At 42.3% G+C, this 144,179-nt stretch overlaps 7 protein-coding genes, 2 long non-coding RNA genes and 1 pseudogene across 15 annotated transcripts in view; 6 read left to right on the forward strand and 4 right to left on the reverse strand.

Annotated features, from left to right (window-relative positions):
* The window catches only part of LOC106743618, a 15,010-nt gene extending 9,128 nt beyond the window's left edge, over positions 1 to 5,882 (reverse strand). Inside the window, exon 1 of the mRNA XM_014617626.1 lies at positions 5,591 to 5,882. Within this exon, the coding sequence (XP_014473112.1) occupies positions 5,591 to 5,600 (10 nt within the window). The 5' untranslated portion in view covers positions 5,601 to 5,882. The remainder of the gene's footprint in view (positions 1 to 5,590) is intronic.
* A 14,916-nt stretch (positions 5,883 to 20,798) lies between these two features.
* LOC106743608 lies at positions 20,799 to 45,667 on the reverse strand (annotated as a pseudogene).
* A 2,448-nt stretch (positions 45,668 to 48,115) lies between these two features.
* LOC106743621 (A-kinase anchor protein 9-like) lies at positions 48,116 to 66,734 on the forward strand. Of its 6 annotated transcripts, none has more exons than XM_014617637.1 (24): positions 48,116 to 48,426; positions 48,695 to 48,814; positions 48,930 to 49,187; positions 49,365 to 49,535; positions 49,626 to 49,961; positions 50,195 to 51,901; positions 52,548 to 53,045; positions 53,585 to 53,719; positions 53,970 to 54,247; positions 54,383 to 55,050; positions 55,193 to 55,320; positions 56,573 to 56,629; positions 57,309 to 57,476; positions 58,318 to 58,383; positions 59,195 to 59,509; positions 59,600 to 59,971; positions 60,216 to 60,422; positions 60,529 to 60,681; positions 60,766 to 61,106; positions 61,359 to 61,564; positions 61,716 to 63,294; positions 63,602 to 64,412; positions 64,496 to 64,869; positions 65,549 to 66,734. In XM_014617637.1, exons 1-24 carry the CDS (start codon positions 48,364 to 48,366, stop codon positions 65,667 to 65,669), a joined length of 9,132 nt encoding a protein of 3,043 aa, XP_014473123.1. In that variant the 5' UTR covers positions 48,116 to 48,363; the 3' UTR covers positions 65,670 to 66,734. The 6 variants fall into 6 exon arrangements, with proteins under 6 accessions (XP_014473123.1, XP_014473124.1, XP_014473126.1 ...); XM_014617638.1 differs by having other exon boundaries at positions 56,576 to 56,629; XM_014617640.1 differs by lacking the exon at positions 58,318 to 58,383.
* A 581-nt stretch (positions 66,735 to 67,315) lies between these two features.
* On the forward strand, positions 67,316 to 69,154 carry LOC106743624. Its single transcript, XR_001374385.1, has 5 exons — positions 67,316 to 67,556; positions 67,689 to 68,001; positions 68,096 to 68,202; positions 68,437 to 68,523; positions 68,634 to 69,154. It is a non-coding gene; the product is annotated as an uncharacterized LOC106743624 (long non-coding RNA).
* A 61-nt stretch (positions 69,155 to 69,215) lies between these two features.
* LOC106743625 lies at positions 69,216 to 71,375 on the forward strand. Its single transcript, XR_001374386.1, has 2 exons — positions 69,216 to 69,655; positions 69,755 to 71,375. It is a non-coding gene; the product is annotated as an uncharacterized LOC106743625 (long non-coding RNA).
* An 87-nt stretch (positions 71,376 to 71,462) lies between these two features.
* LOC106743622 (2-phosphoxylose phosphatase 1) lies at positions 71,463 to 78,667 on the reverse strand. The gene is made up of 4 exons (XM_014617643.1): positions 78,262 to 78,667; positions 76,576 to 76,743; positions 75,382 to 75,947; positions 71,463 to 73,226 (listed from the first exon to the last, which is right to left on the reverse strand). Exons 1-4 carry the CDS (start codon positions 78,350 to 78,352, stop codon positions 72,504 to 72,506), a joined length of 1,548 nt encoding a protein of 515 aa, XP_014473129.1. The 5' UTR covers positions 78,353 to 78,667; the 3' UTR covers positions 71,463 to 72,503.
* Positions 78,668 to 85,902: 7,235 nt separating this feature from the next.
* Positions 85,903 to 114,978, forward strand: LOC106743660 (patched domain-containing protein 3). Its single transcript, XM_014617719.1, has 9 exons — positions 85,903 to 86,346; positions 100,073 to 100,349; positions 100,646 to 100,856; positions 101,487 to 101,669; positions 102,942 to 103,285; positions 105,346 to 105,546; positions 105,735 to 105,866; positions 106,992 to 107,305; positions 109,788 to 114,978. Exons 2-9 carry the CDS (start codon positions 100,073 to 100,075, stop codon positions 111,282 to 111,284), a joined length of 3,159 nt encoding a protein of 1,052 aa, XP_014473205.1. The 5' UTR covers positions 85,903 to 86,346; the 3' UTR covers positions 111,285 to 114,978.
* Positions 114,979 to 116,522: 1,544 nt separating this feature from the next.
* Positions 116,523 to 121,387, reverse strand: LOC106743669 (eukaryotic translation initiation factor 3 subunit J). The gene is made up of 6 exons (XM_014617736.1): positions 121,229 to 121,387; positions 121,031 to 121,113; positions 119,311 to 119,424; positions 119,085 to 119,223; positions 117,814 to 117,978; positions 116,523 to 117,693 (listed from the first exon to the last, which is right to left on the reverse strand). Exons 1-6 carry the CDS (start codon positions 121,242 to 121,244, stop codon positions 117,500 to 117,502), a joined length of 711 nt encoding a protein of 236 aa, XP_014473222.1. The 5' UTR covers positions 121,245 to 121,387; the 3' UTR covers positions 116,523 to 117,499.
* Positions 121,388 to 121,854: 467 nt separating this feature from the next.
* On the forward strand, positions 121,855 to 125,530 carry LOC106743642 (microspherule protein 1). Its single transcript, XM_014617680.1, has 6 exons — positions 121,855 to 122,336; positions 122,460 to 122,832; positions 122,995 to 123,195; positions 123,321 to 123,740; positions 123,937 to 124,152; positions 124,283 to 125,530. The coding sequence occupies exons 1-6, from the start codon at positions 122,218 to 122,220 to the stop codon at positions 124,370 to 124,372; spliced, it is 1,419 nt and encodes a 472-aa protein (XP_014473166.1). The 5' UTR covers positions 121,855 to 122,217; the 3' UTR covers positions 124,373 to 125,530.
* An 899-nt stretch (positions 125,531 to 126,429) lies between these two features.
* On the forward strand, positions 126,430 to 142,566 carry LOC106743641. 2 transcript variants are annotated; one of them, XM_014617678.1, is made up of 5 exons: positions 126,430 to 126,567; positions 127,462 to 132,438; positions 135,361 to 141,470; positions 141,554 to 141,793; positions 142,017 to 142,566. In XM_014617678.1, exons 2-5 carry the CDS (start codon positions 127,557 to 127,559, stop codon positions 142,080 to 142,082), a joined length of 11,298 nt encoding a protein of 3,765 aa, XP_014473164.1. In that variant the 5' UTR covers positions 126,430 to 126,567; positions 127,462 to 127,556; the 3' UTR covers positions 142,083 to 142,566. The 2 variants fall into 2 exon arrangements, with proteins under 2 accessions (XP_014473164.1, XP_014473165.1); XM_014617679.1 differs by lacking the exon at positions 126,430 to 126,567 and having other exon boundaries at positions 126,998 to 132,438.
* The last annotated feature ends 1,613 nt before the right edge of the window (positions 142,567 to 144,179 follow it).

A 144,179-nucleotide genomic window follows, 5' to 3' on the forward strand; every position in this document is an offset into this window, starting at 1 on the left:
TTAAGACGCAAAGTGCACCTATGTTTCATCTCCGAAATTACGACGACAGTACACGCGCGCGTACGCATTTGCCGGCCCCGAGGTATCATTACACATTTCCAGCCGTGGGGACGATACGTCGGTGCTTAAGGTTTAACGATGCGCGAAACTCGCTCGTCAGAGACAACGTCGTCGTGACTTGGGCTCGGACAACGAAGCCTTTTCCTTGGGAGACATTGCCACGCTGTACTCGAACGGCTATGTCACGCGTCTCTGAGAAGACTATCATCCACGAAATGTATCCCATTTATCTCGAGACAATGAGTGCGTGTCCGCGAAGCGTACCGTCTCGAGCTCGAAACCCCCCAAACGAGAGATGGTCCGATCGAGATGTCAACGGTTCTTTATTTCAAAACACACTCGGCTGATTATTACGGCCGAAAATTATGACTTCTTGTGCAACTGCGACATCGAAGATCATAAAGACGTTAACCTCTCGCGTTGGAGTAATATCTGCCGCACGTTATGCTTTCGTGAGCCAAGTGTGCACGTCGTTAATCACACACCTGACTTAATCTTAACATTTCGTAACAATGAAACTCTATAAATAATTCTGCGGGATTGTGTAAAGTAGGTGTAAATCAAGTTGCGACTCTCGTCTTTTTTGAATGTGGAATTAACCCTCCGACTGCATTATGGGTCAAATAGACTCGGTGAGCTGTATTCGAAGAGCTATAGCGAAGTGTGTCGAAAATTCGAATTTTTTTTTCAGCAACTTAAAACTTGATTTTCTATGAATGCATAATCAAACATTAAAGTAGAAGACTTTATTCTAGAATTTTGTCAGCCTCTTTACTTTTACAGTTTTTCAAACATGAAGTTTAGAAAATCGTACAGGATTGATATAACTCGGTTTGCGGTGCGAGCGATTTTTCAGAAGTATGCGGTCGAAGGATTAAATAGATGCATGTCCGAAGAGTCCGCCGGATAAATGCCAACGCAAGGGGTGAAGAAGGGCGTTTTTCAGACGAGTACTATACAGGAATACCGAGAGCTGACAAGTGATAGCGTGAAATTAGCTGGGCGGATTTGCGACAGGTCGATATCGAGTAAAGTAAGTGGACAACGGGGCCTAGCGATATTTTACAATTGAGATGCCGACTTTTCGGATATCAGAAAGGGTACTGTCCACTAAACGAGCGGTGGATCTATAAATTGTTGATCGTTCCGCTCCGAATGACGGGAGTGACGTCTCGATCGTGATAGATCGATTTCTCCGGCGGCGGGTGTAATGCGACTGACACTGACATATACCGGTCGGTCTTCTTTCATCTTTTATGAGACGCGCACGCCGACGATTTTTCTATGCAAATTGCAGCCCTTGTCTCTATTTAATGAAGATCGATTGGCCGTCGCGCGTAATATCGAGCCATTCGTGATGAGATTTTCTCGAGAGGAGGCTGCTCCCGCGGCTCGGCCGTGTTTTTCGAGAGGCGAAGGCCTCTCCCGTTTTTAACTAAACGCTTCGAATTACGTCTCGTTTCTGAACTTTCGCATGCTTAAAGGGGAAAAGGCACGAATTTGTAAACGAGAGGCAATTATAATGCCACAACTCCGTTCGCCTGGAGCAAATGCCGATAAATTTTAAATTAGAGGAAACTCACAGGTACACACGTACGCAGATACACATCTGCGCTTGTTCGGGAGTTACAAGTATATGCATCGAAGAGTACCGATATCGAGAGAGAGAGAGAGAAAAAGAGAGAATAAGCGCAACGCGAAAGGAATAATTCCGACCTTTTTACTGTCAAGTAGCAATTGCACGCATTAATTGATACGGTGAAAGCGCACTCGTCGAATCACGTAATGGTGAAGAATCGCGACTTGCGATGTGAAAGGTCACGATTATACAGATTGTTTCACGAATTACATTTGCACTGTGATAATTGTATAATTGCGCTTCGCTGTTACAATTAACACAATCTTCGATTTGACTCAATTTTTTCATTAAGTCGATGGAGGAACTGGAAGAAAAAAAGAGTGGAGAAATTCCGTGCAAATCTGCGCTTCCGCGTGGATCTGAAAAGAATGTTCCCAATTTGGCGAAATGTTATGTTAACTCAACTTTTTCGCTGAATTCAAGATGGATCCGATTCATGTGGAAGCATAAATTTGTACGAAGCTTCTCCACTATTCTCGTATTCCAATTTCTTAATCATTCGTTCACCACAAATATCTCTGACGGATTAAATCGTAAACTGTGCCTTTGTCGAGTTAAAAATTTCCCTTTTGCAAAATGAATCGTGAATTAATATTTTGTATTAAATCTGTTACGTAAAACCTCGCTTAAGGTTTCGATTCGAAGGCTGAGTCGATTCTACGTTCTTTCGAATCTGCCAGTAAATATATTTGCAAGATTCTCGTCGCGTGACTTATGAGACATCCAGTACGGTCTGCGTGGCATTATGCGAACCATATAATGTGCATACAAATACTATAATTACTATCGATTTCTGTATTACGCGTCATATAGATACATATATCGGCCTCTCGTGAGTTGTCACGAATAATCCTCGTGCGACACGCGCGACTTTTGTTGCGATGTCGAGTTGCCCGGTAATCAAGAATGTAAATCTACGTTACGTACTGTACTCCGGGAATACAAGAGGATACAAGTAGCAGATTATTCATATTTTAAGTAAGATTCGAAGAGTGCAGTCTAGAACATACGCGCAGGTCGCTTGAGAGCGAGCGCGGTAATGAGAAGGAAACAGCATCGATCTATTTCTTCGTGCTGTCGAACTGCGCTTGAACAAGGGTCTAATGTCTAACATGAATCTTTAATTAGGCCTCTTCTTGTTCAATCAAAACCTTGGCCTCTCGAACCTTGGCGTCGCTTACGTCGCTTCATTAATGCAACGGTTAATTACGACGCGTCGTCACGTGCGTCGAGCTTTCGTCGCTCACGATAAGCGCTGATCGGTGCGAGTGCCTACTAGTCGCTTTCGAAATATCGATTTTTACCCTTGTCTCAACCGGCGCCAACTTGCATCCGCACTAGTGTGCGAAAAGCTCAATATCGAATACCAAATTTTTTTTCCTGCCAAATACATTTGCGAGTCAAGCAGACGCGTGCGAAACGCCGGTTACACTATCCACGCAATCGTCGAAGCTCTTAGGACCAGTTGCAACGTTTCTGTCCGAAATTCTTAATGGGTGTTAAATATACGTTGTTGCGAGCGGCAGCGCGAAGCACGGATGCAATTCGGCGCGGTCGGGGCCGTTGAAAATTCGAGCGGAATTTAAATTTAAGCACACTCGCGTTCCGGCAAGCGACAGCCGGCCGATTTCGCGACGCCAATGTAAATTAACGTCGTTCACACCGTTCTCTCTCGCGGGTGGAGCGACAGGCTCATTTCGCCACTGACACGCTCGTCTGAAACGCGGAAAGTGTAATTTGCATTTATAGGTGAGCAGGTGTTGTATCTAGGAAGAGAGTAGGACGGAAAAAAAACGGGCGGGGTGGAGGAGAGGGGCGGAGAAAGAGAGAGAAATCAATTTATTATTATCTTGGGGACAAAGCTCGGCTTCTTACCGAGAAAGGGAGCTCCGGTGTGAAAAGAGATGGAGAGAATTGTCGATACGGTGAAGTGACAGGTTGATCGATATAGTAGGGAAAGGATAATTTAAGAGACGTTCGATCCGACTCAATCTTTTCACCTTTTCCTTTCTATATGTGCCTGTATCACGCTTACGCATATTCAAACAAGGTTGATGCAGACAGGAAAGAACACTCGTACACTTGTAACTCGTAATTCGAATGGGTTTCCGCTTACAGTCAAATATATTTTCGTACCGGATGCGTCGTTTCAGTTTCTATCGCAAAGAGTATTGCGTCAGTTCGATACTTTTATTCGTGTTATCGCATGCACAAGTTGATATTATCGATGGAATTGCCGTCCGTATAAAGATATTCAAGATAGGAAAGTAATTCGTACGAATTATTTATTTATTTATTTATTTAACGGTGAAAACGCCTTTTACTGTACAATAAATACAATAGGTTATGACGTGTTGCAAGTGCATACCCATTCTTACACGGAGGCCTAAAGAAAAGACGGAAAAAGAAAAGGAAAATAATTATAGAGGGGAAATTCTCTGTAAAGTGAACGACTGAATTCTTCGTTGATTATATATCGAGTGACTTCAACACGTGTTATGTTGTAGTGATATTCGTCTGTCACAAATATTTGCCAAGACGCTCGGGGATGATATCGCCCTGAGCAGAGCACCCAAGCGCGACTGTTTAAACGCGCAAAGTCACCCGATTCGGCACGATCGAATAATGACCGATCTTCTTCTCGTAAGAACATTTTTATCTCGTACGTTGAGTCTCGATCGATCGGATATTCTGGGAAACAGCGAATGGAAATACACTGGTCGGCGGAAAATTTCCGATTCACCCGTCCGACTTAAGTTGGGAATCAATTATTCATTGCGCTCAATTGAGCAAATTTGGCTCCGACTCCACGGCCGCCTTACGTCAAACGACTAATAAGTCAGTCTGAGAGAGTGATTACGGTGGAACTTAAATTTGAATGGGATCGATCGTCGTGTAGCCGGGTTCTAAATTTCATTTGAGATACGCCCGAAATAGGGGATACCATTTTTCAGACCATTAATCGAATAGCAACAATTACGTTCTCGCCTCGTTGCGGACCATTTCAACCCCTTCGAGCCTCAATGAGCCGTGAGATATCGCTGGTGATCTGAAATTTGTACTGGCAGAAAAAGTCACGCGAGAAGGACGCACGCTGGGAAAATATAATTCACGGTCTCGCCATTATTGGAAGCGACAATTGTCTCTCAATCGTCTCGGTTCCATACTCGGAGCCTCAGCTCCGAGTCATCCAGAGTAACGCGACGAGTCCAACTACCTGTCGACTAGACTCCACGAACACGGATACGTTTCGCAAACGAGAGTATTCTTCCGCGAGACGACCAATTTCTCGCTGAAACCGATCCACGCGTGATAAATTAGCGCGCCGTCGCGCTGATCAGAATGATCGTCGCGCCGATTCAGTTTCGCGGGAGGACCGGTCTCATTTCGCCTCGCAATCGATCCCCCCCCTCGTTGAAATATTAAAGGACGTTGCATCGGACGTAAAAATATCCCGCCATGGGAATGTCGATGACGCCGAATAACTCGTTCAGAGCACCTCGCGCGTTTGCGTTATTCCACGGGCGATCTGGAAATTGCACGACTCTGTCTCATTACTCGGACTCGCAGTGCAGGTTTCGCGCCGCTCCGGAAGCATCTCCTCGCGAACGCAATTGAGCCACCGACTGCGATTCCGGTTCGAATTCGATCGGCACGATAGGCCGCAATCACGGACGCAGACGGACGTTAACCCGCGGTCCGCATCGCGGAACGATCTCGCCCGCCGTCATCGTCACGCCGAGCTGACTCTATTAAGGGCGCACGGGTGGGTAAGGGTAACTAAGGGAGTTTCTCCGATCGATCGGTCGCTCGCTCGCTCGCAAAAGTGTCCTCATACTTGGCGCGAAGGGACACATACGCGACGACACGTAGGACGGTGTTCTCGCTTACCTCTCACCATCTGTGCTCCGAAGCTCCCGGGATCCCGATCGTCGCCCGAAAAGTGTTGTTCCTCTACGATCGCCGCCGTTTTTCTCCCTCTCGATACGACGACAGGTCCGTATAACAGCTCGTGCCCTCCCCCCCGACGTGCGATTCGCGTGCGAAAATGTTCTCCTCTTCCTCTCTCTCGCTCGCTCTCCTGCTCTCCGGTTCTCCGCACCCCCCTCGGTCTCGTCAACTATCTTTCTAACCAGCACCCGAGAGGGACGAGAGACAGGCGAGCACGATCCTCACTTCTCGAGCGTTCCGCGCAAACTGATCGGCGCGAGCTCCGACGTCGACCATAGCAACCTCGCTGCGCGGCCGTATGGAAGGGGTTGCAGCCGGCGAATTTCATCGGGTTCGCTCGCCTGCACGTGAAATGTCGGACTATGCATCGGCGGCGAGCCTTCGGCTAATTAATTAACGCACGGTGAACATTTCGTTGATTTGCCGAATGCCGTCCAACGGATATCGGTTAGTCGCGTGGATAACAGCCAGGAAATCCGGCGAAAAATCGAAAAACAAACGGGACTTTTCGATCCTTTCGATCTTCGTCTTCATCTGAGAGTGAGGGGTTGAGGGTGGTGGCGATCGACTTTCACGGCGTCTCGACGTCGATCTGCTGATCGAAGAAGCACGGAGAAGCGCGTCGTCGTCAGGACGTTTACGCTGGTAACGAACGCCCTCGGCAGATGCGCACGCGAGTGATGTCGAAATCTCGTCGACGAGCTTCCGGGACTCGTTTCCGCTGGTTTTTCAAACATCCTTAAGCTTCCTACGTCTTACGGTTGAGTTGCACCGGCCATATGTGGCGCACGTGTTTCTCGCGTGCGGACCACATATCGTCGTGCCAAAATACCGCTCGCCGCACGTGTCGCGGAGCTCCTTTTCCGATTAAGATCGGCCGCGATGTAATATTCATCGCGGGACGATTTCTTCGTCGGAGATATCAGACACGACTTGAGCACGGGAAAAAAGAATCAGCCGCCACGGCTAAAAGCTAATTCCCACTAGGGCTAGTGTTTTCTTTCGAAGGCTTTAACATTCGAATTTCGAATCTCCGGAGAGTCGAAGCTTCGGTGCTCGTTTGTATTCGAATTATTTGAAAATATTGAAGCCTCGGAACGTCGAAATTACAAAATTTTTTAACTATATAATGTCTGGTACATTCATTCACTTACAAAAGTTCATTTACAATATTTCTCAGTATTCCTTGAATACAAAGCATATATAGACGTTAAGCAAATATAGACGTTAGTTCTATCTTTAGCATTCGCAAGATTGTGCTCTTCGAAGTTTCAAAACTTCGAAGATTACGGCCTTTGGGGAAATGAATCTTCGAAGCTTCGCCTTACCAAAATTCGAATGTTCGAATTTTCTCCGAAGCCTCGAAAAAAACCTTCAAAATTATCGAAGATTAACAATTCTAGTTTCCACAGCTGAAAACTAATTCTCATAGATAAAAATTAGCCGTCCATATAATACGACTAAAATTTAGTTAGCTAATTTTTTCACCCCTGTACCTAATCGTTAACTCTCGGAGCTAAAAACTAGATCTCGTAACTTTCTCTTTCAGTTATATTATTATTATATGGACAGCTAATTCCTCTCTTCCTCGACCGGACTTCGCATTGGCGCGATTCCGCATCGAACGGCCGAATTGCTAAATTTTCGCGCCGAATCACTTAGGGTCATCCGGAGCAGATAGTTCGGATTACGCTGGATCTAGCCTGGACGTGCGCACCTGATTTCGTCGGTTTCCTATGCTCCGACTCGAATTCTAATCGAGCGGAGCGTCGAAGGTGACACGGGCGCGCTACGCAACGGCCTCGCGCGTGATAAACCCTGACACACTTGGTTTGAATATCGAGCTCCAATTTCCGATACACGATTCCGCACGTCCGCCAATGAGATAGAATATTGTATGCGCCGTCATCGAGCAGCGCCTAGCGCTTCTTCGACCCTTACGAGCTCTTTCTTGAGAGCGTACACGCGCGCACGTGTCGTTAATTTGTTAATACCGACGAAACCGGACCCCTATTAAGCTGGATCCCCACCGTCGCAAATTGAGTTCGCACTAAACAAAAAATTTAGGGCTAATTAGTTGCCCTAATCACGATTTTGTTGCTCCAGCCATTTAGCAGGAAATAGCGTTTAAAATGGGGCCGGGTAGACATTGAGCTGGACCCCTCCCCCCCATAACGAAAAAATTATTTAGGATGGTTACACGAAAAAAAAACAATTATATGGGAATTTGTTGCTATTTTGTTGCTCTAAGATAGCCGGAAAAAAATTCGGAAATATAAGGTTTTACCGGAAATATCATCACGTATCCAAACGTCATACTAGGTATTTCGAAAAAAATATTATATTTACCCACTTTCTTTTGGTTATCTTAGAGCAACAAAATAGCAACAAATTCTCATACAATTGGTTTTTCCGCACGACCATCCTATATATTTTTTTTTCAATGGGGTGTCCGGCTTAATATCTACCTGGCCCCACCCATTTTAAACGCTATTTCCTTCTAAATGACTGGAGCAACAAAATCGCAATTAGAGCAACTAATTAGCACATAAATAGCACTAAATTTTTGGTTTAGTGCGAACTCGATTTGCGATTGTGGAGGATCCAGCTTAATAGGGGTCGAAACCGAGCACCTTGCTTTACGGAAAATCGATAGTCGTCGATAAACTGACGCCTTTTTTTCTCACCTCCCCCCTTTCCCCATCGCATATTTCTCTATCTCTCTTTCTCTCTCTTGCTCTCGATCAAATATGCCATACAGTTCCGTCGCTTTTATTATTCTCTCAGAGCGGCGATCGTGGAAGGAAATTGAATTTTCTCGCCGACGAGGGTCGCTCCTCGCGTGGGGAAAGGCGAGAAGCGAGAAAAGTTTTCGTCGAAAATCTTGGAGGGAAAAGACTGAGGCAAGAGAGAGAGAGAGGGATAGTGACTGACGCTGATACAGCGACGATCTCTCGACTCGGGTCTCGCGGGACATTGTTCGTCACACACGAACAACAAATGACTCACCCGCTGACTACCGCCGCGTTTTCTGAAATCGCGCGGGTTACACGGAAGGAGAGAAACCGTTCGTCGAGAAACGAACGTCAGTATCGTCTAAATGTGAGACGCGATATGAGGAAAATTGTTTTACACGGTTAGCGCGACTCGACGAGAAGGAGCTAATCATGGGATTACTTCATAAATATTGGACGCGCGAGCAACTTCCAGGTATCCGGCTATTTAGGAAAGTCAATCAGAAAACGAATTTCCCGGACGTGACGGTTACACGGACCGCTTTCGCAAGCAATCTCTGTAACATCGGATTACGTCGGGCGAATACGCGAACTCGATTACGAAATCGATTACCTATTTGCACGGCTTGATTAACTACCGCCATGTGTAAAGCAACGAACTCGATTATGCGCGCGCCAAATCGAATTTGCACTGCCACGTGCACGCGAATCGCGTGATCGCACGGTATAACTCCAGGAGCGAGATCTTGGGAGCGTGAAATCGTCAGGATCGTCCCCGGTGCTCGGCTCAGCCTGTACGAGCGAGCGCAATTCGTCGACGCGATTTCATTTTGTTACGCGCCCGCGGAATAATCAAAGTTCCTGGTACTGTTGCAGATCGAACGGAAAGTCCAATTGCAATTAAAATCAAGTTGCAGGTAGAAGTCGTGCGCACTGACTCCCTTTTCATTCTCCTTCTCTTTCTTCAACACATTACTTAAAAACTTGCGTCGAATAATTGGATATTAGAGAAATGTCAACTTTCGAGAGGCGTCTTTATACTACTTTTTAAACGTTTATCTCTGTTATCACAAGAGCGAAAGAGAGAGAGAAACTTTTTTTTCCTTTTTCTTTCTCTTCATTCTGAACGTTTTGTGCATTTTTAACGAAGCTCGATGAAGCTTTCCTCGACTTTTTTCTTTGTTAAGAGAAAGCTGGGAAAACGAAGAGCGATCCTTCAAGATCACCTTCTTAATCGCAACAGCGTCGCGTAATTCCTTGAAACGTAGATCACCCTCCGCCCACTTTCTTCTCCTTCTTCTCCGCCTCTTGAATGGACTATAATGGAATTTTCAGGGTCACAGCTGTGCGAGGCGATACGCGGCCTGGAATCCACTAAATTATTTCGGTTGCTCGCTAATTTCATCACGTCGCGAAGGATGTGCCGAGACGCATCGCAGCATAGGTGGTTCGCCATCGGTCGACTCGCCGACTGAAATTCCGCTGGTTAATGCTGCGTCGGGTCGATCTACGTCAACCTCCTTCTCAGGATTGATTATGTCCGTTAATCTGTCGCGTGGCGCACTGTTCGCTCATTTCATCCGTAAATACGGTTTGTCTATCCTTCTGGTCGTTCTAGATCAATTCAGACACAATATTTTCGAAATTTCTTTGAGCGGTATTCTGCTCGAAAAGTCGAGTTATAACCGAGTCACTCGAATTTGCCACGGTTTCTCGCCCATATAAAGCGAATTCTTCACTCTGAGTCGAAGCGAATATTTTCATCCAAAATTGAAGAATGAATCTGATGTACTCCACAGAAACGAATTCACTCTAAGCGATTGAAATATCCACTCGTATGGATTAAGAATCTTTTTCAAGCTTTAGTCAAACACATTTACTCTTGTGATTCCGAATGGCCGAATTTATACTGGATAGCACATACATTTATTTTACTTACAACCAAGAAAGGACTCGGTCCTTTCAATTTACAATTTTTATCTTAACCACACGCATCTATTCATGCCTTAAAACTACTTGACTATTAAATTCCAATACATAAATATCGCCGCACGAACAATACTTGTTTCATTATTTTCATCTCAACTCTCACAGCCTTTTATACCTAATTGCTAAATCTTAATTACTTTTATTTATTCGATTTCCATCACCATATATTATTTCGAGTGAATTTCGCCTGCTCTTTACTGATATTCCATTCCAGGAAATTTAGAGAGGATAACATCAGCAAAAGCAATTAATCCGAGAGAAAAGTGATTAACGCTGGATTCGTCCTACGATCAATTAATGTTAGTTGGAGCGAATAACGAGCGATCCGTTCAGCGATTCTGGGCTCTACCGTTCCCTTTCCCGTGGCATCTGCCCGTCGATTTGCCCTGCGATTTCAGCCGGTCTGAGTCAACATTCGGCATTCTGGACCAACCAGTCAGGGTCAGCATCTCCCTCGAGGCCGTCTCTCGGCTTGAGAGCCGAGACAAGAGTGCGTCCATCGAGCGTAAACACTCCGGCGAGCGAGGGGACTCCGTTCGGGAAACGTGACAAAATGTCGCTCTTTCCTTCGTGCTGAGGCAACCCCCGCGCACGCAGCCGTTCTTCCCTTCTGTCTGCAAATTCCAGCTGCCGTTGGCGGTGCGTCGGCACGGTATTTATTTATTCGTCGCTATTAGCGGCCCGATGAACCTCATACAGCAGCGATCTGGGACACCGGGATTTCCTTGCGAACAAGTTCGCGCAGATGGCGAACACACGCCCGAGGATTTCTTTCAGCTCTCGTCGCCTGCCATCGTGAATGGCGTTTGCTCTTGCTCGCGGAGAGCGCCGGCGTTAATTTTCCGATGCACCATTCAATTTGCGGCTTATTCGCGACTGGGTCGCATCGGAAATCTGGGTTAACCGTTGCATGCTGACTTTTCACGCGCGATGTGCAACGCGGGGTGTTGAGTGGCGTCTTGAGGCGAAAATAACGGTACGTCGAGTTGTCGGGATCTGCTCAGCTTTGAAGGAAACTGCTCGCCCGAGGCGAATGATTTTTCATTGAAACGAAAACTTTCCATCCATATTTTCAACCGGTTTTTTATCGGTCGTTCGAAATTATGTTATTAGAGGAAATTATAACGTAAAATCTCTCGTCCGTTGGATCAATCTTTGATATTCGCGTTACTCGTTCCTCCCTGCGAGAGATCGAGACTTTTCGACTTTTGATATAATTCTTTGAGGAATTCTTTTAAATAATTTATAATGAAATATTACATAGTGTATATTTTATATTACGTTTCTCTCCGTCACCTTTTTCTGATCAAAAGGAAAAATAAAATGACTCGTCCCGGTACGGTAATTTCTGCCGGATCTTGGAAATTACAAAAGAATCGCTTTTTCACCTACGTAGTTAATATTGTAGTTCAACAGATACGTAGTTACTACTAGTAGTTAATACCGAGTACACTCATCTTCGGATAAAGTTTATCTGTCATTGGACACTCATCTCCGTCGAATCATCAATGCTAGATCCGTTTTCCTTGACGATACGAGCGATAACAAACGGTTTCTACGCGAACCGTGGCACGCTGAGCTAAGAGAGCCATTCGGAATCGTCGATTACGGCGTGCGTCAGTGATAATAATTGCCGTCGAAAGCCCCTCGACGTCGTTGAATCCAATCGAAGACACGGCTCGTAATACCGGCGTCGTAGTGTCTTCGCGCGGTCTTTGCGTCGGATATGCGTTATTATTGTCCGCGCGATTCGCCGTAACGATAAGTCTCTACGTGCGTCAAAGCTGATAAAGCCGTATCTTATCGATCGCGATCGTTTCCACGTTGCGAGAATTCGCGACCTCCGGAATATCCCAGGCGGGACCCGTTTTTTTATGCTCTTCCACGCTTTTTACGCATTCGGGAAACCCTCGGGGGAAGCCGGCCGAAACGATCGATTTTTCAACCGGCCGCGGGCAGAAAAGAACTTACACTCGTTAAAACACGGATGTGCGTTTAACCGTATTATGGAAATGCTACCTCGTGTTGGCGTGACATTTCTGCCTGTAACAAAGGTCTCCGGATTTATATCGCGTTTCTCGCTGCCGAGAATTCTGATTTGTGTCGCGCTTCTTTCCGTGTCACGTATGAACTTTAAACTTTATCTGAAGATTAAATCGTAAGACTTAACACGCTCGCCACGCGTTTATTATTTCGGCTCGTTGTCACGTAATCGAAATCCGAGGGGGATTTAACGACTATATTCGGAATGGAGAATGATATTTATCCTCTTTTCCGAAAGAAGTCCTTCTCGACGCCCGTCAGCCCTCTTCGGATCAAACGCGAACACACGTGATCACACACACGTCGACATACCTCGCATCCTATTATCTCAAAAGAGCTTAACTGAAGAAGCTCGAGAAAATCGAACGTCCGATTGGATTACGGATCTAATTCCGTAGAATAGGCTCCGCGACCTTGGATCCGTGCGGCGACCTTGGACCGACCTGACGATATATGTATATATCGGGGTTGCGAGCGAACGATCTGGAAAAATAAGATGAGTCCTCGATTTGCGTTTACCGTGTTTCTGGAGGGTGTCAACCGACGAATTCCGACGGATTCCGCGCATACCGGCTCGAGTTAATAAAGTCGGGTCTCGCGCGGTTAACCCGCTTTCGGCGTGCCACGCTAATAGCTTGGGGTTCTCTTCGATTCGTCTGATTGTGCTATTTTTGACGCGCTTATACGCACGCGTGTGGGTGGGTGAGTAGGTGCCTCTTGCTGGAAGTAAATTGTAACAACCGTCTCTCGAGATACGCGCGACGACGCGCGTATCCCTCGCTGCGGCAAAACTAACATGCCTCCCGTTCAAACAACGAGTCGTTACGTGGACGAAAGTAGCACGGGAACGTCGAGACTAGCGGTAAAAGTGGAATTTCTACATGTAGCGGAGAACAGCCCGCATGAAAAAAAAAAAATGCCCTGAGATCTACTTGGGATTCCAGTCCGATTCCTAAAAATAATTATGGATTCCAGTTGGGGAATCTACACAGGTTCTAGTTAGAAGTGTAATGCTTCAAACAAACAAACAAACTCTAAGTTCTAAGTGGGAAATATAAACGGATCCTATTTAGTCACTCCCAACGTTTGTCCAAACAATTGTTCTGATTTCTATTGTATACTACGTTTGAACAAGATACATACGGAAAAAATGCTGTTGAACGAATAAAATTTCCAACAGTAGCGTAATTGGAGTAAATCCTCTTGATTTAATGGCAAATCATTAAAACTAGTATATTATGTATTGTTTCAATAATTCAAGCACTAGTTTCAATGATACTGTCATTGAATCAAGAATACTTACTCCAATTAGCGTGCTGTTGGAAATTCTATTGATTCAACAGCATTTTTTTCCGCATGAAACGTAACATTTAAGCATTTACATTTTACAAGTACGCACATACATATACATATATTACGCGCGTGCTATTAGCAATAATATCGTTAAAAATATAATTCCACTTAATTTGCTAATCTGATATTCGGTCAAACTGCCATTCGACTCTGGCAATGATAGTCGCAACGCACAGCTAATCAGAGTCGCGGAAAAAGGATTTCTTTTCATATTTGAGATAAGAATGGGATCCCCAATTGGTATCATTGATAACCTATTTTAGGGCAACTTTGGATATTTTAATCGGAAATCTACCTTTTTTTATATCTATATGTGGGGAAATCTGAAAAAATTTCTTTGCGAAAGATCAAGTTGGCCAATTGGAAGGCTCTGTCTCTATCATCTTGATTCGGTCGATCATCAATTATCTGAAAAGCCCAACATCGAAATTCCAGAAAGCGTGCCAACCTGTTCTGCAAGTTTCTACAACTTTCAACGACAGTGTCGTTATCATTGTAAAGTCATTGCGCAACTTTTCTATCGTATTATTATATGCACAACGACAACGTAAGAATAATGACATTCTCGTTAAAAGTTACAGAATAAATACTGATCTCCCCTGTACAATTTCTTCCTCCGTTTGCCTGTTACAACTCGACGGTGAAGTTGTGAGGTCAGTACCATTTTTTTTTCGGTCGATTCGACCTTTTCCGTGTAGCAATACGATTCTGCTCGTTAGCTTGCGGCATCGAGAACCGAGATTTCCGTTAAAACGCGAGGTTTCAGTATCCCCGACATTTCTTCTCATTACAGCGTTTAAGCGATTAAATAACGTTCCTGAATTGATCATGGGGGCACACAGGATCACTCGTATGCGCGCATCGCGACGAGATTTTGCCTGTGAATTCGCGCGATTTTATCCGAGGGCGTCTCAGCAAGCCCGGAGAGCCCGGTAAGCCGGCGATACGGATATTTTTGTCCGTGGATATTATCGATTGCATATACAGAGTATGTCGAAACTATCGGCTTTCTTTCCTTTCCAGCGAATTTCCTCCAGAATAGATGCTGGGGGGAAAATCGGTTCGGTCGGCCGCTTCGGTGAATACACCGCGGCCTAGGATTCCGACCAAGACAACGTCTATCTAGAATCAGTTTTCTCACCCTCTATTTGAAATTATCCCGCGATTGCCCCACCATCGCCAATGCCAGCGAGTCTGAATGACTTGCGTTCGTTTACGATTCACCACGCTGCGTCACGATGAAAACGGGTATAATTCAATTTCTTCGAGTCCGTTACTATCGGATCATCGCTCGGAGCAGTCGCCTAGTCAACTGCGGCCTCTTGTGTATCGCGTCGTGTCATCTTTGGGCGAAAGGTAGAATAAGGAAAATACGTCTCGAGGGGCGGAGAAGCGAAAGCCGCGTTTTTCCAATCAGAAGTGTGCTCTTGTATTCTTTCTCTCGGTCTCTGTGTGCTATCTCTCGTTGTTTAGGTAACAGAAGGTAACATTCGACTTTATTTTTTGTTTTGCCTCGATCTTGAAATAAAAGGGTCCGCCTGATTTACCGCGATAGCTCGACCGCGAAGAGTCGATCGCGCGGGGACCCGGCGCACCTAGCACGGTCGGAAAAACCATGTGAAAAATGAAATAATTAATGGCCGAATCGATGGTCTGGCCGAGACTCGCTGAGAAAACACGCACGCGAAGACACGTGTCAATCGCTCCGTCCTACTCGGACGCAGCTTGGACTAACATTTAAGCGTGCCCTCGATAATTTGCGTCTCGATCGATCGCAGCCCGGGGGGATGCTACGTCACGTTTACACGTGCTATTTATTTACATCCACGTGTGCACGCCGGCATGCGGCCGTCACGTGATTATTTCAACTATTTATAGTCTGTAATGCGCGGTCAAGTACCAGCGGTCCGGCGAAATTCCAGCAAATCTTCTGGAGTCTTTCCACCAGCGGGGCTCGAATATCCCCGTCGTCGCGCTAAATTTGCACGGACGTACCGGATCTTTCGAGCGGAGGAAAGAGAGTGGAAATGAAATCGCGACAAGTCGCGAGCACGCCGCTGTAAATAAGTAAAAGAATTTCGAAAAACACGCGTGGATTCTAACGTAGATCCTTGCGACGCCGAAATTTTAGCCGATGCTCGTCGCCGGCTACGGACATATTTAACATCGAGTTATCGAATTTATTCCGACAGAGGTAGATGAAATTTTCTCGAAGAAAGAATCCTCTCAGAACCAATCTCGTCGAAGATCTTATATAATCGCGTCGAAATAATAATAATAATCGTAATTTTTAACGGGAAAATTTTCGTATATACGGTAAGTAATATCGAAATAATAAATAATATTCGTTGAAATAAAAGAATAATCGTGGAAAGATGTGTGTCGTAGCGTGTTGTGGTGAGAGAGCTTAACATCGAATCGAAATGTCGTATTCGCGTATGTGTGTGATGCGATCGCCGCGTAGCTTCGCACGTAAATACATCCGGCGGTAATTTATGAGCGGCCGGCCGCAAACTTCTCGATTTCGGAAACTGGCGCGGCCCGTCTCTCTTCTCGTTCGAGCATCCATTGTTCCTCGCGGAATGAGAGGAAGTGGTGAGGCAACGACTCGTGATCTCGTCTCGAGTCGATGAAAAACCACGTGAGACAATTTCTTTGAGCAGCTTTCCGCTTCGACTTCGGCGATGGTAGCGGCTTCCTGGTCGATGAAATCATTCAGCGACGTACCCGTTCGCCGTTCCCCCGGGGATTCCGTTGAAGTTCGCGAACGTTGCATCCGAGCAGCGGACGATCTGTCTGAGAGGGAAGTTTTTTTCCAAAAATGCGATAGTAAGAAGCGAGAATTACGCCATTAGCTCTACGGGGAATCGGACTGGATCGGAAAATAACGCGGATCAGCCGGGAGTGAGACGACGGATGGCACGAAGCGAGATTACACGGGCGAAAAGAGGATGAAGGAGAACCCAACCTGTTCTCTCTCTTTCTTTCTCTCTCTTGCCATCAAAATGGCTGTGGCCCGCGCCGGAGGGTTGGAGGTGGCACACGTGTTTGACAGCCTCTGGAGCAGTAGCGTAACGGGAGCTCCGGATTTGCGTTACTATTACAAGAGTTGTAATTCGACTTAATGCTCCTGTTAAATCGCTCGTCGAGGGGTGAACGAATTTCAGGAGCTCTTGAGGCAGGATAATACGCGCGAGAGGAGAGGGTAGTACAGTGTTGTGACAGAGAGCAACACGATCGGCCTTAATGACGAGTGAGAAAGAGGATAACGATGCTGAAATTAGTCGAGCTAATTTCGACAATTTTCCGAATTGAATTCACGTTGGTCGAGCTGTCGCGAAAAGTCGTAAAAGAAAGGTGCCTCAGAATGTGTGAAGATATGAAACATCGTTAGCAGAGATTATTAGTAGAAGAAAAACGAGCACACAGCTTGCGCAAGAGCGTTGAAACGATTAGCGAGGCGGATTATCTTCTTAGTCCGCCGGTGCGACTCGCTGGAGAGATACAATAGTCCCCTGGTCCGTTTCCGAGTCACAGTCTGCGCGGAGAAAGCCCGACGACTCTCGTTATATCGAAATGACAGAAGCACAGATGCAGGACCGCCGTGGCCGGATAGTTGGCTCATCGAACTTGGGAAGAACTCCAATTATTCCGTCGTTGATCTCGTCGAAGCGGCACGCAGCTTTTTGCGGCGAAAAGCAAGGGTCTTCGGCCAACTTTCCGAAAGTCGACGAGCGGCAAGTCCTTCTGAGCAGGATCGCTCATGAAAAAACAGCGACCACGAACAAGCGTTCTTTATAAATATAGACGATTCGGCCCTATGACGCGTTCGGATCGTGTCTATTTCATTTTCCGCCCCTCCAAAAAGCGGAGGAAACTGTCGGCGGAATCCTTATCAGCGTGCTCTCTCTCTCTCTCTCTCTCTTTCTCACACCCCTACGCCTTTGTGCAAAGCTGAATCACCACCACTACTACCACCATCACTGCTACTACCACTACCACTGCTTCTACTACCGACAACCACCCTATGCAACCTCCCGGTCAATGACGTCATAGCACAGTGGCGGCAACATCTCTCTCTCTCTCTCTCTCTCTGGGTTCTGACGTCAGTGTACCGATTGCGTCTGCCGTCCAGTGTTGTTAACCCTTAAGCTGTCGCACGATTCTTTTACTCGCCGCTTTCCCAAGTACGCAAGTAAGGCGTAAGGCGTCACGAAGCTCTATGCTCGTGCCTCTTGAGTGAGGTACGAGGCTCGAGAAAGAGGTTTCCGGTTCCCGACCTTTACTTCCGAGAGTGTACATCTGGGTGGCGTCATCGATTTACCACAACGACGACGCTGACGATTCACCTCGTCGTTGGCGGTCGTCGTGCCGAGTTTCAGTGCATGAATATCACTTAGCGTGACGTAATTAGAATTGGCTGGTAGAAACGCGTTATTTGTAACTCTGTTACGAATTACTTTTGTTCAGTAACCATTTACGGTAACGGCGTTATCTTCCTTGCTAGTAATGTTGCTGGTAAGTATCGCAATTGTACAGGGAGAAAAAGAATGAACTGTCACACTAAAAATTAGCTGCCTGTATAGTCACAAAAATTAGCTCCAGCTAAGTATCTAGTAACTAAATAAACGAAACAAACGAAACTGATAACTAAATTTCAGTTGTATTACATGGATAGCTAATTTTTAACTGTGGGAGTTACTTTTTAGTTGTGGAAGCTAATTCTTTTTTTCGGTGTATGCTTTGAGTAGCAGTAACGAGTATAGTCGTTACTTTTATCGTTATTTCGCACTAGAATACATTACACCGAATAAGTGGCAAGGGAACGTAAAGGGAAGATCTTCGAAGCTTGGTGAAAAAAAGCGAAGCTGTAACGACTCGTTATTTTCTGAGTATCGATAACTTTGACGAGTTATTTTCATAAATGAGTAACGGTAACGAGTTTAGTTTCTCCATGGGTAACGAGCAACGGTAACGAGCAAGCAAGGTTTACTTTAAAAAATAACTTTCCCAACCCTGAATATACCCGATATATCACGGCGGGTTCGCTGCTGTATATGTGAGAAATTATTTGCGAGGGAAGTTTGAGGATGGTCGAAGAATCGATGGTGTCGGGAGAGGAGATACACTGAATTACGACGAGTAATGACATCTCTTAACCCTCCCGATTCTCTGGGTTGAAGGGTAATCTCTGCAACGTACATACAAACTTGAAGGGCACCGCTCTCCTTCCATTTCTCTCCCGCCGTCAACTCCGGCTGAATATTGCCTTATTCGTTCCTTATTCGTTATCCCCGTTGTAAATGGAGAGATTCCCGGGCTGATTAGTGGCTGGTTCTTTTTTCGGAAAACGCATAAATCATCCTCGCGAGCCGCACGGCCGCGCGCGTGCGATATTCGAGGGGACGATTTGTAACTCCCGCCGCTAATCCGATTTTCGGAAACGAATCGCTCGCGGGGATTTACGTTATTCTTAGGGCGTCGTGGAAAAATTGCCTCGCGGAATAAATTTCACAGCTCGGCTGATCGTCACATGGCGCCGTCGATGCGATTGATAATGGCCTAGAAAAAGAGGACTCCCCGTCTGCATCTCTCTTTCTCTCTCTCTCTCTCTCTTTCTTTTGTTAGAAAGATAGCAGCGTCGTTATTGGCTTTTCCTTTAAATTTTAATTCCCTTTAATATTTCTTTATTTTAGTTAAATTTTAGTTAAATAAATTAATTTCTTATTTTAAGCCGACGAAATAATGCACGAACTGCGCGAATATGGAACAATTACGTGTCGGTCATTTTGCGCGCTGTTACAATTCGCGTTTGCTGCGCTTATTATCGCAGGGACCTTATCGTCGGTCTTATCATTGCTGACGTCAATCTTCTAATGCTAATTTCATTTCCGAAAATGATGACGCCAGCGGGAGGTGTTTACGGCGATTGTTCCGTTTGACGATGACACACGACTGTGTTGTCCTTTGTGTTGCAGATAGTCAAAATCTCTCCGCAATGTATAAGTCACGACGATTTGCTAGTATCGTTGTCAGCTCATGGCTGTTGTTATCATGGGCGTAAACACGGAGAATTGTCCGTGTTTTTCCCAAAGAGCCCGAGTCGATATTTTGTTTTTGCAAATTCTCTTGAACTCTAAGAGTTCTAATGAAGAGATATAATATACAAGATATTATCTCTCACTTTAATGTTACACTAATACTTACTACCGTTTGCTGTATGCCGAGTCTTAAAGAGAAACGTTTGTTTTATAAATTCAAATTCCATCTGTATTATCCTCAATATTTCATCAACATTAAATTTTTATTTTTAATTTCAACGGGTGATGTATTAATAATAATAAAGATAAAATAACAGTTCGTATATATACGTAGCGTGATATCTCCATTGGTTCTTCAAGTTCAACAGAATTTGCAGGATCAATGTAGAATCAAAATTTCGACACGGGATTAGATATCCGCTCGATACCGGCATAGCTGCGAGAATCACGCGATTATGGCAGTCGACGATTTTGCCACCCACACCTTCACCTCCTGCCGAGAGCGAACCGCACGTTCGATCTTGGCAATGACGCAACTCGCATAATACTGCCGTCGTGGCGAACGTTATTGTTCGTCTGTTGTTATCGACTCCGACACCACGAAGACACCAACGTTACGCAACCCTTCGCCAAGGTCGAAGGGCTCGATAACTGATCCAGACGAAAAGAATCGTTCCTTTCATTTCGCGTGTTTCCTAACTATTGCATAGTAAAAAGCGCAAATATATTATTTTACTTAAAGTTGTTTTTAAAAGTTCACGATGAAAGGGAGGTGAGCTCCTTTAATGATCGACTCCAATTAATTGAAAATATGTGTACCTGATATATTTTCGTTTGATCAACAATTAACAGATCGAACTTGCGTTTGTGCTTCTTTGCTTGTGCTTCTGTGCGAGAAAAATCAGTCCATCGTGAAATCGCGGCGAGATTCCGTAATTAGCTCGTTCGCGTGATTACCACACTTTTACGATAGATCCCCGNATAATATCCCCGTGAGAAATAATACTAAAGAATTAAAGTAAGAAGGGTTGCCACATACTCCACATTTGCCGAGCAACGAGTCGCGGCCGACCGTCGCTAATCCTCACACGTTGCTCGCGATTATATTTCCGGCATCGTCGTCCTTCCGATCGATTGTCCGAGCAATCGCAGTTAAACCAATTTCATGGCTCAAGCTCGAAGCTGTTACCGTAAAAATAGAAAACGACGAAGCCATCTCGTTGCACCGGCTCCGAATGAACGGCTAAAATTCGTCGTGATATTTCTGTCCGATTACTATTCGAGACTGTAAACGAATCACCACCGGCTAGACCATCGAAAATCTATACTCCGACTCGATCCTACCGGTTGCCCCTTTCCAACAACCGGGATATAATGTAACGTAACGTAACGTGAGGCAACGTGACGTAACGTAACGTGTAGCAAAACAACTTTATGATCGGCGAATGAAATAAATATACGCGGATGACAGTCACGACGACGATCGGTTCATCCGCGAGAATTACGAATCGAATGGCGATCTCGCGGACAAGATGACAAGATGACGAGGATTTATGGAAGGCGCGGGAAAATCGTTACGTTGCGCGACAACGACGAAGGAACGATTGACGGTTGGGACGATTACGCATCTTGATCGCCCCATTCAAACTCCTCGCCGGAGGTAACCTCCTCGATTTGCACCGTGTCCTCGGTCGCCATCGGCCCCGTCTGCGGCTTACTCTCGGCCCCCTGCGGCTCCTCGACGAAAGGTTCTTCGGTCACCTCCGCCTGCTCCTCTCCGACGTTCTCTTCCTCGACCTGGAAAGGCGAATCGACGTCTCGATGGCGCTTCGAAATGACTTTTCTTAACTTTCTATGAGATATATACGTTTTTTTGGATCCTCACCCGTGTGTCGTCATCCGTGGTAACGTCATAAAGGCTTCTCCTCCTTTTCCTGATCGGTCACCTCGCCAGTCGCCGGATCCTCCGCGCAGCTGACGTCTTTAGTCTCGCTCTCTGCCGGCTGCACGACTTCCGACATCCTCTCCTCCAGCTCTTGCTTCTGCTGCTGAACCTCCTCGAAATGTTCCTCGATTATCAGTCGCTCTTGCTCTTGTATCAACGCGTCCATCCTCGTCTGGTTGATTATCCTGTCGACGAACGAAGCGATAGAGAGACATGCGAGCGATATTTAAACGTCCAGATGAATATTACAAACGATCAAAAAGCTTTCTCCTCTTTCTCTCTCTCATCTCTCGAGAGGAGATGCTCCTGACTGTCTCGGGATAACGATACTTTGCACGCGAAATTTGTCTCAACGGGGACGATTTTAGGTCGTAAGACGTTTCTTCCCTGGAGTTTCCCCAACTAGCGAGATTACCTTTCCTCCTCGGCCACTTTCTCCGCTTCCTCGCGCTCCGTTTCCAGCTTTGCCTCTTCCACCTTCCTCTCAACTTCCTGCCGCTCGTTCTCAAGTATCTCGGACAGCTCCGCTTTCCGTTCCTGCGCAAGCTGCAGCGCCTCCCACGTCTTTTTCTCCTCCATCTCGAGCTGTACGCGTTCCGCCTCCGCGATCTTCCGCCTCTCCTCTTCCGTCCTTCCGCGAGACAAAGTTAGTCGCAATCGCGAAACGAATTCGAATTACGGTAAATTGTAAAGTGATTGTGATTGATACGTTGCATTTCTGGAAGAAGGGGAAGTACAATTTTTTTTCAAATCATACGTAATCGAGGTTTCGAATCGATAGAAGAAAATTGAGGCTATTGTATCAGGCTCACGGTTGAATGTTAATTATCGCAATTCGGCGATCTCAACGATTAATCATTCATCAATCATCGGGGGCGATTTGTCCCCGAAATATAGGAAGGTGAAGAATTTGTCACGGATTATATAGCGGGTTATTTGACTTGATTGAGTTCAAGGCTAACGTCACAAAAACAACACGCGTTACTTGTCATATATATCGAGCGATTGTTTTTGCTCGCTCATGACGTATTGTGGGAGTATACACAAGGCTTCAATAAAGTCTTAATTTGGTAAGCCACAAGTCTTCCTGATTGTTTACGTAGCGGCTCTGAATATTCGTGTACATCATGACTGTCGATTTTTCGGCTAATTTGCCATTTCGACGGCTTGACACGTGTGACATTATCTTATCAAATCAAGCATCGTATTATATCTAGACACGGCGGGAAAAATTAGCAGAACTTCTAGTGATCAATGAGAGTTTTAATTTCATAAATAATAAGACTCTAAGCTTATTGCGTCGCATCGAGCGCACTATTTTTCAACATAAGTCACTTACTGCGCTTCCCGAGCTACTTTGCGAAGGTACTCCTCGGTTCTCTTTATGGCATCCTCCTTCTCCTGCCTCACTGCAACAACATGTTTCATTAGAATCCGGCGAACGGAAAAAAGAAGTCTGCGGCCCGACTGTTGGTATGCGCTATTCACTAGACGAATCTATGAACAAAATAAAAGGAAAGAAAAGAAAAGAAAAGAAAGCTGACACCGTCGATTCTGAGCGAAATCGTGGATGCACTTTTGAAAAGCTGAAGAATCAGCATTTTATATTTATATATTTATTAATTCTTTGTATTTATCTTGTCCTTCGTATTTATTAATTTAAGAGAGCACATTTCTCGTGTACGTTCGTCCGGCTCGACTAAACCTACCTCTAATATCGATCTCTTATTACGTAAGGCAACTCCTCGAGGAGTATTGCTACGAAGACGAGAGGAGACACTTCGCGAGGCGATCCCGACGTCGTTCTCACGAGGAACACATTCATCACGAAACGAGAAAGGGACACCGGACTCTATCGCTAGACACATTCATCTTCGTGCAGTCGATGCAACATACTGTTAACAACGACACAAACATGATCGACCTCTGGCTACCGCAAAAGGTATATCCGTCGCTCGCTTGCGCGACGAGCTCGTTTCCGGCCGCAGAATACTTTCAGCCCGGAGAGTGTCGACTGAGATATCAACATACCCTTTTCCTCCTCGTCCTCTTTAGCTTCGTCACTTACAGCCTGCACGCTTTCACTCGGCGCGACGTCCTCCGCGATCGGTTCCGCCGATACTTCCGGTTTCGCCGCTGGTTCCGGCGGAACAGGCTCTGCTTCTTTCACGGGCTCTGGTTCCGGTTCTTTTGCAGGTTCCGCTGCTTTCGCGGGTTCCGGTTCAGGCGCGGGTTCCGCCTTGGGCTCGGCCGCTTTCGCGGCTTTTGCGGGCTTCGCACCTTTCGAACCTTTCGATGATTTCGATGGCTTTACAGGCGCCGGCTGTACCTCCGGTTCTGGTTCTTTCGTAGGTTCCGGTTCAGACTCTTTCACTGGTTCCGGTTCCGGCTGGCCGCTAACCGCCTCTGGTTCCTTCTCCGGTTCTGGCTTCTTTCTCGATATCTTTTCTGGTTTCGCTTCCGGTTTCGACTCCGGAGCGGGCTTGTTAGCTACGAGGTGTACAGGTACGAACGTGAACGAGAGACGACACAAGGGGGATCGGTTTGGATTTTGTTATTTTGCACGGAGACTTACTTGTCTTCTCTTGCGGATATTCTTCGCCTAATGCGCGTGCTAAAAGTCGTGAGAAGACCATGAGAACACGAGTGATACAAGGGGACGGGGGAGGCACAGTAGAGCGGACCGATCGATCGAACTGACGTGCCGATCGTACGCTCGCATTACGGCCGACGTTTTCGTCGGCGTTGCCGTGAGAGTAATCACGTCCCCACAATCACGATTGTTTGCAATTGTCAAGGTTCTACTGCGCTCTACTGCACTTTCACGCGTTATCGGATAAAGAAGATCAATTGCTTAGTGCCTACTGACCCTTTCGCAACTCTCGATCCGTCACGGGTTGGCCGGGGCCTGCGACCGTGAGCACATGAAACACAAAGGATCGATTAACGACAGAGGATCCTCCCGAGGTGCTCGCAGTGTGAACCCAAGAAAGTAGAAAAGGCTCCGCAGGATTCTACACTACGAATAATGTCACGTGAAAAGAAGCCGTCTCGCTACAGTTACATGCAGCATCGAGTGTGTGTGTGTGTGTGTGTGTGGGTGAGCCGATGAGAGAGGGGAGGGTTCGTTAGTTAATAAGTACAAAAATCACACGGGACAGAGACACGTTTTGTTTCGTGTATATACATACGATATGTGTACGATACGATGCGCGACGAATGGAATACACGATAATTAGCGAATGGACGTTCCGAGGTATCAGTGATGAGTCATCGAGATCGCTCTCGATTACGCGCAGATATCTCGCGTAAAGATCTGCTGTTTCGACGATGATGACGGCGGTTAACGAAATCGTAATGCTCGTCTTTTCGGGTGAAGATGATTTACTGATCGCCACGGTGACGCGTGACGTCCGATCAGAGATCACACTCGGCGTAACTAGCGGCAAACTGATCTGGTTTTTGTCTCTGAAACCAACACACTTGTCACCGAATATCTGCGATCTTCGTGTTCTAATAGGTATTGCCCTGTTAATATTCGAGTCTCCGATCAAATATCTTACACATCGAGAATATGAACATCGCGAGAAACGAAACCCCGGGGAATCGTCCCCGTTGCGATCCAAGTGCTCTTACGGTCGGCGAGATTTTACTCGATATCTACAATCGTCGTGTTTTAATAGCTGTTATACTGTAAACACTCGAGTTTCTGGTGAAATACTTGATCCGTCGAAAATAACGAGAAATTGCTCGTCGCTAAAATATTCTATGCTCTCGATAGCGTTACTCACGATCGCGATCCTTGGATCGATCGGTCGATTTCAGAGACAAAACGACGTTGTTGGTTAGACTACGAAGCGTACGAAGAAGCTTACCTCGAAAATAGTGCATTCACTCGCTACCTAGCTTGCCTACGTTTCCACATATTGTCTCACGCAAGGTAAATTTATCGACGGGGACTCTCACTTCCATCGGACATTATCATTTTATTCGCATCTTTTCCGCTACCTCGCAAGCACGACAAAACAAGATTTACAAAATCGAAACAGTGACAAACATCAACGACGCAATACGCACAATATCGGGTTAGTGTCTACATTCTTATTTCTGTTTTTTTTTCCTCTTCTATCGCGTCGATTTTATCGGTCCATTTCTCTTTCGCACTCCGTGCTTCTTCTCTCATGTTCGTTTCTTTTCTCTTTCGTACATCGTATCGATCGAGCGCAAACGGCTGCGAACGATCGTATCGACAATTATTTCGATTTCACTCGCGCTCGTTACAATTTTATCAAAGTCCACCGCGTAAAAATAGGACGAACGATGCTCAGAACACATGCGGTATGTTCTACGACTATCGCAAATATTGGAGAGAATGAACACGATGGGCCTCAATGAGACAGTCCACAAACTCACAATCGAAATAGAAGGAGACAAGAATAAAAAATAACGATAGACATCAGACTCTTCGATTGCTATCCTGGCGGCTGCGCGCAGGAAAATAATTCGAATAGGATCTCCCTCTTGTTGCCAGACTTGCAAACCGAAACTGTGGTATTTTATTTTAGAAAAGTATTCTATTTTATTATAACGGCAAAAGAGTGTAAATTAAATTGCCAAAGTAACAAATTGAGAACGGAGACGAAACCTCCATTAATATCGTATATATATCTCTACCTTTATCTTTTCAAATTTCTACACAGTAAAAAAAAACATGTTGTATTTGCATTAAAATCGATCCTTGTTAAAATTTGTGTGTTAAATTTTTAACATACCACTGTATTAGTTTAATATATTGTGTTTATGTTATCTCAATATTTTATGTTGAATCGATATTCAATACGTGTGTAAGTATTAAAGTAACATTTGTAAGTGTTAAAATAAATACTTCAGTGCCGATTAATATGTTATTGATACCAATTTTGTGTTAATTTTTTTATTACATAATATTTGTGTTATTTTCCAACATATTCACCTTGTGTTAAATTAACACCAAAATTTATGTAGACCGTTTGGGGAAACATGAAATGTGTTAAATTTAACATAAAATTTTTTACTGTGTATTCTTATTATTATGCAATCTCGTATTCGCGCAATTGATTCGCGCGCTGAAAATTTTGGAAAAATAACTTCGTCCCCGGCGGGCGATATATCCGTACAGCTTCCGCGATAGTTTGATCACGCGGTAATATTTCATTTGGATTTAATTTCACTCACGGTACGAAACCGATCGCGTCGCGAACGTTTGACCGAGAATTCGCGTTCGGAAGAATCGGGGCAAAAGGCCCGCTTTCGGCTCGCAATCTTGGCTTTCGCGCGTCACAAAACCGAACTATCTTGCCGCGCGCAAATACATCACTTTTTTTCGGAACGCAAAAGCGGACGGTATCGGCCAATTCGTACAACGGTGAACGACGTCGAACTTATTCCTCCGCGGCTTCCTCCTCCTCCATCTCGGATTCTTTCTTCTTACTCGGGGCTTGATACAGCTCCGGCACCCTCTCCCTCCAACCCTTGCCTGAAACGTTTAAAAAAAGCCCGACTGGTTCCTCTCTGCCATTCTCATATCCGCTGGACGCGTGATCCCAGTCGTCTGGTTCCGCCTGGAGTCGTCCCCTTCGTGTAAGTGTCTTGCTCTCTCTCTCTCTCTCTCTCTCGTTCCTTCGTTTCTCTCGATTTGGCTCGATTTTGGTTACTGTGTTGTTCCGGCTGTGCTTTTCGAGCCCGGCGCCGCAACAAAAATTGCCGAACGCGTTGCCGTGCAAGTCACAAGCGAAAGAAAAGAAAAAGATCGTAAACCGCCGCTGATCGCGCGTAGGACACGTTGGCGACGACGATAAACTTCGCGCTGATATTCAACCGTTATCCGGTAGTGTGTGGCAGAGTGATTATCAAAAACGGGTGCGGAGTGCGTGGAGTGGGTGGGTGTACGGTTTGCCGCTTTTAACGATTAGACACAATACCGAACAGTAATGCAGCCACGGCAAAAAAGATGTACAAAAAGAAAATATAGTAGGAAAAGACCATGTTGTGTGACCAACAGGAAAACAGCAAAAAAATACCAGAGTAACACACGTGCTCGCTAGCACAGCACAAACAAATGTTTCCAGACAGTGTAAACCCAGGTGTCAGCCAATCCAAAAAAAGGGAGTAAGAGAAAAAAAAAAGAAGTAGAGAAACGAGAGGGCGGGGGCGAGGGCGGTGGTATGAAAATAAAAGAAAAAAAGAGTGGACACAAAGAGAATTGCACACAACGGCGTCGTGGGGCCGTATTTTATTTCCTCAAATCTATCCAAAGGATCGTGTTTCGAACTGCGAGGGCGGCGTAGCTTTTTCGGAAATCTTCTTTAGAAGGACGTATCCTTCATAGGAAGACGTCTCTGCAACTTTCCGCGACTACGAGATTCTGTAACTACGAAATCGCGCGAGAATCGTAAGTGCACGCGATAATATTCGGCTAAATGTTTTCGTTGCGATGATGAAAAACGTCAATTAATTAAATAAGCACTATGAAAACGTATACTCGACATTTCTGTCAATTTTAATCTTATTCAAAAATTGTTATATTATTACGTATTAGATTATCCCGACCATACAATATATTACGTTTGAAGCTCAAGATGGTCACGCGACTACCGACTCCGAAAAAGCTTTCGGCTACACCGCGTCCTCACCTGTCTCGCTCTAACGTGCTTCTAATTATGTGCTTCGCGTACGAACAATCAATGTAACAATGTCAATATACGGGACCATTTTCGAACGACATTTGGCTTTCCAAGAGCAACCATTTCAAGGGTTAGGGTCAAAATGCAGCGGTCTCCGTAGTCGTCGTCGTCATTGTCGTCGTAATCGTCAACGTCGTCCTCGTCATTGTGACGGGTCTACTCACAGGCAGTCGCGGCCGCCTGACGGTTCTTGCTGTAATAGCTGAGGAAGTTGACGTCGTTGCGGATGTCGGCCGGCCGAAGGTCCGCTACCTTGACGTACGGTTTCCTGATGGTCTGTGGCCTGCCGGCGACGTACTTGACGCATGCCAAGGTGCCGAAAGAGCCCCTCTCGGGCACGTCGTACCAACCAAGGTGTTCGTACTTCTTCGTGTTGTAGCGACCGGTAAGCAGCCGGCGAACGTAGTCGTGGCTACGCATACGTTCCGGCACGATCTCTTCGAGGAAGTCGCTGGAAATCGTCGAGAGAGATCGCTCATTATTCTCTCTCGAAACCCGAGTCCGAATTTTTCATGCTACTTCAACGCTCTTGAGGATAGTTTGCGTTCACTTGGACGGCTTATAAATTAATAAAAACCTACTTTGACAATACTGATGCTTTCCAACCTCTTTTTGGAACCTTTAATTTTACAGCCAATTGAATTTTAATCCCATTTTTAGCGATCTATTTTGACGGTAAAACGGCGAAAACGGAAATTTAAGACATCATCAGGGCCAAATTAGGGTACAATGATATTATTAGAAGTGAAATTGAATCTATTTTGCTTAACTCCTACTGTGTTGTAGAATCAAAGGTTTAACATAAAAATTTCGACTCGGGAAGTAAAAGTGAAAGTGACAAATGTTTCATTCTTTTCAAATAAATTTCTAGTGAACTTTGATCAATTTCATTAGTTAAGCATCGCTTTTTTTTCAAGATACCTTGACACTGCCCTTGGCACGAACACATGGACGCGACGAAGAAGGGAATCCACCCTTGCGCGAATCTCCCTCGTCTCGTCATCGAACAACTGCGAAGAGATGAATACGTGGAACATTATTCGTGTGAACAAACCGATCGGATTCTCTCGCGAACAACAACATTGTGCAGCGTTTCAACAGTGACTGTGTAGCAAATGAATGTTTCTCAAGCCCGCCAATTTTCATCCGAATAATTAGTTGTGAATAACCGATAATGAGCGTCTGATATCGAGTTTCACTACAACTACTAACTCTTACTTTAAGGACAATTAGAATTACCTGTACAAATATTGCTCTTTGTTGAAAAAGTGAAAAAAAATTCACGACTCTAGTCTCTCTCTCTCTCTCTCTTTCGTTCTCAACCGCAATTCCTATTCAGTCCTTACCGATCGACGCTCGCACTTCCTCATTTCAAGACCCATCGTCAAGGACAGAATACTTGGATTATCCCAACGACCGCGATTCCATCCGCGGCGTCCGACGCGAACGAGACAACAAATATTTACGACGTTGAACGTCGCGTCGGGGAATAAAAATGGCGACGACAATGATATGAATGACAATCGGGATGATGATGATGATGACGACGATGATGATGACGGTGATTCATGAACGATAGCGACGACGACATGCAACATAGTTTTCGCCACGTTGTGGCTCTTACGGTTACTATGTTAGGGTCGATCGTTAGGTCGGAGACTAGGCCGGGGATTAGGGCAGAGATTAGGCCGGTTGCCAGACTTACTATGCTGTCACGGGAGTTTAGGTATTCTTCCAAGTACGATCGGCTGGACAGCCTCGGCAGGTCGCGTATCCTGTGGAGCTCGGCTACAAGGACGCTGGGCCGCACGCGCGCCCGCACTCTTACCGGTACCATCGTACCGCCGTAGTATACGCTGTGTACCGGCGAGCGAACTATGGTGACGAGCCGCTTGTGCGCCACGTATGGCATGTGAGGAATGGTCCTCAACTAAAGGCATGAACTCGTCTTTACTAATCGCATTCGCTCTATAGCTAGTTGGCGAGCTCTGTAGCGAAGCGGACAGTTTGCTGCTGGTGCAAGCCGCGAAATGCGCCGCGAACGGGTCGATCCGTCCGGTGATGGTCAAAGCCGCGGCTTACGCCGGTATAGATCGGTTCTCTTCTCTCTTTAATGATACGAGGAAGAATATCGTGCGTTCGTCTCCGACCGCCGAATATCCAAACAAAATGCGGAGAAGTGGCTTTTCAAATGAGACCGACGCACGCGACTCGTTACGCCTTTTAAATTTCTCGAAACAGAATTTTTCATTCGAAACGAATCTCGCTCGTTTTACAAGAAAATTCACTCGGAGCGATAGTGAAAATACCGCCAATTCGGAATCATAAGAGTGAGTGTCTAACTTGGGAACCCGATATTATATTTAAAATCATCTCAAGTTCATTTCAAGGTGCTGTAAGATCCGTCTTACTGGCTGCGTCTTAAGCATCTTAAAATGAAATTTAAGATGATTTTGAATATAAGATCTGACTATGAGAGAAGAGAAAAAAAATGAAATTTGAAGAATGTAAATACATAAGCAACGGGGGGGAGGGTTTCGAGATCTCTTCAAAAACCTTTTTGTACAAATAAAGCGTCATCACCAAAGAATCGACGACAGGGTACACGAAGGAAACAAGTTTTTACTGTTCTAGCCAAAATGTTTCCCCGTGTTCGATGAGTTCCAGCTATAAGCAGCGACATGCCAAAACATCATCACGCGAACGTGGTGCATGGTAGATCGCACGAGGAAGTCGCAGCGTGTATTTATAGATTATTAGCAAAGCATGTGCTCTCTCGACCTGTCAGCGAAAGACAGTAGGGATTAATTGTTACGTGCGTTACATTACCTTGAGTAGCACGCGACACCGTGAAGATGGATATTACTGCGATGAAGTAGCGCTTTAGGATTAGTAAACATCGAGATCTGAAATTAATTAGTGCGATACGGCGTGAGAGCAGCGAAGCGTCGTTACATCGGTTTCGCAAGAGCTCCTCCCAAAATTATCGACAGGCTTTGCCTAACACCCTGTTGCCATTTTCACGTTGCAATATAAAGTCGTGCGATGTTGCCGTTCTCACGTTGCAATATAAAGTTCAACGTTGTTGGCTATGCACATAGACGATTTAATATGAGAAGCTCAACTCACGATCAAGTCAATATTATATATATTTACACAGATGTATTTGCCATCTAATAAGTATCTATTATCGCCAAACGAGGTGTTAAACATCGCTATTCAGCACAGGCAGAGAAATACGATCGATCGACGAAACTCAAAATTTCCTCAAATCATAAAGTTCCAAAAATATAAAGAGTTAATCTGAAGATACGAGGATGGGAAAGAAAGATATATAAATTTAAATAACCTTCCTCGATCTTCATCGTGAGGCAATTTTCGGAACTTTATCGATCTTATTTATTACGTATTATTTCTATTATTTTTCTACGTTAATCTATGATATTATATATACTTCTGAAAGTAAGCGCTTCTATGCGAAAAATGTTCAGTTTCAGTAAAAACGCGCGCGCAAAGAGATGCTAATCGATTCCGATGTCGGTTCATATCCTTCCACAATAATTGTCAAATAAAATTGCAAGTTTTACTCAATTTTTTATTTTAACAAAATGTATGTGCGAAAAGTAAGAACGATGTTATTCGTTATTCGATTTGCCGGACTTTGTACATTCGCGGCATAAGCGCGACTCGAGCTCGAGGCGAAAACACGGCAAACTCGAGCACGGCGAAATCAGAATCGACGATCGCACCTGTTGCGTTCTCGGTGAAGACAGTCAACCATTCGCTGCTCACCTCGCTCGTAAACCATCGACGAGTTAATACCTACCTGGATGATGCTGGAGAGCGGTAGGATGACGGGTCGATACTAGCCAGTCGTGCATTTACGTTAGAGGCAGGTTTTTGTTTTTGGTTTAATCGGGGGGTTTTGTTTGTTTGTTTGTTTGGTTTCATTTCGTCCGTCGAGTCCCAACGATGGCGATTACGGTAGCACCGGTGACGACGGCGGTGGCGACAGCGACGATGATGGGTGGGTGACGGTAGCAGCCACAGCGATGATGTCGGCGACGGTGACGGTGACGACGGGCGACGAGGGGCGAGGAGTCACGTGTAGGAGGCAGAATAAATAGAAAGAAGAACAACACTCGGTTAGTGACTCGGGTGGCGTGTTGTACCGTTCCTTCTCCTTCGTCTCGCTTCTCCCCTCGCTATTCTTTTGTCTCTCGCACTTACTCAACCTTGTTCTTTCGCGGTGACTCGAACGGATTGGATGGGTGGATGGATGAAGCAGATAGGACGAAAAGGATCATCGGTGGAAGGGAGGAAGAGAGAGAGAAAGGTGCAGGAAGTGTCGAATGCGCGATATTCCGACAGATATTTTTCGCGATGTTTACATTTGGCCGGTTATCCCGTTGTGTGTCTATCGAGATGACGATGATGACGACGACGACGATGACAATGACGACGATGACAATGATGACAATGATGACGATGGTGATGATGAATCGTTGTTAGTCACGGTTAATAGAGCTGGTTTTATTTCGCGAGAAGATCACCGCACGGACAGCAGTTTTCTCCAGCATCCTGCGATGACGTCATGCGAGGTAACCATAATTTCGGAAGACGATACAGTAATTTATTGGCAATACTACACTTACGAGTTGAACTCTTTGGGAACAATGTGACATATATTGTGGGAGCACACGGATGTTTTAAACACACAAACAGTTTTTAGTGACATTTTAGTTATTTCCGTTTGATCTCGGGAAGCTTGAAATTTCCATTATTGCTAGGAAATTAAAGTTTAATTAACCTTTACGAAATTCATTACAAGAAAGAAAAGTGTCAAAAATGCGTGAGGTTTTTTTCATTACCATTTTATATTTTCATTGTTCCACCCTCGAACAGTCTCGACTTCTATCTATCTTTGAAACATTCTACTTGTAAGAGATGTACTTCTAAAAAATATATATTATAACTCTTCATATTGTATATTATCAAATTATTATTATGATATTTGAGATTATATGAAATTTTCTGAGATTATGGTTCGTTTTAATAGCGCGATGGACGTCTGGCAAGGCGGTATACCCTCACAGGACCACCGAGACTCTCTAGACTAGACATAGAATTCTTTCTTTAGAAAAACGTTCACTCTGGTCACACGGCTGTGCAGAAAGTGAAAGCATTATCCCAAGGGACGGGGAGAGGTTGCGTGTTAGAAACAGACGGGCATTAGGGAGCAGACGGTTACACAGGGAACGTTACTTATTCAGCGAGACTCGAGATTCCCACAAACAGCGTTCGATTCGCGATCATTACGTATATCGGCGCGAGTGTTCCGCGATATCGATGAAGTTTGCATAAAATGGATAAAGATTTCGATAATGCTGTTTAATGCGATTTATTGCTGCAACTGTTTACATTTTCGCGCTGCACACACAGAACACAAAGCTCCGAGAAGCCTGTCCCAAGCTCGAAATTTACAGATTCAGACGTACATATGGTGGCTCTTGCGATCGAATATCGCATTACTACATCGTCCGTGCCGATTAAACTGTGCTCATCGAGAGACGTACAATCGTTCTCGCTATTAGTGCGACTAGTTTTCCAGGATTTCTAACAATAAACCGTCGAAAGTGTTCTCACTGATCTCGATGGACTTCGGATATGTTGCAGAACAACAAAAAAATATTTAGGTCATATTTTTTATATGTATTTATCTCGACGTTTAGGGATTGAAACCATTTCTCGTAAGAAAACCGATTTTTTTCATTTTTAACGAATATCTCCTAAACTATGAGATATATGAAAAAGAAGCTAGAGAAAAGTTTAATGGTATTTTACGATTTTATAATGGTATATTCAGATTTTTGAAAAATATCAAATTATCAAAATACGATGCAATTAATAATACAATTATATGTATTATATATTATAATAATATAATAATAATAATCTATAATGTGCATTGCGTGTAACGCAACGCCTATAACGCGAAGTTTCCAATGCGTCTTCTCAAAAATTGAATCAGCCAAATATCATATTATTATATATTGATGAATTTTTGGTTTTCGCTCTTTCATTTTTATCCTTACACAAATTTTGAAATTCGCAAAAATTATAATGAAAGGTGAAGGTAAATTAAAAAATTTGACACTTCTCAAAAATCCGAGTACACTATTATAAAAAGCGTAAAATCGGCAAGAGACACTTCCGATAGTTTACTTTAAATAACGCAGCTAACGCGATGCTCTATCCACGGCTCGGGCTATGGCGACAGCGATCAAAATTCGGGTGATAAAAGTCAAGTCAAAAACATCATCAGGATCGTCTTTCTGTCGATTCTCTGTTGCACCTTCGCGAAGTGTGCAATTTTTTCTTTCTTTTCCTATCGAAGGCTTTTTTACGAAAAAAACGAAGCGTACAAAACTATGGCACGGGGAGAAAAAAAAACAGAAAGGAATTCTAGGTTGGCACACGCGACGATACGAAGACGATACGACTCCGACTTCATCGATACCGACGATCGCATCCGAATGTTTCGTTTCTATTTGAGAATTCCCCCCCCCCCCCCCNTCTCTTCTCTCGTAACGAATCGATCCAGAATGCGCGATTGTCGACACGCGACATCAAATAATTTCATCATCGGGCTCGATGAGGACGGAAGTCGAACGGCGGACCGGGCGGACACTTAGACGCGATAGGAGTAATGGCGGTAACTGGTGCCGCCAGGCAGACGTCCGGAAGCGGTAGACTCGTAGGAGGAGCGGTAGCTGCCGGGGCCGCCGCCGGACGACGTCCTGCTCGACCTCTCGGTCGAATACGAGCCGTACGGGCCGCTTTCCCTCTTGACGACGCTCTCCTGGGTGTAGCTGGTCCTCTGAGGACGGCTGCTGTACGGGTCCGCCGCGGAGGAGCTGCTCGAGCTGGCGTTGGTGTACGAATAGCTGTACTGCTCTTGGGCGGACCTCACCCCGGCCTCCGGATAGTCGCGGACCACGTAGTGGCGAGGCGTCTACGGATTCGGGGTTAGACAAGGTCAACGATATGGAGAACGGAGCGAAGTCGAGAACGGAGCGCGCTCGTTGACGAGTTTCGCGACTTGGTTCTTACACTTGGCACACCTGGTATACGCGATATCGTTTCCGCGCGGGAAACGCAAAACAGTACGAGCCCACATTTGTCATCTTGCTATTGCTATGTTACACTTGCTGTGTTCATATTACGTTCGCGCGAGAGAAAGTGCGCGGAGAAACGCTCGCGGAAATCGCGAAACGTCGGCGCTCGCGAGTAGCAGTTTCACGTTGCTTGCAAACTTTCATCAGCGGACTAGTATTATTTTGCATTTGGCTTGGACGTAATCTAATGTGAGGTGATGTAACTCCGGACAAACGCAAACGTCCCAAACGGAGACGTCCGTGGCAAACCTTCTCGGAGGTAAGCTCTTCGAGCCTGGAACGTGTGGTGTGGGCAAAAGTTTGTGCGACTATTTTTACGCGGAATCGAAAACTTTTGCAAACTTTTTCGTTCGCGTCCACATCTGTGCGACACTCTCGCAAGGTTATGAATATTGGATGAAAACGACGTAAGTCGTTGTGTATGCGTGTGTGTTTACGTGTGTGTGTGTGTGTGTGTGTGTGTGTATCTGTGCACGTATACACAGAGTGCACCGCGCAATTGGGACGAATTTTCCGGCACCTGCTTCGTTAAAAGTATAAAAAATGATAGAAGAAAATATTGGGTGGTTTAACGAGTCCTATACTCCTCTTTTTCGCAGGACTTTATGGGCGAACACAGAGGAGAAATAGTTCTGAATCAAGAATGAATATTCTCAATATTTTATACAAGCAATAATAATATTATAATATTCTTAGAAGATTTTTAGTTTTGAATTGAGTTCAAGTAATACTTGCAATAAAAATTCAATCAAATCAAGATTAAAAATCTTCTAAGAAATATTATAATATTATTATTATTATGCAAGATTTCCTCTACCATATTTATCTATCTTCATCGAAATAGGCATTAGAACCCGCCCAAATTGCGTGACGCGTATCCTTTATACGTGTCAAGCATTATCCTCGTCTCAGGACGACTCTTGCGGTTCTCTATCCGCGGGCCTGGCGGGCTACTGGATCTAAGAGACAGAGTTGCAACAGAGAAGTCTGCAGATTCGGATATCTCACGCTCAGAGAAACGGATCGCGCTCGAGAGTGCATTTCGCTGCTGCCATTGCGTTTGACAGCGGCTTCGCCAAGTATTTGAAGTATTGAAGACATGTTCCTCGTGTCATAACAAGATGGATCTCCTTTAGATTGGCGAAAGTGCTTGTAAGAGAAAAGTCGTCCCATTACGTGGGACATTTTTTCAAACAGATCTTAAGGTAAATCGACACTCGGAAATTAATGGACGCGTGGAAGTTACAGGAAACGGCGCGACAAGATGCCCTCAATTTGCCGAAAATATCCCGGTCCTACTCACCGGTGTCCTCCGAGAGAAAGAGAGAAAGAAAGAGAGAGAGAAAGAGACGCGCGAGGTAAGGCCGGCGAATCGAAGGTGCGTCGTCTGGCTCAACGTAATCCTTAACTACTCGCTACTCGCGCACGGATAATTAATCCGTACCGCGGCCTGAGTACTCGTCATACTCGTCGCTGCCAGCTCGTCTATTCTGAGAGAGAATCACGCGAAGTCGTCGGCGAACTTCGACCGATAATGCAGCCCAGATGGTCGGCTGGGCTCGTGGCCAGGGGAAAAGTGGCGAGATCCGGACGATGCTGGAGCCCGTCGACGAGCGCGCCCGGCCGCGCTCGACCTCCTGCACTGAGAAAGAAGTGCTATCGTTCAAGTAATAAATTACTTGATCAAAGTAAAATCGTCACTCCGATATTCTTTGGCAAATATTTAGAAGCAGGAATATAATTGACTATGTGCAATATGATATTTCCTTCGTATACAGTAGACATTTACTTGTATGTGTTAAAACATTTGCGACAAGTGTTAAGTTTGTAATATCGAGAATATCCGAATTTATTTTTGGAAAATATTTACTGGGTAAAAAAAATTGAAATTCACCAAATCGAAGATCAATTTGTTTCTTTCTCAATGGAAAAGAAGTATTATATAATTGCGACAAATACTCTCTTAAATTTAGAGCCATTTTACAGTTACATTCAGTAATTCATTTACAAATGAAGATATCATCGCATCCAAAAATAGGTATTTACTGCTAGCTATTAAAATATGCTTAAATTGGTAAAAATATTACTCGATCCGAAAAGCTGAGAGAGAAGCTGATAATTACGTTTACTTGATCCCGGCACTTCCTTTCTGCGTGTGACCCGAGATGTGCTTATAACTTCGTGATCAAGACGGGAGATCCGCCATTTCGTGTTTCGAACTCCCCATGGCTATGTTTTGCTTTTCATCAATCATTATTCAGGAAAGGGCGCACGGGATGTCGTCGTTTCTGTCGTGTGACGCAAGGATACAGAGTTCATGTTCGACACTCTCGATTCCACGGTGTGCGCTTATACAGTACGTACGCTCCCCGTGAAGCGAGACGAATGTCACGTACGTACACACGCACGTGTACACGCGTCTATCCCGCGTTAATTAACTCGATCGCGCGCGGCACGGATCAAGTAGTCAAGCGTATCAGTTGCGATCTACGACGATTCACACGCACAGGATACGTCACGGAACACAGAGAGAAACGATTAAGAGACTCGAGAGAGAGAGAGACAGTGGGACGGTTACGAGCAGCAGGATACCATGACGAATGAGTGAGTGGGTGAATGAGTGAACGGTTCTGCATGTTTACTTGCTCGCACATGGAGATGGAGAAGTGACCAGAACTTCGGTGACACGCTCGCAGCGATATGTCGATCTAATATCTGTAGACACACAACGTGCGAGCCAATTATAAACGCGGTGCGGTGTATATACGTACGCATTAATAACGTCTCCTTGCCTCGGCGAAATATTTAGGACACTCGGAGAGCGTTGGGTAACGTCACGCGCCCTTGCCAACAAACTCGTGGCTAACTTTGACGGTGTGCACGTGTTACGCGTGTGTGTATGTGAGAATGTTGCACTCGGCGCCTTTTATCGCGAATCTTGGATCTCGCTCGCGAATCGTTTCGCGAGCAATTTCGCTCGGGACTCGGAATCTCGCTCGATTTATAAGCGCCGGAAACGGTGAAAGTATTTTATTATTCGTATTTTATCTGTTTATTTATCTTTTCATTTATTCGTTTTCACCGGATCAATACTTTTTTATACACATGACGTATAAATATATCATAAAGTGGTTTCGTTAATTCAACGACGAACGGGATCGGCGAAGAGTCCCGCGAATCCATGCGCGCGATTTTCTTCCCTTCGATTAGAATCGACCGAAATTCCTCTGAATTTTATTCTGCAAAATTCACACGTAGCGCTCTTGGCGCGGGAGATGAAGAATCGCTGTCGTCGCCGACAATCCTCGGAAGCTCGTCTAAATCAGGCGATCGGTGCTTAAAAGGTGCGAAGACACACGCGTCTAGCTCGAAACGTCGAGAGAACTCAAAGTGGAAAGTGGATCGCCTGGCGAACTACTAATTCGACGAAGTCCATGGTGTAATAAAGCGTTCCGCAGTAGGACTTCGTCCCCTGGGAAAGCTGGTCACGATTCGCGGCCGCTGACGTGGCAGCGCGCTTCGTGTACTACGTCAGCGGCCGCGAATGTGTCGAAGTCAGCTCGACGTGCCCCGTGGTCCGCCGATACGTCGATACGTCGAGGCGCAAAATAAACCTTACAAGCTTGATACTGCTCGACCATTGTCGTATAATATATATCAGGGAAGAAAGCCCTATTCAAACACGGAGACATGGGTGATACATCGTAAAGTAATATCGTGCAATAATTAACGTTTCCTCTCTCTTCGCCGACCGCGTCCGCCACGCGGAAGAGCGGCCACGGAGGCGCAACGTGCTCTTCGTCGTCGTTAGAACCGGTACCAGGACGGCGTCTGGAGGGCCATGAGGATCTTGGTGCGGCCGGTGGCCGGGGTAGTGGCGTGCCTGACTTTGCTGGACGGCCGTGCCAACACGCCCTTCTCGAAGACGTGGCCGCGGGTGGCCAACTCGGCGGCGGCGTCTAAGCCGACCTTTGACACGGCGCCGCCGTCTATCAGCTGGCGCGTGTGGTCCTGCTTGGCGATGGCGACCTCCTTGCCGCGCACCCCGCTTTTCTCCGGCAAGGTGGCGTACTGGTAGAACTCCTGGCGCGGGTCCTGCTGCTTGCGGCCCCAGACGGTGAACGGCTCCTGGACCAAGGACGGCCGCGGCACGAACGGCACCTTCTCCCACGGGAAATAATCCTGCTTCTGCAAATGTCAGGCCCAAACGGCCCAAAGGGCCCAATCAGCGGTCATCGGCGTCGTCAGTCCGCCCATCGGGCTCTGAGACGGGTCTCTGAGATGGGTCTCTCGAACGCCGAGCGATTCCATTTTGGGAACACGGGCGTGGAGCTTTTCCCTCGATCCACGTGGTTTCCCGAGTTCGTCGAGAAGCGCTCGCGCGTCCTTACCGATGTCTCCGAGCTTCCACACCACTCTTTCTCACTATCGTCACTCGCGTCCTCTTTGCTAATCGCGCCGGTAGCGCCCGGCTACGTTGTTATTTCTATCGAAGGATTAGCGCTCCTCCAAATATTATTCCGGTCTACTCTCGAAATTCCGAAGCAGCGATAAACCGCATAAACCCTCGTCGGGCAGCCGAGGCTCGTCACGAGCGCAAGAAAGCCCGGATTCCCCGTTACGTTCGTCATCGCCGCGTTTCCCGGCGAGTCGTAAACGTTTCGCGACGCGCAAGCCGACTCGCGAAATGTTCATTTTAAGAACACACGCGCGTACACATGTTCGCGTGATCTCGATGTCGGAATCGATCAAATGTCAGAGGAGGGGTAGAAGGGGAGTTTCTTGAGAGATTTTCCATGTTTCCCCCTCTCTTCCGCCGGAAGCGGTTCTTTTTCCGTCAGTTCTGCGCGCTTTGAATATTTTCACCAAGCGGGGACAGAGAGAGAGAGAGAGAGAGAGAGGGGGAAAGCAAAAAAGGAGAAAAATATCAGGCGTTTGGATAATTTGTATCCCGGCTATTTTATCTGCACTTCTCGATACAGTGCCATAATTAAGAATTATCCGAAATTGCTCACGTCACGCAGAAAGAGGAAAGGCGAAAGAATCGGACGTTTAGATATTTTGCATTCCGGCTATTTTATCTGTGCTTTTCGATACAACGCCATAATTAAGAATTATTCGAAATTGCTCACGTCGCGCGAATCGAGAGATTTTTAGTTCCTTGTAGGTTTTTATCTCCATTTTAGGCGAGATTGTTTCCCCTCCTAAAATATTACAGGCGAATCATTTCTACATTTGCAAATTTCCACATTTTTACACACGATCCGCAAAGACTCGAAGACACATCGGTGTGACGTATCCGCGCGCGCTGGCGTTGGCGGGCGCGTATGAATTTTCGTGTCGGCGAAATGCTACGGTGGGCGTCGGCGTCGCGCGCCGTTGGTGCGTCTAAATTAGGGCAGAGTAACGCAACACCAGACTCCCCTCGACTCGAACGGAGCGGCAAACGTCTTAATAATCATCACGGATGATGATCTGGAAGGCATTTCTCGCTTGTGCGCGTGCGTCCTGTTTTTATCGAATCGTCTCCGTGATGTCGAAATAGAAGACGCGAGAGTAGAAATATCGTTGCTCTCTAACGCTACCGGGATATGACGCGAAACGACGAGATTTTCAGTTCTCCTATTTGCCATTGCTGTCAAAATTGAACGTAATTGGATTTTAAACTTTCCATACACACACTATTGTCCTGCTCTCTCTCTCTCTCTCTCTCTCTCTCTCTCTCTCTCTCTCTCTCTNCTCTCTCTCTCTCTCTCTCTCTCTCTTTGTTCACATTTTCTCGTACAATTTATTGTTATTATTTGCTAAAAATGAATACGGACGAATTTGTACACGAAAATATCTCTTCGCTTTCTAAGCTCCGTTAATTTTACAGTAATCCATTAATGCCGCAATCATTCATCAATTCCACGAAAAGCACAGTTGATTCTAATTTCTATAAATAGATATATATCAAGCGGGCAACTCGTGCCAATATTAAATAACGTGAATCACACGGGTGTGGCAGCCAGATAATACCGTATCGAGTCTCCGGGCCGAAACGTAAACGAAAAACGGACGAAGCAAGAAGCGCAGGATATAACCGGCAGGGGAATTATCTGAATTATCGAACGCAATTTCGGAGAATTTAAAACCATTATAAATAGAGTCCGTCGGAGGGCAGGAGGTTACAAAACGGAAACTATTCATAGCGGCGCAGCCATTTTCCGGGACTATGCGGTGTTAAACTTAGACGCCACGCGCAGCCCAGCGAATCTCAGATCCGCCAACGGAAAAATGAGTTTGGCCGGCTAACCGGGACCAGCGACACTCGACGAAGCATTTCGAGGGATTTTTGAGCGGTGTCCGAGAATGAATTACGTCGCAATTTGAAATGCAATATGTTTGCCGCTGGCTATTCCGAAATGCGAAGTGATAAATTTTTATTTTTGCCAGTCGTAAAACCCGTACTCCCTCTCGAGACGTTTATCGCTAGACTTATACATATTATAAGCCATGAGACTTGTATCAATTAACATTTTGGCAGCAGCTGTCACGTATAAGCGATTTCACACATTTTGCCAGCGATTAATAAAGGAATATTTCTCACAAATATTCCTTATAAATATTTCGCCTTGAAGAAGGATATATTTCTCGATAAATATTTATATTTCACGAAGAAATGTCTCTTTTTATCCTTGAATCATTTGATCGATGATCCTAATTCAGGGCCTCAGTTCTGCTCGAAATCCTCACGTTGTCTGCACAATCATATTAAAAGAAACCGTACCGGTGTATGTCGTAATATCCGAATGCGAGTGCATATCGCGATTATCTTTTCGGCGCGCGACATTATTATTAGCTGCGATTTGTACCCGAAGAATCAGGTTTAGCCGTGACGACACGAGAATCAGACGTAGTCGTCTTTACGAGAACCAGCTTCCCGTCATCATAGTGCCACTCATCTCGTTACTTTTGACCGCCTTTTTACCGTCCGCTTGTCAATCAGTGGCGATCCCTAACTCAGCTAATCCAAATCCTCTCGAGATCTCTCGACGATTCTAACTACGCTTATGCAAGACCTCTAACGTCAGACAGCAAATAAAGTTAATGATGAAACCTCCAAGCAACAGCTCTCGGCTTTTCTCAAATACTTTTTAGGACATTTTTAAAGTTCGAGGAATTGTCAAAGGCATTTTTAAGGTTCGACGAATCGAAGACAAGTATCTTTTCGTTTACTCTTGCTCCAAGTCGACGGATATTATCGACGGAATATTGCCTGTCCCGAGGCATTGATCCTTTTTACAAGAGCATCTTCGCTTCCACCTATTCTTCGCATTTCACTCGTGCCGTTCAATTCGTTCGATTTATACTCGATCCACGCGTAAATCACCGAGGGTGTACGATCGACACCACACGAAATATCTGTCGGTCGTTCGGGACACGTGGCGTTCGCGCGGGATTTTATAGCCTCCCGGAGAACGATTCTCGATAGATCCGCGTTGCAATTAACGCAAACAGTGTACAGAGAGTATCATTGCACGCACACAAGTCCTCCGAATGTTTCAGACCGGAGACTGAATCGCAATCGAATAACGCAAACATCGGGCAAGAGCAAGCGTTGCTCTCGTGGGCAAGGGCAGCGATAAACCAAACACGAACGAGAAATCACAAGGATCAATCACAATCCTGAGGAATGGGGATCAGACTTATTGCGAGCTCGTTCGCTCGTCGGTCGCAGGTTCGCGCTTATTCGGTATAATTAACAGTAACATCGCACCAATGTTAGAAAATTTCCCGCCCAACGATATAATTGTTACGAACAATATATCGCGCTTATATCGCGTTGAGCGTAAAATTATAACATTGACGTAATGTTACTGTTAGTTTGTGTTCACCGGAGGATTTTCAACAAAAAATCACCCCCGCTTCGTAGGGTCTCATCCATAGGTCGTCGGGAAACGGAGCGGAAAGAACAACGGTACACCGCGTCGAAATCTCCGCGAGACCGATGCGTCGCGATCGAATCGAAGCCCGGAATTCCTCCGGAGCTCTCGAGACTCCGAGAAAAGGGGGGTCTGCGTTTCGCCCTTCGGAATTGCCGGGGCGAGCTGGCCGTCGACGGTTTTTCGCGAGGCACCGAATGCAAGCGCGGTTTCTCGAGAGTGCGGGAGAGCGGTAGTAATAGTAGTTGGTTGGTTGGTGGTAGTAGTAGTAGTAGTAGTAGTAATAATCTGGTAGTACAATGCTAGAGAGTATAGTAGTAGTAGTATTGGTAAATACAAGTGATATACAAGTGATCAGAGTGAAGTGTGGAAGTCGAGATCTCTCTCGTCGGTGGTGGCGGGTCGCACCGAGCTCGACGACGAACAGCAGCGACGAGGACGGAAGTTCGCGAGCTCTCTCTCCTCTTAAAGGGAGGACGAGGAGGAGGAGGACCGATCGACGCTACGTCGTTTACGGGGGTTTCCGGTTCGCGCCGCTCGCTCTCTGTCGTCGATCGACCTCGTCGACGAACGGGGAACCAAGTGCCAAGTTGTCACTCATCGCTTCGCGCACGACGTCTCACGGGGATATCGGTCGCGACCGCGACGGCGAATGCGGGTCAGCGTTATTATTACTTGTCGCGGCCATTCGTTTCTCGACTCGTTACCCCTTGGCTAAACGGAGAATCACGGGACGTCGAAATGACGGGGAAATTATTATAAAAGCTCAAGAGTGAGAACAAAGGAGATAAAGCTCCGTCGATGTGTAATAAACAAAAAAAAGCGACCAGTGATAAAAAGTCTTTTCTTTCTAAGATTTCACTTCTTGATCGCGACTCGATCATTTCCCCGTCACTCTGACGCCATTTCGATGTGATCGTAGTTTTCCGTTCCACCTGGATATCCGCGACGTCGAATCGAATCGTCTTCACTTCGGACCCACGCCGCGAAGAAAACAATTTTGCTGGAACAGCGAACTGTTTCTTACTACAACGTCATCGAAAAGATTTATCCGAATCCAATAAAAAGATTTGTTAAGAGTATTGATTTCTGATTTTAACTAACTATATTTTATTGCTGTCGCGACAACGGCGACATTATTTCTTCCGTATGACGAATCTTCTCGCTGTCACTTCATTAACAAACAATTTGCCAGTTCCAGTAAGATCTTTCTCTCCGTGCAACTCGTCATTTCCGTCTCCCCCTGTCGGACCCCTCCCCCCCCCCCCCNCTTCGCGGGCGCGCAAAGTGAACGCGCGTACCCATCGAGAGGAGATGAACGAAATTGTCTTCGGAGACGGAAAAGCGTTCCAAGCTGGAAAAGCGTCGATGAGCGACGGACGCTCAGCGACGACGGAAACGAGAAGAACAAACACTTATTACACGGACGTTCTCACAGATCGGTCGCGCCGGTGAGACGTTGGCGCGATTCAGCGAAATTACACACGGGGGTGCGGTGACTCGGTTAGGGTAATTTGCCTCCTGTCGCAAACGGAGCTACTTCTCATCCTTTTTCTCGACAAGAGAGTTAGTACTACGTACAGTAAAAACGTTATCAAAACATACTTCCAGTCCATTCTCTCCCTCCATCTCTCTCACTCTCTCTTTCGCTCTCTCTTTCTCTCGCCCTTTCTCTCTCTTTCTCTCTCTCTCTCTCTCTCGTTTCTTCTCTCACTCCTCGTGAACGCAAAAGTCGTTCAGAGTCTGAATACTGACCGTGACGGTGTAGGTGGAGACGAGCGGCCGGGAGTAGGGTCGCCGGGTCGTGTAGAAGTCGCTCTCGTAAACCATGATTGAAGTTGGGAAACTGGTAGCTCTAACTGGTACTAGTTCGTCGGTCTACTCGATTATTCGAGCGTCGTCGGATACCGCGCGATTCAACTGCTGCCTGTTACTCTAGTCGGGCCGGAAAGTCCGGGCGTCCTCGTCGTGTATATTTTCGTGCGCGCGTGCGAGGGGAGAGGATACGCGACGATGCGGCCGCGGTGGAGGTTCGTACGGTTCTGTTCAGCTTCCTCGATCGCAACACCTTTTCTTCGCCGTCCAAACTTTCCTCACTCGCCCGTCCGCCCGCCATGACCCTCTTCGCGGATACCCCGTCATCCGCTCATCCTCACCCCACTCGCACGCGCGAGTCACTCTCGGTGAGGGTATTGCGTTACTCCTCCCGGCCCCCGCGAATCGGTGCATTCGCGAAAAAAATAGAATCGTGTTAAGGTTGCGGGCGGTCACCCCCGTCATCGCAATTCCTACGAACGTCGGCCAGTCGTTCGGATGGAAATGGCCGTTTTCGCGTCGACTTGCCGGCAGCGTGATCGCACATCACATGGTACCTTAAAGACCTTTGTGGGAATGGAAGAATAGAGGGTGTGAAAATGGCAAATGCAAATTTACAAGGAAACAAATTGGAGTAAACTGTGGAAATGGAATCTGTGATGAGCTGCAGAGAGTAAAAGAAGAGCTTTGGGAATTAAGCCTGGCATGTCCAGAGCAACTATACCTAAAAATATCTAGGAATTAAAAACGTGTTACTTTGATATTTTATTTTTTTAATTATTTCTCTTCCGTGCTGGACCGATATATATGTATACGTGTCTGTAAGTTAAGTCTCTTTGCTCGGTATTCATTTTTCGCGCGCGCGTGCCCCGTTTATAATTCGAGACCTTGTTTTGAGCCTGATCTCATCGGCGGAAAAATATACTTTTCTACGAGCGATATTTTTAGAATGAAAGACGGCCTCGCATACCGAAGGACAATCATGTCAAGGTGCCTCAGAAATCCAGAATTTTTTGTCGAATACAAATCGCCCCCGCCTGTCATGCCAATTTATTACACTTCTATACAAACATATATATAAATGTGAAAAATTATATGAATATAAAAATATTATATTTTGCTTAATTTTAGAAATTATGGTCCGTAACACTTTTAATTTCGTGCTCTGTATACATATACATTCCTTAATAAAAAATAATTTGTCGACATATATCAGAACAATTGCGAATATTTCAGGAAACATTATATCTCGCAGGGAATATATTTATCAGGGACATCCCTGAACGTTGATTTATCGTTGTTTCATTCGCGTGATACATTGCAATTCCTAAAACGGAAAGTAAACATAAATATCAGGCTGTTGTAGAAGATGAAGTTAAACAAATTCCTCGACTGCTTCTTTTAATACTAGCATCATTTCTCGTGGCAGCTATTTCACATAATTTTCCTACGAAAACTCAGTCGAGTCAAGTGGAAAAGTCGTAAAAATATTATATTTAAGTACAAACTATTTTGCCGTAACGTATGCAACGATAAATTACGTTGCGTCAAATTTTACATTGGCAGTCTCCCAGAACTTTGCACAATGGTTCATATTTGGATAACAGTGCCAAAGTTTACTCACAAAACATGTGACATAGCGCGCAAATCATTGGATTACTATTTCAACGTGGGGAAGGTACGATTCACAAGTTGAAAAATAAAATCGTACCAGATGACGTATCCGGATAATATCAACTTCACTTTACGACCTTGTTTCTTATTCTTGTTCGTTATTCTGCCCAATGTTAAAATAATCCTAATAAAACACTTTACAAAAAAGTAAAATAAATACTGAAAATACTAATAATAATAATGAAAAATGCTCTCGTTATTATTTATTATCATATATTATATATTATTATTATATATTATTATTTATTATTATATATTCATTATTATTATTCATATAAAATATTGTATTTTAATAATATCGCTTTATATGTCGAATTTTATCAACATCGCAGGTAGTACAACACTTTTTGCAGACGTAAGAATGGAATTTGCGATTAGATCCAGGCTACAAACTGTTTGTTCTAAGTATAACATAGCTAAATTTCGAAATAAATTCCTAAATAAAACAAAGATGCCAATTGATATAATATGCTTTAACTTTAACATGTCTGCAAAATTAAATTCATGCTTATATCACATAAAAAATAAATAATATAATATACTTTCGAAATGTTAACTTTTGCTTTTTTTATTCGCTCATGACGAAGAATTCTGTGTATTTTATATTTTAATAAAAAAAATTCTCCCAATATTTATATGTGTATTTTAACAAAGAAATGTTCCGATATCGTTAAAATATACCGTAAATAAACGAATAAATATAGCTAAAAAAATCTACTAACCTTCCTTTATACTTGTATTTACTTGTGTGCATAATTTTGGTAGCTGTCAAACCGTTCTCTCTTTCTTTCTCTGCACACATTCGTGGACACAGGTTCGCATTTTCGTAACCTTCGCGTATTCCAAAATTCATCTAGAAAACCCATTTGTTTAATGATTACCACTGCATTTCAAAATAGAACAAATCGACGTCATTTCCGCTGACAAGAAAATTTTAGTACACACTTCGGACACTAGAAGACACAGCTAAAAAGAACAAACCGTTCCATTCCACCTACTTCCCTTTGGTTGGCACGACTGACGCGCGACCGTTTTAGACCAACCGTCTTCAACGGTTTCATGTGAGAGTTTTATTAAAACTAACCACCTAAGAAGTCTGTATTTTTATTATTTGATTGTATAACAACTAGTGATACGTGACGAGCGGAGAACGCATGACAATCAGCAATTGCATTCAACCAACGAAAAAGTAGAAAGTTTAAGGTGTAACGAATGATGAACTGAACGAGTAGTTAGCAAGTATTTTGCTTCACACACACCCTTCATGCACGTCGATCCTCGAAATTTATCGGGATGAGCGCGTCACAAGATGAGAACGAGCGTAAGAAACGTTCTCTGGAGGCTGGCAGAGAAATGGCAAGTATCCTCATTCTTCTACTCATTTGTTAATATAGTTGTCACTTCCAATGTGTTCTTCTGCTGTGCACTACACGTATAACTTGACCTTTACTTTGTTTCTGTTACGTTGATATATTTCTATTTTATGGTTTTTACACTGATTTCTATGTTACTGATTTCATGTTGAGACAGAATTGCATAAATCTTCTTATGTTAAGAATATTCTGTATGCATGTCTTGTGTGCGGTTATGGTTTCATACAACAATAATATTCCTAATTGTATAGTTGGAAAGATACAAGGCAAAGAGATATAATAAGGACAAAAACACAAGCATGGAGAATACAGAGCAGTCTGACGATGAGTCGTTACACACCGACAAGTCCTTGTTGCTTAAAGAATCTGGAGTAAGAATAATAAACTATGTTGCACAAATTTTGGTTTAATATATAAAATATTTATATAAGTAATATAAATTACATTATATTCTCTCGTATTCATGATTTTTCTTATTGTATTAAGGCCAATGAAGGTACATCTTCACGAGATATAACATACAGTAGCGTTAGTGTAAGCGAAGGAGAAGCTGACGCTGACTTAGAAGGACTAGCAGGACGTGTCGCAGAATTGGAAGAGTTATTGGAAGGAAAAGAGGCAATAGTTGGAGCTTTAAATGACGAAATTGATCATTTACGAGCAGAGGCATCTTCGCCAAATTCATCACAGAGTCAAAGCAGCAGTATACATGGAAGAGATATTATATCTTTGTATCATGTAAAAGTATGTTATGTTTGATCATAAATATTTGTTAAATACGTCTTTAAAATTAATTCGGAGCAATCATTAAAAGTTTTACATATCATTTGATTTCTTTTTTGCAAATATTAAACTACAAAAACTGAGCTACGAGATAATCACTATTAAATAACATTATGTTTTATGTTTCTTATAAAACAGTTGCAAGAATTTGAAAGAGCAGTGAATCAACGTGACAATCTAATAGAACACTTAACATCGTCTTTAGCACAGGCATTATCTGCCAGAGATGCTGTCACGGCGCAGCTTAATGCTATGAATTCCATGCAGTTAACCAATTCTATGGTAGATAATGTGAATTTACAACAGAAAGTAAGCGGCACATTTCATATGTTTACAGTTTGCAATTGTTATACGATTATAACCTAATTGAATGATCAACAATTTCCTGGATATTTCTAGATTGACGTCTTAGAAAAAACAATGAATGATCAAGAAGCGTTGATTCGTCGGCTGAACGCGCAACTGACAGATATTCATGAACATGTACAAACGTTGGAGATGGAAAGAGAGACGCGAAACGCAGAAATTAGCGATTATAAGACGCAAATAAATAATTTAAATGAACAAATCCGACTTGGCGCAGCGGAAAAGAATTTAAATATTGACGAAACTTTGGAGCAACAGAAACAGTACGAGGCACGCGTGGATAAAATCAAGCAGGATATGCAGCACATTTTGAATAAGTTCACTGCCGTAACAAATGCTAATGCAATACGTCATCAGCAGGAACTGAAGGTGCACATTTGATAACAATATTCTTTTATACAAGTACCAGGTTATTCGTGGAAGCTATTATATTAAAAAATTTTAATGTTCTGAAAAATTTTTTAATTATCATATATTAATAAGCAAAAAATTATACAAAGTTATCCAACTTCTTATTTGGATGAATTTGTTATGAATATATAGAAAAATTATGAAGGAAAAATTATAGCAAAATTTCGTTCATCGAAATATCGCAATTGCAGGATCTAGCTATCAAAAGTGAGACTGAGATTGCTAATATAAAAACCAAACATGAGGAATCCATGAAGATACTGAAGGATGACAATAAAATGTTAGCCGATCGTTTGAACAAAGATCTACCGGACTTGGAAAGCAGACATGCCAAGGAACTGTCTGTCTTCCAGACGCAGCTAGCTTACTATAAGAAAACCGTCGAGGCGTTGAAGCTCGAGCTGGTTAATCACTCAGAATCGCAGAAGGTCGCTCAGTCGGAAGCGAATCTGTACAAATCTAAGCTCGAGGAGTTCAAATTCGAGGCGGAAAACGAGCGTCGCCGGCAAGGTTTGCACTTCCAAAAGGAGAAGCAGTTGCTGACCGAGCAGATCAAGTTGCACAAAATCCAGTTGGAGGATATCACGTCGAAGCACATCGCGACGATGAGCATTCTGGAGTCGAAGGAGAGCATCGAGCGATCGCTGGAGCAAGCACTGATGAACGCGGCCACGCTGAAGCAGGAGAATGACACGCTGAAGTTCAAGCTGGACGATCTGTCGTGCAGATACTCCATGGCGCAGTCGGCGATTGAGAATAGTCAGATGCACGAGAGGACTCTGAGCGGCAGAATGTACGATCTGGAGAGGTCTTTGTCGCGTTTCGACGCTACGAGCGTCAGCACGAATAGCGAGCTGTGCGAGACCATGTACAAGACTTTCGACGAGGAAGCCATTCAGAATCAGATGGTGCGGCGAAATCTGGAGGAGAAGGCGGAAGTAGAGAGGCTGCTGAGCGAGAGGATCCACACGCTCGAGGAGAATCTGTTCAAAGCAAACGACGAGCTGAAACAGGCCGATCTCGCGAAGAGGGCCTACGAGAAGCAGTTGAAGGACATGAGAAACACGAGCGACAAGCTGCAGCAGGAAGTCAATTCGTTGAGAGAATCGAGTCGCGCGATATCTCGTGACACCTCGCTCGAGGAACGCTCGGAAAACGCTGCGGTGATTATTGAGAACGACTCGACACGACGACTGGTGGAGGATCAACAGAGAGAAATCGAGAGCTTGAAGCTGCTGTTGGAGCAGAGAGAGACGGAGAATGCGAGCTGCAAGAAGGATCTGGCCGAAATGACGGATAAAACGAGGAAACTGGAGGCGCAGTGTCAGCAATTGAAAGATGGCCTGGCTAACGCGTGGGCTCAGTGCGAGGAGTTCGAGCAGAAGTTGAACCAGACTATGAACGATAGCAACAGAGTGAACACCTCCGTGAACAGCACGATTTCGTCCAAGCAGCTGGGAACGAACGAGAGCTTGGACAACAGTCGGAACACGGCGGATCAGAGGAAAGTTCCGGAGCAGGACGATACCGACGCTAACACTCTGACGGACGAGAATTGCCTGAAGAACGACCAGCAGAATCTGTACAAAGAGCTGCAGCAGATTCTAGAGGGCGAGTCGAGTCTGGATGAAGTCAAGGTGAAGTTGAACCGTTATTACGCTGTGTGCGAGAAAATAATCGAGGAGAAGGCGCAGTTCTTGTCGGAGAACGCCTCGCGGGAACCGCAGGATGGCGGAAATACTTTGCAGAAATCCTTGGATAACTTGTGCATGGAGAAAAAGCTATTGACCCAAGAAATCGAGGACGCGATGAATCGGCGTAAGGAGCAGCTGGAAGCTATGAGAGCCGATTCTGCGAAAGAAATCAACAGATTGCGTTTGTTGTTGCAGAATCTCAAGGTGAGTCACTTTCACATTCTATATTGAACGATCATTAGATTGGTAGATGAACGTCAAGTGTCGGGGACAACGTGAAATGGAGAATATAGGCTTGATACATTTACTGGGCCAATCAAAAACTTCGGGTCGATTTTTTTAACCGAATTTGATTTCATCACATTTAACGGAAACGAAGTATTTTCGGGACTTTTTGATTTAAGAGTGCTCATAAAGAACACATGAGAACGACTCACTTGTCTTCGTTTATTTGGGAATATCTCACGTTTGTCAGTTTTTATAAGAAAAAAACTTTCCTACTTGTGACTTAAAAAAAAATTAGATTGCAAGATATCATGTTCAATAATTAGTTTCTTCAAAGGCAAGATAAAAGATTCCAAGAAATCAGTAATCATGATTTCTACGACACACATTCATAAAGTGGAGAACTGAGATTTAATTTTTAAGCCGTTTTTACCAGATTTGTCAGAAAAACGAATCATGACCGTCGTGAGCACACCTGACTGTGTTTTCTCGATTCTTTCGATTTGTCCACGTTTGTCCATCCATAATTCTTGTCTGTTCGCCGAGTCAAAACGAGATCTTAACTTATAGGTATTATCATTTAGGTCGATTTTTCACTAATGAATTGTATTTCCTGTCTCTAAAGGGTGGTAGTGCAAGTATGAACGATTTGAAAGTCGAGCTGGAAGCGCGCCATGCCAAGGAGATGGAAGAGCTGAGAACATATTTCGAACGGAAATGCCTGCAGATGGAAAAGCAGTACTCCGAGGAAGTATTCAGTCAACAATCCAAGCGAATCTCCGACAACGACAGCGAAACCGAAGAGCTGACCGACGACTTGTACTTCGGCGGTGCCGGAGACTGTCTGAATATGTCTAATTCACGAGCGGCGACTCCCAGTGCCATCGAGGAGTCCCTGAGAATCCGTTTTCTGGACGCTGAGAACCAAACGCGAATCGAGACGGAATACGAAAACGACATGAGAGCCTTGCGGCAGGAATTAGAGCATAAAGTAAATGAGATTCAGAGTATCAGGACTGCCTATGAGAAAGCGATCGAGGAACAGAAGGAATTGTTCGAATGTCAAATTCGCGATATTGAGGCGAAGCTTGAACGTTCGCAGACTATTCCCGTTGCGCACCAGGTGAGAGCCGTCTTTCTCTTCACACTTTGAGTTTGTTTTGTTAATAATATCGATTAATTCTCTTTTTTTTTTTTTACTGCAACAACTTTCGCCTTCCTCGATGCGTAATATACGAATATTGCTTGCTTGCAAGCTTACTTGTTAATAGTGTCTGTTAATGAAGTCCCTAGGATCACAAAGAATTTGTCAGACTGCTTTCACTCATATCGATGATATTTCTCGCAAAGAGTTCTGAGAATCCTTTGTAAAATTGATGAAATATGTCGAAATGTAAATGCACGGTATTTGATTGGTGTGCGCTAGTCGTCTAATATATTTCTCGTTTCTCAGTGTGAATACAATCTCCTTCACTTAGTGTAATCAATATGTACATATTCTCTTTGTATTTATGAGAAGTAAATAGAGAGATTTCTCTCATATCTCTTTCTCTCTCTCTCTCTCTCTCTCTCTCTCTCTCTCTCTCTCTTGATATTTTATGTTGAAGTGGTATATTTATTTGTGACTAACATATCGCCGTGTGACTTCATGTTTGCATGCAGTATTGTCAGACAGAATGGGAAGCATTGGAGAATGGTGAATTGTCAAATTTGCGTGCTGCGTATAATCATCAGTTGCAAGAGCAGATCGAGCTAGCTAGACAGGATATTGTCAACGGTCTGCTAGAACAATTTGAGGTAGATGTGAATTGTCCGTGAGACTCCGCTTATTAAGAATTAAATATAAGTGACGTAACAATAATGATACGAGTAGTAGTAGTAGTAACAGGATGATCATAATTTCTGGTTTTGTTGGCTGTTTTCATTCATACGAATTTTGAACGTTTTTTTTTCTTTTTCGTTTGACATTATTTTCTCGCTCCTTAGTAGAAGCTCATTGCAAACCATTAGGGGGTATTTATTGAAAAGTTGTGTTATGGTTGCGCAGACGCTATTATCGGTGGAAGAAGACAAAGAAGACGATTGGCCGGCCGAGTTATTAGAATTGCGGGACAAATTTACTCGCAATGCCAAGCAAGAAATTCAGGAATTGAAGAAAACGCATAGCGCGGAATTGGCACGACTGAAAGATGAGCACGACTCCGTCGTAACGAGAGTGCTTGAACAATGTCAAAAGGAAATCAGCCTTCTTAAGGCGCAAAATGCAGCTAAGACGCAAGAAACTATTTACGTCGGATCTTCGGAAAGCAATATTACGGAAGAAAGGTGATTAATGGTTTGTCGAATATAGATAAGATTTAGTCATTCGGAAATATCTGACGTAAACTATTTCATACGATTAACTCCCTACTAAATGTTACATTTTTTAATTATACACACTAATGTTTGATTCTTCGTCAGAGATAATCTGCGGAGGACGTGTGCGACTCTCCAAAATTTAATTGGGGAATTGGTGAAATACTTCGCCGTTTGTGAAGAGGAAGTTAACAACACTTTGATCAACGAGGTTTTGAGAAGACAGTTATCAGAGTCCGCCTTTAACTGCGAAGAAAACTTAAGCAAAGACAATAACACTCCTGTGTCAGAGGCACAATGCAAGGATCTGTCCAATCAACTGGTTAAAAGAGTCCATTTCGCTCCACAATTCAACAAAATCACATCTATCGTTAATAGCGACACTAGGACGCTGCAAAGCTTGATCGACGAAGACGCGGACGAGAAATTGAGGAAAGAGTTGAAAGCTTGCTTGAGACGCTTGAAGTCGGATAGTACGGAAATCCTTAATTCTTCGCTACCGTGTGGCAAAGACAAAGTCGCATTGCCACCAAAGGATACTGACTTGACGAGCAAAATTAACGAAGAGCTTTCCTTGAAGTTAAACCATGCTGAAACCTTGATAATGAGTTATCAAGAAGAGACGGAACAGCTGAAGATGCATATCTTGGAATTGCAGCGGAAGTTGATTAATGTGGAAAACAAGAAAGAAGTCATTACGGAAGGATACGGTGAGAGTGATCTTCCCAGAGGCGATATTGGACTGCAGGACTTTTCACAGCTGCAAGAAAAAGGTACATTCTTGCATCGTTTATTTTTCCTGGTTCTCCAACACTTTTCAATATATACACACTTTTCAATATATATTTATATATATTTCATAATATGTACCTTAATATATATATATATATATTTTTTTTTTAATACAATCCACAGCTAGACACGTATTATCGAACGGCGGCGGCGACGCATCTTATTTACTGCAATTAATAGAAGAGCTATGCAGGCAGAACGACAAACTGATGGACGATGCTAGGAAGGACAAAGAGGACTTGCAGCAGCAGGTAAAATCGTTTATTAATCTTGCTCGAGATTTGCACCGTTGCATGATTTCTAATTACTCGATATTGGTATGCCAGTATAGTGATGAATATTGAGATATATTGTATGTTGAATACGGTTTGTCTGGGTAGTTCGTCAGATCTATATATCTTCCGTATTTCTCTATGAGCTTTACGTTCGTATTATTTACACCGTACGTGTTCTCTATCGATAGTGATGTAGCGACAGCGATATTTTTATTTACATAGCACACGAATGTTTTTCACACGATGTGTAATTGTGACGAATGTAAATTGTGTTATTATTTTTTCCATTATTTTAATTTTTTTTTTTCCATATTACAAATGCAAGTAGCGTCAGGATTATTTATAAGGAATCATGCTTTATTACGCACTATTGTTACGCATTATTATAATATGCAGAGTGTCTTAACCCGTCAGTTCCCAAATGATTTGAAACCACAAATTTCTGTTTCCTCTTAGGAAATCTCATATTTTGCAACCTAAGGAAACCAAATTTATAGGTTTCAGAAAAGTGGTAATGATAAAGTTTGGAAGGTTATTTTTCGCTTATGTATCGCTTTTATTCAGTGTTGACAATTTGTTTTAGAGTCACTAGTATCTAAACTGAATACTTAGAGCTATGTTATAGGTTGGCAGTGTTATTTCGATGGTTTATAAGTCAAAAATATTGAGCCACCTGAAGGGTACATTGGGAACTGACGGGTTAAGAAAGCTGAATGGTTTGAACTATATTTTTGATCTAGGAGTTTGTAGATTTTACATGATATTGTAGACTTTTAAATCTTCTTACATTCTTAGAATTTGAAATATTTAAAACTTCACTATGTTATTTCCCTTCTTGTGATTCATTCTGTGGCCCTCGGAAATTCAATGAAATCGGTTTCATTAATATAAATGGATTCTTAGTGTTTTGACAATTCACTTTGAAAATAATCATTTATATATGTAATATTTATTTTTCTTCTTACACCCTGTATAAAATACGTCTGACGTCCCACAATGATTTTTAAAACAGTCAAAGATACAAAATCAATAGATTAGTAAAAGATTGTGTGTACATGGCACGTGTGGCAATCGAAACGTATATCGATACAGATATTGTTCAGCAATAATAAGTAACATAAATGCAATCGACCGTTAAGTAAATGAAAAAGATATTGTCCAAATCAAAAGTGCTGAGCTTTGCGATGCAGGTTTTAAGAGATTGATTGGCGTTCTGTTATCTTGCCAGCAGGTGCCTTTAGAACCTACTCCTACCCCATACATTCACAGGGTTTGCTGCGAAAAGGTAAATTATAGAATTACTAATATTATCATAAACGCTGTGCGTAAGTTACTTCCACAAATCGGCTATAATAAATTAATATATGTAGCATTTCTCTTTTTCCACGAAAAGAAGTGCAATTACGAGCTTTCATAGAAATATCGTTTCTCCCATTTCTAACGTGTCAAAAGTGTTAATTACGTGTGTATTTATCATAGTGCTGCTAAATGGTTATATGTAATTATGATTATTATGTTCGTTAATGGTTTGTTGCATGTTGTTGTAAAATCTAATAATTGCTTCGCACGCTTATTGTAGACGTTATCTTATTAGATTGTGTACAAAGTGTGTATATATATTTTTTTTACTGCAAAATTATATTTTCAAAGAATTTAATCCCCGGATTCTTACAAATTTGAGTAATTTCTCTTCCCAATTAGCTTAAGAAAGCAACTAGAACAAAGACACGTATGATGGAAATTCATCATACTACTCATGAAATTGATATACTGTTTTTCTAACACAGAGGCTGTGTGTGGACACACATAACTTATCCTTGTAAAAATGCAACATGAGTCGCTTGAGCAATGTGACAATTTTGAGAGAATTCTCCTGACCTGTTTTTAGCAGTTCGTTCCTTTCGCTACATGCATATTTAGTGTGACGCAACAATTAATTTCTAACTGAAGTTACGTTTGTTTAGATCGAGGCAGCGGACAAGCAGTTGCGAGCGACGCGCCGATTTCTGGACGAGCAAGCGAGCGAACGCGAGATGGAGCGGGATGACGTCGCGAAGCAAATACGCTTCTTGCAGGAACAACTGAAGGAGCGCGAGCGCGAAAAAGAGAGAGATATGCGTATCAGTTCTGAGGTAAAAAATTCCCATTGGAAATTGTTTTATTTTTAACGTGGAGAATTTTTCTCTTTTATATATAACGAACATGATGCTTCTCGTAATCACCCGCTGGTTCAGGGTATATGTTTCTTAATTAGCTCTTGATTAGTGCCGTCTTAGAGATATCTCAATTTATATTAAAGTTCAATTTATGTTATCAAAACCCAAAAGGTCGCAACACTCTTTAAAAATTTCGGCACGGCCTCTAAGAAATTTTACGTAATAATTCGACTGTACAAACTAATCAAGGGTCAATTAACATCTTGTCAATTCTTAATTCCTGAATTCACTTCTGCAGTTACTGCACTAACCAGGAAATTTCATCTGGCACAATGACTGCCACTTTTGAATCTTAACTTAAGGTTTTTGGTGGTTCACTTTTAATTTAACATTTAACATAGAATTAAAACTGCTGGAGAAGGGTACATGCCACTTGACCGTAAAACAGAAACGAAGTATAAGAAAATTTGGAAGACAGAACGTTCTTTTATTTTCGATTAAGTAGAGTTAATTAAGATTTCAATTCGATTACGAATATGTTTCACTTTCACGACCGAATACTGGCAATTTTACACTTCTTTTGCTGCGTATAGAACTTGCAGTTAGTCGGACATGCACCTCGACCAGTAGCCTTTCAGTTTTCGTTTAGTTTCCTGGAGAGCAATTTAATACATAATTTAAGTTGAACTAAAAGGAAAGGCTCATTACCGTGGAAACTTGTATTTGCCAGCAGTTAGTGTCACGCATCACTACTAATTGTATTAACACGAATTTTTCTGCACTCTGGTTTGGGTTTTACGTTTGTCGCACAAAGCAGTCTGAGCTATCATCTGAAACATCTTCAGACGCGGCTGAGCTTCAAACAGTTGACGTCAATGCAACCGTGAGTGATATTGTATTTCATTCGATCTTTCGTTCTCGGTTCTCTTGATACACATACAGTGGATAAGAAAAGTTTACCCGTATGTTGTTCGACAAAACATTATCTGACAAATTATTTTATTTTTGACAATTTTATAATGTCCTAAAACTATCGTTGCTTTATTTTTTATTAAGCGTTTTCCGTGGCACAATTGTTATTGAATTTTTAGTTCACCTGTTATCGATTTTCCCAGATTAACTCGTGTCAAATTTGACACAACCCGGTTGATTCAGCGGTATCATTAGCAAAGTTGAATCGCTTATAACTCGATAAATAGGGTGACGGGATGTTGTTTATCTACATTTATCACGTATAATTGGCAAAAATTGAATACACATCTACGTTCAGACTACTTATATTGACAGAGTTATACAGGCGTTTAAAAAAAGGAGTCCGAGACTTTAGCGGTGTATGGTACTCACCAAGAGTAAAGAATAGATTAATCAGGTGTAGTACTCTTGGTGAATCTGCTCTGTGACCCTAAAATCCGGAACCTTTGTTTAATAACTTGTTCATGTTTCATTTATTTTGCTGGATAGACTTTTCAGTGTTTTTCCTCAGTTGTATATTTTTTTAATTATTCATATTTCCGTAGTTCTCTTTTTTTACCCACTGTATATGTTGCTAGATGATGATCATAACCGTAATAATTACTACGTCTCTGCGCTTTATATGTTGGGTTACGCTTGATTGGAGTTGTAGGTGACATCTTGAAAAAGACGATACGCGAATAATACTCTGCACGTTTCTACATATGTGACTTATGATTTAGGTGGAGGCTCTCGAATCTCAGATGAGAGAGATGTCGTCGTTGATGTCGGACACGGAAGCCAAGAAGTCGGAAAAGGAGAGCGAACTGAAGGCTGCGGTGGACAAGATATGGGTCCTGCGGGAAATCATTAAGGATTTGGAGCAACAGCTGCAAGTCAAGATTGAGAGGGAGGAATCCTTGCAAGTACAAATCGGTCAGTTGGAGACCGTGATAACGGCGCAGACGAAGAACCAACAAGAGCTGGTCCAAGAGTTGGACGCCATCAAGTCCGGCAGCGAGAGCAGGCAGCTGAATGAACAAATTATCCAATTAGAAGTGAAGATATTTGGATGCATATATATATTTGAGTAAAAGCGAGAAGATGTTCGCGGAATGATCACAGCGTAGGTTCTTTTCGTGTCTTAGGAGGAATTGCACAAACACAAGTTGAGCTCGGAACATTTCAACGTGAACTCGTCCGTCCTGAAGCAGATGAAAACGGAACTCCGTGAGATGCAGAATCAATTGGACAAGAGAATTCGAGAACTGGAATCGGCGCACATGTGCGGCTCAAATTTGAGCCTGAGCCAGCCGAGCGAAGACGTTTCCATCAGGGAACAGATCGACGCAACGAGATGCCTGACTCCGGATGACCCGACCTCACCACCGATGCTGCCTTTAGATCAAGTGCTCAAACTAAAGGATAAGATGCTGAAGCATGCGCGAGCGGAGGATGTGGCCTTCAAGAGGATCAAGGATCTGGAGATGCAGTTGACAACGATGAAAAATCAAAACGAGGTTCGCCCTGTCCGTGTAATATTTGAAATTAGAGGACGAGGGGAATGAGGAGAAGGAAAGGGAGGGGGATGGAACACGTATAGATTTCACAAACAATCAACAAGTACGCTTGAAAAAGATTAATCTGCTTGAAGCCAACAATTACGAAAATTATAAGAAAGATAATTGTTACATATTTACAACGAGATATTTCTAGATTATGATGTTTGCTATCTTTTGTTGATTTTATTACGTTTTGCTGTAGGAATTAATGGCGGAGCAGGAAATCTTGCATCAGACGGCGTCCGAGCAATTGTTCCAAATCGAGACGATGCGCGGCCGCTTGGAACAACACAAGCAGAGTGCTCCATTTGTCCAGAAACAAGCGACGTCACGTTTAGAATTACAGCTTCATGAAGCCACCACGAAGTATCACTCCTTAGAACAGATCGTTATCGACAGGGAGCTAGAGGTAATATCTGGCTCAGTTGTAACATAACACACGATGATAATCCACTTTTCACCGCTATTAATTTATCAGTTTATCAATCGTCGATTTGTCAATTTACCATTTCTAGGTGAAAGAGTTGAGAAATCAGCTCGACAGGGCTAATCAGTTACTGGCGGAAAAGGAAACGGAGGTGGAAAACCTCGTGCAGTCGGAACGTGGCGCGCTGCAAAAGCTGAAAGAACAACTGAAACTCGTTCAAGAGGAGAGGAATATGTTGCAGGTGCGCAGAGCTTAACTTTCCTTCAAGTGCGCTCGCGTCCTCAAAACGCCATAGATTAATAATGTGTACCGATTGACTTGTCAGATACAGCTTGGCGCGCAGCAAGAGCATGCCCAATTACCGCCGCTGATCGATACCATATTAGCTGACAAAAACGAGGAGATCGATCATCTGAAGGAGCAACTGTCCAAGAAAGAGAAACAGTTAGAAGCGTATTCGTCTTCACTCGCGTTGAACGACGTGCAGTTGAAGGATCTGACGAAACAGGTGGAGCCCAAGAACAGCGCGCGTACATTGAGCGACATCATCTCCATTCATTCGGAATGCGAAGAATACCCCGAAAACATTCGGGAGCCCAACGTAACTCATGTGTCACACAACCTGTCCAGTTTCCGAGTTTCCGGAGCCGCGAAGAATACGTTAAAGTAAAGTGTCAAGCAAATCAGCGTAATTTAAAAGAGCAGTTAATCTCCGTTCAATTATTTTATTTTTATTCCCCCGAAATCAGAATCTTCAATTAGAAATTAGAGAAGTATCGGCGATTCGATGGTTTCATGCCGGTTATTTTAACAACGATAGAAGACGTCTGGTTTCGGTTGATCAAACAGATCCTAGTAACTAGCAATGCGGTGTTCGTGTAGGAAGAAAAGTGATCAAGTTATGTTACTGTGTTACAGTCCCAACAATACAAACAGTTTGAACACTTTGGAAGCGCCTTTGTTCGACGCGGACAAAATGGACGCGCAAGTGCCATCGTTGGATTTGGATTCACATACCCACACACAGAGCCCCAGCAACTTCGTTCACAATTCGGAACTGGAATTGCACCACACCGAGGACGAATCAAAATCATCGTCCGCCAAGAACAATGACAGCAGCGAAGGTATGCTATTGCTTCTGCGTGATTATCAAGTAATCGTAACAGATTTGGCGCAATTTAACAATTTGAAGTGTCTGAACTGGATAAATGAAAGATGTTTAATTATTCTATCGTCAAACAGTGATAGAGGTAACCATTGTAACCATTGTTTCAGATTTCCAACAAGCCGAGTTGCTCAATGAAAAATTGAGGGAGATCGAGAACTTGTCGAGTCAGTTGCAAACTGTGCAACGGGAATTGGAGACGAAGTCCGATCTTCTGGTTAAGTACGAGACAGATTTGACTTACCTGCAGAAACAATACCAAGACCTGCACGACGAATACAAGGAAACGGTCGAGAACCTGGTGCGAGACAAGAATTTCTACAAAGGCCAGTACGAGCTGACTCAGGCGTCGGAGAACAAGATCAAGAAGGACCTGGAGGAAGTGGAGAACATCTTGAAACTGAAGATGGACGAGCTCGAGGATCACAAGGATAGGCTGCAGGTGAACGAGAGGATCCTCACGGAACTGAACGCCGAGAATATACGGCTGAAGAAGGAGATGGAGAACAGGGAGAAGGATCAGTCGAGAAGGAGCAGCTTGTTGCTGCAGGAGAAGGCGCAGGAGCTGCAGAGGTTCAAGGAACTCATTCTGGAGAAGGACATTACGCTGGAGACGCTGCAGACGCGCAATATCGAGATCGAAAACGAGAACAAGCAGCTGTACGATTTCAAGACGAGGGTTTACGCGCGCGAGCAGGAGATCGTCAAGTTGCAGGACGAGGTTCTAAGGTTGACGGACGGCCTGAACAACCGGGACCTGGTGATCCGCAGGCTGGAGGAGCTGGCGAGGCGAATGAGCGACAGCCACTCGGGCGCGTCGTCACCGTTGTCCCCCGGCAGCAAGAACCGAGAGATCCATAATTTGCAGGAATTCTTGAAGGAGCAGGACAAGGTGATCAGACAGATGAGCGACGACAGCAAGAGTCTGCACCGAGCGTTGGAGATTATTCAGAGCAAAATGAAGGAATCGGGTAACGTCGTGGAGCTGAGGAAGAAACTAAAGGACGAGCGTAGCCTGAACGCCGAACTGAAGGACGCGGTGCAACGACTACAGAAGGAACTGGAAGACCTGAGGGATGCGTGGGTGCAGCGTTCACAGGACGACAGTGACATCGAGGATATGGTCCAGCGGGAGTTGAACCTCTCCGCGCAGTTGGACGAGCAACTCATGCAGGTCATCAAAGACGACGGTGAAGAAGTCGCGGCAGGAACGTCGGAAGGGCAGCAACAGCCGGCTCAGACGTACAAGGACAACGAGGCGCTGAGGAGGTTGAAGGACGACTTGGAGGTTGAACGAGATATGATGAAACATCAAATTGCCGAGTACGAGGACCGTATCCTGGAGCTGAAGGCGGACCTGGTGGAAGAGACGAAGAAGATGGCCAAGCTGAACAAGGACTTGATCACGGAAAGGAACACCGTGCAGTTCCTGAGGGTGCAGATCGACGAGCATCGCCGGGTGACGGAAGCGGGACGTGTTCAGGACACCAAGTTGATCGAGTTCCTGCAGAGTAAACTGAAAGCTTCTCTGGAGAATGAGGAGAAACTCCGCAATGACCTGGCGTCGATGAATCAGCAGCAGATCAGTCTCGATTCTCAGTTGACGTCTATGAGAAAGTTGATGGAAGCGGGAAACGCCAACAAGGGCTCGTCGAAATTCGCCCCAACCTGCCGGAATGAATTGCAGAGGTACGCGTGCCAGCTTTGAATTTATTTATTTAATTATATCTCTGTAGAATGTAGAATGCTGGTACAGTGAAATGTTTGTCTTGCGAAATATATCGGGGAAAACTCGAGCATACACCTCTTTCGCCTTTCAGCCGTCAAAATCGTAATTTTCAATATTTCTAAGTTCAACAAAACACTGCAACAAAAGATTGCTCCATAAGAAATTATTAAAATCCAAGATCACTCTGTTACACGTTACGTATCTCGGCAATCTCGTCCGTATCGCGTCAGTTTGCTAATTGATTTTGACGTTTCCCTCACTCTGAAGGGCAAGCTCAGATCCCAAGGAGAATCGGGACAACAATGCTGAGCTGCGGGATAACATAAAGCGGCTGGAAGTGGAGATGAGTCGGTACGAGAAGCGTCTGGAGATCGCTACGGAGGAGCGGGAGAGACTCATCAGCGACTTGGCGTTGGCCAACGGGCGCAAGGAGATCTTAGAGGCGGATCTGCAGAGAACCATCAAGGAGCTGAAGACACGGGAGGAAGAGTGTGATTATCTGCAGAAGCAGATACACGTGCTGACCGAGGCCGGGAGCAGGAAACAAGAGCAACGTGACGTCGAGATGGGTGAGATCAAAGGGCTGCGCCGAGAAATCAACATCGCCAGGGAGACCCGGATAGACCTGGAGGCCGACATCAAGTACGCGAAACAGGAGCTGAAGGAGACCTCGGAGCGGGAGCTGAAGCTCGCGCGCACAGTGGAGTCCTTGAAGGAGCGGGAGGCCGAGCTCAACACGAAACTAGCGCTCTCGAAGGAGCGGGAGAGGAAGCTGAAGGAATTGATCGAAGAGCTGCAGGCGAGCTTGAGCGCCGCTATCTGGAGGGAGGAGGACATCAGAGATCTGAGGAACAAGCTGTCGGACGCGAAGGACATTCCCGTGAACTTCGCACGGCAGATCAGAGAGCTGCACGAGAAAGTCGAGAAGTATGCCGCCGAGAGGAATTACTTCCAGGACAAGCTCGCCCGGACGAGAGAGGAGAAAGAAACGTCGGTGCAGCATATAAGGGCGCTCGAAGGGCAGATCAAGAGATTGAAAAACGCCCAGGCCTCGAATTATCCGATTCCCATCGAGAGGGTACGAGACATTCCTTATGTGATTTCAGCACAGAGCACTGCGCGATGTACGGTTTTATAAGTATTACATTTTCCTTTTCACAGTTGCGAAATTTCTACGGCAAGTATCTGCGAGTGGACAGCAGACGGAAGGCGTTAGCCTATCAGAAGAGGTACTTGCTGTGTATAATCGGCGGTTTTCAGTATTGCAAGGAGAACACGCTGTACGCTATCGCGCAAATGACACAAAATCAACGATCGTACACGCGGTTGCAGCACGGAAAGGTGCGTCTCAAGATCGTTGTATTAGTGGTTATTGGTACACTGAGGATGAAGTGGTTGATCGAACGCTGGCGAATGGGGAAACGCGTGGGCGCCAACGTTCTTATGGATTGTATCGACCAGTTAATCGAGAAGCCGCTCACCAGGAAGCCTACGTCTAATCATTCTCCGCCTGTCAGAGAAAGAGCGACAGCGAAGTAAGTAGAGCGATTATCAAATAAATTAAATTTTTAGTCAAGAAATACTGTAATATAAAAATGCTAATAATTGTTTCTTACATTTCTTCTTTATTTCGTATAATTTAAGATAATTATATATAATTAAGGAATACCTCGCTGAAATTATATCGTCATAAGTAACATTTAAAAGATTCTAATCAGTGGCGTTTGTTTGTAAACAAATTATCAACGAGAAGTTATTTGAAATGTTTATAAAAAAGTTATTAACAAAACAAAGAAAACAGAGAGTTGTGAAAATGTGGAATTCGTTAGAACTCCACGAAGTATGAAATTTGTTGCTTCTATGTATTACCTTCAGGCAATGTTTTGGTCACAAACATATGCAAATCAAGGTAATCGGCGAGGTGCTCCTTAGCATGTATAATTATTAAATTTAACATGTTCGCTACTAGCGCCACACATATGTCACTCGACGATCTCTCATCATAGACCGACGTTTACATATACATATGACAACGATTTTTTTATGTTCACTTAAGCAAATTAAGTTTATCTTATATAATTACAAAAAAGCAAGACAGTCTGTAGAAAAGGTTCTTCAAGTGAACCGTGATAGCGAACGTGTTAAAAAGCACATATTCTTTATATCTCATTAAAATATACACATTACAATTTACGTGCGATTCGCATGTTTTAGTGGATGTGGCGAATTAAACGATTTTGCACTTGAACAGTATTACCAACAAGTAAGAAACTTCCAACAGACAGTCGAATCAGCTATGGCGGACTCTGGAACTAGTCATATTATCTCAGAATAACATTACATGTATATTTTTAGTACACCTAGAAGTTTATCTGTACAGTGTTAGCATTAAGTGTTGTCATGTAATTGTTAAAACGGTGCATTATAGAGGTCGTGTTTTTTGAACTGGTTCTTTACAGTTTTACGATTTAGAAGTTTTTAGATCATTGGACCAATATCGACTTTTGGAATTGTCCAATTTTGAATTTCTATATTTTGGAGAAATTAGTATGTTGGGAATACTAATTTAACGAAGAAAAGACTTTCATATGAATTATATATTATTGAAATTTAATTTAATTTAATTTTTATTGAATCTTAATGAAGTTATTGATGAAAAATATTATTTTTAATCAGTGTTCGCTGTCTCAAGGTCTTCGAGTGGAAACTTTTCTTTATTTGCCACTTACTATTTCCCCCTTTTTGAGAAATACGACCTATATTTTACACTAAATTGCAGTCGTTGATAACCGATCTGCATGGGATTTCTATTTCCGTTCGACTGCACGGTTTACATCGCACCGATTTATCGTTAACACTTGATGATGGAATGTAAATTTCGTCAGGTCGACCGGAAGTAAATGGAACTGGGCATTTACACAAATTCTGTAATAGACTGTCGATTTTATATTTTTTTAACTCGTTCACGTGTCACGCACGAGACTAGAATCACGATATTTATCTCTCATTAATTGCGGTGGCAGAATTTCGACATGTCACCGATAAAATATGAGAAAACGGTTGTCGTTAATGGGTAAGGAAGGGTGTTTGCGTGTAGTTTTTAGGGTTGCAGGATACGTACGTGAGAGACTTCGATCAGTTATCGGCGGGAGAAAAACAATTTCTCCGCGAAAATTACAATTAGCGTTAGACGTTGCGTGTTCGTTCACGATAATGTGCGGACTATATTAGTGTAGATTACATTGTAAGTAAGAGTGAACCCCGCGTGCCTTGTACGCCATAAAGCGCGTCCATTATTTATTAATCGACGGATTGTAATAAGCTTTTTATATATCGCGAGTTGCATGCAGTGTAAACACTTTTTCCGTGAGATGCGTAATAAAGAATTGATCTTTTAATACATGTGGATTGCTTATTAAATATACATATACACAATAGTCTCCTATATATTCGGTACATTTACTAGTAAATATACTGTGGTACAATAATTATAATCGACCCCGATTGTTCTTAAATTGCTTAAATTTTTGTAAACTTAAAAGAATTTGACAGAAAATAAAACTTAAATCGTTAAGTGAGAAATCTCATGCCTCCACTTTAAGATGTGTATGTATATTTTTATAACTTGTTTCATCTCTACTACATCATTACTACAAAAAAAAAACGCGGTTTTCGTTGGAGTAATACTTCTAAACATTCGCCAGTTAATTGAAAGTTGATAAGATCTTTTGTTTTTGTTACGGATTCAACCGCTGGAAGATCCTGTTACCGATGCCTTCCTCCAGTATCGCGTGGTTGCCTGATCTTCAGGTGCAAGAGAGCTCGCACGCAGCAACACGAGTGAATTCGGCCGCTCCGCCGTAATTGCCGCGATTTCCGCTGTGCGGCGACGCGCCCACCGGCTCGCTCGCGAGAAAATGTATTCCCGCGAGGTATATCTCTCTCTCTCTCTCTCTCTCTCTCTTTCTGCATACAGGCATCTTTACGGTTTCAGAGTGGTACACGTGCGTATCAATTTCTCACGTTATAATTGGACACAGTCCAATTATAAGTCGCTTTCGAGGGATCTTAGAAATGTCTCTGGGCACACACGGTTCTATCGTCCAATTATCCAGTGGGCGATCTTGTTTACTCGTGTTTATTACCACTGAATAGAGAATGTGACCGAAACGCTTGGTATACAGGCCATTTCGTAGGAAGGAAGGAAGGAAAGAAACGTTTGGTATTCTTTTTTACATGTACATGCATTTGCATCAGTTTTGATGTCTAAATAAAATTTATTTATGGCATTAATTTAAACATGCTTTGGCTCTTTACGGCCTTATATTTGACGTGATTAATTTGTTCTTTTAAGGAAATGAATTCGGAATATGCGACAATGGTAAAGGAGCTTCTAAAAAAAACACAGCGAGCTTAGCGAAAACCTTCTTGAGGAAAAAACAAGTTCCTTCAAGGAAAAGACTTCCTAGAGAAAATGCTGCTTGAAGAAGAAAAGCTCCTTCAAGGAAAAGACCAAGGTCTCTCGGGAAAAAGGCTTCCTGGACAAAATGCTGCGTGAAAAAAGGGACAAACTTCTCCAGCTTCAAGAATTCCATCAAAGAGGAATGGATCTTAAAATTAAGTTGATTGAGTCACAACATAATACGGAAATAGTAAAAAAAGAACTGGTAATTATATCTTTTAGACCTTAAATTTAGCCATGCCATTTAATATCGTCTTAAGAATTTATCTTAATATTTTACTTTTACTGTATTCTTTTAGGCTGATGTAAATGCATAACATTTATTGGATATTCAAGCGTTCGATATATGTAGTGTTTTGGAGAAATTTGATAGCAAAATGTTTAGCTCTTATACTGTGTCAACTAGGTATGAAAAATGGAAACTCTATATTAGCATATCAGAAGTTATTAATATCCTGAAAGAAGTTGGCTTCACTGATATAACAGAATTAGCAAACATTGCGGTTTCATTATATAAAAAAATTAAGTACTGCAGTACATGAAATAGAAGATAAAAAAGTTAATGTTAGGTCAACATATCTAATAAACGATGAATGGAAGCTGATTACAGCTATTTGGAACTTTTACCCGCTTCCTACAGGATCATTAAGGAAACGTATAGAGAATGGAGAAGAAATTGTAGTTGAAAAACGCGCAGGCCTCGAATCATGAGATTCCTATCGAGAGGGTACGAAACATTCCTTATGTGATTTCAATACAGAGCAGATAGCATAACGCGATGTGACATTGTATTATCAGAAATATATTTATTTATAAATATTAATTTCCTTTTTACAGTTGCAAAATTTCTACAGCAAGTATCTGCGAGTAAACAGCAAACGAAAAGCATTAGCCTATCAGAAGAGATATTGTAGAGCTGTGTATAATCGGCGGTTTTCAGTATTGCAAGGAGAATACGCTGTACATTCTCGCGCAAATAACTCAATAAGTCAACGTTCGGGCACGCAGTTACAACACGGAAAGGTGCGTCTCAAGATCGTTGTATTAATGGTTATTGATACAATCAGAATGAAGTGGCTGTTCGATCGCCGGCGAATGAGGAGACAGGCAGGCACCAATGTTCTTATGGATTTTATCGACCAGTTAATGGAGAAGCCGCTTACGAGATAGCCTATGTTTAATCATTCTCCGCCTGTTAGGGAAAGAGCGACGACGAAGTAAGTAGAACAATTGTCAAATAAATTACATTTTTAGTCAAGAAATGCCGCAATATAAAAATGCTAATAATTGTTTCTTATATTTTTTTTTTACTTAATATAATTTAAGATAATTATATGTAATTAAGGAATACCTCGTTGAAATTATATTGATTATATTGTCATAAGTAACATTTAAAAGATTCTAATCAGTGGCGTTTGTTTATAAAAATGTTATCAACAAGAAGTTATTTAAAATGTTTATAAAAAATTGTATTAACAAAACAAAGAAAACAATGAATTGCGAAAGTTGAATTCGTTAATCTGAACCCCACAAAGTATGAAATGTATGCTACTTCTGTGAATTTTGACATGAATTATCTTCAAGCGATGTTTTGGTCACAAACATATGAAGATGAAGGTAGTCGGCGAGGTGCTCCTTAATATATTATATGCATAATTACCAAATTTAACATGTATATTACTAACCGTTATTCATATGTCACCCGTCGATCTCTCATGACATACCGACGTAACACGTACATATGGCAGCGATTTTTTATGTCAACTTAGCAAATTAAGTTTATCCTACAGAGTTACAAAAAAGCAAGACAGTCTGTAGAAAAGGTTCCTCAAGTGAACCGTGAACGAATGTATTAGAAAGTACGCATTCTATATATCATATTAAAATATACTATAATTTGCATGTAAATTACATGTTTTAGTAAATGTTGCGAACTAAACGATTTTATACTTGAACAGTATTACCAACAAGTAAGAAACTTCCAACAGACGGTCGAATCAGCTATGACGGACTCTGGAATTAGTCATATCATCTCAGAATAACATTACATGTATATTATTAGTACATCTAGAAATTTACCTGTACAGTGTTAGCATTAAGTGTTGTTATTTAATTGTTAAAACGGTGCATTGTAGAGGTCGTATTTTTTGAACTGGTTCTTTAAAAGTTTACGATTTAGAAATTTTTAGATCTTTAGACACATATCGATTTTTGGATTTGTCCAATTTTGAATTTGTATATTTTGAAGAAATTAATATATTAGGAATGCTAATTTCAGGAAGAAAAAGCTTTTATATGAATTATATCTCGTTGAAATTTAATTCAATTCTTATTGAATTTTAATGAAGTTATTAATGAAAAATTTTACCTTTAATCAGTTTTCTCTGTCTCATCATCTTTCAGTGAGAAGTTTTCTTTATATTATTTACTATTTACTTTCCCCCTTTTTGAGAAATACGACCTATATTTTACACTAAATTGCAGTCGTTGAAAACCGATCTGCATGGGATTTCTATTTCCGTTGGACCGCACGGTTTACATCGTACCGATTATTCGTCAACACTTGATGATGGAATGTAAATTTCGTCAGGTCGGCCGGAAGTAAACGAAACTGGGCATTTATACAAATTCTGTAATAGACTGTCGATTTTATATTTTTTTAACTCGCGTACGAGACTGTAGAATCATGGTATTTATCTCTCATTGATTGCGGTGGCAAAATTTCGACACGTCACCACTAAATTATGAGAAATCGGTCGTCGTTAATGGATGAGAATGGATGTTTGCGTGTAAAATAGTTTTTAGGGTTACAAAATACGCACAAGAGAGGCTTTGATCAGTTATCGGTGGAAGAAAAACAATTTTTCGAAAATTATAATTAGCGTTAGATGTTGCGTTTTCCGTTCACGATGATGCGGACTGTAGATTATATTGTAAGTACGAGTGAAACCTGCGTGCCTTGTACGCCATAAAGCGCGTCCATTATTTATTAATCGACGAATTGTAATAAGCTTTTTATATATCGCGGGTTACATTCAATATAAACACTTTCTGTGAGATCTGTAATAAATAATCGATCTTTTAATGCTTATGAATATACTGCAATTAAATATGTACATTATATGGATCAAAATGGTGTCACTAATTGCTCACATTTACGTAAAAGTTACATTTCGTTTTAGGTTGCGATTATATTAAAGTCTGCTAATATTTGCAGCTTCCGATATTATGATATGATTTTGTCATGTATTTTATATACTATACTTTTTAAAATATTGCGGCGTAATCATCGTGACGCGAACAACGATTTTACGATTAACGCTATTGAGTGGACCGTTATTGAGTGGATGCGACCGTGTTATTCATAAATACAAATTTCCATCGATCCGGACCCCTAAATTTAATTATTACCTACTCGAGAGGTAGAGGCATAGTCATAAAAAGAGGCTCGTCGTACAAATATTTTGTTTAAAACCTGATCGATCTTGTTTATTAGTCTCATTCTGCTGTATATATAATTGTCTGTTACAGTTGATTATATTATTGATGTATATTAATAAACGGGGAAGAAATACGAGACTGCGCGTTTTCAGTATGTATATATTCTCTCGGAGCACTATTTACATATATACAATAGAGTGTGTGATAAAATATATGATAATCGATTAATCGGTTCGTTAGCGCTACCTCTTCCCTGGATTTGTCTAAACGTACATTAAAATCTTAAATGTAATCTATAAAGATAAGGCTTGCTCCTTGCTAAGAGATGACAATTTATATATTCCCTTTCTCTTAATTTTCTGCAATTTGCTCATATAATTCTTGCGACAATTGTTCTTAAGTTTTTATAACTGTGCGTTTGTATAGCAAGTATGTGTGTGTATGTGTGTGAAAATCCAAATCATATATTTTATCTCGAATGTAGTAGAAATAAGATAGAATGAGAGAGGAAGGGAGAAAAAGAAAAAGAGATAAAGAGCGAAATAGTGAGAAAGTTTGGTGTTTGAGCGTTACGAAATAATGGAAATGGAAAATATCTTTCTGCTTTATCTCGGAGAAATAGTTTTCAAGTCCCGTATATTCAACCGAACTAACAAATTAAGAGAAGTTTATCAGGAAGATCAAAAAAGATTATATCTTCTGAGACATTTTTCTCGAATGTCAATATTAATTACTTTCACGTTAGTTTAGTATTTTTTTAAGTCTATAACCGCGCACGTCGTGCTTAAGTCGGAAATGTGTTCGACCCACTCGATCGAGCATTCGTCTAGCATGCAAAAAGTGAGTTAAAAAGAATCGGTAAAAATTCATTTCGTGAAGTTTGAAACTTCTCGCGGAACAGTGATTAGTCCTGCAGTTTATCGGATCTGCTAACTCTATTCCTTCCTACTTCCTACGGATTAGTTTCGCCTCTAAGACGGCGCCCAATCGGGATCGTTAAGAAGGGACAATCGCCCTCGCTTAGAATTAAGGTATATTAAAGTGACACTCGTCCTCTCTATTTCACGTTTGGCATTCGGATACGTCGCTAAGTGTGTGCGCTAATATATCGAGAGTAAAAAGAGATAAAGGGTAATCCAAAACTGTGAAAACTTCGAGTCTCGACTTCGAGGAGACGACGTGTCTCTTTCCGTCTTCTTTTCTGTAAGATCACCAAAATGAATTTCCGTCAATTCCCTTTAACGCGTCCGATTCTCGTCGCGGATTCTAACGCATCTTGTGGCTCGAACAAGCGTCCTTGAAGTTGGTCGCGTTGAACGGCACGAAGTAGTCGTCGTGCAGTTGCCTGACGATGTTCTCTATCGGGCACAGCTTGACGGCCTTCCTGCCCGTCTGCTCGCCGTCGTCGCTGTAGGTGTTGGCGTTCTTGCAGAACGGGATCTTCGGGGTGAGGTCTCGGCCGTTGGCGACCACGCGAAAGTAGAAGTCGCTGGCCAGACGATTGTCGTTTCGCGGATTGATCTTGTATACCTCGATGACGAGCCTAGAGGCGTAGTGTGTCGCCATATCCGAGACTATCCCGAGGGCCGTGGCGAGGTACTCCAAGGTCTTATCGTGGCCGGAGTAGAAGACGACCTTGGGCCTCGCCTCGGAGATGATGCGCAGCATGAAGGTGACGATACCGCGCAGCATCCCGTACGCCTTCAGCAGCCCGTACTTGATGCGGCTGCTGCTCTTGGCGACCTGCTTCGACTCCCAGTCCGTGTAGGCGAAGAGCCCGGTTACGTGGTCGCTCTTCACGCACGTCCGTTGCGTGTCGAGGTCCGCGCACGGCAGCGAGGCCCCGTGACACACGTACGTCAATAACGCGTCCCTCAGCGTGTTGGGATCGCAGTTCTGCGCTTGTTCCGGAAGCTCGAACACCGCACTCGCCGCCTGCCTGATCAGCTCGCCGACGGCCGGATGAGATTTCAGGTGGCTGGAGGTCTCCTGGCGAAAGTCAGAACTAGAGCCGTCAATTATTCCGGTATTTCGAAGCTTCGAATAATGAACATCGAAGCTTCGAATCTCCGAGATTCGAAGTTCGAGTGTCAAAGCCTGCGAAAGAAAACACTAGCCCTAGTCAGAACAACTTGGGCATGCGGGTAATCACACGATTGTAGGTATTTACATTCTGTCTAATAAGAGCGTAACGGACATAACTTTTAAACTATTTGTTATTATAAAAAAATGAAAAAGATTACATATGTACTACATAATCGGTACTACATCGCTTTTGTATTAATAAGTCGTTCAATCACCGGCATTATCAATTATCGCCTGACATCTTCTAAGCATACTTCCCATCAATTTTACAACACACTCTCGAAATAAAGATCGCCATGTCGAACGAATCTATTTCATCGTGTATAATTTTTTCCACGCAACTTTATCTTCATTACTGCACAGACATTTTCAATAGGACTGGCGTCTGATGACTGTTACGGCCAAACTTAGTGTTTCAATAGATGGAAATATTATCTACACGTCTGTAAAGTTAGAAAATAATTGACCATTCAGGAGCTGAGATTCGCGACTAAAGATGACATTTTTTATACGTATTGCTTGATATTAGTGTGATAGGCGTGTATAATTCTAAAAAATCGAAAACTTAAAAATAAAACGAAATTTGAGAAGTGGGACAAGTTTCCGATAAGTCCCGAAATATTAAAAGAAGTTATAACTTTGCGAGATTTCATTAGTCTTTCGATATTTCGGAAGATTGTCCGTATTCAGTTTTGAGATTGTGACCTCGGGATATTATATGCTTTCCCTATTTCAGGAAAGTTGTATTTCAGCAAATTGTCTCGGTATTCACGTTTGGGATTGTGACTTTTTGGGATGTTGTCCTACTTTTTAAATTTCGAAACTTTTCGGGAATATGCATGTTTCTACTTTTAACTTTTATTTTCAATTTTTTCTAAGTCACATTTAGGATTTTAACGGAAAACTACTATAATATTAAAGATTAATAGAGGCATTATACGAAAATTTCAGAAGTATTGACCACTTTGTCTCGAAAATATAGCCATAAGAAATTTACAATTTATAATAATACCCGCAATATATGTACATTTACACATATTCAAATATTTATGCATCACTTTCTATTACACCTCTATTAGCTCAACGTATAAATAACATATAAATAAAGCATTATTAAGAAAAATTAAAAAATCAATAATATCTCCATGTTTGTAATATTGCGTGTATATTTCTGTTAATATCGCGTAAAATTAACATTTATTACTTAGATAGTTAAATAAAGTTACAGGAAAGTATGATTTTTCAATAAATAATGCATTTTAAATCCGGCACTCTACAGACCAACTACTTTAATGCGACATTTTAATCGTTGAACAACAAAGCATAAAACATCGGCGTTCCTTTTATCGGTAAAAAAAATGTAACGGTATGCTCTTCAATATATTCCGGCACGGTCCGTGCATCAAGTGCGATATATATCCGTGTGTCATGAGTGGTGTGCAGACAACGGACGTTTTAGAGAGAGATTTATTTTCGTCGAAAAAAAAGTTATCATCGTCTGTAAGTTTAAATCACACGGCTGTGTGAGAAACACAAATTCTAAGCATCACATGACAGGCAAGACACCTCGAATAGTGGCCTGAATAACTTTATTGGATGTTCTAAGAAAGTAGAAAGAGGAGCTATATCTTTTTAACATTGATTATTTAATATGTTTATCTGAGAAAGTGGAATGATAGATTTCGGATGATCAAAGATTTGCGAACGTCACTCCATCACGGATCTGAGAAAAGATTCAAAGAGAACACGGAGAGGCAATGTCTCTTATAAGCGGATTCTGCATATTTTTTTTAGAAAGCAAATCGGTTAACCGAAAGAAGTAGTTTGACGATGTAAGTTTAAGTTACTTTGCATAATTATTCGCAAAGTTTCTGTATCTTCCTAATTTTATAGGACGCGACTTGCCACGATTTCATTCCTAACAAATATATTAATTATCTGGCGTTTGACCTATTTCTTTTTGTTTTCTTTCACGTTTATTCTCTTATAAGGCGATTTGCATATTTCGATCATTTCATTTCTTCCGTATCTCGTTATTTTGTTTATTCTCTTAGCTTACCTTCAAGTATTGCTTCAAGAACTTCTCGGCGGCGGGACAGGCGCACTCGTTGTTGCAAAACGCGTAGCTCTGACTCTCCTGCAGGCTGATCCTCGCCAGGCTCTGGAAGCCGTCATTCTCGAAGAGCGCGTAAAGCAAGGCAACAGCGCTCTGTACAGTCCTCCGGTAGGAAGTGCTGTAGACGATGATGTCCTTGCCGAAGGAAGTACTGTTGCCGAGGTTCAGCTTGTGGTAGTACGCGTTTCTCAGCAAGATTCCGGTTTTCAGCAATTGCAGGATACCCAACGTGGTTAACTGGCCGATTTTGCAATCGCGCGCGTTCGCCGGCAATATGGGTAGCCCGTGAAACGGTCCCAGAAACTGAGCCCAGGCGGTCTTGGAGTAACTCGACACGTTCTGCACGAAATTCACGTAATTTTCGTAGATCGTCTCCAATTCCGTCGCACTGCCGACTTCGCCGCCGCAATTGATGTTACTTATGTTTCGTATGTGCGTTAAAGGGCCCCTGTCTCCGTGGCGAATGAAAATCAGCACACCGCCCAGGGTCAGGTTGCCGTCAACTCTCCCTGTTCCGTGAAGGAGGCGTGCAATCAACATATTATGCGTACAAAATGCAACCGACGCAATTTTTTACTTTAGTCGAAGTGAGATTACGTTAGTTCTTAGCGTTTTACTTCGTGATTTTTCCGACAGACGGCGAAAGCTGAAATTTGTAAAATATATCGGAGGGAATATGCAAAGGGGGAAAATTAAGTTCCATGTACTTTGTAAAGTTTCTCAAGTTACTCAACTCTCTGGGTGAAGAGGTAGAAGAAAATATCTCCATGTAAATTAAAAATCCGTCTTTTCCGTTATATGCTTTTACGTTGTACATCATTAGTCAGTAGTTGTGTGCTCTTTCTAAAGTTTGCCAAACGGAGTCTTATTATTCATGGCGAACGTAAAATTGTTTAAATCGTATTTCTCAGCCGGACTTGACTCTGTTACATAACTGTGCAATAGATTGATATACAGAGAATTTTGATTTTATACGCGCAATATTTCGTAATGTATTGATCTCGTATGAAAATATCTATATCGTGACTATATCGTAAGATTCTCTTTTTAGTGACTATATCGTAAGATTCTCTTTTTAGCTATTGAAACGTTCCAAATTTTCATACGAGAGTTTAAAACGATAATTGTATGGCCTACCTTCGGTATCCGCGACTATCTCGTGCGGTAAATTGCAGAAACGGAAGATCTTCTTTGTCTTTGCGTCCGGCTTTAAATTTCTCGGGAACTCTCGAAGCGAGAAGTCGTTGCTTAAAACTCTTGTTTGCACCGAGGTTTTCTCGTCTACGCCGATATATTTGTACATACCTGCGTAACAACATACAAAGGAATAAAATTAAAATCGGAGGCACTTGGCATGTCCGAATCGCGTAAAAGCTCACGCCAACGTAACCGAGAAATGTCGAGTCCCACTCGAAATCTACAGAATATTTTAATGCAATTAATATGATACGATATATATAATTTATCGAGGCTCGTATTTTAATGAGACTCGGACACGCTAACTATTCCCAACTCTCCACTTTAAATTTACTCTTTTCTGAAACTTCCCGTCGCGAAAGAAGCCTCGAAATTAATAAAAACTTTTAGTACGCATCCATAAATGTTTACCTTCTGATATTTGTATATAAAACGTGTGCTTTCGCGACTAAATTTATGTATCCTTAGCTGATATTCGCGATATTCAAATATTATTATTTTTGCAGGAATTAGTCTCGCTTAACGTAACTTCCTGATATCATTCTTCCTTGCGGAAGATAAATGTCCCAACAGCCTGCTCTGAATTTTTTTATATAAATACGTTTCAATTAATAAGTACTTTTAGTTTCATACTTCTTGCTGCATACAACTTTGGACGTTATTTACGTGCTTTTTATTTCTCTCCACTCATTTGTCATACCTGTCGACGAACGTGATTAAACGTTTCCCTTATTTATGAGAAAAGTAGAGCAAAATAGAGTCGTTGTCATAATGTCACGTGATAACATTTAGCTGCACAATCCATTATTGGAAAACTGCAGTGCGTTCTATTATTATAGTTCCATCATTAAAAACTGAGGTGACGAGCGCAGAAGCACATTTAAGTAGCCGCGCGATAACGCGTCTCTCTGCATACTGTATCTAAAAAGAAATCTCTAGTAATCCTGTGTCACGAGGGTTTAAATATCTTAAAGACCACTCTTGGCGAGCTGATAATCGATTGCGTAAATGTTACCAAGGTCTTTTACATTGAAGGTCTTTCAATTAAAGTTCAAGAGAAATCCTGCGAATTACTAAAATACAAAACGAACAGAGAAAATAATCTGTTTCACTCCACGTGCGAATAAACACCGAGTTCTTGAGGAAGAAACTTTGAAAAAAAATAGGAGAAACTTAGGAACTTTCCGAACTCGAGCATTTAACGTTCTTAATTAAACCGAAGGGAAGAACGACGAAGTTAATGTGGCAAAGTTCGTGGCAAACATGCGGGTCAGTTTGCACGTCGAAATCCAGCCCGGTGAACGCCAATTAACAGTAACGTTACAACAATGTAACAATTTCTCACTCAACAATGTATCAATGCAACTGTTACAACTCATGTTATATTGCATTTACATCGTTAGCGAGAGAGATTATAACATCGATGTGATGTTAATTGGTCGTTTGCCGGATAAATTCGCGCCGAAATCAGAAACGGTCGCGCACTCGTATCTCGGTCACCGGACGACTTTTCGGGCCGTTGATTTCTTTTTCCGTTCTAACGAGGACCGTCCGTTTACCCGACCCCGACTGCCTCCCGTGCTTACCGCAGTGCACGAAATTAGCGACAAGAGACTGTTGTATTACCAGCGACCAGCAGGAAGATCCATACGCTCAGGATCACGTAGCAGTAGAACGCCTTGTGTTGGTAGGACAGCCGGACCATTTCTGCGAGCATCCCTCGGCGGTTTCGGGCCCCGCGGGACCGATTCGCAGGCCAGAGAGCGGTAACGACGTCCCGTCACGACGACGAGGAGCGACACGACGAAGACGAGGAGGTTGGTTTGCCGTTCTGCTTGAGGCCGATCGAAGCTGCATCTTCAAGCACCCTTCGTCCACACTTTCCGCATATTTGTCGGCAGCCCAGCGACGCACCTGATCACCTGATCGACGATGCGAATGATCCCAGCCGACAACGATGGCAACGAAGACGACGACAGCGACAACGACGACGACGGTAGCGGGAAAAATCGTCGACTTCCCTGCGCGTCTTCCCGAGGTGGAACTGCCGGTCTCGACATGGCGATAACAGGGGTAGATATGCCAGGGTGTTCCAAGCGCAGGCGCTACCACCGCCGGCTCTACCCTCCACCCCCTGAAGAATCGAGTAGTTTCCCGCGATGGGATGGTCGGTCTACAGAGTGGCTTTCTCGCAACGTTTATCGACCTTCTTTTATCCGCGCGGTTATCAATTGGAAAGCCCGGTCAGCAAAAGCCGGTCGGTTATGCACTTTCTGTCGAGAATGGAGTTTCTCGTCGCCTCGCGAAATATTAAAAATAGATCCCTCGATACGATCGCGTGTGGGCTTTCTCTGACAATTACTCGGGCCGAGAGGCGAGAAAACGGGGGGATGGCCGGCGGATTATTCGACATCCTGCGCGTCTGACCGACTTTTACATGAGGCATAATCTCCTCTTTAACGTGTACACAAAGAATGACATTTTTTTTCTCCGGCGTAAATTACTATGACACAATCACGCACACACACACACACACACATGGCGATCGCGAGGTCTCTTCAAGCTTGCCTTGCCATGGAGCCGTCTTTAATCTCGTCTCCCCTCCTGAGAAGGAGCTTTCGATTCTGCTCGCATGAGACGGCTGAAATGAAGGATCAAAACCGGCGTGATTCTCTCTTCGCTCTTTTGGCTCGACATTTTTTTTTTTATATTTGCTCACATTCCAATATGAGACGTTATTCCGATATGACGTTACGACGTTTCAATGCCACGCGCGCGCGTATAGACGATCTCCACGGTTATTCATAACGATAGAACAAGCAGGAAGTATCCCTGGATCAGCCTCGATGGTTTTTACTTTGAAAGTTTTTATCCTCTCAGCTTTTGAGAAGTTGCGTTCGTTGCATAAGCGGTTATTATTAGAACTCGGATATCGCGAAGGAGTCAGCCGTGATAATTTCTACTACAAGTAGTAAACTGCTCGTCGCGAAAGATCACTAGGGCTCCGGTATCGTGTAAATATTTCTCCGCTATATAGCACGCGCGTGTCAGCCGAAGGCCGGATTTATAACAGAAGCGCCGCAATCAGATATCCGAGTTTGGTCAAAATCAATTAGATCGTAATTGCGGAGTTAATCGCTTTCAGATTGGTGGTACGCGGTTGTCGATCTCTGTACGGGATCGACACCCAAGCCCGTATCCGCAACTCTTCGCGCTGTAAAATTAAAATCACACCGTATTTCGGCCCCTGGCATGGATCCCAGCGCCGGCGGGAGGGAAGAAGGAGAGTTCTTTAAATTGGGCAAGGCCTGCTAAGAGCTAAATGACCATGAAAAGCAAATCTCAGTTATTGCCGGCGAGGAAAGCGGATGCTGATGCTACCAGACGGCTTCGCCGCACTCTCGCCGGCCCAGCGGTAAATATATTCCGTTTAAGACTGATGGTTAGATTGTCCCGCAGTTGACGGTTAGTCTCGAGTTCTCATATCAGGGCAGTTGACGCGAGTTACATCGGCGCGGTTACATACCGAGTAATCGCGCCTGTCGTCTGCTATATCGTCGCCGGGCACGTAACTGTTATTGGTAATTGAACGCCCCCGCGACACTGTAAACTCAAACGATCCTCGGACGGGAGGCGATACTCCTTGTTAATAAGGACCCGACTCTGAAAGCAATGCCGAAGGCTTTATCTAGGCAAGGGGACGTGTCTTGATAAAGTGGTCGCGCATCGGCAAACGATCGATCAAAGGAGATTCGTTCGGTCTCTCTGTTGCATTAAGAGATTATTGCTGGAGTGTCTGTCTAGAGATATCCTACCGCCGTTGTCGCATAACTTATCGGAGGTAGTAGTAGCATAAATTGAGTTCTTTTAAGAATTTGTTGAAACCTGCGTTATACATTTAGGAAAAAATGTCTCGTGTAATTATACATAGAATATGTCCATGTTTAAAAATATATAATTATATATGATCATATATAATTATATATATGTATATATTTATATATAATCATATATAACTGCATAATAACTTTACATATAATTGTATATTTTTATATATTTTATATATGATTTTTAGGTGTAATTTTTATATTTTATATATGACGCCTGATATATATTTATATATAATTATATCTAATCGTATATGGAAAATTTTTTGCTGGGTTCTAGATTTAAATATAATCTAATTAACAGCGCAATTAGAAATAGATCAGCCATTTGGAAGCTGAGATATTCGCAACTAAAAACTTTTTATACGTATTCCTTGAGTTCAAGGTCCTATTTTTAACTTCTTTTTTTAATTTCTTTTAAATTTTAGAATTTTTATGAAAAACTATCGCGATATTAAGAATTATAGAGACGTTATAAAAAAATTTCAAACTATTTTATTTTGAAAATATTTATTTTTAAAATACAGCGACGTAAAGTTCGTAACTTATAATAAATCGAAATATGTATACATGTGCACATATTAGTTATATATCTGTTTCTATTATCTGTGTATTTCTATTAGATCTAATGCATTAAAATAGCATTAATAAGAAAAATAAAAAGTAATATTTTCGTATTTGTAATATTATATGTACATATCTACCTCAACTTCGTTTCAAATTAATAACATAACATTTATTATTTAGGTAGTGAAATGAATGTACAGGAACGTAATTTTGCTTGATCAATATTAAATTTATAGTTCCCTTGGAACGCAACTGAAAATACGACACTCTGCAATACAACCACCTTAAATTTTTATTTAATATTTTATTTCGTTAAAAAATGTTGACTTTGAATTCCGATGTGTATTTTATAATTTTTGTAATCTGTATAATCTATATAATCCATGTAATCTATATAATTATAATCTGTATTGAATACGTTGTACATGATTTTTATTGTATAGTTTGACTTTGTTCACAAATGTTGACTTTGTATTTTATCAAAAATGTTCAAACACCACCCGGTAAATACCGACTAACGACAATGTTATAATTTCTCCGTCAACAATGTAAGTGCAATATAACATGCGTTATATAAAACAGTTACATTGTTGAATGAGAAATTAAATAACGTTGTAATGTTACTGTTTGTTGGTGTTTACTGGACAATTTTAAATCACTCTGTAATTATTACGGTTTATTCTCTCCTCTGAGTGATTCTTCATCACGTGTTTTTATTTGTATTTTGCCGAATAATACGGGAACCGGACTTCGCATAAGCAGCACGAGGCTCACGAGATCGCGTATATAATGTCAACGACCTGTGATTTGATTTGATGGATAAACCTTGACTTTATATTCAGAGCATTGAGTCGTTAATATTAAATCATTCAGTAATTATCGTTTCAACATTGGAGCGTTTTATTAACATTTTTAACGTCTGTCACGTGTCCTCGAGAGACCAAAGCAGCGGTGTTGTAACGTACTGTACGCGTTACTCCGCAGAGAAAGAGAGAGGATAAACCGTAACAAGTTATGCGATAACTGTGGCGGGGTATTATTTTTAGACGGACACGCCGATCGTTTCGTGTTGAGACAGTTTGAGATCCGAGCGAAATAAATAATAAACACTCGGCCGTCACCGTCGCACGTCGCATCGTTATCGTTCGCTACAGTTCGAAAGTCTTTTCATAATTTCATGACCCCGGCAGCGAATATCGCGTAGAATTGCCTCAAACCGTTTCGATTACGAAGATCACTCGCTTCTTATTGCTGCCCACCAGCAATACCTTCAAATATCGCCAATCGCGCGCAAGCACGAGTGCACGAACCCTCACCGTCTCGTTATCATTATCACCATCATCGTCTACCCACGTGCCTGATCTCATAGCCTTGGCAAGATCATTGCCACCGTCACGATCGCACGGAATGTCATTGCAGTAATCATAACAAGCGCCTCCGTCGCGAATTGCGTAGTAGTCAAAATCGATGAATTCATCGGGCTCGACGTTGATCGGGCGAGTTCCTCTATGGAGGCAAAGTTGAACGCTTCAGGTTAAACTCGTCTGAGAAGGGCATGATTCATATATGTCGCAGTTTTTCGGCACTATTTATGCGTACTCGGTGAAATGCGCTCGATTCGAGTGATACATTAAAGCCAAATTCGAGATCTTGATCGAAGGAGTGTGCTTTTATTAGAGTTTGTAAAATTGAAGCGAGCGAGGGCAAGGCCGTCTGGAAGCTAAATTAGAGCATGTAATGTGTCAAATCAAGTCGTTCTTAAGGATGGAACCATCTAGAAGTACCATCGTCTCCGAAATTTCTAGAAATATCAACATCGCTCAGGAAAAGACAGAAAAGAGAAGGTGACAATTTAACATTAAAACATCAAGATACAATAATTTTTTAATAGAAAATGAAAATTAGTCAATCATATTAATTCAGACCGCTAAAGTGCGCAAATATTGCTTCTGAGAGATCGTTGTTTTTTAATACAAGTTAGGGCTGCGTTTCCATGAAAATATTAATACATATCATGAAAATATTAACAATTTTTTAAAGCAATATTTACAATACAAGCCATTAGGGAAATTAATAAATTCGGTGACGTAAACGAAGTTTTATCGGCTTGCGAATATACTACGCGAAAGTTAATAATTTAGATGAAAATGGAACGAAGTTTAAATCATTCGTTGAATGAACTCTTTTTATGTGCTTAAAGATGTATTGCCCATTAGTGCTATATTTTCAGTGGTACATCAAGGGGACAATTTATAAATTTAGTATTTATCAAGCAATATTACGTTCTTATGCATTTATTTCACTAAATTATTTACTTCATCTAAATAATAAATTTTAATTTGAAGCGAATTTAAATTCTGGATTTTGTGTATAATTTCTGTATATTAGTCTTTAGTACCATGGTAATTTTTTATTAGAATCTTATTTTTAATTTAGAAGATGTTAAAAATAGAAATAAAAAATAGTATGCTAAATCTTATGAAACGTGTGAAAAAGTATCAACTTTAGTTATAAATATTTCAATTCTCGAATGGTCAATAATTTAGAATTGCATAAGCAATGAGTTAGGTAATATTTCACTATCTACGCATTACAAGTTTATTGAATTCTTATCAAACTCACTTCACCTTATAACCTCCTTTAAAGTAGAACAACTTATGATCCAAAATCTCTCTGAATTACTGTCCAACTTTTGGTGTTACTTTTGAATGCAATGTGTCAAGATCAATTTGTAATTTCTTTATAATTTTTTTCATTATTTTGAGTTGTGGATAATGGCAGCCTTAAACTGTGTGACGTTGAATAAATTTTCGAGAGAGATGTTTCTCTCGGGAGATTTCCCTCGCGAATCCATAGGAATCGTAATCGCAGAGCCATCGAGTCGATCGTGCGCAAGAACGTGACGTAAACGGAGACGCAGGTCGCGCAGAGTATACTGTGTTGCAGTGGCTGGGTCGAAAGTTCTATCGCTCTTGTTGCAATCGGCACATGGGTGGAAGGTCAGCTGAAACAGCTTGACGCTTGTAAAGATAATATATTTATGGTGTCAACTTTCCTTTGTCCTCCTCGATGTGCGCATAATAATTCGTTATCATCGCCGAGCGCGCACAAGCTCGGCGATATTCCTCACCCATTCACTTTGATCCTCTGTCGAGAAATTGCGTATCGCACAAAGTATCTCGAATGTTTTGGACGTTATTTTGCTCGTGTGTTACTGCAAATAAAACCAACGATCAAGAACACAGCGCTAATAATCTCGTTGTTGGTGTCATATGTTTATTGGTAAACACATTCGGCGGTTATTTAACATTCAATATTAGAAATTCGAGGTGAATCACCTTCCGAGATGTAAACAGGCGATAAAATGATGTTCCTTGTTTAGTAATTTTAGCAATATTTCAACTAATACCTTCAATTAATACCTTTCAGGCTTATTAAATTAAATTGGCAAATTATTTCTGGTTTACGCACCAACTCTTCGGCGTATTAACCCTCATTCATCCTTCTTCCTGATCTGGGAAAAATTTGTTTTATACAATTAGATGTAACTATATATAAGGCGTCCTATATAGAATATATAATTATATATGAAGTGGTGATGCTAATTTATATATTATGAATATATATAATAAGTTATAAATAATTATTTATTAATATATAATTATATATTTTTATATATGGATATATATTATATATATAATTATAGAGAAATTTTGTTCGGAAGTTGGACATTATTTTTAACTAAATTTTTAGCAACCTAATTTCTTCCTTCGATTTATGACCGGATAGTCATCAGAATTAATTATGAACAATAAGATATATATTATATATGCGATGGTCTCTCTTTTAATAACCGCCGCTAACCGTCGCGCAACGTTCGGCTAACTTCCTGGCAGATTTTTCCGCTTTATCTGTAGCAGATTAAACTTACATTCACGCGACACTCGCGCTCCAAATGAAATTAAAACGCATTATCGAGAATGCGAACGTCGCGATTTCATGGCCGGATGTTATTTTCCAAGATATCGGCCAATGGAAACGACCGGTGAGGTTCCTCATGTATATATGTGTGCATGTATGTTGCAACGTATCGCACGTAAGAGAGCCCGAAGGATCGTTCGCGGGCGAATTACGTAAGCCGAACGAAAGCGGAATTTCAGACGCGTGCGACTTTTACGGGCGTTTTCCAAACGCCCCGTTTATGCGGATCGGCGTGCGATCGGCCAGCAAGGAAGTGCCAAACTAGATAAGCGCGCTGCCACATTCATTACTTCCGTCTACCGCGGATGCGCCACGCTTCAATGCATTCGAGTTGCATCGCCGAGAGAAGATCGGTTCATCTCCGAGATTATACAGGATGGTTCGCCATTACCGATCGTTTCTCTCTCGCACAATTTCAACCGTACGCTATAAATTCTACCTCTGCAATCACCCGGGGATCTCGTCTCTCATCTCGATCTCGTGTCGCGCGATCAATTTTCTTTCGCCGCTGCTCTTCATCTCTATTTCGTCGCAAATTTCCGATTTTTATCTAAAAGAAGCGATTCGGATAAATCGTCCGCAACTTCCCCGATGACTTTCATACTTTTCTCCCGCGATGAAAGTGAACTATACCGGAATGCCTCAACTTTTCCGGTAGAGACAGGGCGAGCGAGGGAAAGGGAGAGAGAAAGAAAAAGAGAGTGTGGGGAGAGGGGGCGGGGAAGAGAGATGCGAAGGCGTTTCTCCAAATCCACAAATTCACCGGCTACACATTGACGTCTCCCGCCGGCGTTGATTGATCTCTCACCCGCGAATGCTTCACGCCGCGAGTGGAGGTGAGGAGGACTCGGAGCGGCTCGGCTGCGAGCGCGAGTACAAGCGAGTGGGTACGAGCGGAATCTCGCACGGCGCGCCGAACAGTTCGAATCCCGCTTCCCGCGACGACGTTCGCCCGCGTACTCTACCACGCTCGCCTCGCACGAATTTCGATCTTCGATCATGATACGCGGACGGACGAAGACGTGCAGGTGAAACCGTGTGCCGCGCTGCCCGCCTTATCTGCCTGTCTACCTGTCTTGCTTTCGTAGAGAACAAGGGAGACACGCGCGCCGAAGTGCCGTAAAACAGGAAAGAAGGAGGAGGAAGTCGAGGGGATATAAGTTGCGGAGAAACCGGGATTTCGCCGGGAGGATATTTAATTGGTGGTGACAAAGTTTGTGCGAGAAGCTTGTGGACGGTTTAATCAGGCGTTTCCAGCTGGATTCGAGCGGCAAAGGTAATTCCATTCGACGCCCGGTGCGATCGGTAATCACGCGCGCGCTCACCGCTCGATTCCGGCGGAATTTGAATTTTGCGCGCTAGGATGTACGACCGCTCGCTCGGATCTCGAGAGTCGCTCTCTCGGTTTTCGGCCGATGTGAGTCAACAGGCCGACCGCGAGGGATCGGAGGAAATAAGCTAATGAGAGAATGCCGACGGAGATAAATCAATGTGAATGTGCGCGCACATAATTAACGTTAATCCGCTGGCGACGTTACGTGCGCGCGGACATGGCGTCGCGTATACGCGACGCGTCCATTAGCTTTTCCCCATGTTTCCCGATGTTTCCCTCCGCAATGCAAGATATGCAGGTGTTATTTCACGTCAGATACGATTCGAAGGGACTCGTGGTCTCTGTGGAGAAAGTTTTCCTTTTTTTTTCTTTTCTTTTGCCGAAAGCCGGAGTGTCGGTGAACGTACTGTAATCCGTTGAATATTCCTTCGGACACGGTAGGTGCTGATTGGTGCAACGTCAATAATAGTTCTGTTTATCCCGCGACCCTCTTGGCCCTTTTTTCTTGCGAGTCGTGCTTTTTTCTCCTTGAAAATCAAACAAGTACACACACTTCTTTGATGATTCGGTGAGACAGACAGAGAGAGAGAGAGAGAGAGAAAGCAGAGAATGGAAGTAATGATAGAAAGCGCCAAGCGCGAACGAACGGATCTGTTGTATATAGAATAATTAAGAAAATTGAATTAATCTCACGATCCGTCGGGCCGATATATAGTAACGACGCCTGTGGAGTAACCCGTGACAGTCTATCATATCATTCGTGATGTCTATTTACAAATTACAATGCGCACAATGCGATATGTTATTGGATTATTTTGTCGGCGCGGTATAGGCGAGAGGAAAGAAAGAAAAGTGTAGACACAGGAATGAAGGACGGAGACGCGTCTTACAGGATGCCTTTCCATGTTTAGGGCTAACGAGCGAATGCATGTTTCCTCGTTAAAGCGCCCTGTCTCGCGGAAGAGCGCTCAGTGAGCGCAGGCTGTGTAAACAGGAAGCGGATTCGTTATTACGAATATGTTATGCCCACACGGTTCGGTGTTAGTCATCGTTTATGGGCACTCGAGATTATAAGCACTGTCGCCAACTCACTTTCATGTTAAGCCATTATTCCAACACCGCTTATTAACCCATTAGAAGCCATTGTACCGTTTCTAAACAATAAAATAATGATGACTTCATGGTGGGAATCGCTACCGAGGAACCACAGATGTCAGATTTTGTGGAAGCGATTACGCGCGCGCGCCCACCTCGCCACGAGGCGAGAATATGTGTGTATTGTGGAATTAAGATCTCGTCTGTCCACGAGGAGATGCGAAACAGGAAACGCTTTTCCCACACAGAGACACTGTCCTGCCAAAATCTCCATTCTGAAGGAAATCGTCCATCGTGGACGGGCGTAAAAACGGTCGTAAGAATCCTCCCGAGTGTTACACAAATAAAAATTCACGTGCGTTTGATCTCTCAATAACGACTTCTTGGAAATATTGTTCCGTGATGTAAGCGTATAATTGGTCTGTGATAAATGTTGTATTATATCATAATAAGAGCGTCGAGTGCAGTATGAGCTGGTTCAATGTAGTTAAACGCAAAACGTTGCCGTTGGTTTTTACACAAGACTTACTCGCCGGTTACCGGCGTATCGGTTGTCTTCTTTTAACTGAAAAACTCGCGTTTTTCAGTAACAAATAACACATACATCGCAAACGACGTCTTATGTTTAGCTCGACGCATTGCAGCGGCAACGCAAAGATTTGGAGGCTGGCGGTGAAAAGTATCGCTCGCACCGACAACGGGTCAATCAACTGCGCTGTTGATATATTCCTTGAACATCGTCCCCGTAACAAATTGTTGACCTCGGAGGGTCGGTGGGGAATTGCATATTACTGACGCATCGGCAAATCAGTAGCGAGGGGACGCTGTTGATATTCACAAGGGCCTCCATCGATTATTTTCGTCGCGTCGCGAGAAAATCGCCAGAGAGAACTTCGTAAAATGTTGCTGCAAAGTTTCCATGATTTTCTACTTCCAAGCAGTTCGAAGGGAATCACAGCTGAAACGATCCGTTGAGCTTTCGATTATAGTATTTTTACTGGCAAGGATAATAAAAAATTTTGCGATATACGTATCATTGAACGCGCGTTACTTTTCTGACAGTTATAAATTATCTCGAGACGATTGTGGGGATTGAAAAGAAAATTACATTTTATTCGTTAGAAAGGAATCCGGTGAACCTTGGGAAAATATTACCAAGTGATTTCGAATAGAATGGAAAGAAATGAATAATTCAACGACATTTTTAAGAGATATGTGAAGCATACACAGAGGTTAAAACGTTTTATACTCGGAGAGGAGAAATATTAATACACAATATATTTAAGATACAATATTAATACACAATATATTTAAGATACAATAATTTCAAGATACAATAATCACTCAAAACGTCAGAGCCACAGCAGCTTCGTTGTATTGCTGCGCTGTATTGCAGGCACAGTAGACGCAATAGAGATGTGGTAACGTCCTCCGGAATTCTCGCTGGCTGTGCTTGGTTCTACCCTGCGTTCGCTGCAAACTCAGACGAGTTACTTTTATTAGCTGAAAATTATCATGCATACGCGTGTGTGTGTGTAGCAGTGCACCCAGCGCGACAATTTTACATACTCACGAGCGTTGAAAACGAAACGAGTGGACTTACGCAATTGACATCATTTTACAATCTATCCTTATCCGAGCAAACCGGCTGCATTCATGAACTTATAATCGCGAACTTACGGGGTAAAAATTGCGGGGCGCGTGCTTCGCACGACAGGGCCCCGGGCCGGAAATGGCGTGAAACATTTTTGAAGTCCGGTTGAATGGACCGCTACGCGCGCCGGACACTTACGCAATCTATTTAAATTAGAGAAAAGTAGCTGGGTGAAGTTGCGCACAGAAAGAGAGAGGCACCGGTACCATTCCTCTGGGCCCATCATGCGCCGACGTCGCCGGCCGATTCCCCGTAACCGATAAATTAAACACTCGGATATCTCTTCCGGTTTGAAAGCACGCGGCTGCGCAGTGCGAGGCGCGCGAGCGCGCCATGCCGCGTCGCGTCGGCCGCGTCGTCACTTCGTCGCAAGAAATCGGCCGAACGATTTCGAGAGAGGGACTGTTACTGTAATGCGCGTCGCCGTCGTTTACGTTCTCCCGCTCTTTCCTATCTGAAAGCGGCCGAGATAAAAAATGTCTCATTGTCCTGCCCGGTTGCGATGATTCAAATCGATGAGTCAAATCGTAAACTTTGCATACGTATGATATCATGAATGCATACCACGGAGCTCTCGATACCTCAAATTTCCCGACTGTTTGCACCGCGCTACGTATTAATAGATGCTCCTCGATGCGTGCTTGAAAAGTTTTCTTCGTTTTACTTCACGCTTACGGTGTTATTTCTCCTTACGGAGAGCTGCGATTTAATTTGGTGGACTAACTTTAGTTTCACACGCAGGTGGACCCGTTATCACCACGTGCGATATTTTTCGTGGCCGCTCTGTGGGAATTAATCGCGGTCGAAAATATTAATGCAGAAATGTCGAAGTCGTTTTTCCAGTTGTGATTATAATTTCCATTTTATGCTAAACGGCTCGACCGTTTTTTATTGATCTTTGCTCGGCTCGACCCAGTAAGCAAGAAATCATTAACACAACATAGTTACAATGATACTTCATAACATGTAATGTTTTCAAATATGTAGTTCTTAATGTTGTATACAACGTCATTGTTAACAATATTTGACCGAAGTATTAAAAATAATATTTCTACACTATGATTTTAATATTTAAGAATATTATATCATTAAGTAAAGTTCTTGAAAATATTTATGAAATATTATGTCAAAATACTTATAAAATTTTTATAGAATCAATATTTCGAAAAATTGTTTCAACGTTTCTTGCTTACTGGTTACTGATATCAATTTTCACAGTTCGCTTGATTTTTTTGAGACAAAGATACTAGCAATAATTTAAATAATTCTACAAATAGTTTTCCTACTAAAATGTAGCTAAATTTATTCCTTAGAGAAAAGCAAAAGTATGTTTATTAATTCTTACTTTTTGGCGTGTTTACAAATATGAGTGTAAAAATTCCGCTAGACAGCATCAACATAAGTCGTATTTCATAAACTGTTGTGTAACTTCTGGATATTTCGTTATTGGAATTTTAGATTTTAACCAAGCAAAAACCATGCAAAACATACACGTTATTAACATTTGTACGATGATTATGGGACGTTCTATATACTTTAAATGTAGAAATTGAGCATTTTTGCGTCGTTGGTTTTATATATGTCAATACATTTGCTTTGCAAAACGCGATGTTTCATCATTATGTAAAAATCACGTTCAAAGCGAATGTGTTAATCCTTTCTAAATTATTAGAACGGTATATCATTTCATATATTTTTATACTCTTCAAAGAGTGCCGCAAGAGTTACATAAAATTACAAAAATAGTTATATAAAAAATATAGATTCGGATTTAGAAATCTCAAATTTGGAAGTTTCTCGTATCACGAGATTGCAAATTACAAACTTAATTAGTTCCTCAAATATTGTTGTCGCACAAATTGGACCGATGATGTTATTCATGCAAATTCTGAACTTAAGGTGATTTTAAATCTCAGAACATTGACTTCGTATTTTATTTGATTTCGCAGATTGATAGTGATCACACACTGCTCATTATAGATTTATGTCACGGTAATAAAGTTCACCGTGCGTGGAGAGCAACATAATTCACGCTTGTGCATGAAGCAACCGAAGCGTCAACTTTTTCCTAGCTAGGCGCAAGTGTCTCTTAAGGAATTTCATTTTATATCGAGACACTGATTAGATATTTACTTTATGTCATCTCATCTGGTTATCTGGCAACGTGGCCCGCGTGCGATGAAATTATACTTTGACGGATTTTATCTTTATAACTCAATCGTCTGAGTCAATATATCAACGATATATTGACAAGCCGAAATATGAATTTTTATTGGCATAATCATGGGCTAAAGATGCAAAACGATAATAAATGCAGCAGAAATAACTATCTCACAATTTCCATATTGTCGTACTTTTGTATTTTCTTTACTGAACGCACCTTTAATTATATTTACTCCTTCGACATTGTCAACCACCTCCTTTATATTCTTATGTTTGCTCGATTTTCCGCTTCTTTTGTCTCTCAATTCAAAATCATAATTTTAGCGCATACCACGTTTTGTATTTTTGGCCAATGACAACCCTCTCGTAATAATTGACAGTATCGAAGGGGGTAAAAGGCCGCGCGTCGCGCATTTCGATGTACCGGCACGCTCACGCGATAGCGCGCTTATAAATATGCGCGACGTACACACGAGTTATAAAAGCTCGATTTACGTACGTGGTTTTAAGAAACGTGACTTAACCTTGTCCCGATTCTCTTCCCGTAACGATTGCTCACAACGGCGGACGAGCCACGCAATTTTGCAATAGTTCGCGGATTTGAAAAAAGAAAGAAGAAACGCACACTGGTTGTGTGTACGTTGTCACGCTCAACCTTCTCGAAGACTATTGTGAACGTCAAGCGAGTTCCAATTGTGACACGTGACGTGTTTACGAGTTTACAGCGTAAATCTGATGCAGTTTTACATTCATTTACAAGTTTGAGCAAGATCTTAAGCGACGTGTCACGAAGATAATATCTGTTCACGCTTGAGCGCAATATTTAATCATTGTCATAAATTTTAACTTCTAACACATATTTATGCCTGGCAAATGTTAATCATAATGGCTTGCAGACGTATAAACGTGTCTGAAGGATTTCTTCGCCTCTCGATGTGAGCAACAATTATCTACTATTAATAGATGCAATAGGATACGCTTTCGATTTTTTAAGAAGTTATTTCTTTTATCTATCGATTTATGAGTCCTATATATATATATATATATATATATATCATATATATATATATATATGAGTCTATCAGTCCAAAGCATTTTTCCCTAACGATCGTTCAGCTTTGAAATGTTTCTCACACTCAGAAGATTAATACCTCTCGCAATAGCATTTTTTTTGTTAGGATACAATATTCATGATAGAGCCGTTTCTTAATCCGATCTCATCGGATGTACTTTAAATTTAAGTCGGTATCATGCAGGATGTTTCGCAACTGACGGCCTTACTGTAAGGACAGATCAACTCCACACTTGTTGACACAACTGTCGTGATTATATTGTGAATCTATACATAATTATAGAATATACCATACTCTCAATATCAGTACGCGTGCAACTAATCGTGCGATGCAACAAGTCCGTCTGTGTTGTAATCTTCTAACTGGTTTTATAGCTGGAAACGATTACCATGGAAGAAAAGGAACAGTTGAAACGGGATATCAGTAAAAGACGTTTAAGAAATGAAATGCAGGAATCTAGTTTCATCGTACGTTTCATCAGGTACGTTTGGTCGTACCTGACCTAAAAGCAATAAATCGTTTCATGTGGTTCCTACTTTCGACCATGGCCCGATTTAACATATTTAATCAAAAACCACTTCATAATTCAGGGATTAAGATTCCAAAGAGTAAATGGATCCTTTCTCAGCTTAAAAACATTTCAAATTTATACGGAGAGGGAAAGTCTTATAGTAAAAATTATTATCGAATTCTGTAACGGAGGAACATACCACATTCTCTGTCTTGACCTATTACCCTATCGTTTCACGTGTGCTCTTTTTATTCATGTTTCCACTTACATTTTAAGAACTGAAGTCTAATATTAAAAAGTTAATTACACGGAAAATGTATTGTGATAAAAATTACTACAAAAGTTTAAGTTAAAGTAATGCTGGAATATACAAGAATTACTATCGAAATTACTATATATACATATTATTAAAAATTACAGCACATATAATAATTTCAATAATAATTCCAGTATATTCCAGCATTATAAACTTTTATAGTAATTTTTACCACAATATTTTCCTCGTGTACGCTTTTTCGCAAGATAAACTCTACTGACAACCTATTTCCACACCGCTAGAAAACATGTTGAAATTGAAAATAGAACTCATATGAAAAAAAAAAAACGATAACATTCTCTCCGAGTATCTAAAGTAATTATCTCTAGAAAATTCTCTCTGCGGTCGCTATTTCTTACTTTGCACCGTCCTTTCTATTCTACCCTGATATTTGTTGACGTCATGTACGCGAAGTCTGTTTAAAAGAAAAAAGATACGTACAAGGTATGTACCCTAGGTTTTCTCTCTTTTCGAACTTTTTCTCTTTTAGAATAAATTCGCCTTTCATGTTTAAGTGCGTCCAAATTCCTGTTCAGAAATACCCATTAACGAACAGGCGTGCGCGCGTATTCGAATATTACTTTTACAAAATTTCTCGATTCAGTTTGCAATTAAAGCTAAGCTGTCGCGCAGCTTTCGTACGCCTTCAACGGAAAGCACGCACTTATCAGCCGAACGAGCTGATACGAATTTCTTACTAGGTCCGCTCGAAGCGTCTCGTGTGTGTACGCTACTTTCGTAATTTTATTACAGCAGTTGCATCTCGCGTCGTGCATTGCATGCCAACTATATCCTTTTATTCTCGAATACAAATCGGCCAGTGTCACTCTCACTTTCGTTTTGCGTAAGATGCATCCGGAGTATTGACCGAAATGAAGTCGTTTGCCGGGAGCGGAGAACCGAGTTGCCGAGGGATATAAAATTGAAACGAGAGTTTAACTGCTCTGAAGAAGAAGAAATAACTGCTTTACATAATCTCTCTTTATGATATCTTACTATTGTACGTTTGGATTATACGAAGAGAGACTTATGAATTGGACTAGATTTGAATGAATTGAATAAATTTATAATGAGATCTGAAATTACGGAACGGTTCGCGACAATAAAGATAATTCCAGCCAACAGTGAAGAAAACGAGCACGACTTTTCAACGCGCTTTCGTTCACGTGGTACGTTCGCGAGAGGGAAGGATCCGCGAAAGATGCGACCAGCGGGAGTTGAAGATATTTTTTTAAAGGGCTACGACGTGCAGTCGCCATGTGCAAGAACAAGAACGAAAGTGCCGCACTTCTAAATAACGAAATGGAAAATTCTCTCCTTAGTCACGGCATACTTTCACATCGACACGCTGCGCTTACTTATCGTTAAGGTAGAAGAATCGCGCGCTACCGTCGTACGTCCGTTCTTGGGCACGTGCACGCGCATTTACGCACCTGTGTACGACTCGCATACGTGAAAGGTATTTGACGAAAGGACAAGGGAGGGACGGCTGCTAATTGCGCCGTGATTGCAACAAGCGAGAATGTCGCCAGAGAATAACGACGTCGTTTATCGATAATGATTGATATAACAGAACGTTAAATGTAGACAACAGTGATAAGTTGGAAAAAGGGGAACTGCTTTCTTCTCGTTCGATTGCTCCTTTCGCGTTACACCGAGAGAGATTTCTACAAGAGTTTGGGGAAATCCGGGTAATTTGTGCACAGAAAAAAAAATTATTTTAATTCAAGAATAGATATTCTCGTATATAAATAAAAATATTACGATCTTCTTAGAAGACTTTAAGAAAGAAAGTCTTGATTTGATTGAATTTGTATTGATGCAAGTATTATTTGAACTCAATTCAAGATTAAAAATCTTCTAAGTATGTTTTAATATTCTTGCTTATATATGAAAATATTTATCTTGATTTAAGATTGTTTGATTGGTTAATTTTTTTTCTATGTGTAAAACTGATATAATGACATATTTTTCGACTATTAAATGGTTACATGAATCGTGAACTCAGATTATTTGAACTATTAAATTGGAATAAAAACACTGACACAAAAATTAATTATGTTATTTAAACCAAATTTTCGTGTGTAAAATTTAGTTATTGTGCATTTGTCACGAAACTATTTGTATATTATTTCGTAACATAGAGCTAGGATGTGTCACATAATTCACATAATTGTCATGATAAAAACCATTAAAAATTCCGCAGTAATTATCGATGTTAGCATGATTGTCCGAGGAATAACCCTTCGTACTATATTGACTTAATTAAAAAGTGTCGAGAAATTTCTCGCATATCGAAGTGTCTCTAAATTGTATGTGTAATTCCACGATACATATTATTTTCGAAAGATAAATTGTCCCTCGGAAATGATTAATTAAAAGGTTTGAGAGAAATGATCAGATAGAATAATTGCAAGAAACAGCTAGAAACAGCGATATCGCCAGTCACTTTAACTTACCCTACTAACTCTCTTAATATCCAGGAAGTAATCATTCTCGTGCTTGGATATACTTTCCCTGAGCGAGTTTTTACTTATGCAATTTTATTTCGCTGTCCAAATGTATTCATCGACTATTATCGTAACAATAAACGGAGGGTAGAGCAAAGAAAGCGATTACCAACCGGGAAGCCGAAGGCAAAACTCAAGGATGAGAATAGTCGCTAATGAACAATCTTGTTATCATTTGCGTCTGAAAGCAGTAACGTGTTGCACATTTAATGGTAAATGAAACATTTGTACAATTCATATTATTGTTCCTTCATCTCAATAATCTTTTTAGATAACAACGTTACTGCTTATTATTACGTGTGAATTTCACGAATCACGGGGCTTCGAGGACGCTCTTGGTGAAATCGAACAATTAAAATTCTGCGAGAGAGACATTAAGACGCGTGTCCTGAATTTTCAGCCGCCATTCGGAAACTCGTTGCCATTATTACTTGTCGTCACGTTGACTAGACGCGATCACGTGCATATTGCAAAATTTCTGATAACTTTACACGAAAATAACCTCGCATAACAATAATACAGTTGCAAATTTACCTTCGCTTCACGCAGATTCTATAAATACTCGACAGGAATTTTTGAGATTATCACGAGTCTATAGCAATTTTCATTTTATTCTGGATCACGAATTTTCGATACTCGATACGGGAGCCCGACAGCGTGGGTTTTGCGGGATTTATGTGTGTGGAAATGGTCGAATGTATACGTGTCTCCTAATAACATATCGGCTAAAACAAGCGGCTTCCCGCGGCGCTCGCTGATAATTGCCAGTATAAATCGTTAAAAAGATAGCGGCGAGTGTGTTCTAGTGACCTGTAGATAATAATCTGTCGTAACAGCATGTACTTCGATCTTCCGCCGTGGCGCTCCCCGTCCATGAAGAAGACGCGATAATATCAAGCGTATTACGCAGTCGCAATACATGCAATCGCATGTACTCTCTCGATACGCACGTCCGACGATTATCATTAAAACTCAAGTAAAATTTATCGTATCACATATCCTGTTATCCTTCGTAACCTATTTATTGACTGATATACGGTGCGACACACATATGTTATTAACGATGATCGATGATCAGAATCGTAGTGATAAGAAAGTCTGGGGGAACAGATTTATTTCCCACCAAGATGTATACAAAAAAGTAGCTCTCATTATAAAAAAAAAAAAAGAAGTAATTCTTACGGTTAAAAACTAGCCACGATAGATAAAAACTAGCTGCCCATGTTATACAACTGAAATTGAGTTAATTTGTTAATTCTTGTTGTCCATGTACCTAGTTCTTAGCTCCCACAGATAAAGACTAGGTCTGCTGATCTGCTAATCAAATTTCAGTTTTATATTATATGGACAGCTAATTTCTTTTACGAATGAGTCGTAAGCAGTAATAGTGTTAATACTTTCCTCATGAGTATTTTCCCCATGAGCATTTTCCTCGTGAGGTAACGTACTAGATTCGGTAGATTGTCATAGAAGGAAATCGAGTTTGTGACTCTCACGAACTGAATTTGATTCATGAGGATACACCCTATGTTATTAACGATGATCGATAATCAGGATCTTTCGTAGTGATAAGAAAGTCTGGGAGAGCAGATTTATATGAGAAGCAGAAATCCTGCCTCCTCCCTAGCTGAGCCAAAACGCGCTCAGCTAGATCACGTCGCGTTTATTCAGCCAATCTTCTTCTTCCGCGGGCGATTTAAGTGAAACCACGCTGAACGTTTCGAACATAAAAGTTCTCGTTAAAACGAAGCCGGGTGGATTGATTATTAACGAGCATTACGAACTGAACCGAAGGCCACGTTCCCCTCTATCACACCTGTCGACGGATTTAGCGCCGACCGAGCGATGGATGTCGGTGCAACCGTTGATCCCAAGACTGCACAGCAAAAGCGCCGATTGTTACGCGAGGTTATTCAATCGTGTCTAACGCGAACGGACGGGATTGTGCGGCAGGTTGGAATTATCCAACGGTAGCTTCAACGGTGACTTTCTCCGGCGAGCAGTCGTCCCACGGCGCATGCATGCAAACACAAGGGGAATTGGCCTCTGAACTTGGACGATCGTCGATTGGCTTTATGTCTTTTGCTAATGATACGTCCGTGACGCGTGCGGAAAATCCAGGCGGAATCGAACGGTTTTAGAAAGTCGTCCGTCGTCACTGTCTCTCCTCGCTCGAATCTATAGTCACACAGCCAATGCCGTTTCGTGCCTCGAAACAGCAGACTACTAGCACCAGGCTTTCGAGATTTATAGAACTCCTTGCCCCGCTGGCGATGGACGTGGAAATTTATAGAAGGGATATGCGATGCGTCGTGCGAACGATGTTTCCGCGATACCACGAAACATTTGTTCACCGCTACTCGGCGAATTAAAAATTTTTTAAACTGCAGGTTGCATTGTTTAAATAGCGTGCGTTTTTAGACACGGTCTAAAAGGAAAAGTCGTTATATACCCAGTGTAAATATTATAAAATACATTTTTTTTCCTTTTCTTAGACAGAGATAGATTTTCGAAAGCCGAAAACATTTTTCTTACTCGACTTGCAAATCAGCTGCGGCACAATGATTAAGTAGAAATTAAATCATTGCCATATCGCACGGCAAAATAACGCAAACGAATTAAAAGCTTTCTTGGATGTCCCAAGGCGAAAAGATAAACGTGCGTGAAAATCCGATGAGGGTGATTCATTCTTCGGCGTGTCATGTAATCCCTTATGAGGGCATCATCGTCGCGTGAAAAAAGGCTTTGTACTAGAACAAAGGTGTAGGATTCTCGTCTCGATCGCAGGAAAGGGGAGGCTTAACAAAAAGGTGTATTCGGGCGGACGCAGCTCTCTAGTAATCGAAAGACGAATCCTCTTCGTTCAGACTCATATGTAATGAATCGTTAATAAGAAATGTTTAAAAAAATTAATAGATTATTATATAACCATTATTATATTACATAATATAATTATTACAATTATATATATATATATATATATATATATGATTGTTATTTTATTAATTATTAATTATTGTATAATATATTATATTATATAATTATTATATAATAATTACATAATACTGCCTATGAAGTGAGACCAAAATTAAATTATATTCTAAACGAAGTAGGTCAAGTCTGATAACATTTTTCTATAAGATTAAAATAAGATTTTTAAAATAATTATCCAAAATGTTTGTCTTGTACAGATTTCCTCCTTCTAATTGCTCATAATTAAAAACAAAAAATCTATCGACATTTTAACTTGAAACCACAACCGAATAGCTTGCATTAGATTTCTACAAAAATATTTAATTCCATAAATCTTCGAGCATCTTCCGATATCTTGATTGTAGCGATTGTAGTGCGCGCATATGTATTTTTGCACAACCGCGCGTTTATCTCTCTTCCTCTCTTTTTGTCTAATCAATCTACTGTGAATTCTCAGCTACGCGAGAAACCTTGGCTGAACTCTTTACTCACGTAAATGACAACGGATGTTTCCGCATATTCTGCTACGAGGAGTATTAAATAAACGAGCGGCACTATTATGTCGGGCGCACTCACCGACTTAAGCAAATAATAAATTTACGTAACAACGAAGACCGATGAGGAAATAAGAAGCAAGAAGGATTGCGAGCGGCACATTTTTCGCGTTGCGCGCTTAACGAACCATATGAGAAATTCGATTTTACGTCCGGCAATTCGATGTAGGATAACGAGGAAATGCATCGCGCATTCATCACTGCAGCAGATACACACGCGGCTCGATATATTATGAATGCAAAACACTAATTGAGCAGCTCGGGCGTATTTCTTGCACAGATCGTACTTTCTACGCTATCAGTATAATCGTTCGTCTGTGTCGCGAATTGTACGGAGAATTATTTGCAAAAAGCCGGTGGTTTACTGTGACTCTAACGATTGTTATTACTATGAATAATACGTACGAAATTGTTGCTCTTCTCGTTCTCGAATATGACTTAAAGAGACCAACCAGACTTTTACCCAGAGCTGGGAAATAACGTGTTAGTCGTAACGTCGTTATCGTTACGAGTTACTTTTCTCCAATCAACGACTCCGATCAACTGGGCGTTATTTTTTTTTTTTACCATAGTGCAATGGCGGCAATTGCATTTTTTGGGTAACGGTAATGAGTTATTTTTCAAGACGAAGTAACGGTCTCACGACGACGAGTTGCCTTTTTCAATATATAACGGGTTCGAGAAGTGGCTCTCCCGATACCGCTTTTACCTCATAAATTTCGCCCCTTACAGGTCCTCGAGATGTTACAAATTCCGAATATCCGGCAATGCGCCAAGCTGATTAATAATAGAGCTGAGGACTTGTTACTTTCACTTTCAGATGTGGCAGAACCTAAAGTGCGTCGATGACTTCTTGAACCGTGCGTTTCACAAATTAGGCCTCATCGTCGGCCGACACCCCAGCTACTTCGTTATCGTGCCTTTATTGTTGGCTTGCATATGCTTCACCGGCTACCAGAGGATACACTATGAAATCGACCCGGAATACCTTTTCTCGCCCATCAACGGGCCTGGCAAAACCGAACGAGCGGTAGTCGAGCAATACTTTAAAGTCAACTATAGCTATCATTTCGATCTCAGTCGTATCACCAGGCCAGGTGAGAGCATCATTGGTCATTCGTTCTATTAAATATTCCCTCAATCTCTTCGTCCATGAGGAAACCCGATGATTCCACGAGAAGTCTAATGAACCCAGAATGCTTCCATGCAATCAGAAGGCTAATGTAGATACTATAATACGGTCCTTGTACTCGTAACATACTTAAAGTGCACAGAACAAGTCGTGAACGAGCTCGAATGTATTGAGATGCGGATTATCAAATGCGCGTTACAATGTTTATTTATAGTATATGGTATATATCGAGTAAATTTGTGTCGGTTCTTACTTTGGCAGGTCGGTTCGGTCATGTTATTGTAATTCCCAAGGATGGCGGGCAGAACGTGCTGAAGAAAGACATTTGGCAGGAACTGGTGGTACTCGATCAAATCATCAGGGACATCAAAGCCGAATACGAGGGTGAAACGTTCACTTACCAGCAGATTTGCGCTAAATGGCTCGACGAGTGTTTTGGGAATAATATCCTAAGTTTGCAACTTATAATAGAGTGAGTGATATCACTATGATTGGTGCAATTTATATCAATTAGTGGACGGTAGTGCTGATACAACGAATATATACCACGTGGAAATGAATGGTCTTATGTTGAAATTAAAGATTAGTTGATAGACATCGGCAAATAATCGGCCCGTACTCGGTCTGTCAGACCGTAATCGGTCTGTACGAGTCACTCGTTAACTTCACTGAGAGAAAATTATGATTATTTTTGATGCCAGCGAAACCCTTTTATTATTTTAACCACAAAAGTAATCGAGAGAACTATTTTTCTAGTAAGTGTTACTATAATGTCAGTGATAATAACCTTACGTGAATGTTGCTGCTACTATTGTAATTAAAATGCTAAAAGGATATCGTTGTCACCGAAAATAATACTATAATTTTTAGTGTTACATCGAACTTTCACAATCGAATTTTTAATTTAAATTCGAATTAACGTGCCATTTTTCGAGTAAACGGTAACGCGAGTTACCTTTCTCAATGTAACCAGTTACTTGGAACAGAAAAAACTCGAATTAAAGATCGCCTGATTAACACAACCACGTCAGCGAATAGTGTATTTGTCTGCAAGTTACTCGCTAACTCGCATCGAAGTTTTAATCGGACTTTCAATTTTCAGCCAAGTGGAAAAGGGGGAAATCAGTCTCACGTTCCCGCTTACGATTAATCCGTCCACGTTGAGCCTTCTCGCGCTTCCGGTATTCTTCGGCGGAAGCGTTATCGAAGACGGCGTAATAAAATCGGTACCCTCGGTACAGCTCGCCTACTTCATCACCGTCGACAGCCCGCGACAAGACGCAATGTGAGTCCACTGTGCATGTCGAGTCTCGCTTATCGAGTTCACGAACACGTCATAGCTCGATGGCGAAACTGGTCACTTATCTTAATTACGCACCGGCAAAGATCCTGGAAGTAATGCTTACCACGAGAGATTTGTCATAAATACGGAAAGGATGAAAATTTCGTGAAAAAGATCTGATAATTTCGCGATGAGTGCTGCGGAACGATTGATTAGACAATATTTCGTTTGAATATAAACAGGAAGGTCGTGTTAAAAATTGAAGAACTATAATAAGCGATGCTTTCCTATCTCGTTTCCGCCAAACGATTCAGCACCGTTATATCCTGTTTACTTGTATACTTTATCTAGTCATATATGTGAAACTATCGTAAAATGTATTTTTCACGTTGGTAGTGTTCGGTAGTCATGATGGAGAAGGAATATTTCATTAATTCATTGCATGACCACACTAATCGTTCATTGATGGTCTCCGTGAAAATAATATTTGATTTATTCATGATCTTTGGCTCTGATCGCCTATTGTTATCATGAAAGGTATTGAAGTGCTGCAATAAAGCATATATCATAGCATATATTGGCAGTCTTCTTGCAATATTCGTTTGAATATAATCAGGAAGGTGCATCGTGTTAAAAATTGAATATAATCAGAAAGACCGTCGTGTTAAAAGTTGAAAAACCGTTTCAGCATGTATTAACCATAACCATAAATAACAGGAATAGCAACAAAGAAAGACAAACTTATGATTTCACTAAAAAATCGATTGCTTATGCGCACTCGAACGTGTATCTGTACGTGCATGCGAGTTTGATTAACACGTTCGCTACCGGAATCAAACATGTGTGACACATTGATCTCTCAAGAGACCAACCTCGCATATGCGACAGCGATCATTTTTCTTTCTATGTCTACATAAATAAATCGAGTCTATTCTGAAAAGCGAAGAAAATGCTGCTGCGTCAGTGAAAATTGACCGAGGATCTCCTTGAATATAAAATAGCAATATTGAAACTAATACACGAATTATTAAAACTATTATTTGTGCGATGTTTCAATAATATTGCCGCCGAATCGAGGAAATTCACTCCGATTGCGGCGTTGTCGACCAATTTTCTATTGACAAAACGGTATTTTCTCCTTCGTGTACACAATTACATGAAAAAAAATAGAAAAACACGAAATGCTTAGTGGAAAAAGTTTCCCCAAATGCGAATTCCTTGTCGCGAAGTTTACCGCAAGTATTCCGATTGAATTCTTCGTTATTTCTAAATCAGCGGTGCCGCCTGGGAGGAGGCGTTTCTGGAAGTCATCGGCAAGGCCGAGGATGGAGGTGCGTTCGAGCACATTAGCATCGCGAGATTCGCCTCGAGAACCCTCGAGCTGGAGCTGGAGGCCAATACGAAGACGGTCGTGCCGTACTTCACCAGCACGTTCATCATAATGGGCCTGTTCTCGGTCGTGACATGCATGATGACCGATTGGGTGCGCAGCAAGCCTTGGCTCGGTTTGCTGGGTAACATCTCGGCCGCCATAGCGACAGTCGCTGCCTTCGGTTTATGTATGTATCTGGGGATAGACTTCATCGGCATCAACCTCGCAGCGCCGTTCCTAATGATCGGTAAGTTGCCGATTTCATCGCCGATTTTCAACGCGAATGAAAGAGCGAACTTTTTACCGGGTCCTTGTGTAATCGGGACAGGTGCTTTATTTTATTTACGCAAGCTCGTGTCTCAATACTGCGGGGTCAAAGAAACAATGTATACACGCATAAATACAAGACAAACTACAAGAAAAAAGAAAGGAAAAAATAAACACGGAGAAAAATATTATATATATATATATATATATAAATAATTTTGATGTTGTTGCGAAATCGTTGTTATTGCATGCGTTGCGACAGCCATGAAAGGACGATGGCTTATTTTATTGTTCTTTAGCTGACATAACCAAATTGGCGAATTATTCGTAATCAAAGCAGAAATAGTTTTGTCACCAGGATAGAAAATATTCTTCTGAGTGAATTTAAGCCCTTAAGATATGTTGATTTGCTGTTAGAACAAAATTATATTTTCCTACATTTACTAAGTCGTTTCTACAGCAGAATAATTTGTAAATTCAACAAAATAACCCAACCTATAGCAATTAGTACTCTTAACAAATCGTTTTGCTGTCTACATAGTAACTGACAAATTTGCAACAGCATAAAATCTGCTGTGCTAGAAATGATTTCTCACCGTGTAAGGAGCAAGTAAAAGCCAGACACAAATATTGGTGCGGTAATATTACGTATAATATAAAATTTTAATTAAAGCGAATATGTAAAGTGAAATTCAAGAATCACCGAAAACAATACATTTTCATATTTACGACGGAAAAGCGAAATTAAACACCTTTTTATTATACGGACAATTTAACACTAGCAACCTTCGAACAATTATCGGACAATCCGTAACTGCAGTATAGCAATCTATAACTTCCAGAACTCGTGTCGTTCCATACACGTATATCTCGTGAATCTCTGTTAGTATCGTCTATCCAATGTTTGTCAATCGATATACTCAAATTGATACTTCGCGAAAGTTGGGCAACAATAATAACGACTGGATTCCGTCTTTTTTGCAATGCGATGCCGTAATCTCCTGTCTCGTCTGTAGAAACATGCGTTTCTACGACGATAAGTACGTTAGAACTCGCCGTCAGGTGCGTATGAGCGAAATAAACGAACTATGATTTATGTGAAAAGCGGAAGTCTTCTTTTCTCTTTCGACGTCGCGCTCGCCTGCGTCCGGCGCCGAATAAAGTCAGTCTTTACCGATAATATGCGGCTATGTTTGATTTCATTTAGCTATCGCGATTTTCAAACTGACTATTGTTTGCTCAAATTTTGTCCCGAGATTTTTTAGAATAATGATAATCCACGGATTAATCGGAACTTCAACATTACTTAATTTGTGCAAAATCAGTTCAACTGATGAATGATCGGATTGTGCAAGGTGAGATTTATCGAATTACGACATAATTTAATAAATTCACTTGGTTAATCTTAATTTCGCAAGAGAAACTGATATTATATTCAAGTGAGGAGACGTTGCACGCCACATCTTCGTAATAATCGATAGTCACGTATCATTTTGATAAAATCTCCCTAATACGAATGCGAAGTACATTGCTTCGCGGTTTTAACTTATTGCAAAATACAAGTTTGGCATTATTATTCATGTTATCTAAGAAATTAGACGCGACACGTAAAAACAGACGTGACATTCATGCGGAAAATAGACGCTGATAAGTCCAAGAATAATCACATATTAAAAAAATGCACTCCGAACACTATTATTGTTCTTGGAAGACTTACTTACGATTCACGATTACATCAAACATGAGACCAACGTGTAATATCTTTGGAATTATAATTGAGTGATATAAAAGTAGTAAAGAAACCGCACGCGTTTCAAAGGTTTGTCACGTAGTTAATTCCTGTTAAAAGATGAAAGACTCAAGAAGTGAATCATATCTTTTTGCATTTCCTGACAAATTTAGAATCGACGTTTCGTTCACACATATTTTAAGTGGATAGGTATAAAAAATAATTGTTCGCCAAATTGGAATATGAAAACATGATACGTATATATTTAGAGATCTAATATATTATATAAGTTTATGTTTTTTGATTAATAGGAATAGGCATCGATGATACTTTCGTCATGTTGGCGGCCTGGAGGAGAACGAGCATCAACAAACCGGTACCGGAAAGGATGGCGGCAACGTTGAGCGAGGCAGCTGTTTCTATCACCATCACATCCTTGACGGATATGATATCTTTTTTCATCGGCATTATGTCGCCGTTCCCTTCAGTCAAAATTTTCTGCATTTACTCAGGTAAAAAATATATCGAAAGATTTAAAGATCTTTGTATTCTATTAAAAAAAATATATAACAAGCAGAAAAATTAAAGCGTTCGCAAGAAGCTGCATCGACTTTGATTGATTTGAGTGATTTTATGACATATGTTATGCTGAAATTATAACGTTTAATCCATATTTTATCAGACATATTTTAAATAACAGGTTTCGCGGTGGTCTTCACTTTTTTGTTTCACATAACGTTCTTCAGTGGATGCGTCGCAATCAGCGGTTATTGCGAACGGAAAAATTTGCACAGCGTCATTTGCTGCAAGGTGGAGCCTTTATCCAAATCCAGTGAGTACCATAATTATTTTATCTTGTTACGTCGTTATTCGGGGCTTCTTTTACGATGTTAACTTATATACAATATATAAATATCGTATAACAAATATAATGGGTGATTTGTTCATTTAATTTAATTTCGATCAATTGTGATTTGTAATAGCAAGTTGCCAATACTTTGAATTTGAATGTCATTGTTTTTATATTGATGGTATTGCCAGTCAGAGGCCACCATTCGAAATTTTATTACGTCTGGCTTCATGACGTACTGCATGTTACATCAATAGACTGACACGCGTTACGTTTGGATATCGTTAATTCGTTAGATCACATCCTATTATGTAACGGAAAGAACTTACTTTCTCCTTATTCCTTTTAAAATATTGATACATCGGCAACTGCAACAAGAACAAAATACCGAAAAGAAGAATATCGAGAAAATTGCATATTGATATAAATTAAAAATAAGAGAAGGAGAGAGAGAAAATAATACTAATTTTACTAGATTCGCATTTTAATTTTATTTTATTCCTAATCGCGATTATAACATCACATGACGCAATACAATATTTTGTAACAGTCAACAGTAGGAAATTTCCATGTGACGGAAATGCAGTAAATAAATCTTTCACAAGAGAACGGTAGTATCGCAACATTCTAAAAATAAACGCGTTAAAATAAAACAAGAGAGATTTTTGTTTATTCAGTTAACTATTGATATAATTAACATCACAAGTAGTGATGTCAATTTCGGGTATTTTACTCGAGTACTTGAATATCTAATTTTTTATTCTATTGTTTTTTTCATATTTAATCTTCAAATCATCTTATGCATAAAAGTATTATAGAAAGATATAATCAATAAGAAGTAGATTTTTACAACATTTTTAGCTTGCATATCAGGATATCGAGGAAAAATTTTAAATATTTAAATATATTCACTTTTTGTTGACTTTAGTTTCAAACTTTTACATGTAGATCGACGTGTACAGAATATATACAAAAATATATATATAATTCCATAAAAAGAACTTTGTAGTTTAGGATATACGGATTATATTGATAGCACTAATTGCAAGTACCTCTATTTACATTTAGCAATGTGTACTTTAAATAACATTGTACGTGACATTTCAGCTCATCGGTCGTGGTTCTATAGAGTACTATGCTCCGGCGGAATCGATCCGGACAATCCTCACAATCCGATCGATAATCCTGAACACGGATGCATGACTTGGTTTCGCGATTATTTAGCGACCGCGTTGAACTATCGTCCCGTGAAAGGATTCATCATCGTCATTTTTCTATGCTATCTTCTCGGCGCCCTCTACGGACTTACAACCCTCCAGGAAGGCCTGGAACGACGCAAACTCTCGAAAGAGGATTCCTACTCGATCGCTTTCTACGACCGACAGGACATTTACTTCAGGGAGTTTCCTTATAGGATACAGGTAAGTTGAAAACTTTATCTACAACTTACGGAAGTTGCAAGTCAATATGCCGCATTATATATATAATAAACTTACTTTTCTTATTATATCATTACATCTAAATCGATCTAACTCCATCGTAACTCTCTCATATTTCATCAATTTTTACTACTTTACAAGGCGCAAATTACGAAAAATTACAGAAAAGCTTCTCCCAACACAAAATTTAATGTTAATTAAATAAATTTTTATTTCTTCTGTTTCAACGAAATAACGCGTTATGGTAGTCTGCTTTATAGCCTTGAAATTCGTTTCAAGATCTGTGTCGGCTGGTCTTTTTAGATTTTCGCTTCCCGCACGCACGAGAAATACTTCCGATAAGCGATGTAAAAGAGAAAAGAAATACTAACGTCGGAAGAACGTTCGGAGTACGTTACGCTCGGAACTGCCACGCATAATCCAGTACGCGCAATTATGTCACGTGCTCGCCTCGATACAACGCGATATCGTGCGAACAACTTTCTCCGACTGGCTAGCTTGGACTTTAAGAAAAGCAACGTTCGTTACATCACGCTCCTCCGAACCGATCGATCGACAAGAAAGACCATCTAAACGGAGAGATCCCCGGCTCGCATATAAAATCCTCGCTCTTGCTCACTCGAGCTATTTGAATCAAGATAATTTCACTTTCAATATTTACTCACTCTCACAGACACGTTTTCGTTTCTATTTTGCTCCGCATGCCGCAACAATTTCTGCGACAAAAAACACTGCAAAAAGATTATTAGGTATTTTTATTGCGTAAACAGCGTGGTTGAGCGCAATTTTTATATCAACACACTCGCTACTCACGCGTCGTATACACGCGACACGCCGATTTTCACGTCAATTTTTCACTCCTCATTCCATATAAACAAATTAAGTTCCCTTTTACACCGTTACATAAAAAGAAAACGGTTTCCCGGTTGAACGGCGAAGTGGCGAATGTGTTAATCTTCGGGACGGAATATACGCGCGCACTTTCACGCCTCGCGCGCGCAAAAGCACACGCACTAAAGTTGCATTTCACTCGCGCGACGGCAATGCGCAGCGACGTAGGTCGTCGCGCAGAAATGCGCGCCCTGAATTGAAATCGTCATGAAAAATCGGCCGGCGCCTCTTTCGCGATCGTTTCAATTAGATAATTGCGCATTTCGTAACGCAACGGTGGAGGCAATTTCGACGCGCGCGCGCGTTTCTTTGCACGGCGTTGAAATCTCTTCGATGGAGCAAAGCGAAGCCCATAAAGAGCGCTGAGATACGGTCGAACTGAATTTCACTGGCTTCTTTTTCCCCGTTGCGTCGTACAGCCCGACACATTGTAGTGAAAGTACGTTTCTCAAAGATGGTCTCGCGCTATCGCGTTTCCTCGCAATATTAATAACGCCGCCGACGTGGATTCGCGAGATCCGGCCTCGCCGAGACCCGAGGTGACTTCACGGAAACGTCGCTCACATCGTTGACGACGAACTGCTCTCTCTCTTTCTCTCTTTCTTTCTCGACGCTCGGCGTAATTAGCGACCCCCTCGCGAAGTACTTTGCGTCGAAACACGCGTCAATGTGTACGGGAACAAACAAATTGCATCATCGTGACGAAATGCGAATGCTGCGCTTCACGGAGATCCGGCAGCAGGCCGGGCCGTGAGGCACACTTTCACGTGAGGTTACTTTCACGAGGGCATCGCGGAAATCCCCAAAAAGCTACTTGGCCCACGTGGTATCAGTGTCGTTGACCTTATAATTGCGGTTACGAGTGCCGTGAAAGGAAAAGCTGCGACGACTACGGTCAGTTGGGTTCTTGACCGTGCGGAGTCTACAATTTGCAGCATTTTGTCGAAGACTCTAAAAGCCGAATGATATTTAATGCCTGGTCTTTATAGATGCACCTTTTAGCGATAGATACGCTACTCGATAAGTAAAATACAATACACCAGCAGTATGCTGGCAGATTAGCGGCAGATTCGATTAGAAAATGCCGTAGCAGATCCATAGCCATCTGCTGATGACTGTAACTCTGACAGCAAATTGGAAGAAACCGAGCATGTTCCATTTAAATGCTTCGAAATGGTAACAGGACAACAGATCTTACTCGGTTTCTGCCATCATACTCTGATAAATCCGAAATTGAAACCCGGCCAATCAGGGCGAAGCGAGCCGAGATCGAAATTAATACATCCGTCCAATTTTTAATGTCTATCTCCGCAATCTCTAATCTTCAATATCTATTCGTGCAGCACAAATTAGTTGGCTAACCGTTGCTCAACATTTGGCCAACATTGGACAACGGGTTAGCCAATTCAAATCAATTTGTGCTGCACGAGTAGTCCAATGCAAACTCTTCCACACCTGCTATATTTCTGTCAGCAAGCTGCGGGCAGAAATTTATAGCAGATACTAATTTCACAAAATTAATTTCGAATATTGCCACTTTCCGTTTTCCAATCGCACCATCGCCATTTTCCAGGTGGTGGTGACCGGCGATTACAACTACAGCGACCCGGTGATTCAAGAGCAGATGGAGAACCTGACGAGGAGTCTGGAGGCGACCAAGTACATAAGCAGCCAGCCGATCTACACCGAGAATTGGCTCCGCGACTTTCTCAGATACAGGTCGACAGAGGATAGTCCGAGCATCGACATCAACGACGAGAGTGATTTCGTCAAGGTCCTGAAGAAGTACTGGCTGTACGAGAGCAGCCAATATTCCCTCGACGTCAAGTTCGACGACGAGAAGGAGAGGATTGTGGCGAGCCGATTCCTGATCCAGGTGGTGAACGTGAGCGGCACCAATCAAGAGAAGGACATGGTGAAGGAGCTGCGCGGCATCTGCAACGCGTCGCCCCTGAACGCCAGCGTGTTCCACCCGTACTTCGTCTTCTTCGATCAGTTCGAGCTGGTGCGGCCCACCAGCATCCAATGCATGATCTTCGGCGCGCTCGTCATGATGTTCATCAGCTTCATCTTCATCCCCAACATCCTGTGCTGCCTGTGGGTCGCCTTCTGCATCGTGTCGATCGAGCTGGGCGTCGCCGGCTACATGGCGCTCTGGGGCGTCAATCTCGACAGCATCTCCATGATCAATCTGATCATGTGCATCGGCTTCAGCGTCGACTTCACCGCGCATATTTGCTACGCCTACATGAGCTCGAAGCGGACTCGACCGGAGGACCGGATGAAGGAAAGCCTATACAGTCTCGGCCTGCCGATCGTCCAAGGCGCTACCTCGACGATCCTCGGCCTGGTGGCGCTCTTGTTGGCCGGCACCTACATCTTCCTCGTGTTCTTCAAGATGGTCTTCCTGGTGATCTTCATCGGCGCGATGCACGGTATGTTCCTGTTGCCGGTGTTATTGTCCATCTTCGGGCCCGGTGCCTGCAACAGTCACCCGGACGAGCCCGAGGACGCGGAGAACGGGGCGCAGGAGAAGGAGCCGACGGGCAAGTTCCAGCAGCCCTTCGTGATCCCGCATCCTCATCTAGTCTATTACACCGGGGGCGCGGTCAAGCCGCTCCAGGACAGCCCGGCGACCAGCATGGCGGCCTTCGAAGAGCGGGACCCCGGTCTGGGCACCAGCGAGGACAGCAACTCGACCGAGAGCGGCTCCTCGCAGAGCAGGAGACGCCAGTGCAAGCAGCAGGAGCAGCAGGAGCAGCAGGAACAGCCGGGTCAGGCTCGCCATGAGATGTGGAGGAGGTCGATCGGCGTTCTTTACGGCCTGTCGCAGTTTCAGCCCGCGGCCGAAGAACCGCCGCACCCGGCGCCGGATTATCCCGGCGCCGTGCCGGATAATTCCCGGCCGTCCGGCGAGAACAGTAATTCGCGAACGGTGCCTTACCTGGGGCCTTACATCGTGTACCGTCAGCCGAGTCAGTTGCCGCGGGACTACAAACGCAGCAGATCCGCTCACAATCTGCAGCATTCCGCGTCGACACGGTACCCGACGGATCCACGGTATCCCTAGGAAGAGGAAGGAGGAGAATTTCGCGAGAGTGTAAAAAAGAAATATGATATCGACGCGACGAGAGAACGAAATAGGAAGTCCCTCGGTCGAATTCGGCCCCTTGAAGCAGGACGATGGCGATGATCAGCTGAGATATCTCGTTATCGTAAAGTCGGACGTACCCGAGATAGCACAGTTAATATTCCATAAATGTTCTGTGAATACATTCGTTACGGATATTTATATATTCATAGAATACATTAAAGCATTGTTGTATGTTCTTGGTAAATTCGGGTGACACTACCATAAATGTTCTACGAAGGTGCACAGAATGTTTCATCGAAGGCATGTAGGTGTGCGTGAAGAGGTCCCGAAAATAAAAGGCACACGAAAATACCCAGCAAACACAATGTAATATATAACATACCTGTTAATTGTAATTTTCTACTCAACAACGTAATTAATATATAACACGCGTTACATGACAGTTGTATTGTTAAGTAGGAAATTACAATCAACAGGTATGTTACATGTTACATTGTGTTTGCTGGACAGTGTCTCATGCGTGCACGCGCAGATCTCAGTTTCCAATTAGATACGCATGTCATAGGCCGATATTTACAGTCAGACCTTATGTTTAAGATCATCGTAAGTTTCTCTTCAGATGCATTGTATATGTAGATACAACGCCAATAAAATAATCCGTACAGCACTTGAAGATGAACTTAGGATGATCTTGTAAATACGAGATCTTATATAAATGCCGTCCATAGTGTATATATGCATGTACAGGATTATCTTTTTTTTTTTTTTCAGTTGGATTAATGTACCGCACACGCATGTTCAGTGAACTTTATGAATATTCTAAGAACGTTCTTTTCCATTCTGAATATACGAATCTCTGCCTGCAATATTCTATGTATATTCATAGAATATTCGATACGAACATTCCGGAATTTACGACATTCGTATTTCACACGAATATTCATAGAATATTTTGCGCTATCTGAGTAGAATAAGTTACCAAATAACACCAATACGTTCTAAGACGTAATAACAGTAATAAAGATGTCTTTTGGACATACGTGTTGTTTGATGATTAGGACAATGCGATAACACGAAGGGAGAGCAGAAAATGCGGAAAGAAACGCGAAGGAGTGAGAATCAATATCGGCTGAAAGACCGGGCTCGTCTTTTTAAATAGCACGAAATATTCTATAAATATTCTTATGAATGTTCTTAATCCTAGAATATTCGAATCGGATATTCTATGAATACACATAGAATATTGTAGACAGAGATATTCGTATATTCGTAATGAAAAGGAACGTTCTTAGAACAGTCGTAAAATTTATTTATTACGCACGTGCCATGCATCTAACTAAAGAAAAGTAATTTTCCGGAATTTACGACATTCGTATAAAGACAATCCTGTATATAAGTACACACACGTGACTTAATTGAAAACCGAGAGAAAACTGCTTTCGTGTGTCTTTTAATCCCAGAACCTGTCTACGACATTCGATGAAATATTCTATATATATTAATAGTGTCATTCGAATATATTAAGAACATATGAATGTGTGTTTTCTGCATATTCTATGAATGTATAAATATTCGTAACGAATATTCATAGAACATTCATAGAATATTCCTGAACTATCTGGGTTAGAGTTGTACGGCTCGCGATGTTTCACAGGGGCCTGAATTTCCAGAGCCGGAGTTCAATGATGTGATCTTGAAGACTTTTTATACAATAATAATGCTTATTACGAAATAATAGCGGGTTTAAGCGGCGTGAAAATTGTGTGACATTACGTTTGTAGATGATATCTTGCGATATCGATGCTTGAACATTACTTGAGGAACGAGCTATCGTAGCAGGTTGTTCACAAGGGAGATGTGTGATGTCCAACCAAGTAGGTGTGATGCACCGAAACAGTAACGGCATTCTTTCCAAAGAATTTAGGGAATGTGAACGCTCTATCATCATAAGCTATAGTCGCAAAGGCGGATCTGTCAAATCTTAAATTTCCCGAGACTTATCGATTCCGAAATCTTTAGTGTCCTAAATTCCCATATACACACACACATACACACACACACACGTCCATATTGTTACCATATATATGATTACACGATATTATAGCCGTGTAGCACTGACTGTAGCTATTCGATCTTAAGTTTCGCTCATCTAGTATGAGCGAAGCGAGCACAAAATAAGAATTAGATAGACACACATAGTGCCAGATATATGGTAAAAATACGGGATATAAATCATAACAGCTACTAGTTTTCAATCACTTGAATTGATTCATGTGTTAACTTTATATTTGAATAAATCATTCGATTCCGACCGGTAACGTGGATCCTTATTCGGCGAGAAGTGACTCATCCAATTGGCGTCGATTCGATGTTCATTTCTCGTTGAGTAGATCCTTGGATTATAATTCGATATCAATGTATTGATGCATTCCTCTATTGTCACAGATTCCAAATAATACAAAACGTCGGAGAATCATCCCGAATGTATCAGGTATGTTCTGGAAAGTGCCTTAGGACGTCCCGGTGTATCCAGAATGATCTCAGGACGTTTTCTGTTATTCTGACGTTCTTTACTTTTGTGTTGGCGTACATATTTTATGTCGCCCCTTTCGCAGCCAAAGGATCAATTTTGTAGCACTCGTGTTGTGCAATTCTTTCTGTGTAAAGATAATGCGCTCATTCGAAAGGATAGAGCCAGGATGACGATAACTCGTTCGAGCTCACGTTAGTTGCTAAGGATAGCTCAAACCGAATGATATAATGTAGTATATATAAAAAATACATACATATATATATATACATATATACATATTCATATATGCTCAATATATTAATCAAAACCAAAATATGTCTCGCGACACAACAATTAATTATACAAGGCGATCTTGTTCAATCGACATACGAATTGTTCCCGTCTCATGTCGAGAAGCATGTTGTGCCTTAAACAATTAGCAGTTTGTCGTAGGATAAGTCGGACAATTTAGTTTGGCAGATAGTTGGAGCAATGTTACATGGGAAACAAAAACTTATTCAGAAATAGTAAAGCTTCTTACTGTTTCTCAAATAGTTGTAGCTCGAAAGTTATTTACCGCGTCTTGCGGACATTTGACAGGTAATATTAAGGGTTGTCAATAATATTAACTCTGGATTAACATGTTTAGGAAGCGTCGTAAAAATATCTTAAATTCCTAAGGCAGTTTTCACACAGAAATGTTTTTCTGGACATATTTTATTTGCGAGTTTTCGCGCTGTTCAAAAATCTGTTCAACTGTTTATCTCATAATAGATGTGGAATACTCAGGAAGGAGTTAAGAAGTTGTCCTTAACGAGCGTTTCACTCAACAAATGAGCTATTCATTATGTTACAAGAATGAACAGCAATTACAATTACTTATCTTAGGGTGAGATAGTAACGAAAATACATGCGGATAAATATATCTGAAGAAGTCTTTTCACAATTAACGATGTACAGATAACTCCTTCTTCGCTTTGCGATTTCAGAGTGCGTGTTTCTTTTTCATATTTATGAATGCGAGAGAGAGAGAGAGAGAGAGAGAGAGAGAGAGAATAAGAGATAAATGATATTGTAATTAATGATAAACATGACGGTTTGTTGTTATTAGAAAGAACAATTCATATAGAAAATATATTCTGGCAAGAATCTTTTAAATTTGACTGTTTATTTTTTCTTTCGGAACCTTACTCCTTATAAATCTAAATTTTTCATATATTTTTTATACGATTGTTGTCTGTATAAAAATTGAACAGGAAAGAATCGACTAAGAAAAAGATCGATTTTCTAGAAATCGAATCGAGATCGCTCATCACTGCTTATAGCGCTTGCTCTTGTAGGCCTTCCTATATTTTTAATTGATTTTTAATAAACAATAATTTCTAGGAGTTATTTTTATATTGACATTTCATATAAATGAAGTTATTATTTATTTATTTATAATTTATTATCATATAATAAAAGTATAGTTATATTTTTTGTTCAATTATAATATTTTTCTGAGGTATTTTTATAAAAAGAGGGGCACGAGTGAATCAAAACGTATGGCATTTTTTTGTAATTTACATTATTCTTATTAATATTTCAAATCGTACGTATTTACATATTTATAATACAAAGTTCATCTGACCCGCTGTTCGGTTGCGCTACTAAAGAATAAAAATTCATTTGATATGTCGTTGAGTCGCACTATTTAAAAGTAAAAAAAATCAGATCACAAATCTAATAGAACAAGACAATCCTATGTCACATATTGTTCTAGATACGAAGAAAAGAATGTTAGATTTGCGATTAATATTAATTAATTGTTTGATTAAATAACACAGTTTTTCACAAGTTTAGACAAGACGAAAAGAATTTAGGCTTCGTAAACTAAATAACATAACGGGCCAAAAACCAAAGGCTCATCTAGGCGATAGGAATACTGTGTGAAATCTGTGAATGTGTCCCTGATCATACGTATAATGGTGTTTACAAATAAAATCACAAAATATAAACAATATATTGTTAACATTTTGCTAACTTCGCGACTTAAATATTTTTATAGATTTGACATTGTATTACTTCACGCCTAGATCAGCGTTTGACTCATATTAGGCCGTGTTTGCATTATTTAGAGAAGTCCTATTAGACATGAAGGCCTTGATCTCTCTGGTCACAACAGCCTCGAAGGAATCATCAATGCGCATAAGAAGAAATGTTCCTGACATTTCCAAAAGTAATGGAATTTACAAGTTATCTTGTAAAAAAAAAAGAAATAATGACGTTTCCTATGTGAAACAGATGTCAGGGCAATTAAAGACCAGAATTAGAGAACGTTCTATCCATCGGCCCGAAAAAAATCCATTGGATCATTTGTAATTAGCACCATATCATCATCGGAATATAACGATTTGTTGGAAGGGCGTATACGAAATTATGCGATACAGAATTTACGTAATATTTTTGTTACACATCTCCGTGTTTTACTTGACTTTACCTTTATAATTGACATTTTCGATCGTTGGCGGTTATACAACCGCTGTAGAACCTGTTCACCGAGATTTCTATGTCTGGTTATTGTTAAATAGTTAGTCGCTCAATACAACAATGATTATTGCACGCTGATAACTGCGATAAGGCTCTTATATTTGCCGTTCTTCTTTCTTACGTTTAGCTACATAAGCTATGAACAGGATCGCAAGAGTAATTAATTGCAAGAGTAATTTATAATCAACCTTTATTTAGGAATATACTCTTTGCAAAACCAACTTGTAACCAATTTTCAGTAAAAGTATGTGTGTATGTATATAAGCTGTGTTATATAAAACTTCCATAATGTAATTACACGATTTAATCTGCAATGATGCTTATATAAAGACATATAAGGTTTTTAACAGCTTGGAATACCATTGTAAATCAAAAGTATATAATGTAATACTTCACCCTCTTCTAGTCTCGATGTTAATACAATATTATATTGATAAATCGTAGGATCCTACAAACATCTCCTCCCGTTCAGAACATATTTTCCATGTTCTTACGTTTTATTAAAATAGCCATTAATTTTAAAGCTCCTGGTTCCTCCACATAGAAATCTTAGATTATGACATCAGAAATAGATTTGTAAAATGTTCCGAAAACTATATTCTTATGCTTTAATAATCAACAGACAACCATAAAATTTGTTCAAATTAATTAATTAATTACAATTGAGCAATAAATAATAGAAATTAATAAACAAAATTCTTACAAAACATAAAATGACAAATTTGTTTTGCAAGAATTTTGTGTATATACATATTTTTTTTCTTGCTTCTGATAACAATCAAGATGACTACGGGACGAGGAAAGAGGAGTTTTAATATCTTTAGACTGAAAGTTTAATAATGACAGACAAAAATCCCATGAAACTCAATATGTAAATTATTGAATATCCAACTGTTTTGAGAAACTGCAGAAAACTTCTGAGTGCTACATTATTGTATAATTGTTAAAAAGTGTCTCTAAGCATGTTTATCGATATTATCATGCTAGTTGTCTTTCCTATTTTCTTAATCTCGTTACGTAAACGATATCATGGAGTATAGGTTAAACCGTTGTACATTTTGCAAATATAAAATCTCTGTATAAATCTGCAAATTAATATTCTTCTGCATGTATTTTAGGCGACTAGAATATATGAACATATAGAAAGTCGCTACATAAAATCATCAAATTCACCATATACATAATCACCATATTCGCTTAATAAATTATTATCTCCCTCAATTTTAAGCTTTGCCTTTCCTTTCCCCTTGTTCTTCTTCGTTTTGTCGGACTTCTCCATTTTTTGCTTCTCAATGAGCAAATTGTCAACTGTAGTTTTCACTTTCTTTAAACAATGTGAGGATACTGAAACAAAAAATGTATGACCAAACATTAAAAAAAAGACGAGAAAAAAGCGTTTCATTGTATCGATATGTAAAATTGATATATCAATCTTCATATATAAGTCTTAACAAGTGTACTAACAATTAAGAGCAATGGACTTTATAAGTTCTTCTGCAAAGTATGGAAAATCTGCGTGTTTGCTAAATTGATTAATTTTTTGTGAAAGAGCTGCACCAAATAGATCAAATTCCTCTTTCGTACTGGGCACCATGGCATCGATTGATTGGCCTGACTCTTCTGTCACACCTGCAATATAAAAGGTAATGTAGTTATCAAACAATTATCATAGGTAACTACCATAAGCAATTAAATATATAACCGTATTGAACTATGTTAAAAGAGTTATAATTTGTCCATGTAATATATGCGATGTAGCAACATTTCTCCTAACTTTATGTTTTACCGTCCTAACGACAAAGCTGTTAAGAAGGTCTTATGCAATTTATTAAAATATATAGTTAAAAAAATCAATGAAACTATCTGCCGAATGCTTGCTATCTACGCAATCTACGTATTATAGCAGTACAATATTTCTAGAGAGTGACTGCATTTAATGAATTTCGTATCTTCTATTGTATATATATTATGTAAAAAATTTACATACAGATACATATATAGAAGAGTGCTTATTTACATCAGAAACGGTACAGGAGACAGATAATAGATGAGAGATAAGGTTACAAAAACTCATGTGAACACAACAATTTGCGTAGAATAGCAACTTTTATTAAAGTACAACAACATCGATAATAAATTTAAATGTAGAGCTTGTAATAAATTTAAGTGCTTGTATATATACTCTCTTTTTTCTCTCTCTCTCCCTCTTACTCTCTCTCTCTCTTTCTCTTTCTCCTTCTCTCTCTCCCTGTCTAGTACAGTTCCTGACACAAAGAAATTATTAAATTTTGTGGCTACATTTATAACAATTCGTTCTGTGCCACAACACAAATGGTTAGTTATATTAATATTGGTTAATTCCTCGTTTATTTTATTTGTATAAAAAACGATAGCTATTAGTGCTATCAGTGTTATAAAGCAAAGATACTTGTATATCCTTCCTGCAAGCATTGCATCTTAAAATGGTGTTACAATGATGATATACGCCTATATGGTAAAGCAATCACGAGATATATACATACTTTCCCAAAAGGCATCTTTACCAAGTTAAATTTTCAGTGACGTACGTATATTTTGAAAAATACTTTTTAAACGTCAGTAAAGAATGCATAAAAAGAGATTTCAAAATTGTCCAAACCAAAAAGAAACAATCGGTCAGATAATTCCCAAGATGAATTATTTTTTATCTCTTTTATGTGGTTTACGGGGACTAAAGTCTACTAAATTCGACAAACCGAAAGTTTCCATTGCCAGCCGTAAGTCTGCCTCTTCTTGCAACCTTTGGCGCCTTAACATCTCAGCCCGCCTCTCTTCCGGTGTAAGAGCCTCCTCCTTCTCCTTAGCTTTCTTCTCAGCTTCTTCCTTTGCCTTTTTCTAAAATGCAATACTTCTTACAAATGTACGAATAAAATCGTAAATACCTTTTATATTATTTTGTAAATAAAAAGAAATAAAACAAACCTCACGTTCCTCAATCCTTTCAGCCAATGCCTTTCTAGGTTTTGACTTCGCTTTTGGTACTTCCGCTGGTTTCTCTACATCTTTTTTCTCTTCTTCGACATCTTCCCAGCTATCCTGTTAGGTTATTTAATACAGATAAGTAAGAGAAATCGGTTACATTTTACATATTCTTCAATATCAATATGTATCACACGTTTTTATAGAATAGTTTTATACTCCATTAATAATGCCTGAACAAAATTTCAACACAGTTAATTAAATTTATAGGTACAATGAATGTAAAACAAATGTTCTAATATATATTTCAAAAAAGAAATGTTTTTTGTAAACATTAAATATACATCTTATATATATTTATATAGATATATACTGCTTTTCACTGTATTCTACTAAGTATTATTAAATATATATATATATATGGCTAGCCATGGAAAAATTGCATCACTTTCTATAAGTTTTGCAAAATGTGTCTATGTATAAAAGGAAATCCTTTAGTATTATCCTTTAGTAATGCTTAGAAGAATTTTCCTATTGAATATAAAATATATTTTGAAGCTTATCGAGATAAAAATGTTGTAATTTTCCTACTACTAACTACATATGTATATGTACATATATATATATATATATATATAGAGAGAGAGCAGCCAAAAGTTTTGGTTACTAATTTGAAAAATTCATAATTTCTTTTACAAATGATATATGTTTAAAATCTGTTGACAATCTCTTGGCAACCATCAAAAATATGTGGTCCGGCACTTCTCACTGTTACCAAGAGATTATCAATAAATTCAAATATTTTGAATAAGATTTTGCTTAAAAAGTTCATTTTACTGCATCATGTGCACTCATTCATTAATTTTCTGACTGATGAACCGGTAACCTATATATCAGTTTTCTGTTTCTGTAGTGGCTGCACTAGTTCTCTTTTTTTTTCTTTCTCACCAAATTTCAAGAAAGAGATGAAAAGAGAACTAGTGCAGCCAATGCAGAATCAAAAAACAAACCTTATACTATTATGAACCAAATTTTGCCTGTGTTTGTTATTCTGCTGCAAGCTGTAAGCATCATTCTATCTTCCTTTGTCACCTAGAAAACAATAAAGATAGAATGATGCTTATGACGTATAAAATGTCCAAACCAAACGCAGCATTTATTTTATAAAAATGACGTATCCCTTAATAATTATCAAAATATTTTATGATATTTTATTTTAGATCCAAAATATCAAACAGCTTAGGAAAGTTCAACATGGACTACCATATTCACTACCATATTTCTTTGACATAGCAAGTTACTCAAAAGGTATAAATTAATATCTCAATGCGTTAATATCTCAGCAATTTCCTGCTTATTTGCAGAATGGTAATGGAATTTTTCGCTCAGTTTGACAGTTTGTCTGTGTAAAAATAGATGTACACATCGTATCAGACACTCTGTATATCTATGCAGATACCATATTTATCATTTTACAGTTATTTAAGATAACGTCTATAAAGCATCGTCCGCACTGTTATTTTAACAAAAATTGCGAATCAAGAAATTACGAAATACGAATGGAATTACGAAAATTACGAATCGAGGGTAGACGAATAATTAACGTCACGAGTAGTGTTAGAATGGAGAACATGTGTTTGTTGTAGGTTAAGTATAAAGCCATACGCGGATTCGCGAGAATGTCGACCATCGCGCGAGAAATGTACGAATATTGTCATCCTACCTTAACTTCCTCCTCTTCGTCTTCGCCTTCCCACTTGTTCGTTCTCATCGCGAGGTCAAATTTCGCCTCGATATTGTCTACATCTGTAAAGGTACAAAGGCGGAGGTTAAAATTAGGCTCGCCTCAACGAATCATTTATTTCACAGATACGAGCTGAAATTACGCGTTGCTAATTAAAACGTCAACACTCGCACGTACCCCATTCCTCATCCATAGCTGCCGGCGATTATTTATCGAACGTCGTTCCTCTGGATATACTGACAAGTTGCCGAACAAACGTGGACACACCAAATACGACTGGAACGAAGCGAGCCATACTGTACGAAGGAAACGTGCCAGCGTTTTTCCATTATTCGCACGAACGGCTGTCTGCGCATGCGCGGCGACCAATCGGAAACAATAGCAGAACGATTTCTTCGCTTCTTTCAAAAGGCGTCAATAATAGGTCTGTTCTTTTAATCAGCACTTCCAGTTTTTCTAGTGGTCCCCTATATCTAGAGTGCGCTTCGAAATTACTGACGACACCAAGGCTGCATCCAAAAACCCTACTCGACGAGTAGAGTGGCATTTAATTAGGCTCATATTACACCATGGATTAGGATTGAGATTGGATTAAAATTTGACCAATTAGAGCAAAGTTCACTAAATTTCACTAAACTTAAATTCAGTTAACTTTGCACTGATTGGCCAAATTCAATCTCAATCTCCAATTCGTAATCAGATACTTTACTCACCGTGTAATATCACCCTAAATTTACGTCTTATGTTTTTGAGTCCCTATTCTTGAAATGGTGTGTATAAATAAGCGTCATTGCATGGTTATTTAATGATACGATTATACTTATGCAAAAACATGTGTACGCAACCGTTTCAAGGATAGGTGCTAATTCGTACGCGAAAGCTCTTACTACAATTTTCAACTGGACGCACATGTATGACACGCAGTTGAATAACGTAGTCGCTACTTGTTCAAGCTATTATGCCGTCTCTGTACACTTTAATGCTATGACATATTCCGTGTGAACTCAACTGTCGTGGTTTAATGTTGATGTTTTGATCCGAAGTAATTACGTGATTTCAACACAGTATATTTGGAGTGATTAACGACTCGTTCACGTACGGACTACTATTAAGAGCATTCAACGTGTATTATGGTTTGACAGTCCCTGTGTACGTTTTACGTAACGATGGATATATCAACTCCAACCGGGGTGAATCACAGTGGACTTGCTCACAGTACAGATGGATTCTTAGGCATTCCTATCGAATCTTCAGCTCTGGATGTTTTGTCAACAAAGCGAAGGAGGTGAATACCGAGCAGTTTATGCGTCGTAAAAAAATTAGGCTTCTTTAAGCATGCGTTACATTCAGACAGTAAGTAAACTATCCGGTATCGCTAAGTGTATCATTCTTTTTTTTTTACTTTAAGCTCGTCACGTACGATAAAGCGCAGAAAGTTCGACGATGAGCTGGTGGAGACAACATTTAACTTACAGCCACCCGCGACAAGTACCAAATCAACATCAAGATCACGGACGATATCTGTGTCAGCTGGTTCCATGGATGTTATGCCGTCGCAAACATTACCTACCCCGATACCAATACCGACCACCTTAACGCAATCTGATAGATGTAATCGTAGACCCACAAGACCCAGTGGTTCGAATGGTCCTGGACGCAAAAACAAGAAGAACAAAAATCACACTCATTCCATCAATGCCACTAAAGATCTCGGACGATGGAAACCTACCGATGACTTAGCACTGATTACTGGTGTACAGCAAACAAATGATTTGAGAATGGTACTTATTTAATTAGTTTAACTTCAGTTCTTTAACTTTTGTGCTTTATAATATTACACAAATATATCCTTCGTTGATATTGTAATTGTAATAATAATTACGATACAATTATAATAATAATCGTGTAATGTCAATTATGGTGTCCTGTCATCTCTGTTCAAGGTTCATCGAGGTACAAAATTTTCCTGTCGTTTTACGTTGCAAGAAATACAACAGAGATGGTACGCTTTATTATATGACAGCGCAGTTTCACGTGTGGCTGTGCAAGCTATGCGCAATTTACATCCTGAACTAATAGCTAGTGTGCAAGCACGAACATTGTATAGTAAAGCTGAGGAAGATCTTTTGGGTACTATTAAATCAGTAAGTAGTGATAAAATATTTTGACTGAGAAATTTTCATCAAGAAATTCGTTATTAATTAATGATTTAGCTCTTTATACTGTCATATCACATTGTCTTATTGTGCGAATTTTATACTTTGATCAGACTACTCATCCATCACCGGAAACATTTCAAGAATTGCTTGAAGCAAATGCACATACATTTTATCCAGCTAGGACTGCGAAAGCGTTACAAGGCCATTGGCAGTTGATGAAACAGTATCACTTGTTACCTGATCAAACAGTGCAAAGCTTACCACGTGGTGAACACGTATTGAATTTTTCGGATGCCGAAGATATGATCAATGATGCGGATTTGATAGAACCAAAGGATGAACTGGTGGATGCTGAGTTGACAATGGCAGACAGGAAGAATAAGAGAGAAATTAAAGTGTTAGAAAATGAGCTCGGTAGATGGCAGGTGCTGGTCGATAATGTAACAAGTAGTAGTCCACCAGATTTTGATAATCAGACTTTGGCCATCTTAAGAGGAAGACTTGTCAGATATCTCATGAGATCTAGAGAGGTAAGAGAGCTATTGCAGAATTTCTGTAATTGATATATATATTAGTTCAGGATGTAAATATATATATATATATATATATATATATATATATATATTTATTTATTTATTTATTTACTTATTTATTTATGTACGACACAATTTATTATTGTACTTCGAGAGATTAACATTTTATATGTTCTTCCGTATCTTTGCTTAGATCAGTGTAGGACGCACTACTAAGGATCATACTGTTGACGTGGATCTTAGTTTAGAAGGTCCAGCTTGGAAAGTTTCACGTCGACAAGGTACTATTCGTTTAAGGAACAACGGAGACTTCTTTCTGTCGTCCGAAGGGAAACGGCCGATATTTGTGGATAGCAGACCAATTTTGGCTGGCAATAAGATGAAATTGAACAACAATAGCGTAATCGAAGTAATTATCACAATTTTAAAGAATATAATGAAATCAATTTGCAGTTTTCTTTTACATTAGAACTTTCGCTTTTGATTAAATTTAATCTTAATTTCTTAATTGCTGTTTCTACATATGTTGTGTTCTACAGGTTGCAGGACTGAGATTCATATTTTTAATAAATCAGGAACTCATCTCTGTGATACGACAAGAGGCTGTCAAGTTGAATTTAAACCCTTGAAGCATTCTAGAAGACACAAAAGACAATACTAAGTCTTGTGGATTACGTTTATAAACGGAACCGCAGTTCATGATAATTGGTAAAATACTCTTCTCAAATATAATCTACTTTTTACATCCGAGTATAGCAAGTACACATTCATAGCAGTATAGGTATTATTCGCCGTATGTATATCAACATCTATAATTTACTTGTCTATATAAAAAAAAACTGATGTAAAATATATAAGCATACTTTTTTTATGAAAAGTTATTTTTCTAGAGCGAATCAAAAGCTTATAAAATTCAATGATAAATAGCGTGTATTTAATAAGGCAAAATATTTTAAGAACTTAAACGTACATATATTGCCTATCATGAAAATAGATTTTTCTATTTTTGCCATTATATATATTATAAACAGGATGATTGTGGAAGAAAAACCGCAATATTTGGAGGATGCGTTCGGGTGATCGAAATAGATAAAAAAAGTCCTGTAAACATTGGTCTGATTTTCACCTGTTACGGAGTTGCTGGCCTACGTTTAGCAGAGAAAGTAGCTGTTGAAAAATTCGTGAATCTGATTGCTCTTAGACTCAGTCAACGTTAAGAATACACACCAATCAGATTCACGAATTTTACAACAGCTACTTTCTCTGCTGAACGCAATGAGTGTTATAAATAAACGTTCGCGATGAAGACCAGTAAATGCTATGTGACGAGTTTCCAGAAAAAATAACTAAAAGTCGCGTACATACGTGTACATGCACGCTTAGCGTGGAAAAACAAGTTTTATAAGGATAAGCATTTACTTTGACGTTTATTTTCTGAAATCGCTTAAGTATTACCTACTTTCGCCATGCCCGCGACATTTATGTATCCAGAATATGTCGACATTTTCATTAATGCATATTGTAATGAAACGCTAATCATGCAATTGCTGAATATCAGCATTGTTATCCGAAGAGTGCGATAGGAGTGTATTTTCAACAGTCTTCGACACATTGTCTCCGTAACTGCTGAGAATCGGACCAATGTTCATAGGATTTTCTTGATATATTTTGATCCCTTGAACACATTCCCCAAATATCTTGATTTCTTCCCCCAACCATCTTGTGTATATATATATATATATGTACGTATATATGTATATATATACGTATATCGTATACATATGTATATTGCACATAATGTATTCATATCCATTTACATTATTAGTTTAACAAATCAAGTCGCGGTGACTTTTATGTAGGGACAAGCAATAACATACATTGAGGTGTACTGTGCATCAAGTTTTAATATATCAGCGTAAATGATACATATATAACAATTTGCGTGTATCTCTGTAATAAACGAATTATAAATTACGAGTGCGAAGAGTTAAATACGTTCATTTACTTGTATAACAGGAAATAATTGAATTTGTCTTAGCATATGCGTGCGTTCAATCTTATCATTTTGTAAAGAGAAGAAAGGAAATGCCTTATAAGATTTATATCAGTTATTAGTTGATCTCTCTCTTTCTCTCTTTGGTAATTAGGTACAGTAAATGAATAATTACGTAAAAAAAAACTTTGTCAAGCTATCATCATTCGAGGAAAAGCGATTTTATTACAACAAAATTCCGTTACATGTACGTATTAATGAGGAATTTTGTTTAAACGTCGAAACGTGAATATTATAACGTAAATTGTTCTCCATACATGACAGTCTCGTTGTAACGGAACCTGCAACAACCGTTCAACAGGATATATAACACGACTATATTAAGCAAAACGTAAGGCGATTAGCGTCGCATTTTTACAAGTCGCACGCACACACACGTGCGACCAGGTGCTAACGTGCGACGCACATGCTCACACACACACACACGCTCAGTGTATATCGGGTCACGCACACGCGCGCGTGCTTATACGTTTATACGCGACCGTTAAGGTGTTCAACTGGACTGACACAAGTGCCCGTGAACGTCCGTGGAAAAAATGGACCAATCACGCACGCGATGTAAAAAACTCCCGACGCGTGAGCGTCGCGTCAAACGCGATTGGTCGTTTTTTTCCGTGCGCGCGCTTACGTAAATACGCAGATACGTCTGGGCCTTTAAACGGTACGCAAGACGGAGCGCTTGCTTTCACAGCAGAGGGCGCGTGATATTTTTGTTGGAGCGAGCAGTCGTGTCCAATATGGCGTGTGCGAGTGAGCGATGTTAAAGTGCAGGTAAGAGACAAGGCGTGAGATACGCATATTCGGCCGCGACACCGATCTCTGCGATGAAGTCAAACGTCGTCCGACGAAGCCCTCTCGATCGCGAACATACGCGCGGTCGGTCGCGGACCGTCAACGTCGTCGCGAGCTCGCGATGCTACCCCGTGTCACTCGAGCAAAACTTTCAAGGTTTCAATGGTGATGCGTAGCAAGGTGCGTTTTCACCGTGTGTGCGCGACACGACGCGGAGGCGCGTGTATAAATTACACGGCGTTACCGTGCGCGGTACAACGCTGACAGCGTTCGGCCGTTATTACCGCTGCGCGAGAGCGAAGGTAAACACCGACGCGTCGACGTAGGCTTAACCGTAACAATGGCTCCGATAAATATGGTGTCATCTGTCAGCCCTGAGCTCAGTGCCGTGGCCGAGAGTGTTTCGCATTGTTGTTGACGGCGATCTCGTCGGCGTCTCCGCGTGTGTTGTTTCCTGTTTTGGAACGATGCGCGTTCTATGCGTACTTTCGTCGCGGAATCATTTGCATACAATGAGAATATACGGTTATATCGATGAATACGATATTCAATACCGAGAGTGTCAACTGGTAGATATTTAGGTCACCCTCATATTTGCGTAAAAAATTCCATACGCATATCCCGTATTTTTGTCGCGATTGTTGTCGGATCGATCGAGTTGCAACGCGTCGACTGCCGTAATGATATGCTGAAGGGAAACGCGGGTGTTTTGAAGTTCGTTGCACGAGGAGCGAATAAAGCTTCGTGAAGACTTATCTCTAGTGTTTCAAGCTAATCGGTAGTTGTTTATTTTTTCTCACTCCCTTCTCAACGTTTTTACACGGACGACACTGAGCGCGTGACTTAACGATATTTCATCTCTCTTCTTACCAGGTTCTCCTGCTCTTGACTAGCTTACCGGGCGATCTCTGTGTATAAGGAGAGAGAATAATGTAATTACAATAAAATCCTTAGCAAAACAATGTACAATGAACTACAGTGGAAATATGCCAGATTGGCATCAGTATAACCCGCCGCAATCAGGAATAAACGAAGTGACGTCTACTGCTCAAAATGTCAATTCGGGACACCTGCCTTTCATCTCCAGCATCAGCCCGACACAGCTGAACCACGGCCTGAACCTCAATACGGAGGGACATGAGAAGCACCAGAACGACCCCGCTTACAATCCGAGGCATTACCAGCCGCACCTGCCCGGCAACATCTCGCACGGCCACAATGCCGCCGACAACACGCCCCTGGCGTCGATGGTGCAAATGCAGAACTGCATTGGCCACTACGGGCCTTCGAATACGCGAAATCCCATGGTGGACAATCTGAACGGTCCGATGGACCCGAGGAACACCGCGATAGGCGGCTTGAACGAAGAGTTAGGTTATAGGAATAATCAGGTGCCTTTGAACGGGCCTATCTCCCACCTGAACGGACCAAATGTGATGAACATGAATGCTCCGCATCAGCATGGTTCTGTAGGACCACGCAACACCAATGTGAATTCACACCCCGCCAGCCGAGCGGGCCCGTCGTCCTTCGTCTCCTGTAAGGGGATGTGCTGTAACCCCGACCCCAGCATAAGTTACCAGCAATGGGAGAAGTACTGTTCCTACCAGAACAGCACGACCTACCGCGAGAACATCCGCGCGTCCGGCTACCAGACGGACACCCGGCGGTTCGGCAACGATTTCAACTTCAGGAAGGACAACTTCGACGGCAAGGAGGTCATGCCGCCGCCGTCCATCGTGCCTAACGCGCCCTCCACCAATACAGACCACCGGAGGAACTTCCCCGACTACAAGTACCGCAAGGACCGTCTGCTCTCGCGCAGCTACCCGCCTACCTCGGGCATGCTGCAGAACTATCCCATGCAGAACTACAACTACACGGGCGAGTACCAGAAATACCCTTACAACGTTAAGGAATACTCCAAAGTGAGCAATATGAATATGCCGAGTCAGGGGATGGTGAAGCATCAGGAGCAGGGCTTCATGGCCCAGCAGAAGTACAACAGCAAGCAGCAACAAGTGCCGTACCAGAGCGGCGATATCATGTCCAACAGCATGCCGTCCACGAGCGTGAACGCGAGCATGATGCCGTCCGCGCAGAACACCTACTTCAATCCCGCGCAATACCCGCGGAACCTGCCAACGGAGAGCGCGCACGACTGCCAGAAGGTTGCCGCCGACAACGTGCCCATGGTGAACAGAATGCCGATGTCGAACATGCATCCTCCGTCTCATTCTCGCTACCAGATGTACCAGCAGAAGATAGCGATGCAACGCTTCTCGATGGAGAATCAGCTGAGGGAGCTCGAGGCGAGGGTGCCGGGCTACCAGTCCCATCCGCGGTACAAGGAGTGTCTCGTGAAGTATCGGGAATTGTTGAAGCTGCAGCAGACCGTCACGTATCAGGGGCAGATGCAGCAGACGCCGTGCGTAGCCGCGTCGACCTCCGTCAACACCGCCGCCTCTGTGCCGCCTATAAACCTGCAGTTCGACCAGAACGGCGTGCTGATCAACTCCAGCTACATGCCCGAGGCTTTTCCGCGGGTGCAGCAGGTGTTGAACCCGCAGGCGCCGGTCGACGGCTCGGACAAGCAGAGCAAGCCGGAGGGCAACGGTATTCCCGATATGGCGAGTGTCCAGAAGAGCCAGGAACAGTTGGTTCTGCCTCAGCAGCAACAGACGCACGACGTTCACGCGGCCGCACTCTGCCCGGACGGTCTGCAGAAGCAGAATCGGTATCCCGTGCAGAAGAGCCTCGAGCCGAACGTGCAGTTCGAGGTGCAGCGGAAGACTGGGAACGAGAACTTCAACAACCTGAACGGCAGCCCCGGCGGTGACACCGCTATACAGCAAAAGATCTCGAAGGAGTTCGCGGACAAGCCGGAGCTCGACGTCCGGCAGTTCCTGGCCAATTGGGACGAGTCCGAGGACGAGGACGGCGCGAGTTCCAACATGCAGAACGTCGTCCTGAGCAACTCGACGCCGGTGGTGGTCGTGGGCTATGAAAACGTGAATATCACGGCGAAGACGTTGGAAGGTTTGGAGGCCTCCAAGCCGGAGGAGAACCAGGAGAAGAGCGATACGGTGTCCGCGCAGGACTGCCTCACGATATCGTACTCCACCCCGAAGAACGTTGAGGTCGCGAAAGACGCGTGCAAGGAGGTCGTCGAGGTCGCGAAGGAGAGCATCGTGCAGCCGGGAAGCATCATACAGTGCATCAGCAACGGGCCCGACGAGGTGCCGACGATACACATAGTCGACAATCTAGAGATAGGTAGCATCTTGCAGGTGACTAACGGCCAGGTCACCGAGACCCTGGAGAGGCAGGAGGTGTCGTTCTTCCACGAGGGCGCGGAAGTCGAGGCGAGCGCGATAGCTCTCGAGGCCGACAAGTTCAAGAAAAGCGACGCCGGCGATTCGCCGGCCGCCATCAAGTACAACGTAGACCTGGAGAAGCTGAGCAAGGAGAATTACATTGTCGAGAACTCGCCACCGAAAACAGTCGAGAGCACGTCGCAGACATCGACGCGGGTGGTCGACGACCACCAAGAGGCCTTGCCCACGCCCGCGAAAGACAACTTGGACTCCGCCGATGATATCAACCTGAAGAAGCAGAGCAGTTTCACGAGCGAGGAATCTCACAATCCGGACGACATCAGTCTGCCGGATCTACCCACGTCCGAGTGCACCCCGATCTCCACCACCCTCAACACCCCGACCCACTCGGACAGCGAGGAGTCGTCGGAGCGTGTCGAGGATCTCACGATTCCGACGAATCCGATCGAAGTAGTGCAGAACAGCCCTATAATTAGCTTCACGCAGTCGCCGATGCGCGGAGAGCCGTACGATCACTTGAACGACGAGGCTGCCGGCGCGGTAAAGAGCAAATTAGCTGACTCATTGGAGAACCGATACCAATCAGAAAGTCATTTTGATGGCGACGGAAGCAATAACACGCGCCGTCGCGACAGCGTTCTCAACGCATTTGAATTTTCTGCAGGCATCGATAAAAATGAGTCTACGGTGGGCATGAAAGGCGATAACAGGGATCGCGGAAGCCCGAGCGGAAATAACACCTTGACACGTGGCGCGAAAACGTTCCCTTTGGACGGTGAAACCGCGAGTGCGGAGATGACTGGCATGTGCATGACTTTGACCTCAGGCGAGTATGAATTAAAGATCGTGTCAACGGGTATGCAAAACAGGCCGGCGAGAGATGATAAAAATTTAACGGTCGGCCGGCGCGCGAGCAAATCTCAGGCTGCCGCGGGGAACGATGCGCGGGAAGTTCAGAAAAAATTACGAACCCTTGCGGAATCGAGCGTGGAAGCTCGGTATAATGAATCAACGGAGGAACTGGACAAGGCCTTGCGGAATATCGCGACCGACTCGGATCGGCGCGACGACGCTCCACCGCAAGACGATGCCAACTACGTCGGTTCGTACGAAGCGCGCTTGCTGAAGATGACGAGGAGCGAGGGTAAATCGATGCTCAACAAGAGAAAACGCACCCCGGAGTCGGCTCATCAGACGGTAACGAGCGCGACCGATTCGTCACTGACAAGTGACGCGAAGGGCTCGAGGCCGGTGGAAGATGGCTGTCCGAGCAAGATCGTAAGAAGTAGCCCATCTGCATCACATAGTACAAAGCATTCTATCTTAGGTAACGATAAGTTAAGGAGAAGCGAGGCGACCGACAAATTCTTGGAAGGAAATCCACCGGCGGAGAGTCACGGTATTAATAGAACATCATCGAAGATCGACGCGAGAGACTCGCGGAGCTCTCGACACGTGGGCCGACACGCCAATCGTCGGAGGTCAAGTTCGGGCGATCACGTGGACTCTCACGGCAAAAGGTGCGAAAACACTGCGGAGAAGCGTAGCGAGGCGATCGTACATCACAACAAGCATACTCACGAAGCGATGGAACATAGAGTCAAGTCTCGCGCCGTCGAGGATCTTAAAGTGACCGACGTGGCGCGCAACGAGCCGAAGACTACGATGACAACGCCGATGACTGTAGCCACGACGAGTAAGACCGTCGATGAGAACCGAGAGAGACTGCGGCTCTTGAAAGAATATAGAAGGATAAAGTACAAGCCGGCCGGTGTCGCGGAAACTCTAAGTAAGAGCAATGATACTCAGCAGGAAGTCGCCGGCGATCACAACAGCGGCAAGAGGTGTCACACTCCGGCGACCTGCGACGAACGAGCCGTGTCATTGTTGAGCGACAAGCAACTCTGCCCGAAGGACGCGAGCTTCAAGCTTCCGTCCGAGGAGCAGGACAGGAAGCACGCGATACTGAAGACCTTCGTGAACAAGAACGTCAACCCCGACTTCGCGATTCAAGTGACGAACGTCAATCTGAAACTCAAGGACAACGATCATCAGAAGGACCTGAGGGAGGAGGCGAAGAACAGCGGTGCCTTGGACGCGATCAAGATCGAGATCAATGTGTCGTGCACGGAACGGAACACGACGGAGAAGCTGCTGCACGAGAACATCAAGAACGCCGTAGCCGAGACGATCGGCCACTTGACCAGCTCGATATCGAGCGGAGCCAGGTCGTCGGGCTCGGCGAATCTCAGGGAATGCGACAAGAAGATGATCTGCGACCAAGCGGTGGATCCGCGCGACAGGTCGCCGTCCGTTTCGACGGATTCCGCGCACGACGATCTCGTGCGCAAGTCCGAGCAGGACAACGCGAAGACGACGAAGTATAAGTCCGCGATTAGCACGTGCAAGGAAAGCGTGACGAACGACGAGACGCCCGACGCGTTTAGCTCGAAAAAAAGGAGAAGCTTGTCGTCGGAACGAAAAATAATGAATAACGTATACGAGGTCAAAGGTATGTATTTATAACGATCATAGCTGATAATTAGATAGATAGATAAATAGTTTATTCCTTGATATGTCTGACATATAACACTTAAAAACTTTGACATGCTTGACATGTGATATAAATTGCAGTAGTACACTGCCGGTGTGTATATACATAAGTATATACTCGTGTATATGTATATATGTATTTATATAACTAACGAATAAAAAGGAAAAAAATTATAATTGCATAGTTAACGCAGTGCTACGGCGTGAAGTAAGAATTATAATGACAATGATAATATTGACAATGATATTAGTGATGGAGATTGTAGTGATAATGATAATAATGTTGATGAGGATGCGTAAGTGAATAGAAAAGAGAAAAAATAAAGATGTCAATAACGAATTAAGGTGAGAAAGGAAGAAAAAAAAATGATAAGAAGGGAGAAAGAAACAAAAAGAAAATGAGATAATGGAAATAAAGAAATGAAGAAGGAAAAAGAAAAATTATTACAATCTTCAATTATAAACTATTTAATTTTCTGTATAAATGTAACTGTTATTGTAAGCATGGAATCGACTCACTTTCCTCACTTTTCCTTGCTTATTTAACTTCTCATTTTTCTTATTTAAAAAAAAATTGATTAACTTTTTTACTCTTTTCATACTTGAGCTGAGTCTTTTAAAGATATCGATAGCAAGAAATCATGTTTATGCTTCTTTGACCTTTTAGTGTTGAATATTTCCAGCACAAGCAATCCGCGTGGATGGCACGCGCCTAACGGTTTCGATGGAGACGGAATAATTTTTTTCACTAATGTAAACTCTGTCGATTGAATACGCAAAGCGTAACTACTTGAATAATACATTAATTTAACATTAAATTTCAAATCCACTAAAATCAAAAGTTCATTATGGTGTGGTAAATCTCAAAACAATCATCAATCAAGCTAAACGCATATATGCGTCCATAGCACTCAAAGGGTTAAGCAAAACAAAATTTTCCAAAAAAATAAAAAATAGCAACGACTTCGACGACGCAATGTTCGTAAAGTGAAGAAATGTGATTTTATTTTTAAAGCTCCTATGTCCTCACTTTGGCACCTTGTTTGATGAAGCGTCAGAAATGAGAAATCGTATGCCAAAATATATTATGGTATACGTGGAAATTAAAGAATATATGCGTAAAATGGCACTCGTGATAAATTTAGCATATTTGTAAAACTGTTGTTACCCGGACGCTTTCCTTTAACCTGAACAATCAATAAATAGCCGAAAATTAATGTAACATACAATTTACGTTTTTAACTTATCTTTTCTTGTGATTTCTGTAACGTTAATTTTACGGCTATTTATTGTTCAGATTAAAGGAAAGTCCGGACATTTTTATAAATATACTGAATCTATCATGAGTGTTATTTTATGCATATATTCTTTTATTTTCACGTCTACTGTAATATATTTTGACGTACGATTTCTCACTTCTGACATCATTAAACAAGGACAGCCAAAGTAAGAACACAGGAGCCTCAAGTTATTTTTATCAGGCTTTTCAGAAAAATAGACAATGCCTGTCAGGAGTATACTTGACTGTGTTCTTCAAATTATGTAATCGAATCGTTTTGTCCGTGTTTGTCCATATTATTATTGTTTGTCCACCAAACCAAAACAAGTTCTTAACAAACAAACCCAAGAAAATGACCATCAAAATCATACCTGTGTTTTTTTTCTTATTGGATATTATTGAATATCATCGTTAAGAAGTTAATTAATTAGCTTATTTTCAACGGAAACCCATAAATTCAATGTTTTTTATTTCTAAAAAAATTTCTTTATTTTTGTTTGACGAAAAAATCTCGATTGTTCCAACATCCTGGAAATATATTGCAAAGTAGCTTAACTGGGCTCAAGTATTGTTTTTTTATTTTATTTTATTAAATGTGTCAGAAATGAGAAATCGTCAGAAATGAGAAATCGTATGCCAAAATATATTATGGTATACGTGGAAATTAAAGAATATATGCGTAAAATGGCACTCCTGATAAATTTAGCTTGGAAACTTGGAATAAAATTAGTTTGGAAAACACGAAGATTTAATTTTTTTTCTTTTTTAAGAATTTTATTCTACCTGAATATGTATTTAAGACTGAATTCGCAATAAATCGTAAGTTCTACATATCATATAACTTTTTTGTTCATTAAAATTAAAATTTTGCTCTTTATTGGCTTTTAATATACAGTCAGTGTTTTGAATCTTTTAAAAGAGTGGTATAATAGATAAGCAATTTTAATTTTGACAAATCATTTAGAAGAACCTTATTTTTTAGTTTCTTTTTTAAAAACCGACTCACTATTTTCTTACTTTTTGAAGAGTGAAACTCACTTTTCTCACTATTTTTGACAGTTAAACTGCTCCTATATTGTATTGTTATTTTATCATATTGTACTCTCTATTATTTTATTTTATGTTTGTACACATGTATATTTCTGTCCTTTTTTTTCTATTTATCGCGTATTTTTTTCCTTCTTCTAAAAAAATATTTTTTTCTGTTAATATATTGATCGCCATGTTGATTTCCATTGAATATTTCAATGCTTAATTTAAACATAAGTCACCAAGGATGCGGTAATTAAATGTAATTCACGATGCATATATTTATTAGCCCATTTCATTTGCTGTCTACTTAATTTAATTTGTTGTACGCAGTTTATACATTTTATAAGTAAATCAATGAGACATGGCGATAATAGTAACGCTAGTCACCGATGTCTGACGGTCTCTCCTTCTTCCCCCCCCCCCCNNCTCTCTCTCTCTCTCTCTCTCTCTTTTCTCAACCTGTTCATGAATGAATAAATATCCATAATTATGTGAGATCTCATGATAACATAATATTACGATAATTATTCTCACCCATCAGGACGATGTTACGAGATCATGTTTTTTCAGATAATGTCAATGTCGAAACTGAATCGGCACCGAATGTCCCGGAGATTTCGAAAACGGAACACGCACCGATCAGACGGAGAAGCGTGCATCAAGAGGCGGACCAAGCTCGAAAAATCGCCTCCGCCAACTTTCCGCCTAACAGCGAGGAATCGAAAGCCTCTTCGGATAATCCACTACACACCGGCTCGACGTCGAGGGGCGCCAATACGCAAAAGAAAGATCACCAAGAAGCAACGACCGCTTTCCTGTGCAGGAACGCGAGAAATCCGCAGGACAGTGTCGGTTCCAAATTAAACGCGGGTGCGTCGACCTCTTCGGGCGCAGCGGATCCTGACTTGCAGAGCGCCGCTTACGGCAATAATTCCACGCATTTCGACTACGATCACTTCGACGTCGCCCCGAACGAGAACACGGACGCCGACGACAAGCGCACCGACAGGTGGAAGCGGCCGAAGAGGGACGACGGTAGATTCAACAACCTGGACCTGTACGATGCCGCCAGCGTCTACATGAACCCGATCTTCTTCAATGCGGACGAACTGGAGAACATGAACACGGTGCCCGTGTACACCACGAAGGACGGGAAGATCACTTACAGTCCCAATCCGCGCTTCACATACCACGAGTTGCTCATGGAGGCTCGCACGAAGGAGGGCTACACCCGCGAGCCGTATTTCGCGAAGTCCCCGTCGTTCGACTATTACAATTGCTCAAAGTTGCGGAAAGTGTTCAAGAGAAACCGCGACTCCGTCGCGGTTAGGAAGCGAGAAGTCGATCCTGCCGACGTCAAGCCGCAGTTCGTGCCGAAGCACGTGGATTACCTGCCGAACAAGAACACCCATCACGCGAAGAACAGCCGGAACGCGCTGCATCTCGAGTTCTTCAACGACAACGCGGACAATTTGTACACGGGCAAGGGCGATCAGCAGGAGGGCAAGGAAACCGGCAAGAAGAGCGTCGTGGACCTGGGCTTCCTCGAGAAGCAGTGCAACCCGGACGACGAGCCTGGGCCGAATATCAAGCACTGCAGGACGAAGGCGCTCGCTGAGAATCTCGACTATGAGAAAGGCTGCAACAACGCGAGCTCCATGTTCGACCCGAATGCATTCCTAGAGCCGAGGGCGCTCTGCTGGGAGGAGACCATGGAGTCGGTCAAGTCGTACTCTTCCCACATCGACCGGAGGAACAGCGGTAATCGCAAGGAGCTCAACTTCAGCGAGATCTTCGCCAAGCAAAAGTGCCTGGAGTCCGCTTTCCCGTTCCTGCACACGGGGCAGGTATCCCTCGGCGGTGATCACGGCGATCACAAGGCGAGTAATGACAACTGCGACACGGCGAGCGAGTCGCCAACGTTGGGCCGCACGAGCGGCTACGCCAGCGACGATTTGCACTCGACACGGCACGACGATTCGCGCTGCGAGCAATCGGACACCGTCGCGTGTAACGACCGGGTGAATACAAATGATGATCGGAGCTGCGTGTTGTCGTCAACAACGGGCAACGTTCGTGAGAAATCGCCGAGCGCGCACGATGCGTTGTTACGCGATGAATACGCGAAGGAGCAGCGTTCGCAGTTCGACCAGGTCGATATCGCCTCGACTGTGCCCGCCGATGAGGTACCGCCCTGTTCTCCCGTAGCTCCCGTGGACGATGAGGTTCACGCTCCAGAGAAAGACGAGTGCCCTGCGAGCCTCGTCCGAGACTCAACACTCGCGGAACCCTCGGTGGCCGATAATCAATCATGCCTTCCCTCGAACGAAGACCGGTCCAGCGCCGAGGGGGATGCGGTCGTGAAGGAAGCTTCGGACGAGAACTCTGCCGAGGTCACCAGCCAGTTGGAATCGAGCGCAGATCGCGACGGTCTGCCGGACGAGCGGAAGTGCGCAGAGACGGTGGAGGAGCCAGCCGTGTCCGCTGCGGACGACGAACGAGGAGCCGGCGAGATCGAGGACTCCGCGAAGACCGATCCGGGCTCCACCGACGAGGTTGTTGCGCGTCAGGAGGTCTCGAGATCGGCTCCGGCCGATCGCCGGGATGAGGAAGACGTTCCTCCTGCCGCGGAAGCGAGCGTCGCGGCCGAGATCTACTTCAACGATGAAACGAGCGAACGGGACGACAGGAACGACAAGGAAAATCCCACCGTGTGTAGGGAGGAGGAAACTCTCGCTTCTCGAGACCCAGCCGATGTCGCGGCTGCGTCGCTCGGCGAAGAGAACGACGACGAGCGGAAGTCTCGAAAGCCGCGGGACAACGAACGATCAATCGGGAGCCCGCCGAAGGAGCCAGGAATCGACGAGGTGGACGACTGCGGTGTGCCCGCGTTGTTCGAGCCAGCCGCCACGTTGGGCTTGCAGCCATTGGTGCAGGAGGAGGACGTCTGCGACATATTCGCGAATGAAAAGCGCGAGCAGAACATCTCGGAGTTCACGGTCATCAAAAGCATCATCCAGGCCGACCAGAGGCAGTGCGAAGAACCCGAGACGAGGGAGACCGTCAAGGACCACGACAGCATGATCGACTCCAAGTTGCTGTGCATCGACTCGTCCGATTGCGGGATCTACGGGGAGGCCCGGTGCGCCCTGATGCAGATCACCGAGCACGGCTTCACCGAGGACGACAGCATGGTGCCGATGGAGTGGGAGACCAGCCAGATTCAGGAGGACGCCGTGAACCGTCTGTGCGGCATCGACGAGTCGTCGATCGACTTCGCAGCCGCGGCAAATTCGCTGCGCAGCGAAGACAACTCGCTGCTGGACAACTTGTCTCTGTCGAGGTCCGCGATGAAGGAGCCGCGGCTCTTGGAACTGCCAGCCGAGGTAATGAACAAGGCGGACGAGCCGATCGCCGTGCCGACGGCGACGCCGCCGTTGCTGACGTCGCCGCCGTTGCCGGTGTCGCCGCCGTTGCCACCGCCGCCGCTGTTGCCGGCGTCACCGCCGTTGCTCCGGAAGATCGAAGCGACGCCGTGCCAGGAGGACGAGGAGCAGCAGAAGGAGCAGAATCCAGTTTCTTCCAGTAGTTATGAGAAAGTAGCGTACCTGAGCGCGACGGATTGCAACGCCAACACGAAGATCGTCCCGAAGCTCGTCATCAAGAAGACCGAGACCAGCTCGAAGTGCGTCACCAAGGTGAGTCCCTCTTCCTCCGCGGACAACAGTATCGGCAAGTCCGCCTCGAGACCGAATTGTCAGCCGAAGATACCCAAGATGATCATCAGGAACGCGAGATCTCGGCCGGGCACGCCGTCCATCGAGGCCGTGCCCGACGAAGCGTCCACTCAGACGAGCGTCCGAACGTTCATGGACGTTCTCGAACGGACCGTGATTGCGGCGCACGAGGAGCTGTACGAGAACAACTCCGAGAGCTCCCTGCAGAGTCCGGCCAGCTACAAGATACCTAAAATGAAGATCAAGCTGGACGAGAAGCACGCCAACAAGATCGTGATGGCCGAGGAGACCGGTGAGCTGGGCATGAAACGCAGGAACTTGAAGAAGACGATCCCGAAGGTGAAGATAAAGAACTCGCCGAGGTCCGAGTCGTCGGACAACTCGATCTTCAACAGCGCGACTCCTCAGGAGTCTTCCGGGAGCCTGGAGAGGTACAAGGAGAAGATACCCGTGTTGAAGCTGAGGAAGCAGGAGAGGAACAGATCGTCGTCCCCGGAAGTGGTGCGGAAGAGGCACAGCTCGAGCCACTCGGACGTGTCGGCGAAGAGGTACAAAAGATCGGGCCGCGACGGCAACGTGGGACACTGCACGCGGCGCAGCAGCAGCGACTCGGCGCGCACCGCCGCGGCGGAGTGCGAGGTTAAGAGGAACGCCATGATGTGCATCTCGGAGAAGATACCGAAGGTCATTATCAAGAGGACATCGGCCAGCGCGGAGTTCAAGTGCGAGCTGAGCAAAAGCGGCAGGAGCGTAATCGCGAAGAGCGCCAAGTGGCAGCCGGAAGTCAAGCTGGAGCGCTACCGAATCCTGGACAGCATGGCGAAGGATCTCAAGTCCTCCTCTTCCTTGACCCCCGTGTCACTCCGAATCATAGACAAAATATTCGCCAGTCGCCGGGACGACTGCCGGTGGAGGAAGAGGCACAACCTCCACAAGTTGTCCAGGTCGAACTCGACGTCCGACCTGCACCCGATCAGGTGCAAGCAGAGGAGGATGTCGGATTACGACTGCGTTTCCAAGGACGCCGAGGGCGGCAGGAGCTCGTGCTCCACGCCGAAGAAGAGCGCGTCCTCCGGAGGTCACGGGAAGTCGACCGACGAGCGGCGGAAAAACGACAAGCGTAGATCGCGCTCCCGCGATAATAACTCGCGAACGGAGGCGAGCGTTGACCCAGTCGAGAAAAAAGTTGTCGAGAAGGACCAATCGGCCGTCGGAAGATCCGCTTCCGAGAAGGTCACCTCTCAACGCGACCAGTGCAGGGCCGACGATGATGTCAGGCGAGAGAAAGTAGCGAAGACCGAAGAAGACTCGACGAAGCTCGAGCGGAAGACTTCCCCGAAGCATTCCAGCACCACGGACTTCAAGACCGCGCTGAAGGAGTTGAAGGCGACGTCCAAGGCGGAAAACTGCTTCGTGAAGTCGCCCGGCTTGAGCAGAGTGTTCTCTGAAGAGATCGAAGAGCGAACGGAAAAGGAGCAGAGGAATGAGGACGGTCCTCTCCCGTGCAAGGACGGCGATCAAGTCGCGATGAAAGAGCGACTGGGATCCAACGATATGGATATCGAGTGCACTCTGCAGGACGACGCGATTTCGCTGAAGGAGGGCATTTCGAACAATTTCGAGATGGACAGCAACGCCGTCATCAAGATCGAGTCTTCGGACGAGAGCCAAACGACTATAGAGATCTTGCCGGCTTCGCCTGACGACAGCCGCGGCGAGCTGGAGGGCCACGTCATCGATGACGGCGACAGCGAGCAGTTGTATCCGGCGGATGCCATTCCAACTCAGTTCGAGCTGGAGCTAGAGATCACGGACAACAGCAACATCGACCTGCTGGATGTATCCATGTCGAGGCTCAAGCCTGTCGGCTGTTACAGTTCTCGTCACGCGTCCACTGAGGAATGCGGCAATCAGGCCTCGAAGGTAAGTTGTTACAGCAAACCCGAGCTTCTGCATCGCGACAAGAACTCGTCCGCGAGAGGTGAACGCGCGAAGGTCGAGGTCGAAGAGATCCCTCCGACCTTCCCGTGCGGTGAAGAGCGAACGGACTCGCAGACAGCGCGGAGGGAGAAGAAATTCTGCTGCAACGACTCCCTGATAAAGGAAGTCTTGGCGGCCAAGGAGACCTTGAAGAAGTGCCTCTCGAGATGTGAGAGCGGCGCGAAGCCAAAGACATTCGCGGAGAAGGAACAGAACTCGAGTTTTGATCTCAAAAGTCTCTCAGAGACGCATCCTAAGTCAAGTGACGCTCTTCAAGGTTGTCGCGGCGCCGTCGCGCCTCAGACGGGCTCTGCGGCCGTAGCCAGCAGGCCCAATAAGACTGAGAGTATAGCTAACGCCGAAGAGTCTGACAAGAAACATTCCAAATCGAGCAAAAGCGTGTCGAACGTGAACAAGAGACCGGCCGACGAGAGGGACGAAGAGCTTCGGCAAACCGGTGCGGATACCAAAGGGCGGGCGACGGAGGAGGCGCGCGAATGCACCACGATATCGTTGAAGGCGTTCAAGCGATTCAGCCAAGCGGCCGCGTCGCGCGAGGAGCCGCCACGCGTGATAAACTTGAGCGAGAAGAGGAAGAAGAACCCAGGGGACCAAAAAGACACCGTGCCTCAGTCACCGCGGAAGGAGGAGGACGGCAAGATGTCGTCCTACAAAATTCCCAAGATATCGAGAGCCACGGATCGTAGGAGCAAGGAAGCCAAGCCCAAGGAGGACAACATGCCGATACTGGAGCCCGCGGTCGTCGTGAACTTGGACTCTGGCTTCGACAGAGAGAGCTCCAGGTCGCCGCCGGTGATAACGAATCAGGATAGCGGAGACGCGTCCAAGCTGGCGAACAACGACAAAGTCATTACGTCGGACAAGGTCGACATGAAGGACGTCCATAAGAAGAGCGAGATGTCCATCGCCGATTTCGTCACTCAGTTGGCTTATCACGAGAAGGTGAGACGGTCTCTTCGGTGTGTCTCCCTCCGGGTAACTCCCGGATACTTTTAGCCTGTTATCTCATTTTCGTGTTATCGTAGGCGACAATAAAGCACAGACGGTACTGTAATTTATGCGAGAGGTGGTTTCCCACTTCGTCGCGGCACCGACGCCACTTGGCCGGCTATCAGCATCGTCATATAGAACTAACGCAACGCAGAAGCATCCATACACTGTTCATGCTCTTCACGGGCAATCCTTGCCCCAGGCTAGTGCCGGCGAATGTCGTGCGAAACGATTGCGCCGTGGGTGAATTAACGCCCTTGCAAATCGCGGTGCAGGTGGGTCGCCTTGTCCTTCTATTTCTCCCCTTTTTTTGTTTTCCTTCCGCCTGGTGGAATTCTTGACGACCGTGACGTGTCCCTGTTATTACTTTGCATTCCGCCATTAGTATTGCTAATTAATGTATGACAATGCACGCAACGTACGTTGCGTTGCAACACGGAAATGAATATTTACACGGATATTCGAGCGTGATAAAACGATTGTGTTCTCTTTCCTCAGGATGTCACAAAAAGTTTCGACCATACCGAGCAGAGTCCGAAGAAGCAGAATGACGTTGACAAATAATCGCATGTAAGTTACCCGGGCTATGCGTATACAATTACTGTGATCATAATTATGGCTTACAGTGCAGTCTCTCCTACGAGCATCATCCGCAACCGATAACTCAAGGATGATACGAATATATTTTGTATTCTCAGCTAGATCGGTACGCAGCTCACAGCTGCTACTGTTAATGGCGTCGGCATCGTAACTTTAACTGTTAGATAACGAACGCTTCACGGAGCCCGCTGAATTAGCTAAGTCAACTGATGTGGGTCATCATTAACAGAAAGTTACCCGAAAGACAATCCTAGATTGCAATTAGATGTTTAGCCAAAGACTTGAGACAAAGCTGTAGTACACGTTATAGATTATTTACACCCTTCAAAGACTCGGATCTTTTTTCATTTGTACAAAGTTTACGAGTGATTCAACCGCTGAATGTGCTCACTGCGAATTTTTATTTATATTGAAAGAATCTGAAGAGACTTATATATATAAATATACATACAACATACGCATTTATATATGTGTGTGTATACATACGCATATATGCATGTACATGGATATACATAAAATTATATTCGTCATTCCAGTTTTCGAAAAGGAAGAAAGAAAGATATGTATATCGACGTCATGTTTGAAGAATGTGTATACGGTTAAAATGGTATAAAAATGCGTATGACCGTGCCTCTATTGTTGTCTGTGATGATAATAGAGACATTGTACAAAAAAAAAAGATAATGAAACATTCCTATATTATACATATGTACGAAAAAATCCGTGCTGTGAGATATTAAGGTGATTTATCTTGCGTAGTATAAAGTTTATTTAACACATAGCTGTTTGAAATTTATGTATAAAACTATCGATCTATATCTTCACTATGTGTTGCTGTTAAATACACTTGAAGTGGCTGGTGTTTTATTATTTTCATAGTTTCTTTTAAAGTTACTATTGTTTAACAAATTTTATTTACAGCACTTTTAATATTTTATCGGTGTTATTTCAGATGTATGTGTGTGTGTGTGTAATGATATGAAGTCATGTGTCTCACGACAAGTGAGTTTTACACACGCACACATTCATTGAAAATATCCATGAGTAACACGTTAAACGATTAAAGCTTACTTTTATTGTGTTATTGTTGTCGTTGCTATATTTATTGAAACTACATTGTTACTACGCAAAATAAACGATGTCTCATGGCCCATGCTATAGTTGTTAATGCGAAAGCTGTGGTGTGCGTTATAGAATATTGACGAAGAGGAGCTACATCCAGCGCTATATTAGGCATTCATTGATGATGAGTGTATATGTTGCCATAATGCGGAGGCAAACACACGTGATATTAATATTAGAGAAATTCCGAATGTGAGCACTTTGAGAGACGCCAATCTCAATCTGCAATATGATTTCTTTGTACAAAACCACCTAAAAAATTTAAACATACATATTACATTTCGTGATGTGCACAGTGTTCAAGCACTGGATAGTGATGCTCCGCATGCAACAACCTCAAAATCTCCGTTGACGCAGATTTTGCATATTATTATTATTACGGTGATACTTTTAGCCTCTCCTTTTCGCGTGTCTCGCACTTAATTTAAAAGCTGAATATACACGTATACAGATATATTTAGTTATATCTGAATATATCGATAGCGAGAGATAACAATTGTGAGAAACTTTGCACTGTACGTTTTAACTAGAGTGTGAAGACGTGTGTCGGGGATAAAATAATTCCTTAAAGCACTAGTTCCTAGCTTTAAAACGGGGTTAGAATAGATGATATAACTTGTTAAGAGGCTATAATGAAACGTTATATTAATACAGGGTTTATCGATTGTATTCGACAATCGTTTCACACTAATTTCTAATTTATCATACAAGATTTAATCGTCTGAGTGAAAGTGTTTTCATTCAATCAGTTCTAGTTCTCGACCAATTTAACCAAATGTAGCAATTAGATATATGAGTTTATGGATTGTTACTACAATTTAGCTTTTGTTTTTTTTCCTTTTTTGTTTCAAGTGTTTTAGATTCTATTCGCACGAGTGCCTTAAAAATACACCTAACAGTATTCGTTGTATATCGTGTTATATATATTATATAAAATAT

This window comes from Dinoponera quadriceps, unplaced genomic scaffold, assembly GCF_001313825.1.
Source record: "Dinoponera quadriceps isolate SergipeBrazil2010 unplaced genomic scaffold, ASM131382v1 scaffold1115, whole genome shotgun sequence".
In the NCBI taxonomy this organism is placed as follows: Eukaryota; Metazoa; Arthropoda; class Insecta; order Hymenoptera; family Formicidae; genus Dinoponera; species Dinoponera quadriceps.

What these genes read in the sequence shown, in the direction of transcription:
- LOC106743641 (XM_014617678.1), top strand. Translation starts at nt 127,557, where the DNA reads ATGAACTACAGTGGAAATATGCCAGATTGGCATCAGTATAACCCGCCG. An exon ending in TAACGTATACGAGGTCAAAG is followed by an intron (nt 132,439 to 135,360) that starts GTATGTATTTAT and finishes ATGTTTTTTCAG; the next exon opens with ATAATGTCAATGTCGAAACT. An exon ending in AGTTGGCTTATCACGAGAAG is followed by an intron (nt 141,471 to 141,553) that starts GTGAGACGGTCT and finishes GTGTTATCGTAG; the next exon opens with GCGACAATAAAGCACAGACG.
- LOC106743622 (XM_014617643.1), bottom strand. Translation starts at nt 78,352, where the DNA reads ATGCTCGCAGAAATGGTCCGGCTGTCCTACCAACACAAGGCGTTCTAC. An exon ending in GATCTTCCTGCTGGTCGCTG is followed by an intron (nt 76,744 to 78,261) that starts GTAATACAACAG and finishes GTTGTTACGCAG; the next exon opens with GTATGTACAAATATATCGGC. An exon ending in TCTTGAAGCAATACTTGAAG is followed by an intron (nt 73,227 to 75,381) that starts GTAAGCTAAGAG and finishes GACTTTCGCCAG; the next exon opens with GAGACCTCCAGCCACCTGAA.
- LOC106743669 (XM_014617736.1), bottom strand. An exon ending in GCTGGCAATGGAAACTTTCG is followed by an intron (nt 117,979 to 119,084) that starts GTTTGTCGAATT and finishes TTTATATTGCAG; the next exon opens with GTGTGACAGAAGAGTCAGGC. An exon ending in AAAGTCCATTGCTCTTAATT is followed by an intron (nt 117,694 to 117,813) that starts GTTAGTACACTT and finishes TTTTTGTTTCAG; the next exon opens with TATCCTCACATTGTTTAAAG.
- LOC106743642 (XM_014617680.1), top strand. Translation starts at nt 122,218, where the DNA reads ATGGATATATCAACTCCAACCGGGGTGAATCACAGTGGACTTGCTCAC. An exon ending in AAACAAATGATTTGAGAATG is followed by an intron (nt 122,833 to 122,994) that starts GTACTTATTTAA and finishes TCTCTGTTCAAG; the next exon opens with GTTCATCGAGGTACAAAATT. An exon ending in TTTTGGGTACTATTAAATCA is followed by an intron (nt 123,196 to 123,320) that starts GTAAGTAGTGAT and finishes TACTTTGATCAG; the next exon opens with ACTACTCATCCATCACCGGA.
- LOC106743621 (XM_014617637.1), top strand. Translation starts at nt 48,364, where the DNA reads ATGAGCGCGTCACAAGATGAGAACGAGCGTAAGAAACGTTCTCTGGAG. An exon ending in CTATTCCCGTTGCGCACCAG is followed by an intron (nt 53,046 to 53,584) that starts GTGAGAGCCGTC and finishes GTTTGCATGCAG; the next exon opens with TATTGTCAGACAGAATGGGA. An exon ending in GAACAATGACAGCAGCGAAG is followed by an intron (nt 61,565 to 61,715) that starts GTATGCTATTGC and finishes CCATTGTTTCAG; the next exon opens with ATTTCCAACAAGCCGAGTTG.
- LOC106743660 (XM_014617719.1), top strand. Translation starts at nt 100,073, where the DNA reads ATGTGGCAGAACCTAAAGTGCGTCGATGACTTCTTGAACCGTGCGTTT. An exon ending in AGCGCCGTTCCTAATGATCG is followed by an intron (nt 103,286 to 105,345) that starts GTAAGTTGCCGA and finishes TTTGATTAATAG; the next exon opens with GAATAGGCATCGATGATACT. An exon ending in AATTTTCTGCATTTACTCAG is followed by an intron (nt 105,547 to 105,734) that starts GTAAAAAATATA and finishes TTTAAATAACAG; the next exon opens with GTTTCGCGGTGGTCTTCACT.